Source organism: Triticum urartu, chromosome 1, assembly GCF_003073215.2.
Source record: "Triticum urartu cultivar G1812 chromosome 1, Tu2.1, whole genome shotgun sequence".
NCBI lineage: Eukaryota > Viridiplantae > Streptophyta > Magnoliopsida > Poales > Poaceae > Triticum > Triticum urartu.
The window spans coordinates 319,854,992-319,999,170 of NC_053022.1; positions in this window are offsets into that span (position 1 = coordinate 319,854,992).

Genomic DNA, 144,179 nt, shown 5'->3' on the forward strand with positions numbered 1-144,179 from the left:
CGGCCGCGAGCACCCCATCATGGAGAAGGAAGGCGACGACTCCTCCACGCCGGACGTGATCGTTCCGCCGCCGCCTCCACCGCCGTCTGGGAGCACGCAAGGCGAACAGCCAGCGGACCCTCCGGTGCCGCCGACTGAAGACGAGGCCGTGGCGAGGCTACTCCTTCAAGTCGGCTCGCCAACGCGCCGCCGTCTTGAGAAAGCGACCTCGGCGCCACGCCCCCTGGAGACCGGCACCGCCAGCTCGGCGATCCCAGATGCCGAAGCGACGAGCGCCGCGCCCATTGGGTGGGTGCGGGGAGGCGGCACAGGGCCGCTGAACCAGGCGCTTCTGGACGCCCAAACGTCCAGAACTGCACCAAGGCGTACCTGGCATCGCGGGCAGCCGTCCGGGTATGTTTTCTTTTTGGTCCTTGTTTACTTGTTCCTCTCTGTGGGGGCGCGCCAGCGCACCCACTGGGTGTAGTCCCCGAGTTTCGGGCCGGCTGCTGAGCAGGCGGCCCGGAACTCCAATTGGTGAGTTCCGGGTACTAACTTTTGTCTGAAATGCTTGTCGCAGGACTACCACAACCTCCGAGTCACCGCCTTCAACCGCAACGTTGAAGAGCTAGGCAAGCGGACCGCTGACCTGTTGGAGAGCCAGAGTGAGTCCTTTCTCTTCTTTGCGGGGGCGCGCTGGCACACCCGCGGGCTGTAGTCCCCGAGATTTGGGCCGACTGCTGAGCAGTCGGGCTGGATCTCCCCGGCGACCTTCTTTACTGATGACTTAACGCCTTCTTTCTTCCTTCTCTTCAGAATCCAACGCTCTTCTTCAACAGCAGCTGAGCGAAGCCAACTCCGCGTTGCGCGCCAAGGGGGAGGACTCCAGCAAGCTCGCCACAGAGCGCAATCTGCTGGCCACTCAATTGGCAGAGCAGAGGGAGCTTCTTGCGAAGACGCAGAAGGAGGCGGAAGAGGCGGAAACCGCCCTCCTGACCGAGTTCGCGAGCGAGCGCTCCTCCTGGACTGACAAAGAGGCAATGCTGGCCTCCGGCTTCCATGAGATTGAAGACATTGTTGATGGTGAGTTCCTTTACTTTCTTTCTTCGAGCTGCCGATTATAAATCGTGCCGACTCCTGATTTTTGACTTGTTTCTTTGTTTCTTCTGTCTTGGCAGACTTCTTCCTTGGGCACTCGCAGGCCGCCATCCAAGCCATCGAGGCTGACCGTGAAGGTCGGACGGCGGAAGGTGCAGAGATCGCCGCCGACGCCCCCCGAACCCTTGATGAGCATATCCTGAGCATCGAGGCTCGCCTTCGGCTGACTCACCAGATGCTGCGCCGGCTTCAACGTGTCGGTGCCCAGGCGATTGCCGCCCTGTGGCCGGACATGCAGGCTCCGCGCACCCCCAGCCTGACTGCTGACTGGCTAGAGGTCGTGGCTGGTCGTCTTGAGGCCTGGAAGGGTTCCTCGGCCCGAGCTGGAGCGTGCTGAGCCTTGGAGTTCGTCAAGGCGTGGTATCCGGGGCTGGATATAGACCGGCTGGCCACACTCCGGTCAGAGGCCCAGCCGGAGCTGGCAGCCGCGGAAGACGCCCTCATCAAGCGTGCCGCGATGATCACCGAGTACACCGACACCAGCATCTTCGTCCCCGAGTGGTCTGAAGACGGCGAAGAGGTACCGTCGGAGTGGTTTGGGATGAACCCAGACTACCGCGAGGACTCGGCGGAGGTGATCGGCTCTAGCGTCGAGGAGGAAGGCGAGGCGGAGGACGGAGGCACCAGAAGACGGGGCAGACGGCCAGCCTCAGCTTGACCGCGCCTCCAGCAACGAGCCGCGTGCGACCGAGCCGACTGCCGCCGGAGGCGATCAAGCCGAGACTGCCCGGCCGGCCGCCCCAACGCCTGACGCTGCCGCCTCCTCCGACCCTCCGAATCCGTCTACCGCATCTTAGGCTGCCGCCTTATCTTTATTTTATCTGCTTTAGTAGTCTTGAAGAACTTGTTAATTTGCACAATTCCACCCGCGGGGTGTATTTTGAACTTCTGCTCGAAGATTTGGCCAAGGGCCTATGCTATGTAAATATTTATCCGAATTCTATCTTTTCTTGCTCATTGCTCTTTTGGATTTTTTCCTTTGCCGCTTTCCCTTAGTTGCCTGTCTTGCCAGTCGGACAGCCGCTCTGCGGACTGCCGTTGGATCAAATGCTTGGCTACTTTGGGAAGGCAAGTACTTAGCCTTTTTAGAGTTTTTTAGCAAGTTGAATAGAAGGCGGTGAGCCGACTGCTTAGTAGTCGGTTTGCGAAAAGAAAAAAGGAAGGCTGGAAGCCGGCTTAAGCTATGTTTTATGCTTTGAGTCCTTAGCCATTTTTCATGTGAACACCCATTCTACCTTACTCCTGCCCACCGTACAGTCGCTCTGCGAGCTGCGGCTTTTGACAGGAGATGGCTTAGGCGCCACACACTACTTGTCCGGCTGCAGGAAGCATTTCATAGTGCAAGGCGGCAAGTCCCCGGGCCGACCTGTCGAGCCCGGTGCCCAGCGACAATCAAAGAGTAACATACTCGTAGGCATAACTTTTATCATATAGACAAAAGAGGGCAGTCCCCGAGCTCATCTCGGGGGGCCCGAAGTCTTGGTACTTTAATACAAAAGGTAGCGTGGTACATACTACATCAACTGTAAAATCTTCGGAGGAGATTTGCATTCCATGGCCGCTCTGTCTCTTTGCCGGAGTCGTCCCTCTTGCGTGCTCGGGGCTTCTGAGCGTCAATCAGGTAGTAGGAGTCATTGCCCAGCACTTTGCTAATGATGAAAAGGGCCTTCCCAAGGTGCCGACAGCTTGTGCTGGCCGGCTGTTCGCTGGATCAGCCGGAGCACAAAGTCTCCTTCTTGGAAAGATCTTGGCTTGACCTTCCTGTTGTAGTATCGGCACAGGCTCTGCTGGTAGATGGTGGACCGGCTGAGTGCCAACAGCCGGCCCTCTTCCAGCAGATCGACGCCGTCTTAACGTGGTTCCTCTCCTTCCTCCTCGGCGTACATGGTGACTCGCGGGGAGTCGAACTCTATGTCCGTTGGGATGACGGCTTCGGCACCGTAGACGAGGAAGAAAGGCGTGAAGCCGGTTGACTTGTTTGGAGTCGTGCGTAGACTCCAGAGGACGGCTGGCAACTCGTCGAGCCAGCAACCAGCCGACTGCTCCAGAGGCTCGACCAGTCGGGGCTTGATGCCGGACAGGATGAGGCCGTTTGCTCGCTCCACCTGGCCGTTTGACTGTGGATGGGCGACGGACGCTAGGTCCAGTCGGATGCCCTGTGTTGCGCAGAAACGGGCCAAGGCGCCTTTGGCAAAATTTGTGCCGTTGTCGGTGATGATGCTGTGTGGTATGCCGTACCGAATTGTGATATCGGAGATGAAAGTCACGGCAGTCGGACCATTCAGTTTCTTGATTGGCTTCGCTTCTATCCACTTGGTGAACTTGTCCACTGCGACAAGTAAGTGAGTTAAGCCACCTCGTGTCGTCTTGAATGGTCCCACCATGTCTAGGCCCCAAGCTGCGAAAGGCCAGGCAATGGGGATGATCTTGAGTGCAGAAGCCGGCTGGTGCGGCTTGGAGCTGAACTTCTAGCACCCTTTGCATTTTTGGACCAATTCCTTGGCCTCTTCTAAGGCAGTCGGCCAGAAGAAACCATGTCGAAAGGCTTTGGCGACAAGTGCTCTTGAAGCCGCATGGTGGCCGCACTCGCCTTGATGGATGTCTTTGAGAATTGCTTGGCCTTGCTCTGGCTCTACGCAGCGCTGGTAGATACCAGTGACGCTGCGCCTGACCAGCTCTCTGTTGACTATGGTGTAGGTTGCCGCTCGGCGTTGTACTTGCCGAGCTGAGGTGTCATCAGTCGGCAGCTCTTTACTCACCAGGAATTTGAGGATGGGCTGGGCCCACGAGGGTGCTTCTATTTCTTCGACTGCCAGAACTGCGACTTGGACGAGGGCGGCTGGGCTGGGAGGCGGCGGGTTGGAGTCAACAACCGCTTGCCGGGTTAATGAAGTCCCCAGGCCGACTGGCGCGGCTCTTGGGCCGAGTTCTGGATTCTTCGAGCCCGCCGCCGTAGTCCCCGGGCCGGGTACTGTAGTCCCTGGGCCGGCCTCGACTGTGGCGGCTTTGGAGCCATCTGCCAAAATCCCCGTACCGTCTGCCGGGGCTCTGGAGTCGGATCCGATTTCTTCGGGAGGAGCCGGCACGAAGATGGAGTCTGATTCTGGTGAAGGCTTGACAGACGGCTTGAGGAGGCGTTGAAGGGCGACGCCGGATGGTATTGCTTGGCGGGTAGAGCCGATTCGTGCCAAGGCGTCTGCTTGGTCGTTGTCGTTTCTTGGCACATGGAGGAACTCGCACCCCTCGAAATACCCACTGAGTTGCTGCACGAGGAAACGGTAGCTCGCCATGTTTTCATCTTTGGCGTCCCAGTCGCCAGATGACCGTTGGACCACTAAGTGCAGACCATAGTGATTGGGTGCTCTTGAAAGTAGGGCTTCAATTTCTTGGCGGTGAAGTGTACGCCATATCACATCTTCTGGTAGTGGGGGTAGTTCTGCTTGGAGGCCAACAGTACTTCGCTCAGGTAATATACTAGTCTCTGGACAGGTAGTGCCCTGCCTTCCTCCTTGCGTTCCACCACAATGACCGTGCTGACTACCCAGCTGGTGGCGGCGATGTACAGGAGCATAGGTTCCTTAGGAGTCGGAGCCGCCAGAACGGGTGGAGTAGTCAACATCTTCTTCAACTGGAGAAAAGCTTCGTCCGCCTTGTGGTTCCATTCGAAGAAGGTGGTCTTCTTCATGAGTTGGTATAAGGGGAGAGCTTTCTCGCCCAGCCGACTGATGAATCGACTGATGGATGCCAAGCAGCCGGTGAACTTTTGCACATCCAGCAGTCGGCTGGGTACCTCCATCCTCTCAATGGCCTTGATCTTTACAGGGTTGCATTCTATGCCGCGTTCGGAGACCTGGAAGCCAAGGAGTTGGCCGGCTGGTACTCCGAAGACGCACTTCTTGGGGTTGAGCTTAATCTAGAATTGGCGCAGGTTCTCAAAGGTCTCCTTGAGGTCTTCCAGCAGTGTCCCATGCTTTTCTGTCTTCACCACCACATCATCCACGTAGACGTGGGCGTTTCTCCCGAGTTTCTTGAGGAGGCACTTCTGCATGCAATGCTCAAAGGTGGCGCCGGCATTCCTCAAGCCGAACGTCATGGTGAGGTAGCAGAAAGCTCCAAACGGCGTGATGAAGGCGGTCTTCAGTCTGTCAGCTGGGTTCTGCTTGATCTGGTGATATCCTGAATATGCATCCAAAAAACTCAACAGCTCGCATCCGGCGGTGGAGTCTATCACCTGATCAATTCTTGGTAGAGCAAATGGGTCCTTGGGGCAGGCCTTGTTGAGGCTCGTGTAGTCAATACACATTCGCCACTGCTTGTTTTTCTTCAGTACCAGGACTGGGTTGGCTAGCCACTCTGGAAAGAATACTTCCATAATGAAGCCGGCTGCTAGGAGTCGGGCTATCTCTTCTCCGATGACTCTTTTCTTCTCTTCTGATAGGCGGCGCAGGGGCTGCCTGACCGGCTTTGCATCAGATCAGACATGTAACTTGTGCTCGGCGAATTCCGTCGGTACACCTGGCATGTCTTTGGGGGACCATGCGAAGATGTCCCGATTCTCATGGAGGAAATCGACGAGCTCGCCTTCCTATTTGCTGTCGAGGTTTGCGCTTACGACAGTGTACCTCTCCGGGTGCTTTGGATCCAAGGGTATCTTCTTTGTCTCCTTGGCCGGTTTGAACGAACCCTCAGCCTCCGACTCCTTTGGGTTGGGCGACACCTCTGGCTGCTTGCCGGCCATCGCCACAACCCGTTCCAGGAGCCGCTTCTCGGCTGCGATCACCAGGGACTCGTCTAGCCGACTGCTCTCAGTCGCACAGGCAGACGACTTCCGGTAGTCGCCGGCTACGGTCAGAATTCCCCTCGAACTGGGCATCTTCATTTTGAGGTAGGCGTAGTGGGGGACCGCCATGAACTTGGCCAAGGCGGGTCAGCCTAGTAGTGCATGGTGTGGGCTCTCAAGGTCCACCACCTCAAACCAAACTGACTCTCGGCGGAAGTGCTCCTCGTCTCCAAAGAGGACGTCCATCAGGATCTTGCCAATTGGTGAGCAGGAAAGCCCAGGAACAATGTTGTGGAACACAGTCCGACTGTTCTGAAGCTGTCTTTGCTTGATTCCTAATTTCTCCATGGTGTCCTTGTACAGGATGTTGATGTTGCTGCCTCCGTCTATCAGAACTCGCGAGAAACGCGCGGCTCGTCTATCCGTGGCAAAGGTGGCATCCAAGACCAAGGCATAGGAGCCCGGACTCGGCATCACCTCTGGGTGATCAGCCCTGCTCCAGCTGATAGGCTTCTCGGACCAGTGCATGAACTCTGGCGTCTCTGATGCTACTGCGTTCACCTCTTGTCACTGCAGCCGCCTGCTACATTGATCATCAGCCATACTGGTAAATACCACGTAGGCTCCGTGTTCTTTGGGGTATTCGTCTTGTACTGCGCCAACTGGTCTGACAGCCGGCTGCTGGGGCGGAGGCGGTGGTGGCTGCCCAGCAGGCGGGGGAGGTAGGAGGCTGTCTCCCTTGGTGATCCTGGTGAGCCAGTGGCACTTCCGGGTGGTGTGATTCGACGGCTTCGCGCCTCTATGGAACTTGCAAGGTCCATCCAGAGTCTGCTCGTAGGAGAAGGCCGGCAACCAGTTGGGCTTGCCGCCTTTCTGTCGCTTGGGCGGAGGCTGCCCATCCGGCTGCTGGGCTTCGACGGTCGCAACCTGCCGGCTGCTGGAAGCCGGCTGCGGGGCCTTGCGCTTGTGGTCGCTCTACGGTTGCCGCTGACTGGTGTCTCTCACCGGAGTTCTTGGAGCTTGAGGGGCCACTTTGCCAGTCGCACTGACTTGAATCTCCGCCTTCATGGAGGAGTCGGCCGTGGCGTACTTGTCTGCTATGATCAGTAGCTCATCGAGGGTTTCTAGCTCGTCGCAGAGGATCTTGTGCTTGAGGAGGGTGCCTTCTCTGCACCCGGCGGTGAAGTACTCGATAGCCTGCACCTTGTGCACGCCCTCGCAGGAGTTCCGAAGCTCGGCCCAACACGTGAGGTAGTCGCGAGTCGACTCGTCGGGACCTTGCATGCACAAGGAGAGCTGACGAGGCTTGGGAGGACGCTTGTACATGCTGGTGAAGTTGCAGACGAATGCTTCGGTGAAGTCGACCCAGCTGTTGATGCTGTGGGGCTTCAGGCTGTTCAGCCATGTCCGGGCCGTGCCCTGGAGCATGAGCGGAACGTATTTTACGGCGACACGCTTGTTGCCGTTCACTATGCTGACAGCCGTGGAGTAGTCAACTAGCCAGTCTTCCGGCTTCACGGAGCCGGTGTACTTGGGCGTGTCTCTTGGGAGCGTGAACCCTTTGGGAAAGGGCTCATCTCGAATGCGGGGCCTGAAACAAGGCGAACCCAACTCGTCTTCTTCTTCCAGCGCCAGGGATCGGTGAAGCCGGTCGATCCGGTGGCGGGCGTCGTTTTCCCCGACTCCCTCTCGGCGGCCAAGGCGGTCGCCAAGAGTCGGATGATCAATAGGCGGCGGGGAGACTCGCCTCTCCTTGCGAGGAGGAGGAGGCGGACAGTCGTCCCGTCGTTCCCCTGCTCTCGGGCGGCCGTCTCGGTCGCGCTCTATGGTAATGTGAGTCCGACTGTGGCTGACAGCCGGATCCTTGTCTCTTCTTTCTCGGGCGCCGTCAGTCAGCGTCCGAGACGTCGTGCCTTGGTCTCGGCGAAGGTCGTCGTTTTGCCGCTGCGGCGCCTCCGTGCGGCAGCCGGCCTCATTCTGCGCGGCAGCCGCGTCGAGGAGCCGCTGGACTCGCTCCATCATCAGGCGGCGCTCTTCGCCCTCGAAACTGTCCAGCTCGTCCGCCGCCACCTGGGCGGCTCGAATGTTCTCCGCAGGGGTAGCATACACAGGGCGTCTTGCACCGAACAGGTTGGCGATGGCTACACCGTGCTGCTGGACCGCGCCAAGGCGGCTGGGCCCCACTGGGGCCGGCGAGCCACCAACAGCGCGATCCATCTCTCGCTGGTAGGCTTCTGACAAGCGTCTCATGCTAGCCAGCTTCTTCGCGCCTTCGACGAGCTGAAGGTGGCGCGCCTCCAACGTCTCCGCATCAGCGTCTTCCGGAATGGGCGCAGTCAGGTCTTGTAGCGCTGTGCCAAGCGGATCATGCGCTCCTCCGCCGGGGAGCTCGTCATGACTGATGACGAGCACCTTGGTGACGGTGCTTCCGTCGCTCTTCGCGCGAGGGAGAGGTTCGTCGTAGACCACCACATTAGTGGGGAATGCGTCGAGCGACGCGGTGTCGGAGTCGACCAGCATCGGGTCGGTGGAACCTACAGACTCCAAGTCTACGGCAGGCTTGCCGGCGACGTGGAGTTGATCGAGGAGGCCCGCGAGGAGGCTCTCGGAGCCGCCCGTGCCTGCGTCGGATGCAGGTTCGTCGGAGATGCGAACCTCGCCGACAAGTTCAGCGAGGCGGCTAGTGGCGCAGGCGATCTCAACGCCGTGCAGCACGTCGGCGCAAACTCCGTCTGGCGTGCCTGGCTGGCTGCGCTCGCCAGGGAGGAAAAGGGTTCCCGTCTAGAACAGGTCTCCGGACGATGGTGCACCAGGCCCCACGGTGGGCGCCAAATGTCGGGGGTTGGGTGCGACATATGCCAAAGGATGGCTTATCATGGTGGGGGCGAGTAGAACGTCGCTGGTGCCTGGATATGGGATGAGGCGTAGACATGCACGCCGGTGAATCTTACCCAGCTTCAGGGCTCTCCGGGGAGATAATACCCCTACTGCTGCTCTACGGGGTCTCCGCATGATCACTATGGCAAAGTGTTTACACGATTGCTCCTTGAGCTGTTTCCTGGAGGTAGGAGAGGGCAAGGCTAGCTCTCTCCCTCCTGAAGTCGTCCCCGGGACTCGGCCACGAGTGGGTAGTCGGTCGCCTTGCCGCCGACTTCTCAGAAGGCGGCTCTTCGTCCAGGGGTCTTGAGGGGCGCAGCCTGCCCCGATGTCTTGAAAGGTTTTGGGGCTCGGGTTAGCCTACCCGTGGCCCATTACTCCGACACAAGCCGTCAGCCAATCTCCACAGCTTAATAAATAGTAACGTCTAACCGAGCCAGTTAGTTAGATGCGTACACCTGGTGTAGTAGGATCTTTATTTAGTTTGATGCATACACTTGTTCTTTTTTGGTAGCCCTTTTGTAATGATGGCTGATGTTTGGTTTGGAAGAGAGAGTTGCGTCTTCACTCTTCTGGCCTGCTTACTGCTTCTGTTGCACCCCCAGCCCTGGTTGTTGCTGCTGCTGTTTTCAATGTACAATCAGTAGTATATTTCATCTGTTGGTTGAATAAATGTGTTGTTAGAACGACAAACACAATGTTTTGGAAGTCGTTGCACGGTTCGATCCTTTAGTGCCCCATACCGTACGTAGCGCATACTATTTTTCGTACGAAACACATTTTCCACTTGTTGATAACATGCAGCCCACTGTGAAGGCCCAATAGAGAAGCCCATAATTAACTGGAAGGGAGGCTCTCACATGAATCCGGCCCAGGTACATGCTCATGGTCCCCTAAACATAAATAAATAAATAAATAAATAAATAAAGCTAAATGCTCATGCACCAGTTCTTTGGGAAAATAGGTAGCCCACTATTTCTTTTTGAAGAATACCCAAGCTAGGCCTATTTGTTTTCTCCGAATTACTGGGCTGCAAATCTTTCAAGACGAGGAGGGATGCATTCCAGCCTGGCTTAAGAGTATGGTCAATGTCTGTTAAAAGTAATATCAAAAGGGGTTGAAAATTCCAAAAAATTTATAGCAAATGGGATATAAGTTTCTTTTTTTGTTTTTGTTCTTCACTGATATCTTATACGTATTTCATTGGATTTAACATGACATAGTACTAATTTATTTTTAAATTTGTTTTAGTATGGCTATTTATTTTTGGATTAAGAATATTTCGTTCCCCGGCCCAGCCGCCCAAACTAGCGCCGGCGGGACTGCCTCCTCCCTCCTCTTGTGGCCCACTGTGATGTCGCGCAGGCTTCCCCGACCCACCCTACTCCCTCCGCTGGCCTGGCCGCACGCAATCAACTGCCTCCTTATTACGCGAAAAAATGATTCCTCCCACTAACATCTGGGGCGCACCGGTTGGGAGGTTGACCTGTGGGCCTACTAAGTTGACGCGTACGCAGGGCTTGTCAACTTAGTCAACAAACGATTCTAGCAGCAGTAACCGTTGAATTTGAATCGAACGGTCCTGCTGCTTCTTCAATCGCTGCTCTTCTTGCATCAGCTGCCCAAACCAGCGCCGGGGAGACCGCCTGCTCCTGCCTCTAGTGGCCGGCTGTGCTGCCGTTGAGGCCTCATCGCCCCCTACTACTCCCACCGCTAGCCAGGCCCCGCGGCGACGGCAGCCTCACACCGCAGCCGAACCAGTGAACCCTCGTACTCCTCTCTGCGTGGGCATCCACTGCCGCGTCTTCCTTGGCTCCGCATCGTCCCCTTCCTAGGCCTCGCCGTCGTCCACCGCCTTGGTGCTCTCGGCGCGACATGGTCAACGTGGTCAACGACATTCCATCGGAAGAGTACTGTACGTGGAGAGGCTGACAGCTGGGTCCACGGCCACAGCCCAGTTTTTTTTGTGATTTGCCAAGTAAGTCGCTTTGTCAGGCCTGTTGGGCCGCAAATCTTTCAAGACGAGGAGAGCTTTCATTCGGCTGGCCGAGAAAATGGCCCATCAGTAATGAGAAATGGGCTATACATTTTTAAAACACATCAAACCGGCAATTAGTTTCAAATATCTTTTTTTTCATTTCGAGATTTTAAATTACATTAATTTTTATGCGTGGAGAATTTGTTGGATTTTATATTGATATACATTTATTTTTAAAATCAGTTTGAATGTGAGTCAAAATTTTGGGACTAAAAACAGTTCAGACCACACCGAAATATGCAAAATTTCGTATAATTTTTTAACCGTGGCCACAATATGGGCTGTAATGCTAACAAAAAGAATATGGGCTCCAAAAAAACCTTAATAATTAGCAAATGGGCTGTAAATTATTAGAAATAATGGAGATGGGCTGTATGTTGTTTTCCACAGATTTGAGGCTTTCCTAAAAAAAGGTTGTCGCACAAGGAGTGACTGTTGGATGGCCATCCAACGGCCGTCGTGCTTCTTCAATCTATGCTCTTCCTGCTCCAGCCGTTCAAACAAGCGCGGGCGGGACTGCCTACTCCCTCCTCCCCGCGGCCGGCTCTACTGCCGCACAGGCCTCACCACCCCACCGTACTCCCATCGCTGGCCTAGCCATCCCTCTACTCACCCACACCTGCTGTTATTCTCTGGTGACGGCAGACGAACTAGTAAACCCTCGTACATTCGTACTCCCCTCCGCGTGGGAAACAACTGCCGAGTCTTCCCTGCCTCCGTGTCGTTCCCTTCCTAGGCCTCGTCGTCATCCACCGCCCTGGTGCTCTCGGCGCGGCCTGGTCAACATGGTCAACGACCGACATGCATCTGAAGTGGACTATACGTGGAGAGGCCGACAGTTGGGTCCACGGCCGCACGCAAGGAAATGCCTCCTTATTACGCGCAAAATAATGATTCCTCCACCTGACATCAGGGACCCACCGAAAGGGCCTCTGTATTTCGCGAAAAAACGTTACCACCGCTGAACAGCTCGAACCCACCAGCTATATCTTCGCACGCAAGGAAGTGCCTCCTTATTACGCAAAAAAATGAATACTCCCCCTGTTTAGCTGGGACCCATATAGTGGCAGGCTGACTTGTGGGCCTACTAAGTTGACGGGGACGGAGGGCTTTGTCAACTTAGTCAATATGCACGATTCTAGCTCCAGTGACCGTACGATGTCCATCCAACGGCCGTAGTGCTTCTTCAACCTCTGGTCTTCTTGCTCCAGCCGCCCAAACCAGCGCCGGTCGTGCCTCGTGCTCCTGCCTCCCATGGCCGGCTGCGATGCGGTGGAGGCCTCACAGCCACCTACTACTCCCACCGTTGGCCAGGACATCCCTCTACTCACCCACACCCCCTATTATTCTGTGGCAACGACAACCTCACACCGCAGCGAACCAGTGAACCCTCGTACTCCTCTACGCATGGGCATCCACTGCCGCGTCTATCCCGGCTTCGCGTCGTCCCCTTCCTAGGCCTCACCGTCGTCCACCGCCCTGGTGCTCTCGGCGTGGCGTGGTCAACATGGTAAAGGAACGGCTTCCATCAGACGTGGACTGTACATGGAGAGGCTGGCAGCTGGGTCCACGGCCGCAGCAAGGAAGTGCCTCCTTATTACATGCAAAATAATTATTCCTCCACCTGACAGCAGGGACCCACCGGACAGGCCATCGTATTTCGTGAAAAAAAGTTTCCCCCCTGACTGCTGGGACCCACCAGCTACATCTTCGCACGCAAGGAAGCGCCTGACAGTCGGGACCCACCTGGTCAAAGCGTACGTAGTGTTGCCATTCTGGTCGTGAACGTGTACGTACATATATACTGGTGGATGTAGAGGTACGCACGTGTCGTAGTAGAGGCACGCACGTAGCATGTACACGTACGTACAGCGGCCAGGGTGCAAGAAAGAAAATACGGCCACGTATGTGTACATACGGGCGGGGTCTCGAACGCCTATTCGCGCATACGTACGGCCAGGGCTCGTGTACATGGCTGGGTCGGAACAGAGAAACAACATTGTCGTCGTGTTCATGGGGAGGCAACGGAATGCGTCGTGTTCATGGGGAGGCAACATAATGCGTCGTGTTCATCGGGAGGCAACGAAATGCGTCATGTTCATCGGGAGGCAACGGAACGCGTGGGAGCCAACCGGCTGGGTCGGAACGGAATGCGTGGTCGTGTTCATCGGGAGGGCTTGGACGGAACAGACGATGGAAATGAGGTCTGGCGTACTGCAAAACGGAGTAAACGGACCTCCTACATTCGGAACGGGGTCCTGTTGATCAGGAGGGGTGTGGCGTACCGCAAAACGGAGGAAACGGACCTCCTACGGTCGAAACGGGGGTCCTGTTGATCGGGAGGGGTGTGGCGTACCGCAAAACGGACGAAACGGACCTCCTACCAGTCGAAACGGGGGTCCTGTTGATCGGGAGGGGTGTGGCGTACCGCAAAACGGACGAAACAGACCTCCTACGGTCGAAACGGGGGTCCTGTTCATCGGGAGGGGTGTGGCGTACCGCAAAACAGGACTCCACGGGATACTGTTCATCTCCACCGTCGACCTCCTCCAGCCTCCACGGGCTACCGTCGACCTCCTCCAGCCTCCACAGGCTCCTGTTCATCCAGCCTCCACCGTGCACTACTCCACCGGCTACTGTTCAACCACCCCTCCACGAGCACCCCTCCACCGTCTACTGTTCATCCAGCCCTCCACACCACGGGGTCCTGTTCAACCACCCCTCCACGGGCACCCCTCCACCGTCTACTGTTCATCCAGCCCTCCACCACACCATGGGGTCCTGTTCATCCAAAGGCAACGCCACCGCTCACTTTTCATCCAACCTCCCCGAACACTCACTATTCATCCCGAGGCAGCATCAATCGGCTTCAGTTAGTCGCAGTAGCGAAGGAATCGCTCGATCGGGTTCAGTTAACAGCCATCGATCGATCGCTCGGGTTCAGTAACGCATAGCCTGCAGTGCAATTTCTCGGGTTTAGTTAGAGCCCAACGCCTCGCTCGGGTTCAGTTAGAGCCAACGCCTCGCACACACGTGCGTATGTGTACGAGAGAAACGCGCATCGCTCGGCCCCCGACCTCCCACCGTAACCGGCAACTCCCCGAAATTTTCCTCCCCCTCGCTTCTACCATGGTTTTTTCCGTCATGGACGGCCCAAAGAATTTCATGCAGCTGCGTCTCCGGCCCGCCCAGGAAGAAAAGCCCATTTTCTGTCATGATTTTTTGTCATAGAAGTAGGAGCCCACCACATCTATGATGATACCGGGTTTTGTCACAATTATCGTCATAGAAGTGTCATGTATGACAGAAAAAAAATATTCGTTCGGCCCAAAATGTCACGGATGTGTCTTTTTTTGTAGTGAGAATTATGCCAGATGTGGTTCATCATGTAACAGTCATAACATATGGTGACACAGAACTAGCTCCAATTCATCAATGTAATGTAGGCATGTATTCCGAATATAGTCATACGTGCTTATGGAAAAGAACTTGCATGACATCTTTTGTCCTACCCTCCCGTGGCAACGGGGTCCTAGTGGAAACTAAGGGATATTAAGGCCTCCTTTTAATAGAGTACCGGACCAAAGCATTAACACATAGTGAATACATGAACTCCTCAAACTACGGTCATCACCGGGAGTGGTCCCGATTATTGTCACTTCGGGGTTGCCGGATCATAACACATAGTAGGTGAGTATAGACTTGTAAGATAGGATCAAGAACTCACATATATTCATGAAAACATAATAGGTTTAGATCTGAAATCATGGCACCCGGGCCCTAGTGACAAGCATTAAGCATAGCAAAGTCATAGCAACGTGAATCTCAGAACATAGTGGATACTAGGGATCAAACCCTAACAAAACTAACTCGATTACATGATAAATCTCATCCAACCCATCACCGTCCAGCAAGCCTACGATGGAATTACTCACGCACGGCGATGAGCATCATGAAATTGGTGATGAGGAAGGTTGATGATGACGATGGCGATGGATTCCCCTCTTGAGAGAGTTTAGGGCTTGGCGGCGGCTCCATATCGTAAAACGCGATGAATCCTTCTCCTTGATTTTTTTCTCCCCGAACACGAATATATGGAGTTGGAGTTGAGGCCGGTGGAGCTCCAGGGGGCCCACGAGGCAGGGGGCGCGCCCAGGGGGCAGGCGCACCGCCCACCCTCGTGGCTAGGGTGTGGGCCTCTTGGCCTTGATTCTTTGCCAGTATTTTTTTTATTTCCAAAAATAATCTCTGTGGAGTTTCAGGTCATTCCGAGAACTTTTGTTTCTGCACATAAATAACACCATGGCAATTCTGCTGAAAACAATGTGAGTCCGGGTTAGTTCCATTCAAATCATGCAAGTTAGAGTCCGAAACAAGGGCAAAAGTGTTTGGAAAAGTAGATACGACGGAGACGTATCATACCATCTACTCCTTCTTTCTAAAGATGTGGGTCATCCTAAAAGTAATGTCTTAAATCATATGTCATGTTCTAGGAACGGGGGTCCCCAGACTTGCCTGCCTGCGGCCCACGGTGTGGCTCTGCGAGCGGGCCCATAGGACCCATCTTTGCTAGCAAGGACTCAAGACCCTCGCGAGGGGCTAAGCCTCGTGAGGCAAACGACACAAGACCTCCTCAGGAGCGGCCTCACCAGGCTCGCGAGAGGCGGAGAGATCAAGGCCAGGCAAACCTCCCAAGGTTCCGATGATGCGAGCCATGACGATCGAGACCAGGCGGGCGTCAGGCGGGTGCCAGCGCGCACAGAGTCCTTGTTTCCTCTTTGGTCCTAAGGAATCAAGCACAGGAGCAGAGTACCGATGCGTCAAGCAAGGGTTTCCATATCAGTACAATGAGACCAAGACCAGAAGGACGATAAGACGGAGGTCACCGTGGAGCCCAAGACAGCGTCGCCGCCATAGCCTTTTGCAGGCGAAGACTGCTTTTGTCAGGATAAGCTATACTCGCTGTCCCCTTTCGAATTGGCTGTTGTTGGCTCCCTTCCTGCTCAATATTTGGGGAGAGGACCAGGGCCTCTATAAATAGGACTAGCCACCACCATAGCCAGGGGGTCAGATCGAGAGGGACCAGAACAACCACAAGTTCACCAAGCACAAGAACACCTCCCCTCAGGAGGCTGTTCTTCCCCTTGTACTATTCATCCTCAGCCCAAGAGGCAATCCACCACACCACACTGGATTAGGGTATTACACCACCATGGTGGCCCGAACCAGTATAAATCTTGTGTCCTTTGTGTTGTGAGTTCGTCGAGTTAGTTCGTAAGATCTTAGCTGAGCTAGGACGTGGACCGGTAGGGGGGAGATATTCGCGCGCGCCCTAGTGTTCGAACCTTGAGGGTTTGGCCGGAACCCGTGATTCGACATTTGGCGCGCCAGGTAGGGGGTGCGCCGGAGTTTTTCTTCTGTCTATTCGCGCTCCACCATCTTCGCACCCATTCTCCATGGCTGACGCCGCTCCGCCGGCTGGATCTACGGCGCTCGGGGGCTGCGAGCCCTTGTTCCTGCCCTGCGGCAGGTGAAGTGGCCACCCAAGTTCAAGCCGGAGATGCCGCCACGCTACGATGGCACGGCGGACCCATCGGCTTTCTTGCTAGCGTATGAGGAAGCCGTCCTTAAAGCCGGGGGTGACGACAAGGTCATGGCCAACTGGCTTCCCATGGCCCTCACCGGCACACCGCGCGCCTGGCTGCTCAACCTCCCCGGATCCACGGTGGCGTCCCGGGAGGAGTTGCACGGCCTCTTCGTTGCGTGCTACGGGGCATCGGTGCACCACGCGGTTGCGGCCCTCCTCGGCGGCTCGCAAGCACCACCCTCAGATCGTCACGTCAAGCCGTTCTTTTGCCAGATCGGCGCCGTTTCCAAGCGCCCGGTGGCTCAATCGGGTTGGGCCGCGCCCAAGGCTGACCTCACCTTCGACTCAGGGGATCATCCCGCCTCCACCGTCGGCTCGGGTGCGCTCCCAATGCTTTGCACGCCCACCATCTGCCACGTATCCATCACCAAGACACTCATCGACGGCGGTGCCGGCCTCAATGTGCTCTCCGTCGAGGCCTTCAGCCTTCTTCACGTACCGCTCGAGCGGCTCCGCCCTAGCAAGCCTTTCTCGGGGGTCGGTGGAGGCTCCGCCCACCCCCTGGGGCAGATCCGCCTCCCCGTGACTTTCGGTATGCGCGAGAACTACCGTACCGAGCTCATCAACTTCGACATCGCCCACGTCGGCCTCCCGTACAATGCCATCCTCGGGTACCCAGCTCTAGCCTAGTTCATGGCAGCAACCCATCTGGCTTACAACCTCATGAAGATGCCGGGGAGCGAGGGTGTCCTCACCATCAAGGGGGACGCCAAGGAAGCCTTGATGACGCTCAAGCTCGCCCTCAAGACCGCCGCAGCAGCGCAGCCCTCCGACTTGGACACTTCCAAGGCCAAGGGAGTTGCACCAACCAAGAAGAAGCAGTTTTTCACTCAGGACAAGGCAGAAACCAAGCGAGTGCCAGTCGAGGAGGACGGGTCCTCAGGGGCGACCTTTACCATAGGTGCCAACCTCGAGCCTGATCAGGAGGAGGCGTTGGTGAAGTTCTTGCGCACAAACAAGTGTTCGCTTGGGAGCCCGATCAGCTAGTGGGGGTCCCGAGAGAGGTGATAGAGCATCACCTGAAAGTGTGCCCCAATGTACGCCCCGTGAAGCAGAAGGCAAGGCGGCAGTCCATGGAGAAACAAGCTTTCATCGTCCAAGAACCCGCAAGCTGGTGGCTGCGGGTGTCATTCACGAGGTCCGATACCTAGAGTGGCTGGCAAACCCCTTCGTCGTCCCCAAGAAAGGCGGGAAGGAGCGCATGTGCATCGACTTCAGCAACCTCAACAAAGCCTACCCCCGAGATCCGTTCTCGCTCCCGCGCATCGACCAGATCGTCGACTCCACAGCCGAGTGCGACTTGCTGTGCTTCCTAGATGCGTTCTCAGGATATCACCAGATCAAGATGGCGGTAGAAGATGTGGAGAAGATGGCCTTCCTGACCCCGTGTGGGGTGTACTGCTACACTTGCATGCCTTTCGGACTGCGCAACGCAGGCGCAACCTTCCAGCGGCTCATGCACATCGCCTTGGGTCGGCAGCTCAGGAGGAACGCTAAAGCCTACGTCGATGACATCATGGTGAAGTCTTGGGAGGCGAGGACCTTGATCCAAGACCCGGAGGAGACCTTTGAAAACCTACGTCAGGTGGACTTGCGGCTCAACCCGGAGAAGTGCGTGTTTGGTGTCCCTTCCGGCAAGCTACTGGGCTTCCTTGTGTGCCACAGGGGGATCGAGGCCAACCCAGAGAAGGTCAAGGCCATTGAAGACATGAGTCCACCGCAAACCCTCAAGGAAATGCAGAAGCTTGCTGGACGGGTGACTGCGTTGGGACGCTTTATTTCCAAGCTGTGAGAGCAAGCCCTACCCTTCTTCAAGCTGATGAAGAAGAAGGCCCCGTTCGAGTGGACCCCGGAGGCGGACCGAGCATTTCAAGACCTCAAGAGATACCTGACTAGCCCCCCAGTGATGGTGGCGCCTGCGGCCTCTCGAGCCCCTAGTGCTCTATCTTGCCGCCACTCCCTACTCCGCCAGTGCGGCCCTAGTAGCGGATAGGGAAGAACACCAAGCCAAGGGCGCGTCGCACCAAGCTACACCCCCAACAGAGACGACACGAGACCAGGAGGGCGCCACAAGGGACGCCGCAGCAACAGCAGAAGAGCAAGCTCAGCAGGACGACGCTCTTGAGCCCCCAAAGGCCTCGGCAAGCGATCAAGCGTTGGGGGCTCCACCACCTCAGGAGGCACCCCAGCTTCCGGAAGACGCAAGCCTCATCAGCACGCCTACCCTCGTTGAGCACCCAGTATACTTCATCAGCATGGTGTTACAGGACGCAAGAGCACGGTACCCCATGCCTCAGAAGCTCCTGCTCGCGCTCCTGGTGGCCTCACGAAAGCTGCGGCACTACTTTCAAGGCCACCCCATCAAGATCGTCTCAGCCTACCCATTGGAGAGAGTGCTCAGGAGCCCCAACTCTGCTGGAAGGGTCGCTGAGTGGAACATCGAGTTGCAAGCATTCCAGTTGGAGTTCAGCACTACCAGGGTCATCCAGGGAGCCGCACTCCCTAATTTCGTGGCAGAATGGACAGATGCCCCGGCGCTTGAAGTAGGCGAAGACCGGTCCCTCTCACCGAGAAGCGAGGCGCCCGACGGCTAGGTCATGTATTTCGATGGTGCCTTCGCGCGCCAGGGCGCGGGGGCTGGAGCAGTGCTCATCTCGCCCACTCAGGACAAGCTCTACTATGTCGTCCAGCTCTGCTTCCAGCAGGGCGAGAAGGTCTCCAACAACATTGCAGAATACGAAGGCCTCATAGCCGGCCTGAAGGCTGCAGTGGCACTAGGGGTAAAGCGCCTCACCGTCAGGGGCGACTCGTAGCTCCTCGTAAACTTCTCCAACAAGGTATACGAGCCAAGGGACGAACACATGGAAGCATACCTCACGGAGGTGCGCAAGATGGAGAAGCAATTCCAGGGCCTGAAGTTGCAGCACGTGCCCCGTGGCACCAACAAGGAAGCTGACGACATCGCCAGAAGAGCATCCAAGCGATAGCCCCAGGAGCCTGGCGTCTTCGAGGAGCGGTTCTTCAAGCCATCGGCAATGCCACCGCTTTCAAGAACAGCTCAGCCTCGGGAGGAACTCCTGCAGCCGCCTGCCACAGGAGCCCCGGCCTGTGGCCCGACCTCGGGAGCGCGCCTACTCTTGGTGCTCGAGCCCTAGGAGGGATGCTGGACCAAGGAATTTAAGGAATACCTGATGCAAGGGACGTTGCCGGAGAAGGAGGAGGACGCGGAGCGCGTGGCCCGGCAGGCCACAGCATACTGCATCCGGGATGGTGAGTTATACAGGAAGCGGCCAAATGATGTTTCACTGTGTTGTATCTCCAGGGAGCAGGGGAAAGAGCTGATAGCCGACATACACGGCGGGGACTGCGGTCACCATTCGTCATCGCGAACCCTCGTCGGCAAGGCATTCCACAGCGGATTCTACTGGCCTACGACACTCAATGACGCAGCTGAGCTGGCGAAGTCCTGCGGCCTGCCAATTCCATGCCAAGCAGATCCATCAGCTAGCTCAGGGCCTCCAGACCATTCCACTCTCTTGGCCGTTTGCAGTGTGGGGGCTAGACATCCTACACCCGTTCCCTCAGGCGCCTGGGGGCTATCGATACCTCTACGTCGCCGTCGACAAATTCACTTACCATCCCAGATGAGGTTGAAGCCATCCGCACCATCCCAGCTGGCTCTGCGGTCAAGTTCATGAAGGGCCTCATGAGCCGTTTTGGGGTCCCCAACCGCATCATCACCGATAATGGCTCACAGTTCACTAGTAATCTCTTCAAGTCATATTGTGCTAACCTTGGAATGCAGATCTACTACGCTTCAGTAGCGCACCCCAGGAGCAATGGCCAGGCTGAACGTGCCAACGCGGAGGTCCTGAGGGGCCTCAAGACCAGGACCTTGAAGAAGAAGCTTGAGGCCTGCGGCAGGGGTTGGCATGATGAGCTCCAACCCGTGTTGTGGTCCATCCGCACCACCGCCACCAAGCCGACGGGCGAGACCCTGTTCTTCCTCGTCTATGGAGCGAAAGCAGTCCTCCCTAGGCGGGGGATAGACCTCGTGCTGGGGGAGGAACGTCGCCGTGAAGCACCACTACGGGCGGCAAGATACCAGCAGGCGCTGCGGCGGTACCACTGTCGCAGCGTCCGCTCTAGGATGCTCGAGGTGGGTCCTCTCCAGGGAAGGGCTGCATAAGCTCTCACCCATGTGGGAGGGCCTGTTCAAGGTCGTCCATGTCTCCAGGCCTGGCACTGCGCGCTTGGAAACACAGGACGGGGTACCCATCTAGAACGGCTGGAACATTCAGCACCTCCAGAAGTTCTGACCTTGAAGAAAGGCCCAGCGCCTGTGAAGAAGGCCCGACGCCTGTGAAGAAAGGCCTAGCGCCTGTGAAGAAGGCCCAGCGCCTATGAAGATCGCCGCCTGTGACACTCTCACATAATAACGAGTGGGGTTGTAGACGCCCCGGAGTCTCAGGAGTGCCTCCCTTGGGCCTCGGGGGCTCCCTCCCACGTCTTAGTGGCAGCACTTAGCTCCGCGCTGGTGAGAAGACGTCGAAGACTAGACTAGGTGCCGGACGCAGCTTTTCATTTGCATTCCGAAGTTGGCTTGCCCATCTTTAATTGAAATTTTCTTTCTGGTGTCTCTTGTTGGTCTCTGATACGTACGTCTCCAACGTATCTATAATTTTTGATTGTTCCATGCTATTATATTATCTGTTTTGGATGTTTATGAGCTTTATTAAACACTTTTATATTATTTTTGGGACTAACCTATTAACCCAGAGCCCAGTGCCAGTTTCTGTTTTTTCCCTTGTTTCAGTGTTTCGCAGAAAAGGAATATCAAACGGAGTCCAAACGGAATGAAACCTTCAGAAAAGTTATTTTTGGAAAGAAAGCAATACAGGAGACTTGGAGTGCACGTCAGGGGATCAACGAGGAAGCCATGAGGCAGGGGGCGCGCCCTCCACCCTCGTGGGCCCCTCGTGGCTCCCCTGATGTATTTCTTCCACCTATATATATCCATATACCCTAAAACTATCGGGGTGCACAATAGATCGGGAGTTCCACCGCCAGAAGCCTCCGTAGCCACTGAAAACCAATCTAGACCCGTTCCGGCACCCTGCCGGAGGGGGAATCCCTCTCCGATGGCCATCTTCATCATCCCGGTGCTCTCCATGACGAGGAGGGAGTAGTTCTCCCTCGGGGCTGAGGGTATGTACCAGTAGCTCTGTGTTTGATCTCTCTCTCTCTCTCTCTCTCTCTCTCTCTCTCTTTCTCTCGTGTTCTTGAGGTGGTACGATCTTGATGTATCGCGAGCTTTGCTATTATAGTTGGATCTTATGATGTTTTCTCCCCCCTCTACTCTCTTGTAATGGATTGAGTTTTCCCTTTGGAGTTATCTTATCAGATTGAGTCTTTAAGGATTTGAGAACACTTAATGTATGTCTTGCGTGGGATACCCGTGGTGACAATGGGGTATTCTATTGATCCACTTGATGTATGTTTTGGTGATCAACTTGAAGGTTCCGCCCATGAACCTATGCATAGGGGTTGGCACACATTTTTGTCTTGATTCTCCGATAGAAACTTTGGGGCACTCTTTGAAGTTCTTTGTGTTGGTTGAATAGATGAATTTGAGATTGTGTGATGCATATCGTATAATCATACCCACGGATACTTGAGGTGACATTGGAGTATCTAGGTGACATTAGGGTTTGGTTGATTTGTGTCTTAAGGTGTTATTCTAGTACGAACTCTAGGGCTGTTTGTGACACTTATAGGAATAGCCCAACGGATTGATTGGAAAGAATAACTTTGAGGTGGTTTGGTACCCTACCATAATCTCTTCATTTGTTCTCCGCTATTAGTGACTTTGGAGTGACTCTTTGTTGCATGTTGAGGGATAGTTATGTGATCCAATTATGTTATTATTGTTGAGAGAAGTTGCACTAGTGAAAGTATGAACCCTAGGCCTTGTTTCAACGCATTGCAATACCGTTTGTGCTCACTTTTATCATTAGTTACCTTGCTGTTTTTATATTTTCAGATTACACAAACCATTATCTACTATCCATATTGCACTTGTATCACCACCTCTTCGCCGAACTAGTGCACCTATACAATTTACCATTGTATTGGGTGTGTTGGGGACACAAGAGACTCTTTGTTATTTGGTTGCAGGGTTGCTTGAGAGAGACCATCTTCATCCTACGCCTCCTACGGATTGATAAACCTTAGGTCATCCACTTGAGGGAAATTTGCTACTGTCCTACAAACTCTGCACTTGGAGGCCCAACAACGTCTACAAGAAGAAGGTTGTGTAGTAGACATCAAGCTCTTTTCTGGCACCGTTGCCAGGGAGGTGAGTACTTGAAGGTATATCTTTAGATCTTGCAATTGAGTCTTTTAGTTTCTTGTTTTATCACTAGTTTAGTTTATAAAAGAAAATTACAAAAACATGGAATTAAGTTTGGCTCATACGCTTCATCTTTTTAATATCTTTCATGAGTATGATGGAACGGAAAATTGTGCCAAAGTGTTAGAAGAAGAATGCATTAAAATGTTTGGCACTAAATATTTGAATGATGAGCATGATTGCAATGTTTTTAGTATGAATTCCTTGAATATCCATGATGCTAATGATATGCAAAGCCACAAGCTTGGGGAAGCTATGTTTGATGAAGATGATATTTTTTGTCCCCCAAGTTTTGATGAGCAAATTTATTACGATGAAAGCACGCCTCCTATTTATGATGATTATATTGATGAAAGTGGATTTGGAGAGGTCATGACTTTATTTTGCAATGAATCCACTATTTCGGAAGAGGTTCCAATTGATTATGAGAACAAAGTTGCTATCTATGATGATTATTGTGATGACTTGTATGCTATAAAGAATAATGATATTAGGGATGGCAATGGGTAGGGTATGGGCGGGTACAACCTCCTTCTACCCAAACCCATACCCACAGAAAATTTCTATACCCACCCATTTCAATACCAATGGGCATAAATTGGCACCCATGCCCATACCCATCAGGTATCCTATACCCAATGGGTATCCAGTGGATATAATATATAACATTTAAAATTTTAAAATGTAGATAAATGGGTTTAAAATTCAAGTGATCATGGACGAGTAGTACATCACTAACACAGGCTACTATGGTGGGTGGCCTCTTGGAGGCATCAAGGGAGTATGAGTGGCGGTTAGTAGAAACCCGGTACAGTGAGAGGTCATGCTGGGAATGGGGAATCGCTGGATCGAGTGTTGGATAGGAGTCTGGTAGCGAAGAGTCAAGATTTCATCTTTTCAACGAGTCACATAGGACGCATGAGGAGTGGCGAGCAGGTGATTACGGGCCTATGAGCTATGGCCAATTTAAGGAAACAAGACTTAGGGTGGGCCATAGGAGTTGGATGATGACCCCACATGTCATAGGAGTTATTTTCATTTATTAATTGTTTCTGGGTATCCATTGGGTTACCCGTGGGCGCAATGTCATACCCATATCCTACCCATATATTTTGCGAGTATGGATACCCATTACCCATGGGTACAAAATCTCTTCAAATCTTGCCCATACCCGTTGTTTTCGGGTAGGGTACCCGCGGGTACTCATACCCATGGGCAAAACTGCCATCCCTAAATGATATCCATGAAACTTGTCATCATGATTTTAGTTTTCAATTGGATTATGCCTCACATGATAATTATTTTGTTGAGTTTGCTCCCACTATTATTCATGAGAAATTTTTTGCTTATGTGGAGAGTAGTAAATTTTCTATGCTTGTAGATCATGAAAGGAATGCTTGATGTGATGGTTACATTGTTGAATTCATTCATGATGCTACTGAAAATTATTATGAGGGAGGAACATATGCTTGTAGGAATTGCAATAATATCAAGTTTCCTCTGTATGTGCTTAAAATTTTGAAGTTATGCTTGTTTTACCTTCCTATGCAAGTTGATTCTTGTTCCCACAAGTTGTTTGCTCAGAAAATCCCTATGCATAGTAAGAGTGTTAGACTTAAATGTGCTAGTCATATTCTTCATGATGTCCTCTTTATGTTTCAATTCTTATCCTTTATGTGAGCATCATTGAAATCATCATGCCTAGCTAGGGGCGTTAAACGATAGCGCTTGTTGGGAGGCAACCCAATTTTATTTTTGTCCCTTGATTTTTGCTCCTGTTTAGTAATAAATAATTTATCTAGCCTCTTTTATGATTGAGTTTTTATGTTTTAATTAGTGTTCGTGCCAAGTAGAACCATTGGGAAGACTTGGGGAAAGTCTTGTTGATCATGCTGTAAAAAACAGAAACTTTAGCGCTCACGAGATTTGCTGCCATTTTTTATTGGAGAGTGATATTTAGTTAATTATTTTGGCATATGATTAATAGATAAATTCCTCACTTCCATAAATTTATTTTAGAATTTTTGGGGTTCCATAAGTTTGCGTTAGTTACAGATTACTACAGACTGTTCTGTTTTTGACAGATTCTGTTTTTCGTGTGTTGTTTGCTTATTTTAATGATTCTATGGCTAGTAAAAGAGTTTATAAACCATAGAGAAGTTGTAATACATTAGGTTTAACACCAATATAAATAAAGAATGAGTTCATTACAGCGCCTTGAAGTGGTGTTTTGTTTTCTTTCGCTAACGGAGCTTACGAGTTTTCTGTTAAGTTTTGTGTTGTGAAGTTTTCAAGTTTTGGGTAAAGATTCGATGGACTATGGAATAAGGAGTGGCAAGAGCCTAAGCTTGGGGATGCCCAAGGCAACCCAAGGCAATATTCAAAGACAACCAAGAGCCTAAGCTTGGGGATGCCCCGGAAGGCGTCCCCTCTTTTGTCTTCGTTCATCAGTAACTTTACTTGGAGCTATATTTTTATTTACCACATGATATGTGTTTTGCTTGGAGCGTCATTTTATTTCATTATGCTTTGCTTGCTATTTGAATAAAATACCAAGATCTGAAATTATTAAATGTTAGAGAGTCTTCATATAGTTGCATAATTGTTCGACTACTCATTGATCTTCACTTATATCTATCGGAGTAGTTTGTCATTTGCTCTAGTGCTTCACTTATATCTTTTTAGAGCACGGTGGTGGTTTTATTTTGTGGAAATAGATGAACTCTCATGCTTCACTTATATTATTTTGAGAGTCTTTAGAACATCATGGTAATTTGCTTTGGTTATGAAATTAGTCCTAATATGATGGGCATCCAAGAGGGATATAATAAAAACTTTCATATAAGTGCATTGAATAGTAAGAGAAGTTTGATACTTGATGATTGTTTTGAGATATGGAGATAGTGATATCAAAGTTGTGCTAGCTGGGTAGTTGTGAATTTGAGGAATACTTGTGTTGAAGTTTGCAAGTCCCGTAGCATGCACGTATGGTAAACATTATGTAACAAATTTGAAACATGTGGTGTTCTTTGATTGTCCTCCTTTTGAGTGGTGGTCGGGGACGAGCGATGGTCTTTTCCTACCAATCTATACCCCTAGGAGCATGCGTGTAGTGCTTGGTTTTTGATGACTTGTAGATTTTTACAATAAGTATGTGAGTTCTTTATGACTAATGTTGAGTCCATGGATTATACGCACTCTTACCCTTCCATCATTGCTAGCCTCTTTGGTACCGTGCATTGCCCTTTCTCACATCGAGAGTTGGTGAAAACTTCGCCGGTGTATCCAAACCCCGTGATATGATACGCTCTATCACACATAAACCTCCTTATATCTTCCTCAAAACAGCCACCATACCTACCTATTATGGCATTTCCATAGCCATTCCGAGATATATTGCCATGCAACTTTCCACCGTTCCGTTTATTATGACATGCATCATCATTGTCATATTGCTTTGCATGATCATGTAGTTGATATCGTATTTGTGGCAAAGACACCGTTCATAATTTTTCATACATGTCACTCTTAATTCATTGCCATCCCAGTATACCACCGGAGGCATTCATATAGAGTCATACTTTGTTCTAGTATCGAGTTGTAATCATTGAGTTGTAAATAAATAGAAGTGTGATGATCATCATTCATAGAGCATTGTCCCAAAAAAAGAGAAAAAAAAGAAAGGCCAAAAAAAGTAGGAAAGGCCAAATAAAAAAGAAAGGCCAAATAAAAAAAGGAAAGGCCAAATATAAAAAATAAAAAAATAAAATAAAAGGGACAATGCTACTATCCTTTTTCCACACTTGTGCTTCAAAGTAGCACCATGATCTTTATGATAGAGAGTCTCTTGTTTTGTCACTTTCATACACTAGTGGGAATTTGTCATTATAGAACTTGGCTTGTATATTCCAACAATGGGCCTCCTCAAGTGCCCTATGTCTTCGTGAGCAAGCAAGTTGGATGCACACCCACTTAGTTTCTTTTGTTGAGCTTTCATACATTTATAGCTCTAGTGCATCCGTTGCATGACAATCCCTACTCCTTGCATTGACATCAATTGATGGGCATCTCCCTAGCCCATTGATTAGCCGCATCGATGTGAGACTTTCTCTCCTTTTTGTCTTCTCCACATAACCCCCATCATCATATTCTATTCCACCCATAGTGCTATATCCATGGCTCACGCTCATGTATTGCATGAAAGTTGAAAAAAGTTTGAGATTACTAAAGTGTGAAACAATTGCTTGGCTTGTCATCGGGATTGTGCATGATGAGAGCATTCTTGTGTGATGAAAATGGAGCATGACCAAACTATATGATTTTGTAGGGATGAACTTTATTTGGCCATGTTATTTTGAGAAGACATGATTGCTTAGTTAGTATGCTTGAAGTATTATTATTTTTATGTCAATATTAAACTTTTGTCTTGAATCTTATGGATCTGAATATTCTTGCTACAATAAAGAGAAATACATGATGAATATGTTAGGTAGCATTCCACATCAAAAATTCTGTTTTTATCATTTACCTACTCGAGGACGAGCAGGAATTAAGCTTGGGGATGCTCATACGTCTCCAATGTATCTATAATTTTTGATTGTTCCATGCTATTATATTATCTGTTTTGGATGTTTATGGGCTTTATTAAACACTTTTATATTATTTTTGGGACTAACCTATTAACCCAGAGCACAGTGCCAGTTTCTGTTTTTCCCTTGTTTCAGTGTTTCACAGAAAAGGAATATCAAACGGAGTCCAAACGGAATGAAACCTTCGGAAAAGTTATTTTTGGAAAGAAAGCAATACAGGAGACTTGGAGTGCACGTCAGGGGATCAACGAGGAAGCCACGAGGCAGGGGGCGCGCCCACTCCCCTAGGCGCACCCTCCACCCTCGTGGGCCCCTTGTGGCTCCCCTGATGTATTTCTTCCGCCTATATATATCCATATACCCTAAAACTATCGGGGTGCATAATAGATCAGGAGTTCCGCCGCCAGAAGCCTCCGTAGCCACCGAAAACCAATCTAGACCCGTTCCAGCACCCTGCCGGAGGGGGAATCCCTCTCTGGTGGCCATCTTCATCATCCCGGTTATCTCCATGACGAGGAGGGAGTAGTTCTCCCTCGGGGCTGAGGGTATGTACCAGTAGCTATGTGTTTGATCTCTCTCTCTCTCGTGTTCTTGAGGTGGTACGATCTTGATGTATCGCGAGCTTTGCTATTATAGTTGGATCTTATGATGTTTTCTCCCCCTCTACTCTCTTTTAATGGATTGAGTTTTCCCTTTGGAGTTATCTTATCGGATTGAGTCTTTAAGGATTTGAGAACACTTGATGTATGTCTTGCGTGGGATAGCCATGGTGACAATGGGGTATTCTATTGATCCACTTGATATATGTTTTGGTGATCAACTTGCGGGTTCTGCCCATGAACCTATGCATAGGGGTTGACACACGTTTTTGTCTTGACTCTCTGGTAGAAACTTTGGGGCACTCTTTGAAGTTCTTTGTGTTGGTTGAATAGATGAATCTGATATTGTGTGATGCATATCATATAATCATACCCACGGATACTTTAGGTGACATTCGAGTATCTAGGTGACATTAGGTTTTTGGTTGATTTGTGTCTTAAGGTGTTATTCTAATACAAACTCTAGGGCTGTTTGTGACACTTATAGGAATAGCCCAACGGATTGATTGGAAAGAATAACTTTGAGGTGGTTTGGTACCCTACCATAATCTCTTCGTTTGTTCTCCGCTATTAGTGACTTTGGAGTGACTCTTTGTTGCATGTTGAGGGATAGTTATGTGATCCAATTATGTTATTATTTTTTAGAGAAGTTGCACTAGTGAAAGTATGAACCCTAGGCCTCGTTTCAACGCATTGCAATACCGTTTGTGCTCACTTTTATCATTAGTTACCTTGCTGTTTTTATATTTTCAGATTACAAAAACCATTATCTACTATCCATATTGCACTTGTATCACCATCTCTTCGCCGAACTAGTGCACCTATACAATTTACCATTGTATTGGGTGTGTTGGGGACACAAGAGACTCTTTGTTATTTGGTTGCAGGGTTGCTTGAGAGAGACCATCTTCATCCTACACCTCCTACGGATTGATAAACCTTAGGTCATCCACTTGAGGGAACTTTGCTACTGTCCTACAAACCTCTGCACTTGGAGGCCCAACAACGTCTACAAGAAGAAGGTTGTGTAGTAGACATCAGTCTCACCCTTTTTCTTTCTTCCTCTGTTTCTGCCTTCATTTCTTTGGTCGGCCTGTGCTCTCTTTCGCGTTCCTCGCGAGGGGGATGAACAGGTACCTTCGTGAGCTTCCTTCTTCTGTTTTTGTGAGGTACCCTCGTTCGAGCCCACAAGCTGGCGCACTTCTCTCTCTCAATCCATGCCCCTCGGGTACCGTGATAAGAAGCGTTGGGTCAAGGCCAGCGGCGCCCGCGACCAAGCCTCGGGATAACGATAAACCTCTTAACGAATTTTTTGCAGTTCCTAAGCGCCTATCAAGTCAAGGAAGCTTCGGCAGGCACCGGGAAGCAAGCAAGTGCCTCGTGAGGAGGAGGCTACTCCGAACAAGTCAAGCTAATTTATCCCTACCCAAAACGACGAAGTTGCGACACAGCACAGGAGAAACAAACATAGCATAGTGATTGAAATCATAGTTCGATACACGCCCCTCTGGGGCCCATTCTGGTTTCTTTTTGATGCAGGAAGGAAAGGAAGAACAAAATAAAATCAGCGTCTGCCCCTACAGCGGTTCACAGTGGCAGGCTCCCGACGCCGTCCTGAGCTCAGCCGGATCCCTCCTCGTGCTTCACAGAGGCGCGGTGATGAGACGACCCAGTGCCGCACTCAAAGCAGGAACGACGGCGTGGCGGCTGGTCGTAACCGCCGCTGCTGGGGCTGTCGCTGGAGGAAGAGCCATCGTAGCTGGACGAGATGTGGTCGGCCCCAAGGGCAGATTCACGTCACGTATAGGGTCGCGTCACCGTCATACTTGAAGTGGAGGGTGCACCGCTTGACCAGGCCGCGTGCGCGGGCAAACGTCTGCCAGCCACGGGCAAGGGCTATGTTGCCTGCAGCGGAGACACCCACGTCCAATCAACTGCCACGCGTTGACCAAGGCCGCAGGCTATTGGGGCCCACGGCGCTACGCACTTGCCCCTTTGGCTTTGCCTTGAAGCCAATCCCGAGCGTGCCTTGGGCCCGGGGGCTACTGTCGGCGTTCTGGGAACGGGGGTCCCCAAACTTGCCTGCCTGTGGCCCACGGCGTGGCTCTGCGAGCGGGCCCATACGACCCATCTTCGCCAGCAAGGACTCAAGACCCTTGCTAGGCGAACGACATAAGACCTCCTCAGGAGCGGCCTCACCAGGCTGCCTCACGAGGGACAGAGAGATCAAGGCCAGGCAAATCTCGCGAGGTTCCGATGATGCGAGCCATGACGATCGAGACCAAGCGGGCGTCAGGTGGGCGCCAGGCGGGCGCCAGCGCGCACAGAGTCCTTGTTTACTCTTTGGTGCTGACGAAGCAAGCGCATGCACGGAGTACCAAGGCGTCAAGCAAAGGTTTCCATATCGGTGCAACGAGACCAAGACCAGAAGGACGGCAAGACGGAGGTCACCGTGGAGCCCAAGACAGCATCACCACCAGAGCCTTTTGCAGGCGAAGACTGCTTTTGTCTGGATAAGTTGTATTCGCTGTCCCCTTTCGAATTGGACGTTATTGGCTCCCTTCCCGCTTAATATTTGGGGAGAGGACCAAGGCCTCTATAAATAGGACTAGCCACCACCATAGCCAGGGGGTCAGATCGAGAGGGACCAGAACAACCACAAGTTCACCAAGCACAAGAACACCTCTCCTTAGGAGGCTATTCTTCCCCTTGTACTATTCATCCTCAAATCCAAGAGGCAATCCACCACACCACACTAGAGTAGGGTATTACACCACAACGATGGCCTAAACCAGTATAAATCTTGTGGCCTTTGTGTTGTGAGTTCATCGAGTTAGTTCGTAAGATCTTAGCTGAGCTAGGATGTGGATCGGTAGGGGGGAGATCTTCGCGTGCACCCCAGTGTTCGAACCTTGAGGGTTTTGCCAGAACCCGTGATCCGACATCATAGAAGATTTTATTTGTTTGTTGGTATGTAAAGCTAGGTGGTAAATATTTAGCAATAATGTAATTAGCATAATCAGCATACCAAGGAGTATTATTAGCAACATTTATTGCAGCTAGCTGCTCATCAGGAAAACTATCATCAATAGGTAGTGGGTCATCAGGCAAAATTTCAAGCCTAGACAAATTATCAACTACTGGGTTCTCAGCTCCTTTTCTATCAATGATATGTAAATCAAACTCTTGTAACAAGAGAAACCATCGAATAAGTCTAGGTTTAACATCTTTCTTTTCCATAAGATATTTAATAACAACATGGTCTGTGTGAACAGTTACTTTTGAATCAACAATATAAGGTCTGAATTTATCACAAGCAAACACCACTGCTAAGAATTCTTTTTCAGTAGTAGCATAATTTCTTTGAGCACTGTCTAGAGTTTTACTAGCATAATGAATACCATTCAATTTCTTATCAACTCTTTATCCTAGAACATCACCAACAACATAATCACTAGCATCACAAATAATTTCAAAAGGCAATTTCCAATCAGGTGGTTGAACAATATGTGCAGAAATTAAGGCTTTCTTGAGTGTTTCAAAGGCTTCTGAACAATCATAATCAAAAACAAAAGGGATATCCTTTTGTAGAAGTTCGTAAGAGGCCTAGAAATTTTAGAGAAGTCTTTAATAAATCTCCTATAGAAACCAGCATGACCTAAGAAACTACGAATATCCTTTATATCTTTAGGATATGGCATTTTCTCAATTGTATCAACCTTAGCTTGGTCCACTTCAATACCTCTTTCAGAAATTTTATGACCCAAGACAATGCCTTTCATTACCATAAAGTGGCACTTCTCCCAATTCAAGAAAAGATCTGTTTGTTCACATCTCTGCAAAACTCGCTCAAGATTGCTTAAACAATTATAAAAAGACTTCCCATAAACAAAGAAGTCATCCATGGAAACCTCAACAATCTTTTCACAAAAGTCAGAGAATATAGCAGGCATACATCTTTGAAAGGTAGCAGGTGCATTACATAAATCGAAAGGCATACGTCTATAAGCATAGTTCCAAAGGGACAAGTAAAAGTGGTTTTTTCCTGATTAGGTTGAGAAACAGGTATTTGTGAAAAGCCAGAATATCCATCAAGGAAGAAAAAGTGTGTGTGCTTAGGTAATCTTTCAAGCATTTTATCAATAAAAGGCAAAGGGTAATGATCTTTTCTAGTTACATTGTTTAATTTTATAAAATCAATTACCATTCTATAACCTGTAACAATTCTTTATGGAATAAGTTCATTCTTGTCATTAGGAACAATAGTTATACCTCCTTCCGTAGGGACACAATGAACGGGATTTACCCATCTAATATTAGCTATAGGATAGATTATACCTGCTTCTAGAAGCTTTAAGATTTCCGTTCTTACCACTTCCTTCATCTTCGGATTTAACCGACGTTGGTGATCAACAACGGGTTTAGCATCAGGTTCCATATTAATTTTGTGCTGACATAGAGTAGGACTAATGCCATTTAAATCATCAAGAGTATATCCAATAGCAGCCCGGTGCTTCCTTAGAACTTTCAATAATCTTTCTTCTTCATGTTCTGAAAGGTTAGCACTAATAATAATAGGATATATCTTCTTTTCATCAAGGTAAGAATATTTCAAAGTGTCTGGTAATTGTTTTAATTCAAACACAGGATCACCTATAGGTGGAGGAGGACCTCCTAGAGTTTCAATAGGCAAATTGCATTTAAGTAGAGAATGTTGTTCAAAGAAATCTTATCTATTTAATTTCTTTCATGCATATGTAAATCATTTTCATGGTCTAGCAAATATTGTTCTAAAGGATCAATAGGTGGTACAACAACAGAAGCAAGACCAATTAATTCATCCTTACTAGGAAATTATTTTTCATGAATCTTTCTACTAAACTTGGAAAAATTAAACTCATGAGACTCATGACCAAAACTAACACCGACAGTTTGTTTCTTGCAATCTATCTTAGCATTAATGGTGTTCAAGAAAGGTCTACCAAAGATAATGGAACAAAAGTCATCTTGTGGGGAACTAAGAACAAGAAAATCGGTAGGGTATTTTATTTTCCCACACAAGACTTCAACATCTCTAACAATCCCAATTGGTGATATGGTGTCTCTATTAGCAAGTTTAATAGTAACATCTATGTCTTCTATTTCTGCAGGTGTTATGTCTTCCATAATTTCTTGATATAAAGTGTAAGGAATAGCACTCACACTAGCACCTATGTCACATAAACCATGATAACAGTGATCTCCTATTTTAACTGAGACAATAGGCATGCCAACAACATGTCTATGTTTATCCTTTTTACCAGGTTTGGCAATTCTAGCAACTTCTTCACAGAAATAAATAACATGCCCATCCATATCTTCTTCCAAGAGATCTTTAACCATATAAATACTAGGTTCTACTTTAATTTGTTCATTTGGTTTAGGTGTTCTAATATAGCTTTGTTAACCATCGTTGAAAATGTAGCATGTTCCTTTATCCTATCAGGGAAAGGTGGTTTCTCAATATAAGCAGAAGGAACAACTGGATCAACATTGTAAAGTATAGTTTCTTCTTTAACTGGTACCTATTATTTAATTTCTTCTTTGATAGGTGGTTGATATTTAAACCACTTCTCTTTAGGGAGATCAACATGAGTAGCAAATGATTCACAAAAGGAGGCTACTATCTCAGAGTCAAGTCCATATTTAGTGCTAAACTTTTGAAAAGCATCGGTATCCATAAAATATTTAACACAATCATATTTAATTTTAATACCTAACCCTTTACCTTCGTCGAGTTCCCAATCTTCAGAGTTGCGTTTAATTCTTTCCAAAAGATCCCACCGGAATTCAATAGTCTTATTTATAAAAGAACCAGCACAAGAAGTATCAAGCATGGTTTGATCATTATGAGAAAGCCGAGCATAAAAATTCTGGATAATAATTTCTCTTGAGAGCTCATGATTGGAGCATGAATATAGCATTGACTTAAGCCTCCCCAAGCTAGAGCGATACTTTCTCGTTGACGAGGCCAAAAATTATATATATAATTCCGATCACGATGAACTATATGGTAGATGCATAGGATAAATTTTTTGGTGGAACTCCAATTTCAAACCATTCCAATTCCAAGATCCAATATCATGGCATAGCCTATACCATGCCAATGCTTTTCCCTTAATAGATAAAGGGAAAACCTTCTTCATAACTTCATCTCCGGGTAAACCTGCAAGCTTGAACAATCCACAAATTTGTTCTACATATATCAAGTACATATCAAGATGTTCGGTTCCATCTCCTGCATAAGGATTAGCTAGTAGTTGTTCTATCATACCCGAAGGAATTTCATATTCAATATTTTTAGTAGGCGCAGTAGGTTGAGGGGTAGCTAATTGTGGTTCCGAACGAGGTGAAGATACCCCGAACAAACCCCTCAAAGGATTGTTTTCCATAGTAACAAGTGACAATAAATTTCAGCACACTATATAAATGTTTCCTTACCAAATTCCACTTACCAAAGGTGCTTCACTCTTCGGCAATGGTGCCAGAAAATAGACTTGATGACCCAAAAGTATAGGGGATAAATTGTAGCCCTTTTCGATAAGTAAGAGTGTCGAACCCAATGAGGAGCAGAAGGAAATGACAAATGGTTTTTAGTAAGGTAATGTCTGCAAGTGATGAAATTGTAAGTAGCGGAGTAGTTTGATAGCAAGATAATTTGTAACGAGCAAGTAACAATAGTAGCAACAAAAGTGCAGCAAGGTAGCCCAATCCTTTTGAGGCAAAGGATAGGCCAAAACAGTCTCTTATGATAAGCAAAGTGTTCTTGAGGGTACACAGGAATTTCATCTAGTCACTTTCATCATGTTGGTTCGATTTGTGTTATCTACTTTGATAATTTGATATGTGGGTGGACCGGTGCTTAGGTGTTGTTCTTACTTGAACAAACCCCCTACTTATGATTAACCCTCCCGCAAGCATCCGCAACTACGAGAAAAGTATTAAGAATAAATTCTAACCATATCATTAAACTTTTGGATCCAATCGGTCCCTTACGGAATAGCGCATAAACTGGGGTTTAAGTTTCTATCACTCTCGCAACCCATCATCTAATTGCTACTCCACAATGCATTCCCTTAGGACCAAATATGGTGAAGTGTCATGTAGTCGACGTTCACATGACACCACTAAGGGAATCACAACATACATACTATCAAAATATCGAACACATATCAAGTTCACATGATTACTTGCAACAAGATTTCTTAAATATTCCCTTAGGCCCAAATTAGAGTCCAAAACAAGAGGAAAAGCGTTAGGAAAAGTAGATACATTGGAGATGTATCACCCCTCTGGTAGTTATTTTCTCCAATAATTCTTAAATATTCCATAAAAAATCCTCGTGAAGTTTCAGCTCATTTGGAGTTGTGCAGAATAGGTAGCCTGACGTAGCTTTTTCAGGTCCAGATTTCCAGCTGCCGGAATTCTCCCTCGTTGTGTATACCTTGCATATTATGAGAGAAAAGGCATTAGAATTACTCTAAAAAGCATTATTATGGATAAAAACATTATAAATAATAGTAAGAAAATATGATGCAAAATGGACGCATCAGTGCCTTCTTCCTCTCCTCTGCTTGTGTTCCTTCCTCGCGCATGAACCGGCAGACACACCGTCCTCCTGCCTGCACTGCACCATGGACCTCCCGAGGCCATCACCGCGCAACATCTCGTTGGCCTCCTCCTTGCCTATGGACCACACCGCACCACCAAGATCGCCGCTCGCCACCATGAAGAGGCCTCCTACTATCTTCTCTGTTGGGGTTTTGCTCTTGAGCTCCACCTCCAAACTGTGTTGCTGCCTCCAACGAAGGCTGCCAAAGCCCTAAGTTTGGCCCCGACGACCTTTGGCTCCATTGCATCCTCCCCGAATGGATCCGCCAAGTACCTCTACGCACGGATATGCCAATACCGTCCTGGATATCGCAAGTACCACGTCATGATGACCCTAGGATGCGCCAAGTACCACTACCGTCAAGTACCTCTTCGCAAGACCAAGTTCCTCTACGATACGTGTACAACTACCGTCACCGCGGATCTGACAAAACCAAGTGTACAACTACCGTCGACCTCGGATTCATCAAGTTCATCTTCGACATGTGTACCACTTCTCCTATGACTGCTGCGAGAACGTCTACTCCCATCTACACCGCTACGAACCCGATCCGCTCCAAAAATGCACGCTTCAAAGGTATAACCCCGAGATGACGCCCGTGAACGAATGCATGTGTGTTGTATGAGATGCTCGTGTTTGCACCGTGTCCGAGTTATTTGTTGCACATTGCTCTCTGTTTTCTTGCCGTCGACACATGGGAACCCAATAACCGGGAGCACCTCACCATCCTTTCATGACTCGCTCACATCACAATTTGATGTCGCTTGAAGCTACGTCGGTATTTCCCCAAAGAGGAAGGGATGATGCAGCACAACAGCGATAGGTATTTCCCTTAGATATGAAACCAAGGTTATTGAACCAGTAGGAGAACCAAGGAACACAACGTAAACAGCACCTGCAAACAAATAACAACTTCTCGCAACCCGACGTGTTAAAGGGGTTGTCAATCCCTTCCGGGGTACGACGCCTCAAGATAGGCAAACGGGCATGAGGTAAATTTGTAGTAGATTGATAGATCGAATGCCAAATAAATAAATAAATAAGAATAAATTACAACAAGGTATTTTTGGGTTTTTGGTTTAGTAGATCTGAAAATAAACGCAAAGGGAAATAGACCGCAAAGGCAAATAATATGAGAAAGAGACCCGGGGGCCGTAGGTTTCACTAGTGGCTTCTCTCGAGAAAAATAGCAAACAGTGGGTGAACAAATTACTGTTGGGCAATTGATAGAACTTCAAATACTCATGACGATATCTGGGCAATGATCATTATATAGGCATCACGTCCAAGATTAGTAGACCGACTCCTGCCTGCATCTACTACTATTACTCCACACATCGACCGCTATCCAGCATGCATCTAGTGTATTAAGTTAATGGAGAAATGGAGTAATGCAATAATAACGATGATATGATGTAGACAAGTTCTATCTATGTTGAGATAGACCCCATCGTTTTATCCTTAGTAGCAATGATACATACGTGTCGGTTCCCCTTCTGTCACTGGGATCAAGCACCGTAAGATCGAACCCACTACAAAGCACCTCTTCCCATTGCAAGATAAATAGATCAAGTTGGCCAAACAAAACCCAAATATCAGAGAAGAAATACGAGGCTATAAGCAATCATGCATAAAAGAGATCAAAGAAACTCAAATACTTCCATGGATATAAAAAGAGATAGATCTGATCATAAACTCAAAGTTCATCGGATCCCAACAAACACACCGCAAAAGAGTTACATCATATGGATCTCCAAGCGACCATTGTATTGAGAATCAAGAGAGAGAGAGAGACAGAGAGGAATCCATCTAGCTACTAACTACGGACCTGAAGGTCTACAAAGAACTACTCACGCATCATCGGAGAGGCACCAATGGAGGTGGTGAACCCCATCCGAGATGGTGTCTAGATTGGATCTGGTCGTTCTAGACTCTGTGGCGACTGGATGAATATTTCGTCGACTTCCCTAGGGTTTTGGGAATATTCGGTTATTTATAGAGCAAAGAGGCGGTCCGGGGGCACCTGAGGTGGGCACAACCCACCAGGGTGCGCCTGGGCCTCCTGGCGCGCCCTGGTGGGTTGTGCTCCCCTCGGGGCACCCCCTAGGCGCAGCCAGGGCCCGTTGTGTTCCTTCTGGCCCATAAAAAAATCTCTGTAAAGTTTTGTGGCATTTGGACTCCATTTGGTATTGATTTTCTGCGATGTAAAAAACACGGAAAAAACATCAACTGGCACTTGGCACTATGTCAATAGGTTAGTACCAAAAAATGATATAAAATGACTATAAAATGATTATAAAACATCCAAGATTGATAATATAACAGCATGGAACAATAAAAAATTATAGATACGTTGGATACGTATCAGCATCCCCAAGCTTAACTCCTACTCGTCCTCGAGTAGGGAAGTGATAAAAATAGAATTTTTGATGTGGAATGCTGCCTAACATGTCATATCATATTTCTCTTTATAGCATGGACATTTGGACTTTTATATTGTTCAAAGAAGTAGTCTAGTTTTGACATGATAATTTAAATACTCAAGCATATCAACAAGCAACCATGTCTTCAAAATTCTCAACGCTAAAATAAGTTATCCCTACCCCATCATGCTCAACCATTAATCCATTCATGAAACACACTCGCATATTAGCTACACCCAATACTCAAGTACGATCATATTGCCTCCTAGTTGGTGCTTTTATAAGAGAAGAGGAGACTCAAATTCAAAAATAAAAATTGCATAAAGTAAAAGAAAGGCCCTTCGCAGAGGGAAGTAGGGATTTGTAGAGGTGCCAGAGCTCAAAGCAAAAACTTAGAGATAAAAACATTTTGGGAGGTGTATCCATCCCACCAACGAAAACAACTTAGAGTTCCCAACACTTTCCATGCTAGATATATCGTAGGCGGTTCCCAAACAAAAAATAAAGTTTATTCCTTTTTCCGCCATACTTTCACTTTCCATGGCTAACCATATCCACGGGTGCCCTCCATACCAACACTTTCAAGGAATTTATTATTTGACAACATAAAGTAAATTCATTTTTTTTCATTTTGGGACTGGGCATCCATAATACCTTTGCCTTACTCCCGTGCAATGACAAGTGAATAAACACTCATCATGAGAATAACACATCTAGCATGGAAAATATTAGCCACCCCTCACCGCTCCGCGAGCGAAACGAACACACAAAATAGAAGTTTATTTTTTGAAAATTAGAGATGGCACATGCAAATTTGCTTAGAACAGCAAAAGAATACAGCATATAGGTAGATATAGTGGACTCATGTGGCAAAACTGGGTTAAAGGTTTTTGTATGCACAAGTAGTGATCATACTTAGTGCAAAATGAAGGCTAGCAAAAGATTGAGAAGCAACCAACCAAGAAACGAATAATCTCATAAGTGAGCATTAAGCATAACTAACGCCGAATAATGCACCACAAGTAGGATATAATTTCATTGCATGACTATTGACTTTCGTGCTTGCATAGGGAGTCACAAACCTTAACACCAATATTCTTACTAAAGCATAATTACTCATCAAGATGACTCACATATCACATCATCATATCTCAAAACTATTACTAAGAATCAAGTTTATTTTGTCCAATGATCTTCATGAAAGTTTTTATTATATCCTTCTTGGATATCTATCACTTTGGGACTAATTTTCATGTGTTACTTTTCATAAGCTTAAACAAATATAAGTGAAGATCATGAGAATTCCTTGAAAATTTTACTAACTCTCAAACAAATCTAAGTGAAGTAAGAGAGCATTTCTTCAAAAATACTAACACACACTGTCGGTGTCAAAACCGGCGGATCTCGGGTAGGGGGTCCCGAACTGTGCGTCTAGGCGGATGGTAACAGGAGGCAGGGGACACGAAGTTTTACCCAGGTCCGGGCCCTCTTGATGGAGGTAAAACCCTACGTCCTGCTTGATTAATATTGATGATATGGGTAGTACAAGAGTAGGTCTACCACGATATAAGAGAGGCTAACCCTAGAAGCTAGCCTATGGTATGATTGTGTGTTGTCCTATGGACTAAAACCCTCTGGTTTATATAGACACCGGAGAGGGCTAGGGTTACACAAGGTCGGTTACAAAGGAGGAGATATGCATATCCGTATTGCCTAGCTTGCCTTCCACGCCAAGTAGAGTCCCATCCGGACACGATACGAAGTCTTCAATCTTGTATCTTCGTAGTCTAACAGTCCAGTTAAAGAATATAGTCCGGCTGTCCGGAGACCCCCTAATCCAGGACTCCCTCAGTAGCCCCTGAACCAGGCTTCAATGACGATGAGTCCGGCGCGCAATATTGTCTTCGGCATTGCAAGGCGGGTTCCTCCTCCGAATACATCATGGAAGAATTTGAACACAAGGATAGTGTCCGACCCTGCAAAATAAGTTCCACATACCACTGTAGAGAGAATAATATTTCCACAAATCTAATCTGCTGACACGTTTCGGCAACACGACATTATGCCATGGCCCGGTAATTATTCGAACCATGTTTCTTCAACCAGCTCCACACATAACGCGAGGCGGTTTCTTGACACGTCTTGTGAAAGCAGAGATCATGTTCCCCTAATTATGGGATTCTCATCAATACGGTCGTGGGTAACCCAACCGTATCTAGGACACCTAGATTATAGGCAAGTCCCAAATGGCTACGGAGAGGACGCTTGATATTCACCTTCTTTATAAAGGGACAAGGCTTTTACTTTTTCCCTCCCGTGCTCAATCGAATCCTTCCCCCGCCTCGAGTTCTAACACCCAAAGCCCAGGTCAGGTGCTCCGGACCTTCAATCATGTCCGGATCTAGCCTTCAAGGTCGGTGGATGCCCTCCTCCGTTACGGAAGAAGATATCAAGAAGTTGAGGGAGGCCAGATACCTGACCGCCGAGGTTTCGCATCGGCTACCCGCCCGAGGGCAGGTTGTCCCTACTCCTGAACCCAACGAAGACGTCGTGTTCATCTCCCACTTCCTCCAAGGTCCAGGCCTCACTCTGGATCCCTTCGTTAGGGGGCTGATGTTTTATTACGGGCTAGATTTCCACGATCTAGCCCCGAACTCCTTTCTCCACATCTTAGCATTTATTGTTGTATGTGAGGCTTTCCTCCACATTACCCCTCACTTCGGCATGTGGCTCAAGACCTTTGACGTGAAGCCGAAGATGGTCGAGGGGCAGCATGTAGCGTGCGGAGGCGCATTAATAAGCAAGATCGCTGGAGCTCCATGGCAAAAGGGTTCTATTCAGAGGTGTCTGGATTATGGCAACGGGAGTGGTTTTACATCACAGCTCCCAGAAGTGCCAAGTGGGCGGCTGCCCCTGCTTTCCGCTCAGGCCCTCCACCACAACTGATGTCATGGATTAGTAGAGGGCTGAGCCGGGGTCCAGCCAAGGACGTGCCTGTACTGCAGAGCCGCATTCAAGATCTCTTCGAAGGAGATTTTAGTTTGATTATGGTGATGCAAGTCATGCTGGTTCGACGAATCCAGCCATGCAAACGCCGGCCCCTTCGCATGTGGGAGTTCAACCCAGAAGGACCGCGCGCTATTTAGAATTTCCTCGGCCTGACGCACGAGGAGATGTGTAGATCATTCTTCGGACCCCAGATAGAGTGTCCGGATACTACCGAGGACGTGGGCCTGAGCAGCAACCGCACCGCCGACCAAGTAAGCTATCCTCTAGCCGAACACACCGTCTTTCATTTATCATGATGTTATTCTGAGAAATCGCTCTTTGACCAGGACTGGATAACAAAGGCGGAGATGATCCGGTGTTCGGCCCCCCTTCCGGAAGGCTTGGAGAATCCGGTACTAGAAAAGAGGCTCGAGCTAGCACCTTACCCGGAGCCCTCACAGGAAGATAAAGGGGGAAATAAAGGAGGAGAAAGCGGGCCTCCACCGCTACCCATTCCGACCGAGGGAACGGGCGCCTCTGTGAGGGAGGATAACCAAGGGGAGGGATCTGGCGTTCTGTCACCCCGGGGAAGGAAGAGGACTACCCTTGAAGATCTGGAAACCAAGGTTTCCAAACGGGACAAGAAGTCTCCACCAGAGGGTCCTGCCTTGGAGGGTGCTATTGCCGCACAAAGTCCGCGCGGGGATCTGCCTTCTAATGAGCCGTAAGTAATCAAAAAGTGCTTTAATAGTGAGGATATACTACTTTACCTCTGAGGAAAATAACCAGAGCATTTATCTTGCAGTTCGGATCTTAGCCCTTCTCAGCAGAGCTCGTCTTCGGGGGATCTTCTTCCGGAGATGATGGAGAGCGAAACGCCTCCTCCGGACTCCCCCGCTCAAGAAGCGGGCGACCTTGAAGTGTCGTCACGGAGGGCCTCTCCGGATCCGGCGAGGCCAGAAGATAATGCTTTAGTCACCCGAAGTCCTAAGCGTCCGGCTCTTGAAGAGAGAAAACAAAAGAGTCCGTCACCATCTGGTATGCGGTCGGACGTACTGAGGGAGCCGTTGGAGCGAGCGGCCATCTCAGAAGAACACCGTACGTTAATGGGTACGGTGGTGGAAAGAATTTCGTCGGCCGAAAGCGGATTGCATGAAGCCTTTATGAGTCTACTGACAGGCTTTGAGGTACGTGATACTTTTTGATAGTACCACACATTTTTTGGTGTGCCCTGTGTAGATAGTAGCCCCTGAGACTCTGGTTGTCATCGAGAACGGCGGAGAACAGAGGATCGTAGTCCCAGGTAGTAACCAAACCGCCTTTATGTGCAGGTGGTGGAAACTCCGGTGGCTAGCCGGACTAATGAATTTGCCGAACTAAAGCGGCAACTGGATGCGGCAGATGCCGACATCGATCTTGTTAACAAGCGGCTTGACGAGGCACAGGGTAAGTATTGCTTTCTGGTGAATGTCACATAGTAAGAGCAGCATGATGCCAGTATCTTTAATATGTTGTGACTGCAGATGGAGCTGCCACCGTGGAGACCCTTCGGGGGGAACTTGCCCAAGCCAAAGAACAAGCAAGGAGGGGTAATGCGGCTGCTTTGAAGGTGGCCGAAGAGTTGAGGGCCTAGAAGGCCGCGCATCGCGAGAGCAAAGAGAAAATGGCCAAGATGGCTGTAAAGTTAAAAGACACTGCCGACCGTTGCCAGTTCCTTGAACAAGAAAACCAAGTGAAGGCGACGAACCTTGAAAAGGCCACGATGACGACCAAAGACACCCGCTCTGCTATGAGAGCGAAGAAGGAGGAGCTGCATGAAGCCGGGGATAGTGCGGCTGGGAAGCCCTTTATGCTGCGGAGGAAGTTCGGAGATCCATGGTATGCCCCTCTGGATCGGCTGTGGAGTTCGGCAGACGCATATATGGACTTGGTGGCGAGCGTTGTCGATGCAGCCAAATACTTCCGAGATCAAACAGATCATGAAGTGGAGAAGCTGTTCTGGTCGCAATTTAACGTTCCAGAGCGTCCGCTTCCATTGACTGATCAGCTAGCCAAATGGGCCTAACTCAATAGGTTATCCAGACTCGCCATGAGGTCTGTCGTGGATCAACTGTGGCCGGAGAAGCCGAAGCCGAACAACTATTTCAGCTTAGTGCAGCAGTTCCTTGGTGCGATGCCGCGCATCAATGCGATGAAGAGGTTGGCGTGCATAGAAGGCTCGCGGATGGCCCTTGCCCGTGTTAAAGCATACTGGGCGGAGATGGATGCTACCACTGTTGCGGCGCAAGGTTCGGCCATAGGCCGAGTGGATGCCGAGCACTATTTCGAAGAGGTTCTCGAGGGTGCTCGTTTGATAGAGGCCCAGTACTCGAAGAATATTATGTTTGAGTGACATGTATTCCCATTGTAAACACAATGTTTTTATGAAATTTATTAGGGCTGTGTTTATACTTTTGCCTGAAAGTAATACGATGCCTCCTGTGCGGCCGTTTATGTATACATGTGTATAACCTGAAAGATTGCAATCGTCGGCTTCAGCCCGCACGCATATAATGCGGAGGTGTTTGCAGAAGATGTGTGTTCACACTTAACCCAATGTCTTGGCCCTACCGAGGAGGTGATAGCGCAACGAACGAGGCAACCAGACTATAATGCTTTAACACTTTCACTTAGCCATAGGAGTTTGATGGTGGGGCTACTATATAGCCCCTGGTGGCTCCACACTCTCCCGAATTCGGGGTGCGTACATGCCTGGCCGGGAAACGGCCCTTCGTTAAGGCGGAGGAATTCTAACATTCCGATAGGTCATCAAGTGGTTGACCAGTCTCACGCTATATCATGACAGTCAGTTTTCGGCTTTCTCTACTGAGGCGCTCGTCCGGATGACCCGGGGCACAATCGCAGTAGTTCTCCTAGTGCTACCTTAGCCGATAGAGCGGAACGTAAGGTACCAAAACATAGGAGCCGGGCAAACCCAACATTTGACCAAAGACATGATTCGGAGCTGATGCATATAAGGCCAAACTCGCGACGCCGAACACTCCCTAAGGTATTCGGTCTTTATGGTATAAACTGGGCCTAAACAGTGCCCTTTGTAAGAAGCCCCTGGTGTCCAGGTACGTGCATTATTCTGACGTGGCCACATGCCAAGACGCCAGCATCCTTCTCAATTATACTAAGAATCCGAGGGATGTGTATCAACAAGAGACAGTGAAAAAGGTTGACGCAGGGTCTTAATCTAAAAAGAATCCTTGGGATGAGTCCCTGCTGCACGTCTGCGCCTGTGTCTCCGTTGTGCCGTATCCTGGACGGGTGTAGCACGGTGGTCATCTGTAAAAGAGAGGAACTTAGGTGAAAAGTTGTCGTGCAAAAAGGTAGGTTTTAAAGAAACCATGTAAATATCAAGATGAGTAAAAATTGCCACTTGTGCGCGCGTTGAGCCCCTTGTATTTGTGATACGGGTGTGGCCATCAATCCTGTACGAATTACATATAGCTACGCCGGACTCGTCTAACCGTGTCCGTGGTCTTGACGACCTATTGAATACTTTAGTTGGTGAGGCCGTTTTAGTGTGCGGCTGCCGAGGCAGCCGCACCCTCCTCGGTGCGCAGGGATCGCTCAATATTTCCATTTACTGTAATGATGCCACGTGGACCGAGCATCTTAAGCGTGAGGGAAGCGTAATGTGGTATTGCATTAAAGCGAGCGAAAGCTTCCCGTCCAAGTAGTGCTTGATAGCCACTTTGGAACGGAGCAATGTGGAAGGTTAAATTTTCGCTACGGAAGTTATCAGGGAAGCCGAATATAACTTCTAGTAGCAGGGAGCCCGTGCAATGAGCCCCTGGGCCTGACGTTACTCCTTTAACGGTAGTATTGCTGAGGCAAATTTTCATTGGGTTTATCCCCATTTTGCGGATTGTGTCCTGATATATCAGGTTTAGACTGCTGCCACCGTCCATCAGGACTCGTGTGAAGCAGTATCCGTCAATTATTGGGTCTAATACCAAGGCAGCCCGTCCTGCACGCCGGATACTTGCTGAGTAATCCCGATGGTCAAAGGTGATCGGTTGAGACGACCAGTGGCAAGACTCCGCGGTGATAGGCCCTTGGGCATATTTCTCTGGGAGTGCCGCTTTGTTTCTCCCCTTGATAACATGTAACACGTTTACTGTTTTGACTTCTGGTGGAAATTTCTTTTGTTCACCAGTGTACGGCGTTGAGCTTGCCAGACTGCTTGAAAACCCAACATTCTCTGTGGGTGTGATTAGCGGGTTTACCAGCGGTGCTATGGATCTGACATATTTGGTCCAGTATTTTATTTAAGCTGGACAGTTCTTCTCTGGCACCTTTAGAGGGCGGCTTTTGCTGACCTGGCCGAGAGCTTCTGAATCCGGCGTTTACCGCAGTGCTCTTCGGGCTATCTTCTTTATTCCGGCGCTTATTATTTTTGCTGCGTCGTGATTTCCCGTTTTCATCTCTAACTTCAGATGTACTTGGGTTGCTGGTGCTGCATCTGGCTAGCCAGCTGTCCTCACCCACGCAAAAGCGGGTCATGAGGCTTGTTAATGCTGCCATTGTTCTTGGCTTTTCTTGGCCGAGGTGTCTGGCAAGCCATTCGTCGTGGACGCTATGCTTAAAAGCTGCCAAGGCTTTGTCGTCCGGACAGTCGACTATTTGGTTCTTTTTAGTAAGAAACCTGTTCCAAAGCTTTCGGGCTGACTCTCCAGGCTGTTGAGTTATATGACTCAAATCGCCCGCATCCGGAGGTCGGACATAAGTCCCTTGAAAATTTGCCGGAAAAGCGTCTTCGAGCTCTTCCCAGCTTCCAATGGAGTTTTCCGGGAGGCTTTTAAGCCAGTGCCGAGCTGGCCCTTTGAGCTTGAGGGGTAAGTACTTGATGGTGTGGAGATCATCTCCTCGAGCCATATGGATATGGAGGATATAGTCCTCAATCCAGACCCCAGGGTATGTTGTTCCGTCGTATGCCTCTATGTTTACGGGTTTGAATCCCTCTGGAAATTCATGGTCCAGCACCTCATCGGTGAAACATAGGGGGTGTGCGGCACCCCTGTATCTGGGTGTACCACATTGTTCGGATGTTTGTTGTGTTGCGTTGTATGCTGGAGCGCGCTTGCGTGGTCCGTAGATGGATCTGGTTGCGCCGTCCTTTTGATGCGAGTCCTCGCGTGGATCGCGTATTGGCTTATGTGCGGCGTTGTTTGCCGCTCTATGTTGGCCGTGAGGTCGTCTGTCCGACTAGGTGGCCATTTTAATTTTTGGTTGCGGGGGATCTAAGGCCTCCTCATCGAATTCAGGTAGCAACTTCCGCTTCGGGTAGCTCTTGGTGGGGCAATTACCGCCGTACTTCGCTGCTGTGTTGAGTACTTTACTCCATCTGATTTTAAGTGTGTCTTGCGCAGCCTTGAGCCTTTGCTTCTGCTTTTTTAGACTCCTCGCAGTGGCAACGAGCCTTTGACGGGCATTCTGTTGCTCCGGGTGTCTATTCGGTGTGATGTCGTCCAGACTATTATCTTTGACAGAATCAGGTTTTTTGGTTTGATTCTCCGTGTTGCCATGGTCCGACGATGGTTCACCCTGCTCTAACGCTGGGTCTGTATGATCGTTGTTTCTACCGAGGCAGGATTTGGAGCAGCGCTTACGCCGCCGCTTTGAATGCTTCTCGAGGGGACAACCCTTCGTTGCGTCCTTCTGTTCCTCGTCGTCGTTTTCTTTTGGTGTGTCCATCATGTATACGTCATGTGATGAAGTGGGCGTCCAGTGCCCTGTGGGCAGTGGTTCCTGTTCGTCTCCTGCATCGTCGTCCATACCGTCGATGTCTTCGGAGTCGAAGTCGAGCATGTTGGTTAGGTCGTTGATAGTGGCTACTAAGTGGGTGGTGGGTGGGCGGTGAATTTTATCCGCATCCCAATCCTGCCGGACATAGTTCGGCCAGTATTCTCCTGACAAGGAGAGAGACCTTAATGAGTTTAGTATGTCGCCAAGGGGCGAGTGCTGAAAAATATCCGCGGAGGTAAACTCCATGATCGGTGCCCAATCGGATTCGCTAGGAACGGGCGCAGGCGGTTCAGAGTGGCCGGAGAAGGATCCGGCAGTTTAGCAACACGGCTCTCGTGCAGGGTAAGGTCGATGTTCGGCTCGACCGTTGCTGAGGGTAAGGCCTCCATGGTGGGGTCCATCCACCCGTCCATGGAAGGCGCAAATGGCTCCGAATTAAGGGTTGGAGCGGCTACCGGTGCAATCCCCTGAACACTGTCTGATGGTAGAGCTAAATCGTACTCATCGTGATCGCATGACGCACAAGGCAGAGACTTGAATCCGTCGAAGATCAAGTCTCCGCGGATATCGGCCGTGTAGTTTAAGCTTCCGAACCTGACTTGATGGCCAGGGGCGTAGCTTTTAATCTGCTCCAGATGGCCAAGCGAATTGGCCCGCAGTGCGAAGCCGCCGAATACAAAAATCTGTCCGGGGAGGAAAGTCTCACCTTGGACTGCATCGCTATCGATGATAGAAGGGGCCATCAAGCCTAACGGCGACGACACAGAGGAACTCTCAATTAAAGCACCAATGTCGGTGTCAAAACCGGCAGATCTCGGGTAGGGGGTCCCAAATTGTGCGTCTAGGCGGATGGTAACATGAGGCAGGGGACACGAAGTTTTACCCAGGTTCGGGCCCTCTTGATGGAGGTAAAACCCTATGTCCTGCTTGATTAATATTGATGATATGGGTAGTACAAGAGTAGATCTACCACGAGATCAGAGAGGCTAAACCCTAGAAGCTAGCCTATGGTATGATTATGTGTTGTCCTATGGACTAAAACCCTCCGGTTTATATAGACACCGAAGAGGGCTAGGGTTACACAAGGTCGGTTACAAAGGAGGAGATATGCATATCCGTATTGCCTAGCTTGCCTTCCACGCCAAGTAGAGTCCCATCCGGACACGAGACAAAGTCTTCAATCTTGTATCTTCGTAGTCTAACAGTCTAGCCAAAGAATATAGTCCGGCTGTCTGGAGACCCCCTAATCCAGGACTCCCTCACACACCATGCTAAAAAATATATAAGTGAAGCACTAGAGCAAGTCCATAGGTCATAAAAATTTAAGTGAAGCATAGATAGCAATTCTAACAAGTCATGACATAATTTTGGCTCTCCCAAATAGGTGTGTCCAGCAAGGGATCAAGACTTAAAACAAAAAAATAAAACAAGCAAAGACTCATATCATACAAGACGCTCCAAGCAAAACACATAGTATGTGACGAATAAAAATATATCTTTGAGTAAAATACCCGATGGTTGTTAGAAGAAAGAGGGGATGCCACTCGGGGCATCCCCAAGCTTAGTTTGTTGCTGATGTTTGGATAATAGCTTGGGATGCCGGGGCATCCCCAAGCTTAGGCTCTTATACTCCTTATTCCTTCATCCATCATAAGATAACCCAAAACTTGAAAACTTCAATCACACAAAACTCAACAAAAACCTTCGTGAGATTCGTTAGTATAAAATAATAAATCAGTACTATAAGTGTTGTATAAAATCAATTCATATTTTGTTCTTGCATTATATCTACTGTATTCCAACTTTTCTATGGCAAAAACTCAGCAAAGAAAACCATAGAGCAATCAAAATAAGAACACAACACAAATAAAACAGAATCAAGAGAGACCATTGTATTGAGAATCAAGAGAGAGAGACAGATACAGAGAGAGAGGCAGCCATCTAGCTACTAAGTACAGACCCGAAGGTCTACAAAGAACTACTCATGCATCATCGGAGAGGCACCTATGGAGGTGGTGAACCCCATCTGAGATGGTGTGTAACATCGCAAAATTCTAAATTTTGGAATGTTATGTTAAATAAATATTTATGATTGTTTGTTTGATTGTTGTGTGACTGATTGTGTGAAATTGAGTGGAATTTGAAACTTTTTTGAAAGTTGAATGAGAGGGAATGAAATGACTTTCCCAAACTTTTCACTTTGCATTTTGATCTCCATGAATTCAAATTCTTCTCAAATGAAAAATCGTAGAGTGAAGATGATATGACTTCTTCCATTTAAAGAAATGAAAAGGGATTTGAAAGGATTTGAATTCCATTTGAAAATATTTCAAATTCACAAACTTTATGCAACTCAATGATTTTCATGAGAGAAGATAAAATGACTTCTTCAAATTATATGAAATATGAGTTGGAAGTTTAAAGGAATGAAATTAAAGTCCCTTTGAAGGTATTTTGAAACCCACATTCAATTTGGAGTTATTTGGTTTTATTCAAATTATTTTTCTCCAAAACCAAAATATATGGAAATTAGGGTAAAATGATTCTGTTATTTTCAAAAATGAGTTTCATTGTAGTTTATTGCAACAAAGCACTGCTTGACTATTTTTGAATTGCTGTGTATTTTATTTGTCTCTGAGAAACAGTTCATGTTTTAGGATTTCCTTTTATGAACATTTTGATATATAATATGCCTAGGTAAACTTTTATTTCTTTTATTTATTTCATATTTTTGTTTCTCTGTCTTTATTTGAAAGAAAAGTTATGTTTTTTTGGCAGAAGCCCACTAACGCCGTGGCCCATCTCCCTTGCTATCTCTCTTCGCGCAGCCCAGTAGCGCGCAGCTTGCGCCGAGTCCCTCTCCGCTCGGTCGCCCGTTCCACCTTGCTCCCTTCCGCGGTCACTGACGACGGGCCCCACCCCTCTTCTTCTTCCTCTGCACGCAACGATGCACCAGAGCGCGTTCAATCGCCACCGGAATCCCGGAGATCTCGGGATCGCGATCCCCAATCCGCCCCTCCTCCAAGAACCCCACGCCCTATATAAGTTGCCCACCCTCGTCCGTTTCCGCCCTGAAAGTTGTCCCAAACCCCTCTGTTCACGCCCTAATCGCTCGCCCGAGCTCACCTCGGCCACCGCCGCCATTGCCGCCCACCCAAGCACCTCACACCTCCCCATCACCTCCAAAGCTCACCCACGGCCTTCCCTCGACCTTTTGCGTCGCTCGACCATTTCCCGGAGCTCGAGGAGCACTGGAGCCCTTGCTCCGCAACACCAACGGTGCCCACCACCGGAGCCGAAGCCCGCCAAGCTCGCCTAGCTCACCTCGGACCTCCCTAGAGATGAACTCCATCAGCATCGAGACCGCAGCGACGCACCGCGTCCGCCCGTCGCCTTCCCCGTCGCTGAGGACCACCGGAGGCCTCGCCCGCATCATCCCCGAGCTGCCACCGCCGACGACAACCTCGCCGGAGCTCTTCCACCGCCGCGGTAAGCCCTCAACCGTCCGATCTCCCTACGACGTTGTAGATTAGATTGCGGTGAACAGTTAGGTTTTTATTAAATAGATCGGTTTTATTTACGGTTTAGTTACGGGTTAGATCAAACCGGTTCGCCGGTTTCTTTTTATTAAACGTGCATGCATGTTTTTGTTAAGTTTCGGCCGAGCGCAATATAGGTACAGATCGCCCACCGTTTAGCCCAATAGCAGCCTGACGCGTAGCACTTGTCCGATTTTTTTATTGGTGTATTTTCGTTTCTGTTTTTAAAAACAGAAAAGTTTCAATCTTAGATCTTCAATATCTTTTATGTTTTAGATCCAAATTGAGTGATTCTTTTTGCATTAGATTCAAAATTTCTTGAGTCTTCTGTTAGTGCAATTGGATTTCAAATTTTAGTGGTTTAAATTTGAGATTGCATGAATTTGTTCAAATCACTATTTTGGTCATATTTTGAGTTTTATAAAATATTTTTGATTGATTCTTTTAGCTACTGTTTTGTTATTGTTTTGTCTATCCAGTAGCTTATAGTTATTTATTTTTAGTTTGTTTTAATTAGGTTAATTGCGAAAATAGTACTGTTTTGCTTATGTAGTTGTTTTAGTCATATAATTAGTGTTTTTAATTATTTTTAGTTAATTTTTTTGTATATTTTTACACGTTGTCATATATTTCTGTTAGACTACAGTAGATAAATTTTTGTAGTTATTTATTAGTGTTTAGCTACTGTTTTAGTATTTGTTTGTGTAGTTCATAGTGGTAGTTGATAAAAATAGTTTTATTAGTTTTAATGTATTTCTTTTTGCCACTTCAATATATGTCGTTATTGGTTCTGTTATTTAGGAGTGAAATAAGTTTTCATAAATTATTTTAGTATTGTTTACTATTGGCTTAGTGTTTTCTAGTTGTTATAGTTGTTCTAGTGTTAACTAGATAGTTATAATAGTTTTTATACTAGTTCTTTTTCCTAGTGAATGCTTTAGTAAATTATTTTCTGTTGTTTCATTAGAATTATATTTTCTTTGTTGTAGAAACAAATTGTTAGAGTAATTTGGTGTTGCTACGAGAGTATTGTCTCTTATTGTGTGAGTTGGTTTCTCCCTTGCTTTCTTGAAGTTTTTTTCGAATTCTATTTGGTTTTCTTTGACTTCATTATTTTTTTCATTTATTGCTTTTTGGTTGTTAATTTTGATTGCTAGTATTGTTTGCTAGGATTATTACTTATCTGAGTATAATGTTTGACTATATAGATTTTCTCGGAGTGACGAATAGTTTATCAAAGATTCTGAGAGCGTTATTATCTTCATCAAGTAATACCAGGCAAGTTCACTTTGACCATGTTTTCCATACCTATGTTTTATTTGCATGTAGTAGCATCCTTTCGACAATCCCTCCAGTATTGTTATCGAATCTTGTAGTTGAGTAGAATGCATGAGGTAGAAACCCATCTCCCTGTTACCAAGCCCGGAGCGTTATATAATTTTAATGCTACGGTATAGTAGACGGGGTTTGGTATGAGTGCACGAGAGTGGTGTGAAGAAGGAGGACTCTATGTCAATGGCGACAACTTCATGATGGCATCGGCAAGGACTGCATCTTCAGGACTCCAAGGCCTCAAGATTTCGAGACTCGAGACAAGAATTCAATACACACTTCTGGGTGAAGGACGGTTGATGGGCACCTTGGAGGAACCAGTGGATGGCTGGGATGCATGGAGAAGCGCCATGACATCTTGCGGAAAGCTTCACCCAGACTCAAAGAGACGGAAGAATACTTCATGCCCAAAAGCTTACCTCTGCAACCGCAAGTCACTATGGGCTCTGGCTTGGTTGACCTTAGTGGTGACTCTGGCTCGGACGGTGCTAGCAGATGTAGAACCATAGTAGGATTGGATGAGCACCAGACAGTGGTCAGAGGAACTCTTCAGAAGACCATGTTTCGGTCATCTTGTTCTCAAACACCCTGAAGTGCGAGAATGTAAAGGGAGGGATCGAATCTTGCGGGTAAAGTGTACAAACCTCTGTAGAGGGTTAAAACCTAATCTATTAGCCGTGTCCCCAGTTACGGACAACTTGAGCCTCTGGACTTGGATCTATCTCGGAACTCTCAACACCGGACTGATAATTTAATTGTGGGCAACTTATGATGATTTTGGGCTATGAGACATCGGTTGGTGGAACCATGTCATGATAGAAAACTTCATAGTACAGACTCCTGATGTTCCTTTGATGTAGGGAAAAATAAAACCAGTTTTTATGCAAAAAAACTAAAACCCAGAGCCACAAAGCCATATTGCATGTAGTATAGTTTATCATCTATTTTTCTTACAGTGATCTTGCCGGTACATTCAATGTACTGACCTACATGGCTGCAATGTATCATGTTACAGGATTTTATATGACGAGTGAGTTTCCTTGATTGGGTTACAATCTACACTCAACCTGCCGATGGCGTTGATGGGACTCCGCACCCGATTGTTTGTTTCCGCTGAGAATTATGAGTTATATATCAGTTTTACGTTATTTATACATGTGATTGCACTTTGATATATACATTGATGTACTGTGTGTGCCAGCATACTAATCCAGGGATGGCACAGATACACAGAGACTTGAACGTCTGAGGTCGGGTCGCTACAAATATGGTATCAGAGCACATGTTGACTGTAGGACGTGACCCTAGAAATTGGAAAGCTCCTAGGACAGGAAATATCTAAAATTTTATTTTCAAAAGAATCCATTACTTCTCATCTTTTCTGATTTTAAAAAATATCCTCTCCTACCTCAAATAGTTAGAATATACCCCTTTCCTTTTGACCACACGGAGGATCAACTGAAGCCGCTCCAAGAAGGACAAGATATCGGACAATCGATGACCATTTCAGAGTAAAGAGGATTTCACCATGCATTAGAAGAGTTGATGCTACAACAGTTGAAGACTCCGAAGACTTGAAGAACTTGAAGAATCTGAAGAATTATTTGACCCTTAGATGACCAAAACCCCTATTATATACTTACGTTAGATGCGACGATTTGTGAGATGTCATTTGTTTGATGTTTTTCCGACAGCCACAAAATAAATCCTGTTTCTTCAAAACTATTGTTTGTATTGCGTGTATCTCCCTCTATCTTCCGTATCTCAACCCAAAACACTTGGACCCCATAGATGACCAAGGAAGTTGGACTAGTATTCTCTACACTGATGACTCAGTTGGAGGCAGAGCTATGGATTAAAAACATGGAGGATCACTTCAGAAAAAATTGATTGCAAGGAAGTATGAGGTTCAATACGCACTTCATTACTTTACAGAAAGTGCTGCATTCTGGTGGAAAATGCATCAAGCCATACAAGGTTGTAATGGAGCAAGAACTAGGGAGGAATTCAAGAAGACTCTGATGAGATCACGTCTCATCCGGAAGCACCGTGATAACCCGATGAAGCAAACTTGTGCATGCAAGATATGTGGAGAAATAGGACACATCCAAGAGGAACACAAGGATGTATGCCCTCATTGCGAGGAGAATCACCCAGCCGAAGAGTGCCCGACTGGGCAAGTTAGTTGTTTCCTGTGTGAAGGAACTGCACACTACCCTGGTCAGTGTCACATTTACCCCAAGGTACAAGAAAATTACCAAGCAGAAGAAAGAAGCCATGAAAGAAACCCTGAGGGAAAATTCAAAAGAACTCGCGATGAAGGAAGTTATTGGAGACCCTTATGGTGAAGGCCTAAATAGATTTTACGTTCATGTCTGCTATTCATGTGGAGAAGAAGGATATTTTTCACGGTATTGCACAAAGGAATGAGAAGAGTATCTGAGAGATTTCCCGACAGTAGAAGTGAAGTTTGACCATCAGGGAATAGAAGCTTTGATCATTACGGAAAAGCCCAGGAAGAGAAAACGAAGGTATCCCCAGAACAACCCAATTTCTGCAGAGAAGGACCTGAGTTATATCACATGTTTCAAGTGCAAGATCTTAGGCCACTATGCCAATAAGTGTCCAAAGAAGAAACCAAGAACCCGAGAACAGACACCATCCCCGAGAAGCCCAAAGACTTATCAGAAATTATTTGTTTTCGTTGCAAGGAAGCAGGAAATTATGCTAGCTAATGCCCTGACAAGATGAAAGTTGGAGCTGAGTAGTTGAGATTTTGGTATTCATAATAAGTGTAGTAGGAAGCACATTTATTTTTCATGAGTATATGGAGTTGAATTTATGTAATGAGAGTTTCAGAGATTGTAATGAAACCATGAATCAATAAATTTAATGTGTTATGATTTCACACGTCGTATTATATGAGTTTTTACTCTATGAACAGAGATGTTGACCATTTTCGAGGATATGAGAAATATGGTCCATGGAAGAATTTGTGCATTTCAATGGTGGTAGTACCCTGTAAGAACATCCGGCCAATGGAAAAGGAAATATGTCCCATAGATTGGAGTTTGGAGAAAAAAAGTTGGAGTTTTTCTTTTGATACGATGGTTATTAAGAAATGGAGTACTATTGGATTTAAAGGGGGAAAACTTTGTTTTTGCCACTCTAGTTTTTTCCAACTTTGCTTATGCTACTCTAGAATTTGACATTTCACTTTTGCCACTCTTAGATTTTGACAATATATCACTTTTGCCATTCTGTGGCAAAAGCAAAAAATTTAGAGTGGCAATTGTGATACAGGTCAAAAGCTGAGAGTGGCAAAAGTGAAATGAAAAATTATCGTTTTTGCCACGGAATGGCATTTGTGATGTATTGTCAAAAGCTAAGACTAGCAAAAGTGAGATGTCAAATTCTAGAGTGGCATAAGCAAAGTTGGCAAAAACTAGAGTGGCAAGAACAAAGTTTTCCCATTTAAAGGAGGTGTAATATGGAACAAGAATTACTCCAAGGATGAGTTAAACTTGTACAAGTGTTGAAGTGGGCCATAACCAACAGGACCAGGATTTGAAAAGGAACAGACGTAACCTTGATGAAGGAAGAAATTTGGAAGAATCGGTGATTCAATCAACATATGTTTACTAGGAGGATACACAAAAACATGAGAGTCATGAAGAACGATAGATGTTTTGCTCAGCTTGCAGAAATAATGGATTTACCCGAACCTAGTTCGAGGACAAGGGAAATTCTGCAATGCTTACTAGAATGACCGAGTGTTAGAAATGCGAGATTCGCTAAACCTTATACAGGGTAATGATTTGGGTGCGGAATGGATTGATCACCATATCGACTTACTCGTATCATTCGCTCTTGTTATTTGGAATGGTAAATCTGAGTGACTTACCCATAGTAGAGAGACGACAATACCGAACCTTGTTTAAACCATAGGATGGTAGAACGATGGACCCCTGTATAGGCAACCGTTGCCTATTGTAGGATATACGGTGAGATTCAACCCCAGCCATTTTCCTGCAGGAGAAGCCATAAATTGTTGACCGCTGGGAGGATCCGATAGTTCCTTAGTATTGACAACAGACATGTCAGATATGAATACCCACTTTTCGGAAGAACCTCACCAAGATTGAGGGGACACAAAATTCTGAGAAAAAGGTCATGCCCCGACCGGAAGAGCACCAGTGAAAGAGTTATTCCAGAGAATATGAGAAGACCGGCACCGTTAACCCAAAGGATGGAGCACATGAATTTTGTCAGAACCATAGCCTTGCTTTTAAGTGTGGTAGCACCCCAGACCTCTCTGGTCGATGGATTTGCTGGAAGACCTCCAAACCCTAACTTTTTCTTGCTAACCTCTTCGAATCTCGAGGGCGTGATTCATTTTAAGTGTGGTAGGTTTGTAACATCCCAAAATTCTAAATTTTGGAATGTTATGTTAAATAAATATTTATGATTGTTTCTTTGATTGTTGTGTGAAATTGAGTGGAATTTGAAACTTTTTTGAAAGTTGAATGAGAGGGAATGAAATGACTTTCCCAAACTTTTCACTTTGCATTCTGATCTCCATGAATTCAAATTCTTCTCAAATGCAAAGTCCTAGAGTGAAGATCATATGAGTTCTTCCATTTAAAGAAATGAAAAGGGATTTGAATTCCATTTGAAAAAAATTCAAATTCACAAACTTTATGCAACTCAATGATTTTCATGAGAGAAGATAAAATGACTTCTTCAAATTATATGAAATATGAGTTGGAAGTTTAAAGGAATCAAATTAAAGTCCCTTTGAAGGTATTTTGAAACCCACATTCAATTTGGAGTTATTTGGTTTTATTCAAATTATTTTTCTCCAAAACTAAAATATATGGAAATTAGGGTAAAATGATTCTGTTATTTTAAAAAATGAGTTTCATTGTAGTTTATTGCAACAACAACACTGCTTGACTATTTTTGAATTGCTGTGTATTTTATTTGTCTCTGAGAAACAGTTCATGTTTTAGGATTTCCTTTTATGAACATTTTGATATATAATATGCATAGGTAAACTTTTATTTCTTTTATTTATTTCATTTTTTCTTTCTCTATCTTTATGTAAAAGAAAAGTTTTGTTTTTTTGGCCAAAGCCCACTAACGCCGTGGCCCATCTCCCTTGCTATCTCTCTTCGCGCAGCCCTGTAGCGCGCAGCTTGCACCGAGTCCCTCTCCGCTCGGTCGCCCATTCCACCTCGCTCCCTCCCGCGGTCACTGACGTCGGGCCCCACCCCTCTTCTTCTTCCTCTGCACGCAACGACGCACCAGAGCGCGTTCAACTGCCGCCGGAATCCCGGAGATCTCGGGATCGCGATCCCCGATCCGCCCCTCTTCCAAGAACCCCACGCCCTATATAAGTTGCCCACCCTCGTCTGTTTTCGCCCCGAAAGCAGTCCCAAACCCCTCTGTTCACGCCGTAATCGCTCGCCGGAGCTCACCTCGGCCACCGCCGCCATTGCCGCCCACCCAAGCACCTCACACCTCCCCATCACCTCCAAAGCTCACCCACGGCCTTCCCTCGACCTTTTGCACCGCGTCGACCATTTCCCGGAGCTCGAGGAGCACTGGAGCCCTTGCTTCGCAACACCACCGGTGCCCACCGCCGGAGCCGAAGCCCACCAAGCTCGCCTAGCTCACCTCGGACCTCCCTGGAGATGAACTCCATCAGCATCGAGACTGCAGCGACGCGCCGCGTCCGCCCGTCGCCTTCCCCGTCGCCGAGTACCACCGGAGGTCTCGCCCGCGTCATCCCCGAGCTGCCACCGCCGATGACAACCTCGCCGGAGCTCTTCCACCGCCACGGTAAGCCCTCGACCGTCCGATCTCCCTACGACGTTGTAGATTAGATTGCGGTGAATAGTTAGGTTTTTATTAAATGGATCGGTTTTATTTACGGTTTAGTTACGGGTTAGATCAAACCGGTTCGCCGGTTTCTTTTTATTAAACGTGCATGCATGTTTTTGTTAAGTTTCGACCGAGCGCAATATAGGTACAGATCGCCCACCGTTTAGCCCAATAGCAGCCTGACGCATAGCACTTGTCCGTTTTTTTGTTGGTGTATTTTCGTTTCTGTTGTTAAAAACAGAAAAGTTTCAATCTTAGATATTCAATATCTTTTATGTTTTAGATCCAAATTGAGTGATTCTTTTTGCATTAGATTCAAAATTTCTTGAATCTTCTGTTAGTGCAATTGGATTTCAAATTTTACTAGTTTAAATTTGAGTTTGCATGAATTTGTTCAAATCACTATTTTGGTCATATTTTGAGTTTTATAAAATATTTTTGATTGATTCTTTTTGCTAATGTTTTGTTATTGTTTTGTCTATCCAGTAGCTTATAGTTATTTATTTTTAGTTTATTTTAATTAGGTTTATTGCAAAAACAGTACTGTTTTGCTTATGTAGTTGTTTTAGTCATATAATTAGTGTTTGTAATTATTTTTAGTTAATTATTTTTGTAGATTTTTACATGTTGTCATATGTTTCTGTTAGACTACAGTAGATAAATTTATGTAGTTACTTATTAGTGTTTAGCTACTGTTTTAGTATTTGTTTGTTTAGTTCATAGTGGTAGTTGATAAAAATAGTTTTATTAGTTTTAATGTATTTCTTTTTGTCACTTCAATATATGTTGTTATTGGTTCTGTTATTAGGAGTGAAATAAGTTTTCATAAATTATTTTATTATTGTTTACTATTGGCTTAGTGTTTTCTAGTTGTTATAGTTGTTCTAGTGTTAACTAGATAGTTATAATAGTTTTTATACTAGTTCTTTTTGCTAGTGAATGATTTAGTAAATTATTTTCTATTGTTTCATTAGAATTATATTTTCTTTGTTGTAGAAAAAAATTGTTAGAGTAATTTGGTGTTGCTACGAGAGTATTGTCTGTTATTGTGTGAGTTGGTTTCTCCCTTGCTTTCTTGAAGTTTTTTTTGGAATTCTATTTGGTTTTCTTTGACTTCATTATTGTTTTATTTATTGCTTTTTGGTTGTTAATTTTGATTGCTAGTATTGTTTGCTAGGATTATTACTTATGTGAGTAAAATGTTTGACTATATAGATTTTCTCGGAGTGACGTATAGTTTATCAAAGATTCCGAGAGCATTATTATCTTCATCAAGTAATACCAGGCAAGTTCACTTTGACCATGTTTTCCATACCTATGTTTTATTTGCATGTAGTAGGACCCTTTCAACAATCCCTCCAATAGTGTTATTGAATCTTGTAGTTGAGTAGAATGCATGAGGTAGAAACCCATCTCCTTGTTACCAAGCCCGGGATGTTATATAGTTTTAATGTTACGCTATAGTAGAGGAGGTTTGGTATGAGTGCACGAGAGTGGTGTGAAGAAGGAGGACTCTACGTCAATGGCGACAACTTCATGATGGCATCGGCAAGGAGTGCATCTTCAGGACTCCAAGGCCTCAAGATTTCGAGACTTGAGACAAGAATTCAATACACACTACTGGGTGAAGGACAGTTGACGGGCATCCTGGAGGAACCAGTGGATGGCCGGGATGCATGGAGAAGCGCCATGACATCTTGCGGAAAGCTTCACCCAAACTCAAAGAGACGGAAGAATACTTCATGCCCGGAAGCTTACCTGTGCAACCGCAAGTCACTATGGGCTCTGGCTTGGTTGACCTTAGTGGTGACTCTGGCTGGGACGGTGCTAGTAGATGTAGAACCACGGTAGGATTGGAAGCACCGGACAGTGGTCAGAGGAACTCTTCGGAAGACCATGTTTCGGTCATCTTGTTCTCAAACACCCTAAAGTGCGAGAATGTAAAGAGAGGGATCGAATCTTGCGGGTAAAGTGTACAAACCTCTGCACAGGGTTAAAACCTAATCAATTAGCCGTGTCCCCGGTTACGGACAACTTGAGCCTCTGGACTTGGATCTATCTCGGAACTCTCAACGCCAGACTGATAATTTAATTGTGGGCAACTTATGATGATTTTGGGCTATGAGACATCGGTTGGCGGAACCATGTCATGATAGAAAACTTCGTAGTACAGACTCCTGATGTTCCTTTGATGTAGGGAAAAATAAAACAGGCTTTTATACAAAAAAACTCAGACCCAGAGCCACAAAGCCATATTGCATGTAGTATAGTTTATCATCTATTTTTCTTACAGTGATCTTGCGAGTACATTCAATGTACTGACCTACACGGCTGCAACGTATCATGTTACATGATTTTATATGACGAGTGAGTTTCCTTGATTGGGTTATGGTCTACACTCAACCTGCCGATGGCGTTGATGGGACTCCACACCCGATTGTTTGTTTCCGCTGAGAATTATGAGGTATATACCAGTTTTACGTTATTTATGCATGTGAGTGCACTTTGATATATACATTGATGTACTGTGTGTGCCAGCATACTGATCCAGGGATGGCACAGATACACAGAGACTTGACCGTCTGAGGTCGGGTCGCTACAGATATGGTATCAGAGCACATGTTGACTGTAGGACGTGACCCTAGAAATTGGAAAGCTCCTATGACAGGAAATCTCTAAAATTTTATTTTCAAAAGAATCCATTACTTCTCATCTTTTCTGATTTTATCAAATATCCTCTCCTACCTCAAATAGTTAGAATATACCCCTTTCCCTTTTGACCACACGGAGGATCAACTGAAGTCGCTCCAAGAAGGACAAGATATCGGACAATCGATGACCATTTCAGAGTAAAGAGGATTTCACCGTGCATTAGAAGAGTTGATGCTACAATAGTTGAAGACTCCGAAGACTTGAAGAACTTGAAGAATCTGAAGAATTATTTGACCCTTAGATGACCAAAACCCCTATTATATACTTACATTAGATGCGACAATTTGTGAGATGTCATTTGTTTGATGTTTTTCCGACAGCCACAAAATAAATTCTGTTTCTTCAAAACTATTGTTTGTATTGCGTGTATCTCCCTCTATCTTCCGTATCTCATCCCAAAACACTTGGACCCCATAGATGACCAAGGAAGTTGGACTAGTATTCTCTGCACCGACGACTCAGTTGGAGGCAGAGCTATGGATTAAAAACATGGAGGATCACTTCAGAAAAAAAATTGATTGCAAGGAAGTATGAGGTTCAATACGCACTTCATTACTTTACAGAAAGTGCTGTAATCTAGTGGAAAATGCATCAAGCCATACAAGGCAAGAACTTGGGAGGAATTCAAGAAGACTCTGATGAGATCACGTCTCATCCGGAAGCACCGTGATGACCCGATGAAGCAAACTTGTGCATGCAAGATATGTGGATAAATAGGACACATCCAAGAGGAACACAAGGATGGATGCGCTCATTGCGAGGAGAATCTCCCAGCCGAAGAGTGCCCAACTAGGCAAGTTACTTGTTTCCTGTGTGAAGGAACTACACACTACCCTGGTTAGTGTCACATTTACCCCAAGGTACAAGAAAATTACCAAGCAGAAGAAAGAAGTCGTGAAAGAAACCCTGAGGAAAAATTCAAAGAACCTGCGATGAAGGAAGTTATTCGAGACCCTGATGGTGAAGGCCTAAATAGATTTTACGTTCATGTCTGCTATTCATGTGGAGAAGAAGGACATTTTTCACGGTATTGCACAAAGGAAAGAGAAGAGGATCTGAGAGATTTCCCGACAGTAGAAGTGAAGTTTGACCATCAGGGAATAGAAGCTTTGATCATTACGGAAAACACCAGGAAGAGAAAACGAAGGTATCCGCAGAACAACCCAATTTCTGCAGAGAAGGACCTGAGTTATATCACATGTTTCGAGTGCAAGATCTTAGGCCACTATGCCAATAAATGTCCAGAGAAGAAACCAAGAACCCTAAGAACAGACACCATCCTCGAGAATCCCAAAGACTTATCGAAAATTATTTGTTTTCGTTGCAAGGAAGCAGGACATTATGCTAGTAAATGCCCCGACAAGATGAAAGCTGGAGCTGAGTAGTTGAGATTTTGGTATTCATAATAAGTGTAGTAGGAAGCACATTTATTTTTCATGAGGATATGGAGTTGAATTTATGTAATGAGAGTTTCAGAGATTGTAATGAAATCATGAATCAATAAAGTTAATGTGTTATGATTTCACACGTCATATTATATGAGTTTTTACTCTATGAACAAAGATGTTGACCATTTTCGAGCATATGAGAAATATGGTCCATGGAAGAATTTGTGCATTCCAACGGTGGTAATACCCTGTAAGAACACCCGGCCAATGGAAAAGGAAATATGTCCCACAGATTGGAGTTCGGAGAAAAAAAAGTTGGAGTTTTTCTTTTGATACGATGGTTATTAAGAAACGGAGTACTATTGGATTTAAAGGAGGTGTAATATGGAACAAGAGTTACTCCAAGGATGAGTTAAACTTGTACAAGTGTTGAAGTGGGCCATAACCCACAGGCCCAGGATTTGAAAAGGAACAGACGTAACCTTTATGAAGGAAGAAATTTGGAAGAATCGGTGATTCAATCAACATACATTTACTAGGAGGATACACAAAAACATGAGAGTCATGAAGAACGATAGATGTTTTGTTCATCTTGCGGAAATAATGGAATTACCCGAACCCTGTTCGAGGACAAGGGAATTCTGCAATGCTTGTGAGAATGAACGAGTGTTAGAAATGCGAGATTCGCTAAACCTTATACAGGGTAATGATTCGGGTGCGGGATGGATTGATCACCATATCGACTTACTCGTATCATTCGCTCTTGCTATTTGGAATGGTAAATCTGAGTGACTTACCCATAGTAGAGAGACAACGATATCAAACCTTGTTTAAACCATAGGATGGTAGAACGATGGACCCCTGTATAGGCAACCGTTGCCTATTGTAGGATATACGGTGAGATTCAACCCCAGCCATTTTCCTGCAGGAGAAGCCATAAATTGTTGACCGCCGGGAGGTTCCGATAGTTCCTTAGTATTGATGACACACATGTCAGATATGAAGACTCACTCTTCGGAAGAACCTCACCAAGATTGAGAGGACACAAAATTCTGAGAAAAAGGTCATGCCCCGACCGGAAGAGCACCAGTGAAAGAGTTATTCCGGAGAATATGAGAAGACCGGCACCGTCAACCCAAAGGATGGAGCACATGAATTTTGTCAGAACCATAGCCTTGCTTTTAAGTGTGGTAGCACCCCAGACCTCTCTGGTCGATGGATTTGCTGGAAGACCTCCAAACCCTAACTTTTTCTTGCTAACCTCTTCGAATCTCAAGGACAAGATTCATTTTAAGTGTGGTAGGTTTGTAACATCCCAAAATTCTAAATTTTGGAATGTTGTGTTAAATAAATACTTATGATTGTTTGTTCGATTGTTGTGTGACTGATTGTGTGAAATAGAGTGGAATTTGAAACGTTTTTGAAAGTTGAATAGAGGGAATGAAATGACTTTCCCAAACTTTTCACTTTGCATTCTGATCTCCATGAATTCAAATTCTTCTCAAATGCAAAATCCTAGAGTGAAGATGATATGACTTCTTCCATTTAAAGAAATGAAACGGGATTTGAAAGGATTTGAATTCCATTTGAAAATATTTCAAATTCACAGACTTTATGCAACTCAATGATTTTCATGAGAGAAGATAAAATGACTTCTTCAAATTATATGAAATATGAGTTGGAAGTTTAAAGGAATCAAATTAAAGTCCCTTTGAAGATATTTTGTAACCCACATTCAATTTGGAGTTATTTGGTTTTATTCAAATTATTTTTCTCCAAAACTAAAATATATGGAAATTAGGGTAAAATGATTCCTTACAGTACAAAAGTGGAGAAAAATAAAGTTGAAATAATTCTGTTATTTTAAAAAATGAATTTTACTGTAGTTTATTGCAACAACAACACTGTTTGACTTCTTTTTTGAATTGTTGTGTATTTTATTTGTCTTTGAGAAACAATTCATGTTTTAGGGTTTCCTTTTATGAACATTTTGATATATAATATGCCTAGGTAAACTTTTATTTCTTTTCCTTATTTCATTTTTTCTTTCTATGTCTTTATTTAAAAGAAAAGTTTTGTTTTCTTGGCCGAAGCCCACTAACGTCGTGGCCCATCTCCCTTGCTATCTCTCTTCGCGCAGCCCAGTAGCGCGTAGCTTGCACCGAGTACCTCTCCGCTCGATCGCCCGTTCCACCTCGCTCCCTCCCACGGTCACTGACGCGGGGCCCCACCCCTCTTCTTGTTCCTCTGCACACAACGACGCACCAGAGCGCGTTCAACCACCGCCGGAATCCCGAAGATCTCGGGACCGCGATCCCCGATCCGCCCCCTCCTCCAAGAACCCCACGCCCTATATAAGTTGCCCACCCTCGTCCGTTTCCGCCCCGAAAGCAGTCCCAAACCCCTCTGTTCATGCCGTAATCACTCGCCAGAGCTCACCTCGGCCACCGCCGCCATTGCCGCCCACCCGAGCACCTCACACCTCCCCATCACCTCCAAAGCTCACTCGCGGCCTTCCCTCGACCTTCTGCGTAGCGTCGACCATTTCCCGGAGCTCGAGGAGCACTACAGCCCTTGCTCCGCAACACCACTGGTGCCCACCGCCGGAGCCGAAGCCCTCCAAGCTCGCCTAGCTCACCTCGGACCTCCCTGGAGACGAACTCCATCAGCATCAAGACCGGAGCGACGCGCCGCATCCGCCCGTCGCCTTCCCCGTCGCCGAGGACCTCCGGAGGCCTCGCCCGCGTCATCCCCGAGCTGCCACCGCCGACGACAACCTCGCCGGAGCTCTTCCACCGCCGCGGTAAGCCCTCGACCGTCCGATCTCCCTACGATGTTGTAGATTAGATTGCAGTGAACAGTTAGGTTTTTATTAAATAGATTAGTTTTATTTACAGTTTAGTTATGGGTTAGATCGAACCGGTTCGCCGGTTTCTTTTATTAAACGTTCGTGCATGTTTTTGTTAAGTTTCAGCCGAGCGCAATATAGGTATAGATCGCCCACCGTTTAGCCCAATAGCAGCCTGACGCGTAGCACTTGTCCGTTTATTTTTGTTGGTGTATTTTCATTATTGTTTTTAAAAACAGAAAAGTTTCAGTCTTAGATATTTAATATCTTTTATGTTTTAGATCCAAATTGAGTGATTCTTTTTGCATTAGATTCAAAATTTCTTGAATCTTCTGTTTGTGCAATTGGATTTCAAATTTCAGTAGTTTAAATTTGAGTTTGCATGAATTTGTTCAAATCACTATTTTGGTCATATTTTGAGTTTTATAAAATATTTTTGATTTATTCTTTTTGCTACTGTTCTGTTATTGTTTTGTCTATCCAGTAGCTTATAGTTATTTATTTTTAGTTTATTTTAATTAGGTTTATTGTGAAAACTGTACTGTTTTGCTTATGTAGTTGTTTTAGTCATATAATTAGTGTTTTTAATTATTTTCAGCTAATTCTTTTTGTAGATTTTTACATGTTGTCATATGTTTCTGTTAGACTATGGTAGATAAATTTTGTAGTTATTTATTAGTGTTTAGCTACTGTTTTAGTATTTGTTTGTTTAGTTCATAGTGGTAGTTGATAAAAATAGTTTTATTAGTTTTAATGTATTTCTTTTTGCCACTTCAATATATGTTGTTATTGGTTCCGTTATTTAGGAGTAAAATAAGTTTTCATAAATTATTTTAGTATTGTTTACTATTGGCTTAGTGTTTTCTAGTTGTTATAGTTGTTCTAGTGTTAACTAGATAGTTATAATAGTTTTTATACTAGTTCTTTTTGCTAGTGAATGCTTTAGTAAATTATTTTCTATTGTTTCATTAGAATTATATTTTCTTTGTTGTAGAAAAAAATTGTTAGAGTAATTTGGTGTAGCTACGAGAGTATTGTCTGTTATTGTGTGAGTTGGTTTCTCCCTTGCTTTCTTGAAGTTTTTTTTGGAATTCTATTTGGTTTTCTTTGACTTCATTATTATTTTATTTATTGCTTTTTGGCTGTTAATTTTGATTGCTAGTATTGTTTGCTAGGATTATTACTTATGTGAGTATAATGTTTGACTATATAGATTTTGTCGAAGTGACGAATAGTTTATCAAAGATTCCGAGAGCGTTATTATCTTCATCATGTAATACCAGGCAAGTTCACTTTGACCATGTTTTCCATACCTATGTTTTATTTTCATGTAGTAGCACCCTTTCAACAATCCCTCCAGTAGTGTTATTGAATCTTGTAGTTGTGTAGAATGCATGAGGTAGAAACCCATCTCCTTGTTACCAAGCCCGGGACGTTATATAGTTTTAATGCTACGCTATAGTAGACGGGGTTTGGTATGAGTGCACGAGAGTGGTGTGAAGAAGGAGGACTCTACATCAATGGCAACAACTTCATGATGGCATCGGCAAGGACTGCATCTTCAGGACTCCAAGGCCTCAAGATTTCAAGACTCGAGACAAGAATTCAATACACACTACTGGGTGAAGGACGGTTGACGGACACCCTAGAGGAACCAATGGATGGCCGGGATGCATGGAGAAGCGCCATGACATCTTGCGGAAAGCTTCACCCAGACTCAAAGAGACGGAAGAATACTTCATGCCCGGAAGCTTACCTATGCAACCGCAAGTCACTATGGGCTCTGGCTTGGTTGACCTTAGTGGTGACTCTGGCTGGGACCGTGCTAGCAGATGTAGAACCACGGTAGGATTGGATGAGCACCGGACAGTGGTCAGAGGAACTCTTTGGAAGACCATGTTTCGGTCATCTTGTTCTCAAACACCCTGAAGTGCGAGAATGTAATGAGAGGGATCGAATCTTGCGGGTAAAGTGTACAAACCTCTGCAGAGGGTTGAAACCTAATCGATTAGCTGTGTCCCCGGTTACAGACAACTTGAGCCTCTGGAGTTGGATCTATCTCGGAACTCTCAACACCGGACTGATAATTTAATTATGGGCAACTTATGATGATTTTGGGCAATGGGACATCGGTTGGCGGAACCATGTCATGATAGAAAACTTCGTAGTACAGACTCCTGAAATTCCTTTGATGTAGGGAAAAATAAAACCAGCTTTTATGCAAAAAAACTCAGACCAGAGCCACAAAGCCATATTGCGTGTAGTATAGTTTATCATCTGTTTTTCTTACAGTGATCTTGCCGGTACATTCTACATTCAATGTTCTGACCTACACGGCGGCAACGTATCATGTTGTAGGATTTTATATGACGAGTGAGTTTCCTTGATTGGGTTACGGTCTACACTCAACTTGCCGATGGCGTTGATGGGACTCCACACCCGATTGTTTGTTTCCACTGAGAATTATGAGGTATATAACATTTTTATGTTATTTATACATGTGATTGCACTTTGATATATACATTGATGTACTGTGTGTGCCAGCATACTGATCAAGGGGTGGCACAGATACACAGAGACTTGACCGTCTGAGGTCGGGTCGCTACATGGTGTCTAGACTGGATCTGGTCATTCTTGTAACATCCCAAAATTCTAGATTTTGGAATGTTATAATAAATAGATAGATTTGACTAATTGTTTGATTGTTGTGTGATTGTTTGAGTGAAATTCGAAACTTTTTGAAAGTTAAATGAGAGGGAATAAAAGGACTTTCCCAAACTTTCATTTTGCATTTTGATCTCCGTGAATTCAAATACTTTTCAAATACAAAACTCTTGACTGAAGATGATATGACTTCTTCCATTTAAATAAATGAAAAGGGTTTTTGAAAATATTTGAATTTCACTTGGAAATATTTCCAATTCTGAAACTTTATGCAACTCAATGATTTTCACAAGAGAAGATAAAATGACTTCTTCAAATCATATGAAATATGAGTTGGGAGTTTCAAAGGATCAAATTCAAAGTCCTTTTGGAAATTATTTTTAATTTGGATTTATTTTGGTTTTATTCAAATTATTTTCCTCCAAGAATAAAATACATGGAAAATAGGGTAACATGATTCCCTATAATAGAAAATTGGAGAAAATTTAATTTGAAATTATTTTGGTATTTTTAAAATGATTTTTATTGGATTTTATTAGACCAGTAGCACTCTTTGAATTATCTGAATTTGTGTGGATTTTATTTGGCATTATAAAAATGTCCATGTTGTAGAAAATCTTTTTCTGTAAATTTTGGTATATTATATGCCTATAGTTTTATTTATTTATTTAAGGTTTTTCTTTTTTTTCTTGGCGTTGTAAAAAAACTTTCTTTGCCGACTGGGCTGGCCCAGCTAGCCAGCCAGGCCCCGGCCTAGCCCAGCGCAGCGTTACCCCCGACCTCCCGTCGAACTCCCGCGTCCATACGACTCCGCCATCGCCGTTTCCCTCCCGGAGTCCGCCTCTCGCGCCGCCTTGCCGTGCCCCCTCCTCCACGCCTGACGCCTCCCCTCCCCTCCTATAAAGGGCGCCACCCGGGCCCTCTCCTCCTCGTCACTCGCGCCGCTGCCCCTCGCTAGATCGCCGCCGCCGCCGTCGGTTACCGCCGCCGCTCGCTGCTGCTGCTCCACCCGCGTCGCCGTAGTCGTCGCATCGCCGCTGCCCGCGTCGCCGCTGCCCGCTCGCCGGAGCCGTCCGCCGCCGCAGCCGCATCTCGTCGCCGGAGCCGCCGTCGTCGGTTTATTCGCCCCGAGCCGGTAAAACCGATAAAACCGCCCCAGTTTTCTTTAGTTAGTTTGGTTTTATTCCTTTCAACGGTTTAGTTACTTTGGTTTAGTTATATCGCGAGCGTTCATTAGTTAGGGTTCTGTAGTGAACGGTTTTCGTTCATTGGCGTTCGCTAGCGAACGTTCGCCCGGTAGAGTTTTTTCTTTTTCCTTTTTAATTTCGGCCAGGGACCTATCTGTGATGATTTTATTTACAGATTAGTCCCTCTGTTTCAAACGACCACAACTTTTTACTCATTTGTCCAAATCCAACGAAACCAATGCCCACATCTTCATTATGATCTCCTCTATCCAGTACCTTAGACCAGATTTGAATTCAAACTTCGTTTGATCATAACTTGAGTTTCGTAGCTCCGTTTGAGTTGATTCTTTTTGCAAATTAAAGCTCTTGACCTAAACTTTCTGATAAGGCCAAATTCACCTAATTTTGGTACTGTTAGAAATTGTTTTATGTTGCAAGAGTTATTTGCTTGGTTTTGATGCTTTCCGAATTGTTTTCTTCGATCTTCCCGACCCTTTTGAGTGATTGCTTATGTGTGGTTACTATTGCTTGTTCACGATAGATTGAACAGAGTGTGACGAGTAGAACTATCAAGAGTTATGAGTGCGAATCATCTTCATCAACATTGCAGGCAAGTTCACACTTTGATCATATCCCTTTACTACCCAGTTTTATTGCATTAGATCAATCCCCAAACAATGCATGATTAGGATCTAATTAAATTGTTGGTTTGGGGAAAGTAGATGAGGTAGTACCTTTTACCTGTTTTGTTATCAAACCCTTGGGAGTTACTTCTACGTTTGCTTATATTGCCATGCTATGCTAGTAGACATGGGTTGGGTGAGTGTATCCATGACAGATGTGAGATTCTTAATTAATGGTTTATTTAAGGTGGCAACTTTAACACACATCTGGGTGGATTGAGGCACCTGGGTATTCCAGCGATTGCCTGTTTAGGCACCTGGGTACTCCAGCGATTGCCTGTTTTTTTATGGACCGCCACCCAGGCTCAAAGGGATCATGAGATTGTTCATACTAGAAACTTCCGTGTGCAGACACAAGCTACTATGGGCTCCAGCATAGTTGATTAAGTCGTGCGAACTCTTACAGTGGTAGACTAGCAGATGTAGGGGAAAGTAGGTGTAACGGTCTACCCGTTCGTAAGGTGCTAGCGCTTCTGAAATACTATGTCTCGGTCATCCGTTTCTCAAACATCATGTAGTGCGAGAATCCCAATGGAGGAGATCGAGTCTTGTGGGTAAAAGTGCACAAACCTCTGCACAGTGTATAAACTAATCATGATTAGCCGTGTCCCCGGTTATGGACATCTTGAGTATCTAGTACTGGGATTATCATGTGAATCTCATCATGTGACTTTAGTTAATTTTGTTGGGTTATAATGATGATGCTTAATTGGGATTGAGAGGGTGTCTACACTCTCAATGTTTAACAACCACCATGATAGTTAAATAAAATTTATCCCTTTGCAGTAGGGAAAAATTGGCTTTTTCGCAAAAACTTATAACCATAGAGCTTTTTCACCAGCCATATATGCATGTAGTGATAGCCATTGTTCATCATTCTCTATGATGTGGATTTTCCAGTACATTCAATGTACTCACCCTTGTGGCTACAACGTCTCATGTTGCAGGAATATTACGATGAGTAAGTGATACGTTAGGGTTACAATTTCTACACTCAACTTTGCCGTTGGTGTTGATGGGAATCCACAACCTTGTTACTTCCGCTATTTGGATTGAGGTAATAGTATTTTACGTTACTTTATACATGTGATTTACCCCTGTTATAAATCCTTGAGTACTGTGTGTGTCAGCATACCGATCCAGGGATGACACTTAAGCACAGAGACTTGACCGTCTAAGGTCGGGTCGCTACGAGATGGTATCAGAGCACATGTTAACTGTAGGACGTGACCCTAGAAACTGGCAAGCCCATAGGAAAGATTTTTCTCTAAAATTTTCTTTTCAAAAAGATCTTTTACCTCCTCTCTTCTAAGCTTATTCAAATATTCCCTTTTAGTGAGACCATACCCCTTTTCCCTTTTGACCACGAAGATTCGACTGATGAGACCACTCCAAGAAGTACAAGATATCGGACAAGTAAGATCATTTTGGAATGAAGAGGATTTTACCGTGCATAATGGAAACTACAACGGGTGAAGACTCCGAAGACTAGGAGAATTTGAAGGCCGTGTAGAATTTTCCAGATTTGTATGACCTAGCTAGGAAGGCACCCCTTATGGAACTCGAAGTTTTGAAAACCCTAAGGCTGGAGATATCAACTATGGAATGATAGCTCATGGAAATGACAAGAGCAGAAACACGGTTATCCGTGATGTCGTCGCCCGCTTATGCTATTTGTCACCGGGCTGAGTTAAGCAAGCATTTCTTCAGAAGGATTGAATGGTAGAAGGCTGATGGAGCACCTATCAGCAAAAGATGAAGTTTTAACCTTAGCTGGTGTATCACCAGGATCTAGAGTATTACATCAAGAAGTTTAGGGTGGACCTTTACGAAGCCGTATTTCGACAAGGAAGCATTTCGTGAAGAACTTAGGACCCAGAAGCTAAAGTAGCCAAATTAGAGGAACAAAACCTCGAGATACTAGAGATTTGTCAGGAACTAAAGGACAGTAGGACCATGGTTCATGCGAAGGATGTTGAAACCAGAAGTTTGGAACGCAACTCCAGAATATTGAAGGACGTCATGAGAGACTTCGTGTCAACATAAATGATCTGGCAAAAGGGTTTGAGAAAGACAAGCATGATCAGAAGAAGCCATTGGAGGCATGAACAAGACTTGAAGAGTTTGATGACTTTGAAGATTTATTGACCTTTAGAAGACCAAACCCCTGTTATATACCTACGTTAGATGTGACGTTTGTGAGCTGTCATTTGTTTGATGTTTTTCCGACAGCCACAAATAAAATCTGTCTTTTCAAAACTTTTGTTTGTATTGTGTGTATCCCTCTCTAACTCTCTTATCTTACCTCAAACCCACATGGACCCAATGGAGGATGAATGAAGATGAGCTTGTATTTTCTGGACCGATGAGTCAGTTAGAGACAGACCGATGGATTCAGAACATGGAGGATCACATGGAGAATAACCCTATAGTTGGAAATGATATGACACAGCATGCTCTTCAGTGCTTTGAAAGAGGTGCTGCTACTTGGTGGAGGATGTACCAAACCATGAATGGATGGAAAGGAGTAACCACTTGGAGAGAATTAAAGTTGACTCTGCAAAGATCTCACCTTGTGTCCCAGAAGTTGAAGCCTTATGAAAAGGATACGAAGAAACCTTGTGCATGCAAGATTTGTGGAGAAATAGTACACACCCATAAAGAACACAAGGATGAATGCCCTAATTGTGAAGGAAGTCACCCAGTTGAAGAATGCCCAACTAGGCAGATTACTTGTTTCTTGTGTGAAGGGACTACCCACTATCCCGCTCAGTGTCACATTTACCCCATGGCACAACGAACCATCCAGCAGAAGAAAGAAGTAATGAAAGGAGCCCTCATGGAAATTTTAGAAGAAACTGTGATGAAGGAAGAGATGGAGGACACACCTAAAGAAGACCCGAGTAAACCCTGCACTAAGTCTTGCTATTCATGTGGAGAAGAAGGACACATCTCCCAAAATTGTTTGAATGGGGATCTAGTAGAATTCCTGACAGAGGAAGTAGAATATGATCCACAGGAAATAGATGCCCTGATTGGAATGGAAAAGTACAGGAAGAGAAACCGATTGGAGCCCAGGAGGAACCTGAGTCATATCACCTGTTACAGGTGCAAGGAGTCAGGGCACTACCTCAACAGTTGCCCAAAAAGGAAACCTCGAGACTTGTCAGAAGTAATATGTTTTAGTTGCAATGGAGCAGGGCACTTTGCCAGGGAATGCCCCAAGGAGAAGGAAACTTGTGCTAGATAGTTGAGTTTGCAACGAAAGAAGTGGAGTAGTAGAAGTCAGAACATTTTCTTTTATATTGAGGTGTTGAGTTGAGACATGTAATGGAAAAGCAAGAGATTGTAATCATTTGAGAATGAATAAAGTTAGCTTCGATGGTACTGATATGGATTTTATGAGTTGTTACTCTATGAAGAAGAATTTGGCCATTTTTGAGGATATGAGAAATATGGTCTATGGAAGATTTGTGCATTTTAAGGGTGGTAGTACCCTGTAAGAACCCTTGACCCCTGGAAAAGATAAGGATACTCCACTGAGTGGATTTCGGACAAAATGAATACGAGTTTTGTCTCGATATGTGTGATACTCCAAGAGTATGTGGGATGAAGTTGGAGACCGTTAGTTGTTTGGACCAAATGTGATCAAGGAGTCAGAAGAGAATGTTAAGTTGATTCGAGATAGACTGAAGGTAGCTCAGTCCAGGCAGAAGAGTTATGCAGACTAGAAAACGCAAGGAGGTAGTCTATGAAATTGGAGACAGAGCATGTCTTCGTGTGCCCCCTCTGCGAGGAGTTAAACGAATTGGAGTTAAGGGAAAGTTAGCCCCGAGATTTGTAGGACCATACCGAGTTTTGGAGCTTATGGTAGAAGTGGCCAACAAGTTGGAGTCACCGGAAGGACTGTCAGGAGTTCATGACGTGTTTCACGTTTACCAGTTGAAGAAGTGCCATACAGAGATGGCCAATATTCCCCTGTAAGGACGCTTGACCCTGGAAAGGATATTGACGTTCCATGAAGTGGAATATGGACTCCATAAGTATAAGTTATTATCTCGGTATGTGGGATATCCCACAAGGATGAAGAGATGGATTACTATTGGATATAAAGGAGGTATGATGTTGGAAATATGGATCAATGGAAATTCCATGATGAGTCTGAGAAATCATGTCCTAGTTTGGTGCAAATAGAAGGAAGGGAGACAATACAATTGGATGGAATTTAAGTATGCTGGGAAGTTGGAAGCTGGATGTTGGAATAATGACTAGTTGCTCCGAGGATGAGTTCAAGGATTTCAAGTGATGAGATGGGCCATACCCACAGGCCCCAGGACCTGCCAAGGAGCAAGCACATTCCTGCTGAAGGAAAAACCCTGGAAGAGATCACGACCTTACTCACAGACGATTTTATAGGAGTAACGCAAAACCCGAGAGTTGTGAAGAAATGATAGATGTTTGTTTGGCTTGCAGAATCCATGGATTTATCCAAACTTGGTTTGTCGGCAAGAGAAATTCTGCAATGCTTGTGAGGATGACCCGAGTGTTAGAATGCGAGATTCGCTAAACCGTATATAGGGTAATGATTTGGGTGCGGGATGGATTGATCACCACACCGACTTACTCTTATTATTCGCCTTGCTATATGGGATGGAAAATCTGAGTGACTTACCTATAGTAGAGAGACGACGGTATTAAACCTTGAACCTTAGAATGGTATAGCAATTTTTCCCTTGTACAAGGCAGCTGTTGCCAACCGTAGGTTATACGGTGAGGATCAACCCAGACCCATTTCCTACAGGAGAAACCATAAATCGTTAACCACCATGAGATATCGATAGCTGTTTAGTATTGGCGTCAGACCCGTCAGCTAAGAAGACCCAGTCATGGAAGAACCTTACCAAGATGAAAGGACAGAAGACTTGTGGTAAAGGTTATGCCACTACCGGAAGAGCCCGGATAAGGAATTATCCTGAAGATCCAAGAAGACCGACACTGTTAACAATATGGATGAAGTATATGAGTTTCGATGGAACCGTAACCATGCTTCTAAGGGTGGTAGCACCCCAGACCCCTGTGATGATTGATGGATTTTTAGGAGACCCCAAACCCTAACCTTTTCTTGCTAGCCTCTCCGAATCTCGAGGACGAGATTCATTTTAAGGGTGGTAGGTTTGTAACATCCCAAAATTCTAAATTTTGGAATGTTATAATAAATAGATAGATTTGATTGATTGTTTGATTGTTGTGTGATTGTTTGAGTGAAATTCGAAACTTTTTGAAAGTTAAATGAGAGGGAATAAAATGACTTTCCCAAACTTTCATTTTGCATTTTGATCTCCGTGAATTCAAATACAAAACTTCTTGAGTGAAGATGATATGACTTCTTCCATTTAAATAAATGAAAAGGGTTTTTGAAAATATTTGAATTTCACTTGGAAATATTTCCAATTCTGAAACTTTATGCAACTCAATGATTTTCACGAGAGAAGATAAAATGAATTCTTCAAATCATATGAAATATGAGTTGGGAGTTTCAAAGGATCAAATTCAAAGTCCTTTTGGAAATTATTTTTAATTTGGAGTTATTTGGGTTTTATTCAAATTTATTTCCTCCAAGAATAAAATACATGGAAAATAGGGTAACATGATTCCCTACAATAGAAAATTGGAGAAAAATTAATTTGAAATTATTTTTGTATTTTTAAAATGATTTTTATTGGATTTTATTAGACCAGTAGCACTCTTTGAATTATCTGAATTTGTGTGGATTTTATTTGGCATTATAAAAATGTCCATGTTGTAGAAAATCTTTTTCTGTAAATTTTGGTATATTATATGCCAATAGTTTTTTTATTTATTTAAGGTTTTTCCTTTTTTTTCTTGGCGCTGTAAAAAAAACTTTCTTTGCCGACTGGGCCGGCCCAGCTAGCCAGCCAGGCCCCGGCCCAGCCCAGTGTAGCGTCACCCCCCGACTTCCCGTCGGACTCCCGCGTCCGCACGATGCCGCCGTTTCCCTCTAGGAGTCCGCCTCTCGTGCCGCCTTGCCTTGCCCCCTCCTCCACGCCTCACGCCTCCCCTCCCCTCCTATAAAGGGCGCCGCCCGAGCCCTCTCCTCCTCGTCACTCGCGCCGCCGCCCCTCGCTAGATCACCGCCGCTGCCGTCGATTACCGCCGCCGCTCGCTGCTGCTGCTCCACCCGTGCCGCTTCTCGCCACCGTGCCGCCTGCCGCGCCGCCCGCGTCGCCGTAGTCGTCGCATCACCGCTGCCCGCGTCGTCGCTGCCCGCTCGCCGGAGCCGTCCGCCGCCGCAGCCGCATCTCGTCGCCGAAGCCGCCACCGTCGGTTTATTCGCCTCGAGCCGGTAAAACCAATAAAACCACCCCGGTTTTCTTTAGTTAGTTTGGTTTTATTCCTTTCAACGGTTTAGTTACTTAGGTTTAGTTATATCGCGAGCGTTCATTAGTTAGGGTTCTGTAGTGAACGGTTTTGGTTCATTAGCGTTCGGTAGTGAACGTTCGCCCGGTAGAGTTTTTCTTTTTCCTTTTTAATTTCGGCCAGGGACCTATATGTGATGATTTTATTTACAGATTAGTCCCTCTGTTTCAAACGATCGCAACTTTTTACTCGTTTGTCCAAATCCAATGAAACCAATGCCCACATCTTCGTTATGATCTCCTCTATCCAATAATCCAACTCAAACATGTTTTTCAAATTCTAAAATTTGAAATAGACCAGATTTGAATTCAAACTTCGTTTGATCATAACTTGAGTTTCGTAGCTCCGTTTGAGTTGATTCTCTTTGCAAAGTAAAGCTCTTGACCTAAACTTTCTGATAAGGCCAAATTCACATAATTTTGGTACTGTTAGAAATTGTTTTATGTTGCAAGAGTTATTTGCTTGGTTTTGATGCTTTCCGAATTGTTTTCTTTGATCTTCGCGACCCTTTTGAGTGATTGCTTATGTGTGGTTACTATTGCTTGTTCACGATAGATTGAACGGAGTGTGACGAGTAGAACTATCAAGAGTTATGAGTGCGAATCATCTTCATCAACATTGCAGGCAAGTTCACACTTTGATCATATCCCTTTACTACCCAGTTTTATTGCATTAGATCAATCCCCAAACAATGCATGATTAGGATCTAATTAAATTGTGGGTTTTGGGAAAGTAGATGAGGTAGTACATATTACCTGTTTTGTTATCAAACCCTTGGGAGTTACTTCTACGTTTGCTTATATTGCCATGCTATGCTAGTAGACGTGGGTTGGGTGAGTGTATCCATGACAGATGTGAGATTGTTAATTAATGGTTTATTTAAGGTGGAAACTTTAACACACATCTGGGTGGATTGAGGCACCTGGGTATTCCAGTGATTGCCTGTTTAGGCACCTGGGTACTCCAGCGATTGCCTGTTTTTTTATGGACCGCCACCCAGGCTCAAAGGGATCATGAGATTATTCATACTAGAAACTTCTGTGTGCAGCCACAAGCTACTATGGGCTCTAGCATAGTTGATTAAGTCGTGCGAACTCTTACAGTGGTAGACTAGCAGATGTAGGGGAAAGTAGGTGTAATGGGTCTACCCGTTCGTAAGGTGCTAGCGCTTCTGAAAGACTATGTCTCGGTCATCCGTTTCTCAAACATCATGTAGTGCGAGAATCCCAACGGAGGAGATCGATTCTTGTGGGGAAAAGTGCGCAAACCTCTGCAGAGTGTATAAACTAATCATGATTAGCCATGTCCCCATTTATGGACATCTTGAGTATCTAGTACTTGGATTATCATGTGAATCTCATCATGTGACTTTAATTAATTTTGTTGGGTTATAATGATGATGATTAATTGGGATTGAGAGGGTGTCTACTAGGACTGGGCATTCGGTTACAGCGAACTGATCGGTTCGGTACCTCGGTTAATTTTGGAATTCGGTTTACAGATTTTACTGACCGATCGGTATTCTGAGAAACCAATAACTGATAGTTCCGTCCATCGACGATTCGGTTCGGTGGTCGGTATAACCGAAGAGAGCCGAGACTGGCGGAGAGGAAGAAAGTCAATCCAATACGCCAGCCCTGAAGGAGAGCCATGGGCGCCGTTGGACGCAGGCGTGTGGGAGGCATGGCTGCCTGGCGCCGCTGGTCGCCGCCGCGTGGGAGCTATGGACGTTGGGCGCGCTACCGTATGGGAGCTACTCGTTGGAGCCGGCCGGCAGCTGCCTGGAGCTAGGCAAATCGACAACGGCGGCGCTGTGTGATGTGCCTCAACTATGGAGCGCATTAGGATAAGCTGCAGTTACTGTGCCTGCACGTGGATGAGAAAAGGGTAGGAAAAGGCTTCGTGTGGTGTTGGATGGTCTGTCTCATGTGGGTGGATGGGCTATTGGGCTTTGTACGGTCTTCAGTACGACACAGTAGTATTTCGGTCAGTTCGGGGATTCGGTTAACAAACTCCAATGACCGAATTCACCGAGCTAAATTCGGTTTCTGCCATTTGCGAACCGAGCTAACAACCGAATTCCCGGTGCTCGGTTTTTCCGGCTTCGGTCTTAGTTTTTTCGGCTCCGGTCTTCAGTTCTCAGTTTTTATGCCCACCCCTAGTGTCTACACTCTCAATGTTTAACAACCACCATGATAGTTAAATAAAATTTATTCCTTTGCAGTAGGGAAAATTTGGCTTTTTCGCAAAAACCTTATAACCATAGAGCTTTTCCACCAGCCATATATGCATGTAGTGATAGCCATTGTTCATCATTCTCTATGGTGTGAATTTGCCAATACATTCAATGTACTGACCCTTGTGGCTACAACGTCTCATTTTGCAGGAATCTTACGATGAGTAAGTGATACGTTAGGGTTACGATTTCTACACTCAACTTTGCCATTGGTGTTGATGGGAATCCACAACCTTGTTACTTCCGCTATTTGGATTGAGGTAATAGTATTTTACGTTACTTTATACATGTGATTTACCTCTGTTATAAATCCTCGAGTACTGTGTGTGTCAGCATACCGATCCAGGGATGACACTTAAGGACAGAGACTTGACCGTCTGAGGTCGGGTCGCTACAGTTCTGGACTCTGTGGCGGCTAGATGAATATTTCGTTGACTCCCTTAGGGTTTTGAGAATATTGTGGTATTTATAGAGCAAAGAGGCAGTCCGGGGGGCACCCGAGGTGGGCACAACCCACCAGGGCGCGCCTAGGTCTCCTGGCGTGCCCTGGTGGGTTGTGCTCCCCTCGGGGCACCCCCCCAGGCGCAGCCAGGGCCCGTTGTGTTCATTCTAGCCCATCAAAAATCTCCGTAAAGTTTCATGGCATTTGGACTCCATTTGGTATTGATTTTCTGTGTTGTAAAAACATGGAAAAAATAGCAACTAGCACTTGGCACTATGTCAATAGGTTAGTACCAAAAAATAATATAAAATGACTATAAAATGATTAGAAAACATCCAAGATTGATAATATAACAGCATGGAACAATAAAAAATTATAGATATGTTGGAGACGTATCACACTTCCTTTTGCACCGGTATCTCCATGAGCTATCGGAACCGATATGTTGCCGTGGCACCATTTTCGTTGTCGTTATTGTGGCATCCCTTTCTTTCCGCCATGGTGACAAATGCTTCATAACATGCTCATGCCAACATTTTCATAAAATTGCATAAACTTGTATATGTCATCCGCATCATGATAACAACATTTAAAATGTTTAAAATTGTTGTTTGCATTTAATTGCTAAATGTCATGTGGGGATTTACAGGAATTGTTGTTTGTTGTTTCCAGACTCATTTAAACTTGCCTAAATAGATAGTTTACTTATGCTACACCTCTTGCCATGTTAACCAACATTTAATCTTGTCTTGTTCATAAACAAAGAGAGAACTAAATAATTGTCGTGAAGTTTCGTCAATATGCAACTCGTTGCATATTAAGCTCCACTTAATTTGTAGTATTGTTTGTTACTGTCGGCGTTATGGGGCCAGGGGTACCTAGACTTGCCTGCCTGCGGCCCAGAGCATGGCTCCACCAACGGCCTGGTATGGCCCATCTTCAGCAGCAACAACTCAAGACCCTCGCGAGGGGGCCAAACCTCGCGAGGCGGACGACACCAAGACCTCCCTAGGGTCAGCCTCTCTAGGCTGGCTCCTGGGGAGCGGAGGTATCTATGCAGGGAGCACCTCACGAGGTTCACTTGACATGAGCCATGACGACCAAGGCCAGGCGGGCGCCAGCGGGCGCAGTGTACTAGTTTCCTCTTTGGTGCTAAGGCGGCAAGCTCAGGCACGGGGTCCCGAGGCATCAGGCAAAGGTTTCCATATCAGTGCAACAAGACCAAGGCCGCCAGGATGGCAGGACGGAGGTCATCACGGAGCACGCAGTAGCATCACCACCAGAGCCTTTGGCAGGCGAAGACCGCCTTTTGTCAGGATAGCTTGTACTAGTTGTCCCCCTTCAAACTTGGCCGTTGTGGGATCCCTTCCCGCCTAACATTTGGGAAGAGGACCAAGGCCACTATAAATAGGACTTAGCCACCACCATAGGGGGGATGGGATTCATGCCACCCTTACCAGCTCACCAGCTCATCGAGCCCAAGAACACCTCACCTCTTGAGGTTGTTCATCCACTGTACTAGTTCATCCTCAGCTCCTCGAGGCAATCCACCACCACACTGGAGTAGGGTATTACACCACATGGTGGCCCAAACCAGTATAAACCTCTGTGTCTCATGTTCTTTTGGTTCGTCGAGCTAGGCCATGGAATTGTTGAGCAAGCGAGCTAGGGGGAGAGAGTACTTCGTGTGCACCCCAGAGTTTGAACCTCACAAGGGTTTGCCGGAACCCGTAATCCGACATTTGGCACACCAGGTAGGGGCCGGGTGTGCCGAAGCTTCACCTCTCCGCCTGCTCTGTCTCCCCCTCCGTCTCCCATGGCAGGCGCCACGCCTCCGACTGGATCGACGGGCGCACGTGGAGGAGCCATGGGCCTCTGGCCCTTCACCCCCGCCCTGCTGCAAGTGCGGTGGCCGCACAAGTTCAAGCCGAAGATGCCGCCCCACTATGACGGCGCGGCGGATCCAGCGGCCTTCCTGCTGGCGTACGAGGTGGTCGTTAAAGAAGCCGGAGGCGATGACAAGGCCATGGACAACTGGTTCCCCATGGCCCTCACTGGCGTGTCGCGCACCTGGTTGCTCAACCTACCGGAGTCCTCTCTGGCCTCCTGGGAGGGGTTGCATGACCTTTTCGTCATGCACTTTGCGGCACTGGCGCCCCTCCCTGTCGCAACCCTCCTGGGAGGTTCGCAGGCACCGCCTTCCGATTGCCACGTCAAGCAGTTCATCCGCCGAATGGGCGTCGCGCGTACATGGCAAGGGGCTCCACTGGGATGGGCGGCGCCCAAGGCCAACCTCACCTTCTACTCGGGGGACCATCCGGCGACCCCCGCAGGCTCGGGTGCATTCCCGATGCTCTGCACGCCCACCATCTTCAATGTAGCAGTGACCAAGACCCTCATCAACGGAGGAAATGGCCTCAACGTGCTCCACGTGCCACCCGGCCGGCTCCGTCACACCAAGCCCTTCTCCAGAGTTGGTGGTGGTTCCACCTGCCCCCTGGGGCAGATCCGCCTCCCCGTCATCTTTGGCACCCGCGACAACTACCGCACCGAGCTTATCGACTTCGAAATCGCCCGTATCGGCCTCCCGTACAACGCCATCCTTGGGTACCCTGCCCTGGCTCAGTTCATGGTGGCAACCCATCCCACCTACAACCTCATGAAGATGCCGGGGAGCAGCGGTGTCCTTACCATAGCTGGGGACACCAAGGAGGCCTTGGCGGCCCTAAGGCTCGCCTTTAGGGCCGCGGCGGCGGTGCACCCTGCAAGTGAAGCGGCACCCGAGACCCAAGGGGCTGCGCCGGCGAAGAAGAAGCAATTGTTCTCCCAAGATCGGGCCAAGACGAAGCAGGTGCTGGTCGACGAGGATGGGGCCTCAGGAGCCACCTTCACCATAGGCGCCGACCTCGACTCGGACCAAGAAGAGGCACTGGTGAAATTCCTAAGCGTGAACAAGGAGGTATTCGCTTGGGAGCCCAAGCAGCTGGTGGGGGTCCCAAGGGGAGTAATCGAGCACCACTTGAGGGTGTGCCCCAATGTGCGCCCTGTGAAGCAGAAGGCGCAGCGACAGTCCACAGAGAAACAGTCCTTCATCATCCAGGAAACCCGCAAGCTACAGGCGGCGGGTGTCATCTGCTAGGTCCGGTACCCGGAGTGGCTAGCAAACCCCGTCGTCGTGCCCAAGAAGGGCGGGAAGGAACGCATGTGCGTCGACTTCACCAACCTCAACAAGGCCTGCCCTCAGGACCTGTTCCCGCTTCCGCGCATCGATCAGATCATCGACTCCACCACCGAGTGCGACCTGTTATGTTTCCTAGATGCTTTCTCAGGTTACCACCAGATCAATATGGCGGTGGAGGATGTAGAGAAGGCGACATTCTTAACCATGTGCGGGGTGTACTGCTACACCTAAATGCCGTTCGGGCTACGTAATGCTGGGGCGACCTTCCAGCGGCTGATGCACATCACCCTAGGCCAACAGCTCAAGAAGAATGCTGAGGCCTACGTCAATGACATTGTGGTAAAATCTTGGGAGGCCAGGACCCTCATTTAGGATTTGGAGGAGACTTTTGCTAGCCTACGCAAGGTAGATCTGCGGCTCAACCTGGAGAAATGCGTGTTCGGTGTCCCCTCCGGCAAGCTACTGGGTTTCCTCATATCGCACAGGGGGATCGAGGCGAACCCAGAGAAGGTCAAAGCAATAGAAGACATGAGCCCGCCGCAGACTCTCAAGGAAATGCAAAAACTCACGGGCTATGTAACTTCACTGGGGTGCTTCATCTCCAAGCCGGGGGAGCACACCCTCCCGTTCTTCAAGCTGATGAAGAAGAAGGGCCCATTCGAGTGGACCCCGGAGGCCGACACGACATATCAAGACCTCAAGAGATACCTGACCAGCCCATCGGTGATTGTGGCACTCCATCCCCTCGAGCCACTGGTACTTTACCTGGCCGCCACGCCTCATTCCGCCAGCGTGGCGCTGGTGGCCGTTCGGGAGGAGCGCCAGGCCAAGGGCCTACCGCACAAGGCCGCACCTACGGTGGGGATGGCGCCCCACCAAGACAGCGCCCCTGAACCCACAGCGGCGCCAGCAGATGACCAGGCCCCACAGGATGGCGCTCCTGAGACTACGAGTGATGCAATGGATAACCAAGCTCCCGAGTTCCCACGGCCTCAGGAGGTGTCCCAACCTCTGGAGACCTCGTACTCCATCGACGCTCCCGCCCTCGTCGAGCACCCGGTGTACTTCGTCAGCACAGTGCTACGGGACGCAAGGGTATGCTATCCCATGCCGCAGAAGCTTCTGATGGCGCTCCTCGTGGCCTCGCGCAAGATGCCACTGGTACACGTCGGTCCTAAACAAAAGTTTTTAACCCATTTCCACGACAGCATTTGGAACCATTGCCAAGTGAGTGTGTGCGATAGGGTGTCCTTCCCACACGACGCAAAAATCGTTGGGGATAGGCCCTCCAGGGACCCAGGCTGGGGCCGTGGGCGATCGGGCGAGGCATCGGAACCCAATCATTTTCGCAGGTATGTACATCCCACATGGTAATCCGAGAAAATCATTTCCGTAGGTATGTACATCCCACATGGTGAATCCCAGAAAATCATTTCCGTAGGTATGTACATCCCAGACGGTGAATCCCAGAAAACCATTTCCGTAGGTATGTACATCCCACATGGTGAATCCTAGAAAAACATTTCCGTAGGTATGTATATCACACACAGTTCTTTGTGTGGAAACATTTGTGCAAGGTGGCCTAATGCAAACAGTTCGCTGCCGGAAACCGTGTGTGATTGTTAGTTGATCGAACACGCCTACTTTCTAGAAACCGTGCGGGTTGTTTGAGTTCATCGCCCACGGTGCTTTCTAAGTAACCGTTTGCAAGAGAAAACCCCAATAAGTAGGGTAATTAGCCTATTATTTATAATCCATGTACTAATCAAACTGATATTTCTTATACAACACGCCAGATATTTCATATATGTATAAAAGCAACCAGGATTTCATAATCGAATTACATCAGATAGTTTCGGCACTCAGTTACGCCATTACACAATAGCACCAAGCTTCACATGCAACATCAAAAACCTTTGGCAAGTAGCATCATACATGGTAAATAGACAGATGAATCTCATCTAGGAAACTGCAGAAGCGGAAGGCAAATATTGAGCCTTCAGTGATGTTGAATGTCCTTGCAACTTTAGGCCACTGGCTATGGATAATTTCCCGCCCAACCTTTGTCCTCTTCAGCAAGACTTCAATATTGTACTATGGGTGTTGAATGAATACCTTCCTCGCCTCTTGAGCCTGCAGGTGGTTTGAGAGGTAATCATCGGTGAACTGCTTTGAAAAGTACTGGAAACAAAGCTATGCATAAATCACTATTGTAAATTTTGAAATGGCGCAAGGGGTAAAAACAAGGTAAAAGAGTTGGTACCATCCTATAGTTGACTGATGTCTTCTTCATTGTGCAAACAAAGATCTTGCTGTTATTCGTCGCAAGTTTCTTCATCCTAACAATCTTTCTGAGTTTCTTGACTTGACTGATATTCATGGACATCTCATTTCTCCATATGCAAAATGGGTCGAACAGTGGGTCTAAGCCTCTCACAGCAGGACCTACATGTGCAAGACCAAATTGTAAGAAACCTAAATATTAGAATGATTCCTGCAACTACACAATAATGTGCTATTAGCCAAAGGACCCTGCTTGAACAAACCTCGATGGTAAACCGCAGTGTCTCCCATTGTTTCCCTACAACACACATAAGAAAGATCTTGATCAGGTTAACTGAGAATTGCCATACTATCAGTAGAAAATATGTATTGAGTATAGCCAAATTTGATTGGTGTCACATGCATAACAATAAAAAATTGTACCCACAACAAATGAAAATCAAATTGTAGAACTGAACCAAACAGTTAAATGGACAACAGACCAAATGAACCAAAATAGTTAACTGAGCACGACATTGCAGAATAGAAACATGTACTAGAAGATAAGACAGTTAACAAAACAAAGGATGCTTGAGAAGAGTACTAAGAAATGTAGCAATTGTTGGACCAAAGTGTTAACTGAACATTACATTTCAGAGGACCAAACTATTAACTGAACATCAGATTGCATATTAACATTACAGAGGACAAATCACTAGAAGGCACTGGCGGTGGCCTCGAGAAAACATCACGAACTGTATTTCAAAGTAGACAACCATGTGGAGGTGTCGACGGTGGCCTCGAAGACGAGGTGCTCCTCCAAGATCTGGCAGTCGACACGCATGGCAGCCATAGCGACCTCGTTACGCGTGTGGCCGCATGCTACTCAGCTCCATGTTATACTTCGTGTAAAATGGCTGTGGGCGGAGCTTAATTGGAGGAGGGGGGCAGTGATTTCGGTGGAAGGTGTCGCTCCATCAGTCGGGGCATGTGGGACGGGAAAGGAGGAGGATGGTGTGGGTGGGGTGTGGATTACCTGACCATATCGACGAGGCCGCTCAGCAAGAAGAAGGTTCGGCGGCAAGGAGGCCGCGCAGCAAGAAGAAGGGTCGGCGGCGAGGAGGCCATGTAGCAAGAAGAAGGGTCGCCGGCGAGGAGGCGGCATTGCAAGAAGAAGGGTCGCCGGCGAGGAGGCGGCGCTGCAAGAAGAAGGGTAGCCGGCGAGGAGGCAACGCTGCAAGAAGAAGGGTCGCGGGCGAGGAGGCTGAGCTGCCAGTAAGCAACAGTGAAGGTTTGAACTTGGAAAGCAAGGAGGAACAATGGAAATGTGGCTTTTGATAGGAGGGAAAGCGGCTGGGAGATAGATATTTCCGCGGTGGCAAAAAAATTTGCTCGATGTCGCGAGAAACTGGCGCGCAAGTGTGGTTCAAGCGGGGGCGATGGATTGTAGACGACGAAGCCTCCTGTGTATGCTAGACAAGACGGTGCCCCAAGATATTTTATATCGCATCCCACACGATTCTTTCTAGTAAACTGTTTGTGGTATACCTGATCTTTTCATTATGTTTTGAAAGACAAAATGGTGTTACGGAGGGAAAGGATGGTATTTGAATTGCTAGAACATTTACATACAGTGAACATGCAACTAGTACATGAGTGTCGTGTTTAAATTTGGAATGATTTCGGGTTCGTTTGTAATTTTTATGCATTAGTTGAGTTTCTAGGCATTTAATGTGCATAATTCAAATTTGAACTACAAGTAGATGCTCCAATGCACCAAAGTTTGCTGAAAAATCACATGTGTGTCTTTGGGTGAATTTATAGGTACCATGCAAGAAATGGGAATAAAATTCAAACATCTGGGCGTCGTGGCTCGGCCGGAATGATTGAGAAACTTGGTTTTCTACTTCCTATAAATCCAAAACACGATTGAAAATCATGAAACTTGGCATGGTGTCATGACAAGGCACCAACATGCTGCAGTAATTATTTTGGCCGAATTGGGACAAGCTTTGTGTAAGCTTCTTGCAAACCGGAGCTTCCCTCAAGAAGGCTCGTGGTTCCGACAGGGAACGTGTCATCTCCGTGTGCGAAACAGCATACGTACACCGCCTTCTCCCGCCTTAAGTTTTATACACTGGCAGATTAGACCAAATAGAGGTATCATGCTAAAATTTGGAATTATTCCGTGTTCGTTTGGCCTTTTTTATACATTAATTGAGTTTCTGGGCATTTAATGTGCATACTTCAAATTTGAACTACAAGCACATGCTCCAGTGCACCAAAGTTGTTTGAAAAATCACATGTGTGTCCTTGGGTGAATTTCTAGGTCCCATGCAAGAGATGGGAGTGAAATTCAAACATCTGGGCATCTGGCTCGGCCGGAAAGATTGAGAAATTTGGTTTTTTAATTCCTATAATTCCAAAACACGCCTGAAAATCATGAAACTTGGCATGGTGTCATGACAAGCACCAACATGCTGCGGTATTTTTTTGGCCGAATTGGGACAAGCTTTGCTGTAAGCTTCTTTCAAATCGGAGCTTCCCTCAAGAAGGCTCGTGGTTCCGAGAGGGAACGTGTCATCTCCGTGTGCGAAACGACATACGTACATTGCCTTCTCCTACCTTAATGTTTTTACACTGCCAGATTAGACCAAATAGAAGTATCGTGCTAAATTTTGGAATTATTCCGGTTTCGTTTGGCCTTTTTATACATTAATTGAGTTTCTGCGCATTTAATGTGCATAATTCAAATTTGAACTACAAGCACGTGCTCCAATGCACCAAAGTTGTTTGAAAAATCACATGTGTGTCCTTGGGTGAATTTCTAGGTCCCATGCAAGAGATGGGGTGAAATTCAAACATATGGGCATCGTGGCTCGGCCAAAAAGATTGAGAAACTTGGTTTTTTAATTCCTGTAATTTCAAAACACGCCTGAAAATCATGATACTTGGCATGGTCTCATGACATGGCACAAACATGTTGCGGTAATTTTGTTGGCCGAATTGGGACAAGCTTTGGTATAAGATTCTTGCAAACCGGAGCTTCCCTCAAGAAGGCTCGTGGTTCCGAGAGGGAATGTGTCACCTCCATGTGCGAAACGACATATGTACACTGCCTTCTCCCGCCTTAATTCTTTTACAGAGCCAGATTAGACCAAATAGAAGTATCGTGCTAAATTTTGGAATTATTCCGGATTCGTTTGACCTTTTTTATACATTAATTGAGTTTCTGGGCATTCAATGTGCATAATTCAAATTTGAACTACAAGCATAGGCTCCAGTGCACCAAAGTTGTTTGAAAAATCACATGTGTATTCTTGGGTGAATTTCTAGGTCCCATGCAAGAGATGTGAGTGAAATTCAAACATCTGGGCATCGTGGCTTGGCCGGAAAGATTGAGAAACTTGGTTTTTGAATTCCTGTAATTCCAAAACACGCTTGTAAATCATGAAACTTTGCAAGGTCTCATGATATGGCACCAACATGCTGTGGTAATTTTTCTATCCGATTTGCGAAGGCGCACACATTAGCAATCAACAATGTCATTTTGGAACAAGTGCTGCCACGTTACAAATCAGAAACACAAGTATTATTGAAACCATGGGCGTTCGACTTATCAATTACATGCGGTCACGCGTCCCTTTTTTTATTGGCTAGGTGGTGTTGTGTGGGGTAGCTATTTGAGTACGGGAGGTGTAACACCCCCAGTGTCATGCTACAGTAATCCCCTGTTGATGGTGCCATGTCATCACACTACTGTTGCTAATATTCACTTGATCCAAATCACTGTTCATGTTCAAACTCAAATTCAAAGTCAAAAATTCAAATTTGCCAAACATGAAAACTAAAATGTTCAAAGTGTGGCAAATAATCACTGAGTAATTGTCATGTTGGAGCCAACCTCTTCTGAATTCCCAAAATGCCCATGGGAATTAATTCAGTGCTCCAGCAGCATTTAAATTGGCCTTTTCAATTTCTAAAATTAATTAGGCAACTCCTTTTGCCCCCAAACTTTTTGTTCCATCTCAAGGTATTGTGTTTGTTTTATGTGCCAAGTTTTGTTCAAAACAAAACTCATTTGGTACTAAAAGAAAATGCAAAACAGAGCAAATGAAAGAAAACAAAACAAAAGGAAAAGGGAAAAGACAGGGGAGAGAGAGAGCAACCCGAGAAAACAAAAGAAAAGGGAAAAATACTTTTGGTAAATTGTATCATCTGGTTTGACTTCGAGACTCTGCTCTCGAACTCGTATCTTTTGCTTGGTCGATGGTTGTATAGATTCGTAAAATACCCCGATGGGTTGAACTTATGCCTTCCATAATCCATGTGAACCCGAGAGTTCTCACGAGTCTTACTCTTTTGGTACTTCGCCAGATAAATCTTCTACACTACAATTTCTTCGAAAGCGAGAAGTGAATGAAAGGTTACGCATTGAAGAAGTGGGAGTCGACCTTGAACCTTTGTGTTCATGCCCATGGACCTGATGTAGAACTTATCATGGAAGCTGCTCATAAAAATAATAATAATAAACTCTTGTTATAATCCATCTGGTATTTTGCTTTGATTCTTTGCAATCGTGGTCCCGACCATGATTGTTCTTCTTTGATCCCATTTCACGAACAAGCTAAAGCACTTATCTTCTGCAAACCAATATGCGCGCCCAACCTCTGTCCTGATTTACCCTCGAGTGTTACCCCTTGGTATCTCGGGAATATTGCAGGAACTACATAACTCCTTATGAGTTCTTCATCGAACTACTATTGATCACCAATTCCTATATCCACGAGTTCTGAGTGGTTGATCACTTGAGAACACCAATAAGTGAACCTATTCCGCATTCCAATTCGATAACTCTAAGTAAATTTTCGTTGCTTACGAGTTTGATAATCCTTCCAGTCATTCCTAACCTGATCGGCTATATCCCTATCGTGCTAAATTTTAACTGTGCTGCCTGTTCCTTTCTTCCCGAAGCACAATCTTCGACGTTGAGCTAAGCTTACGTCGATCTTCCTCGTCATATCGTTTCGCCTTGAACAACAAGCTTGATTTCGAGTTTGTGTCGTACCCGTGGTTCCAATAACCTTTTGCTTTATCATTCCTTTGACTTGATGTCATCGCCGATTGATTACATCTTGCTACGTCTTGAGCTTGCGTTGGTTTTCCCCGAAGGGGAAGGGATGATGCAGCAGAGCAGCGTAAGTATTTCCCTCAGTTTTTGAGAACCAAGGTATCAATCCAGTAGGAGCCCACGCTCAAGTCCCTCGTACCTGCACAAAGCGATAGCTACTCGCAACCAACGCGATTAGGGTTTGTCAAGCCCTTCACGGTCACTTACGAGAGTGAGATCTGATAGATATAATATTTTTGGTATTTTTGGTATAAAGATGCAAAGTAAAAAGTAAAGGCAGAGTAAAAAAGCAAAGCAAGATTAAAGTGATGGAGATTGATATGATGAGATTAGACCCGGGGGCCATAGGTTTCACTAGTGGCTTCTCTCAAGAACATAAGTATTCTACGGTGGGTGAACAAATTACTGTTGGGCAATTGGCAGAACTGAGCATAGTTATGAGAATATCTAGGCATGATCATGTATATAGGCATCATGTCCGTGACAAGTAGATAGAAACGATTCAGCATCTACTACTATTACTCCACTCATCGACCTCTATCCAGCATGCATCTAGAGTATTAAGTTAAAAACAGAGTAACGCCTTAAGCAAGATGACATGATGTAGAGAGATAAATTCATGCAATATGAAATAAACCCCATCTTGTTATCCTCGATGGCAACGATACAATACGTGCCTTGCTGCCCCTTCTATCATTGGGTAAGGACACCGCAAGATCGAACCCAAAGCTAAGCACTTCTCCCTTTGCAAGAACTACCAATCTAGTTGGCCAAACCAAACGGATAAATCGAAGAGACTTGCAAAGATAACCAATCATGCATAAAAGAATTCAGAGAAGATTCAAATATTATTCATAGATAGACTTGATCATAAACCCACAATTCATCAGTCTCAACAAACACACCGCAAAAAGAAGATTACATCGAATAGATCTCCACAAGAGAGGGGGAGAACTTTGTATTGAGATTCAAAGAGAGAGAACAAGCCATCTAGCTACTAACTATGGACAGAAGGTATGAGGTAAACTACTCACACTTCATCGGAGGGGCTATGATGATGTAGAAGCCCTCCGTGATGACGGCCCTCTTCCGGCGGAGCTCTGGAACAGGCCCCAAGATGGGATCTCATGGATACAGAAAGTTGCGGCGGTGGAATTAAGTTTTTGGCTCCTGTTCTGGTCGTTTGGGGGTACGTGTGTATATATAGGAGGAAGAAGTACGCTGGAGGAGCAACGAGGGGCCCACGAGGCAGGGGGCGCGCCCTAGGGGGGCGCCCCCCACCCTCATGACCGCCTCTTTTGTTCCTTGGAGCAGGGTCCAAGTCTCCTAGATCACGTTCGGTGATAAAATCACGTTCCCAAAGATTTTATTCCGTTTGGACTCCGTTTGATATTCTGTTTATCTGAAACACCGAGATAGGCAAAACAACAACAATTCTGGGCTGGGCCTCCGGTTAATAGGTTAGTCCCAAAAATAATATAAAAGTGGAAAATAAAGCCCAATATAGTCCAAAACAGTAGATAATATAGCATGGAGCAATCAAAAATTATAGATACGTTGGAGACGTATCAGGCATCCCCAAGCTTAATTCCTGCTCGTCCTCGAGTAGGTAAATGATAAAAAGAGAATTTTTGATGTGGAGTGCTACTTGGCATAATTTCAATGCAAATCTTCTTAATTGTGGTATGAATATTCAGATTAGAAAGATTCGAGACAAAGGTTTATATTGACATAAAAGTAATAATACTTCAAGAATACTAATAAAGCAATTATGTCTTCTCAAAATAACATGGCCAAAGAAAGTTATCCCTACAAAATCATATAGTCTGGCTATGCTCCATCTTCACCACACAAAGTATTTAAATCATGCACAACCCCGATGACAAGCCAAGCAATTGTTTCATACTCTAACTTTTTCAAAACTTTTTCAATCTTCACACAATACATGAGCGTGAGCCATGGATATAGCACTATAGGTGGAATGGAATGGTGGTTGTGGAGAAGACAAAAAGGGAGAAGATAGTCTCACATCAACTAGGCGTATCAACAGGCTATGGAGATGCCCATCAATAGATATCAATGTGAGTGAGTAGGGATTGCCATGCAACGGATGCACTAGAGCTATAAATGTATGAAAGCTCAAAAAAAGAATCTAGTGGGTGTGCATCCAACTTGCTTGCTCACGAAGACCTAGGGCAACTTAAGGAAGCCCATTATCGGAATATACAAGCCAAGTTCTATAATGTAAAATTCCCACTAGTATATGAAAGTGACAACATATGAGACTCTCTATATGAAGGACATGGTGCTACTTTGAAGCACAATATATGAGACTCGCTATATCATGGTGCTACTTTAAAGCACAAGTGTGGTAAAAGGATAGTAGCATTGCCCCTTTTTATTTATTTTCCTTTTTTTGGGCCTTCTTTTTTTCTTTGGCCTTTCTCCCCTTTTCTTATTGGGACAATGCTCTATTGAATGATGATCATCACACTTTTATTTATTTACAACTCAATGATTACAACTCGATTCTAAAACAAAGTATGACTCTATATGGATGCCTCCGGCGGTGTACCGGGATATGCAATGAATCAAGAGTGACAAGTATGAAGAAATTATGAACGGTGGCTTTGCCACAAATACTTATGTCAACTACATGATCATGCTAAGCAATATGACAATGATGAATATGTCATGATGAACTAGATGGTGGAAAGTTGCATGGCAATATATCTCGAAATGGCTATGGGAATACCATAATAGGTAGGTATGGTGGCTGTTTTGAGGAAGGTATATGGTAGGTGTATGATACCGGCGAAAGGTGCGCGGTATTAGAGAGGCTAGCAAAGGTGGAAGGGTGAGAGTGCGTATAATCCATGGACTCAACATTAGTCATAAAGAAATCATATACTTATTGCAAAAATCTAGAAGTTATCAAAGCAAAGTATTACGCACATGCTCCTAGGGGGATAGATTGGTAGGAAAATACCATCGCTCGTCCCCGACCACCACTCATAAGGAAGACAATCAATAAACAAATCATGCTCCGACTTCGTTACATAACGGTTCACCATACATGCATGCTACAGGAATCACAAACTTTAACACAAGTATTCTTTAAATTCACAACTACTCAACTAGCATGACTTTAATATTATCACCTCCATATCTCAAAACAATTATCATGCTTCAATCTTTTCTTAGTATTCAACACACTCAAAAGAAAGTTTGACAAATCTTGAATACCAAGCATATTATTATTAAACAAATTACCATGCTATTAAGAGACTCTCAAGATAATTTAAGTGAAGCATGAGAGATCAATAGTTTCTTTAAAACAAATCCACCACCGTGCTCTAAAAGATCTAAGTGAAGCACATAGAGCAAAATTATTTAGCTCAAAAGATATAAGTGAAGCACATAGAGCAAAACTACTTAGCTCAAAAAGATATAAGTGAAGCACATAGAGCAAAATTACTTAGCTCAAAAGATATCAGTGAAGCACATAGAGTATTCTATCAAATTTTAATTCATGTATGGCTTTCTCAAAAGGTGTGTACGACAAGGATGATTGTGGCATACTAAGACACAAAGACACAAATAATACAAGACGCTCCAACCAAAACACATATCATGTTGGTGAATAAAAATATAGCTCCAAGTAAATTACCGATGGAAGTGGACGAAACTGGGGATGCCTTCCGGGGCATCCCCAAGCTTTGAATTTTTGGTGTCCTTGGATTATCTTGGGGGTGCCATGGGCATCCCCAAGCTTAGGCTCTTGCCACTCCTTGTTCCATGATCCATCAAAAGAATTCACCCAAAACATGAAAATTGGTATGTTGACTTTTTGCATAGACTCCCCGGCAACGGCGCCAGAAATACTTCTTGCTATGTCTTGAGCTTGCGTTGGTTTTCCCCGAAGAGGAAGGGATGATGCAGCAGAGTAGCGTAAGTATTTCCCTCAGTTTTTTAGAACCAAGGTATCAATCCAGTAGGAGCCCATGCTCAAATCCCTCGTACCTGCACAAAGCGATAGCTACTCGCAACCAACGCGATAGCTACTTGCAGCAGAGTAGCGTCAAGCCCTTCACGGTCACTTACGAGAGTGAGATCTGATAGATATAATATTTTTGGTATTTTTGGTATAAAGATGCAAAGTAAAAAGTAAAGGCAAAGTAAAAAAGCAAAGCAAGATTAAAATGATGGAGATTGATATGATGAGATTAGACCCGGGGGCCATAGGTTTCACTAGTGGCTTCTCTCAAGAACATAAGTATTCTACGGTGGGTGAACAAATTACTGTTGGGCAATTGACAGAACTGAGCATAGTTATGAGAATATCTAGGCATGATCATGTATATAGGCATCATGTCCATGACAAGTAGACAGAAACGATTCAGCATCTACTACTATTACTCCACTCATCGACCGCTATCCAGCATGCATCTAGAGTATTAAGTTAAAAACAGAGTAACGCCTTAAGCAAGATGACATGATGTAGAGAGATAAATTCATGCAATATGAAATAAACCCCATCTTGTTATCCTCGATGGCAACGATACAATACGTTCCTTGCTGCCCCTTCTATCATTGGGTAAGGACACCGCAAGATCGAACCCAAAGCTAAGCACTTCTCCCATGGCAAGAACTACCAATCTAGTTGGCCAAACCAAACGAATAATTCAAAGAGACTTGCAAAGATAACCAATCATACATAAAAGAATTCAGAGAAGATTCAAATATTATTCATAGATAGACTTGATCATAAACCCACAATTCATCAGTCTCAACAAACACACCGCAAAAAGAAGATTACATCGAATAGATCTCCACAAGAGAGGGGGAGAACTTTGTATTGAGATTCAAAGAGAGAGAAGAAGCCATCTAGCTACTAACTATGGACCCGAAGGTCTGAGGTAAACTACTCACACTTCATCGGAGGGGCTATGATGATGTAGAAGCCCTCTATGATGATGGCCCTCTTCCGACGGAGCTCCGGAACAGGCCCCAAGATGGGATCTCGTGGATACAGAAAGTTGCGGCGGTGGAATTAGGTTTTTGGCTCCTGTTCTGATCGTTTGGGGGTACGTGTGTATATATAGGAGGAAGAAGTATGCCGGAGGAGCAACGAGGGGCCCACGAGGCAGGGGGCGCGCCCCCCACCCTCATGACCGCCTCTTTTGTTCCTTGGAGCAGGGTCCAAGTCTCCTGGATCACGTTCGGTGTGAAAATCACGTTCCCGAAGATTTTATTCCGTTTGGACTCCGTTTGATATTCCGTTTATCCGAAACACCGAAATAGGCAAAAAAACAGCAATTCTGGGCTAGGCCTCCGGTTAATAGGTTAGTCTCAAAAATAATATAAAAGTGGAAAATAAACCCAATATAGTCCAAAACAGTAGATAATATAGCATGGAGCAATCAAAAATTATAGATACATTGGAGACGTATCACATCTTCATGAAATCTCTCGACAAATGTGTTGTGATCATCATCAACATTCTGAGCTCTTCCAGGATATCGATTGAATTCATGATGAGAAATACCATCCTTGCCCCTCGATGATTTTTGTTATCATCGACAACGTTCTTGCCTCTCCCCAACTCGAATTTGTTCATGTAAATTTTGGAAATACATCCTTTTTGACATGTCGATGGATTTTTGCTGAAACCATCGGCCACCTCCTCATCTTCCCTGATAAAATTGCATGAGGTGTTCAAGTAATTCCCGATGGATCCTTTGTGTTCCCAAGGTCTGGCCTTTACCTGATGACCATGCCAATGGTATCCAAAAGTATGACTGTGTTACTCCGAACATCACTAAGAGCATTGGAGGCGCAATGCTAAATGTTTCTTGATCAATTATCCAAACACTGTTGTATGGGTAAACATCATGATTCTCCTTGCCCCATTAACTAAATGGATAAGTACTTGATGTCCTGTCATGTATATCATGCTCTGTTTGTTCTTAGCAAGCATATTCTCTAATACTTTTTGTATAAGCACCTTTTCCTTTCCATTGGTCTGGTTAAACTAATAACCACATTTTCCTTTCCGTTGTTTTGTTTAACCTTTCTTGTGATCTATATGATCTAAGCAGTAATAGTTCCATGCTTAGGTAAGCACCTCAATGTACAACTCTGTCAGTAAAGACCCTGTTACTATTGCTGTTGACATTCCGGTAGCCACCGATGGACGAGAACTTTGCCTAATGGCCCGCCTTGTTCAACGAGCAGGACAATGGTTCTCTTCGTCCCTCGCCCTTGGTACCAACGTTGTTGCCGACATAACTGACAGGCTACCCTCTGACATGCCTTGCTATCATAACCGTGCAAGATGCCAGCACCCTTCCTACTTTTAACCCACATGGTGGGCCCATAACCCACAGTTCCACAGGATCAAAACCCGACTCTCCTGTACCCCCTGTTTCTAAGGTTATTTCTCCCGCTTGGCTTCGTATCATGTCACGAGCCACCTTTCGAGAGATGATCTATTCCTGATGCTCTGAACCCCTTACTCACACTCGGTTCAGGTATCAATCGTTTGTCCATCCGCTTGAAACTTCCTATTGTACCTTCATACTTTGCCCTCGATGTTTTATTAAGTTTCAACTCAAGAGATACTTCTGCCTCATTCCCTGAATTGTTCATCATATAATTAACCCTATAAGAGTCAGTTCTCCTGAAGTTACTCTTTAATTCCCCACTTAAATCTCGGGACGAGATTTCTTGTAGTGGAGGAGATTTGTAACACCCCCAGTGTCATGCTACAGTAATCCCCTGTTGATGGTGCCATGTCATCACACTACTGTTGCTAATACTCACTTGATCCAAATCACTGTTCATGTTCAAACTCAAATTCAAAGTCAAAAATTCAAATTTTCCAAACATGAAAACTTAAATGTTCAAAGTGTGGCAAATAATCACTCAGTAATTGTCATGTTGGAACCAACCTCTTCTGAATTCCCAAAATGCCCATGGGAATTAATTCAGTGCTCCAGCAGCATTTAAATTGGCCTTTTAAATTTCTAAAATTAATTAGGCAACTCCTTTTGCCCCCAAACTTTTTGTTCCATCTCAAGGTATTGTGTTAGTTTTATGTGCCAAGTTTTGTTCAAAACAAAACTCATTTGGTACTAAAAGAAAATGCAAAACATTGAAAATGAAAGAAAATAAAAGAAAAGGAAAAGGGAAAAGACAGCGGAGAGAGAGAGAGAGAGAGCAACCACCCCCCTCCCTGGACCGAACCCACCTGGGCCGGGCCCCCCCCCCCCCCCCCCCCCCCCCCCCCCCCCCCCCCCCCCCCTTCCCCCTCCCCACTGTGCGTGCGACCGTGCCCACGGTCGCCGCCGAACCCACCTCGCCGACCCGCCGCTACAGGCGCCGCGGGGAAGATAAGGACGCTAGCGTCGGTGCCCTGGCTTCTGCCGAGATTTTTCCCCGCCTCACCCGCTTCCCCCTCCTCTTCATCACTCGGGCTCCCCCTTTCTCCCCACCGCCCGAGCACCCCCGTCGCCGCCCTCCGCTCAATCCCGCGGCCACCGTGCCCTAATCGCCACTCTGCCGTGTTGTACACCGTCGCCGCCCTCGACTACATCACCTCCGCCTCTCCGTTGAAGCTTGGAGCCACTACAATGACCTCCCCGAGCTCGTCTTCCCCGCACGGCCACCGTCGATCGCCGCCCCGTTTCGCCGCCTCGAGCCTCCCCCGAGCTCACTCTCGCACACCTGTAGGCTCAATGTGAGCCTCTTCTCCCTCCTATCTCTCTTTCATTGCCGTTTACTCCCTCTAGCCGCTGTCCTCGACTTGCCCGAGCTCGCCGCCGCATAGCACGTCGCCGGCGTTGTTCCGGCTACCATTTGGACGCGCGCTGCTGCTCATTGGCCTCGTCGCACTGCATAGACCACGCCTAGCCGTTTATTTCGCCCGCGCGCACACCGTAGCGCCGTCCCCGACGAGGCCCGTAGCTCACTGCTTCCACGGCTTGTCGCCGGCGCCACTCCGGCCATCCCCGCCCCTGCTGCTTGCTCCATCGGACGCGCGGCATCGCTAGCTAGCTGTAGCCGCAAACCGCACACGCTTTTGTGCCCCGTAGCGCCAAAACCGAAAGCGGCCGAACTCCGGCGACCGCCCCGCCCCTTGCCATCGTCGTTCCAGCCTATTACGGGCCGCGCCGCCACCGTAGGTGGATGTGGCGTCGAACGCCCATTCGAACGCGCCTAGCCGCACCTGCCCCCGTGCCCCGTAGCATTTTTCCGTCCATCTCCGGCGATGAGCCGCCGCGGGAGAGGCTCGCCGGAGCTCTCTCCGGCGCCCCGCCTACGTGGCACCGCCTAGGGCCGCCCCCAGTCGCTGACTGTGGCCCCAGTGGACCCGCTGACCCTTGTTGACTGGTTTGACCAGTCAACCGTGCTGACTGGGCAGCCCCCAGCCACTAACATGTGGGCCCCTCTGTTATTTTAGTCTAATAACATTTTATAAATAAAAGTATTTAGTTTAACCTAAAACACTCACTGACACCCGGGGCCCACACCCCTAATTGACCCTGCTAGTTTAGTTAATCAACTGTTAAGCCAACAGAGGCTGACATGTGGGTCCTAGTGGCCCCACTAGTCAGTTTGACTGGTCAGCCGACCTGTTGACGTTAGCATTGCATCATGTTGATGTCCTATTTCCCTTACTGTTATTTTAAATAATTCCAGGATATTGTTTAAACTTTGAAAATTCATAGAAATTAAACCGTACCTCAGATGAAAATGTTTTCTATATGAAAGTTGCTCAGAAAAATCCAACGAATCCGAATACACGGTCCGTTCATCTGTCACATACACCTAGCATGCTGAACAGGGAACATTCCCCCTCCAGTCATCTGTCTGACACAGGTCCGGAACCGGGAATACATTCCCGGTTGAATTCCCCCTTCACCTATATCGTGTAGCCTTACGTTAGGTCACACCCGGCACAGCATATTGCCATGTTATGCTTTGTGATTCTATGCTTGCTTTATATTTATTGTTTCTTCCCCCTCTTCTCTCCAGTAGACCCCGAGACCGATGCCGCCCCTGTGATCGACTACGTCACTGATGACCCCTCCTTGCCAAAGCAACCAGGCAAGCAAACCCTCCTTGAGCATTCCGATATCGCCCATTTATTTCCCTCTCATGCTTGCATTAGAACTTCTACTGCTTTCTATATGATCCTACTCTGATGCATAGCCTGTTTTTGTTACCTGCTTTCATACCTTACCTGCTTATCCTAAACTGCTTAGTATAGGTTGGTTGGAGATCCATCAGTGAGCCCACCTTGTCCCAGTTGCCTCGTTTATGTTCGATGACTCGATCAATGTGATCGAAGACCAAGCCCCAACACCGCACATCACTTTCCCCATTAGTTGCTCGACACTACCCGGTTATTATCGAGTGCCGAGGGTGAGACCACTTCAACACTTCTGATGTTAACCCTGTAGTGTAGCTGTTCGGTCGTGGTCATCGAGGGTGATTTCCTCCTTAACCACTTTCGATACGACTCTGTCGTGCAACCCCTCAAGTGTGAACCTCGAGGGTGGTCCCTCTTACGTTCACCTTGATGATTACATCGAGAGGAATTCGCCGGGAGTGATTCCTCGGGTTTTCCCCTTGATGTTTGGACACACAGTTACTATGGTTACTATGACTTTACACCGAACCATGTTACTAAAGATGGGTCGGCCCTGAGGGGTACCCGCGCGAGCTTAATTGCGAGTGATGTGGAGTCGGGTTGACCTGGAGGGTGCCCGCGAGACAATTACGAGGCGTGGCCGGGCATTCTTAGCCCTTGCCGCAAGTACTCGAGACGGGGCAACGGGGTCACATCTTTCGTGAGTCTCTGCTTGTTACTGTGTGCTCCTAATCCACTACGATTTGGATATTTGATCCGAGGGGCCTCTAGCCTGATAGCACTAACCATAACGTGGGCATAGTATGGGCGTTCTGCGTCGTATACATCAGCCGAAGCTTAATAGACGTCAGCGATTGAGCGGCGCGCGCTGGGTTGGACTGGTAAGCACCTACCTTGTTGAAGGAGGTAGCTAGGTCGGCTCACAGGCCGCGTACGCAACGTGCAGGAGTTCCCGGGGAGATGGCTCATGACCCCTAGGGGCATAGGTTTAGTCCGGCTTGCTGGCCTCTCTATTAAGCCTAGGTCGGGTTGCGGCGTATTGTTTGGCCGAGGCCGGGCATGACCCAGGAAAGTGTGTCCGGCCAGAGTTAATCGAGTGTGGTGGGTAAGTTGGTGCACCCCTGCAGGGAAGAAAACATCTATCATAGCCTGTCCTACGATAACGGACACTTGGAGTTGTATCCCGATCGATACAACTAGAACTGGATACTTGTGATGAGAACTGGATGGTGATGAGAATTGGTTTGTGATGATAACTAGATAGTATGGCTCTGGGATTGCTTTCTACTCCTTCCTGTTGCTGCAAGATGGTGGTTTCCAGAAGATGCTAGTCTTTGATAGGACTAGGCCTTCTCTCTATCCTGGCATTTCTGCATCCCAGTCCACATATACAGCCTTCCTTTGATAATGTTGCATATGTAATGTAGATCATTGCTTGCTAGTACTTTGGATGAGTACTCACGGTTGCTTTGTTCCCCCTTTTCCCAGGAAAGTGTGTCCGGCCGGAGTTAATCGAGCGTGGTGGGTAAGTTGGTGCACCCCTGCAGGGAAGAAAACATCTATCGATAGCCTGTCCTACAGTAACGGACACTTGGAGTTGTATCCCGATCGATACAACTAGAACTGGATACTTGAGATGAGAAATGGATATGAGACATGGTTATGATGAATGGATAGTATGGCTCTGGGATTGCTTTCTCGCTGGGAGTCGAGAAAGGATCTCTGGCCGAGGTTGATAACACTACTGCTACTTTACTTTATGCTACTCTACTCCCTCCTGTTGCTGCAAGATGGTGGTTTCCAGAAGATGCTAGTCATCGATAGGACTAAGCCTTTCCTCTATTCTGGCATTCTGCAGTTTAGTCCACAGATACAACCCATTTCCTTTGATACAGATGCATACTTAGTTTAGATCTGATGTAAGTCTTGCGAGTACTTTGGATGAGTACTCACGGCTGCCTTGCTACCTCTTTTCCCCCATACCCGATTGTTGCGACCAGATGACGGATCTCATGAGCCAGGTGACACCACTGATGACTATTACTACCCTGAGGGTGCCTACTACTACGTGACGGCCGCTGACGACTTGGAGTAGTTAGGAGGCTCCCAGGCAGGAGGCCTTGCCTTTTCGATCGTTGTTGCTTTTGTGCTAGCCTTCTTAAGGCAAACTTGTTTAACTTATTTCTGTACTTAGATATTGTTGCTTCTCTGACTCTTGTGTATTTGAGCCTATGTATGCGAGCCCTCGAGGCCCCTGGCCTGTAATATAAAGCTTGTATTATTTTATTTTTGTTTCTAGAGTTGTGTTGTGATATCTTCCCGTGAGTCCTTGATCTTGATCGTACACATTTGCGTGTACGATTAGTGTACGATTGAATCGAGGGCGTCACAGGAGGCGTGCGATCAGACCCCTGTGCGTGCTCATCGGGAGGAGAGCCCTTTTGACCGCAACCCGCCGCGCACCTCCCTCCCAACGTCTCCATTAATGGCGCCCGAGCACCTGTTTTACGGTGTGGCTATATGTCTCACTGGACTGAGATTTAAGGGAGAAAAATGAAAATCTGAAAAGAAATTTTTGCACAGATCTTGATGTAAGATCCGATGGACCTATATAGCATCGACTGCGACTTATAGCAAGCACAATGAATATAAGGACGATGGCATTGGATAATAATTGTCTTACATATTTAGAAACATAATTTGAAAAAGCCATATGCGGCAACACCCGAAATACACAAGGGCAAAAGAAGAAGGAAGAAAACTATCTGGCTCGCTGATCTCTACTTTCTTGATGCGCTGCTGCAGGCCGCGGGAACTAGTCTCCGCGACGAGCGGCGTCGAGCTCTTTCTTGTCCTCAAGATGCTGCTTTAGAGCATCCATGGATTCCTCCACCAGCCTTCTGCGCTCGATGTGCAGCATGGCATTCTCGTCCATAAGTTTCTCGATGATGACACTGGTCCTCTTCAAAAAGGCAATGGTCTGCTCCTACTGCTCCGCACTTCCGACGATCTTCGCCCTCAGTAGGTCGCGCTCGGCCCGGAGCTTCGCATTGCTCTCATTTAGTTGTCGGATGATTTCAGTAGGCTGTTCAAATGAGGCTTGTAGGTCATCCTGCAACCTCGCCCACCTGAAGATCTGATCCATCTGCCTAAGGACGAGGGCACACATGCGCCTGTAAGAGCCATCGCCTGCTCGTGAGACATTTTCCCAAGCCGCCATGGTGTGGGAGGACATCTCTGCTACATTCGCGGCATGGTGGGACATCTCTTCTGCTTCCACGGTGCGGCCGGGCCAGTTTGCTGCATCGACCGAGCGGTGGGTCCTCCGTGCTGCTTCGGTGGCGCGGTGGGACCTCTCTGCTGCTACGGCCGTGCGGCGGGACATGTTGGCTGCTTTTGCGGCGAGGCGGGACATCTCTCGTGCTTCTGCTTCCAGGCTCGCCTCTCCCTAGTGGCAATCTCTCGACCCAGAACGCACGCTGGCCATGGCGGACGCAAGGGAACGATGATGAATGACTTGTTTGTTTTTGACTTTTGTGGATGAGGAGTTGAGGAGGAATGTGCAGTCATCTTGGAGTAGTAGTATTTATAAACGCGTAGTAATACGCTCCTAAGTGGGAAACCGTTTAGGTTTTGATCAGTGTGAACAGGTTTGCAATTCGGAATGTGACAGGACGCGGCCTCCCTGTTCTTCTCGGCACTATTCCTGGAAGGCGTAACATGGGCACGTACGCCTTCTCGACCGCGTACGTGGCGTTTGCACCATAGGGTGCACCACAATAGGCAATGTCAGCACACGTCTTGTTCCAACAACCGTGCGCGCTCGTTATTACCATCGTGCATGCTTCTTTTAATTAGAATGGGTGTGTCCGTCTAGCGCACACACATTGATCTATCTAACTGTTTCAGTTTGTTGTGATTAATCGCAAACAGTTCATCCATGTGTGTATGCCATCAACCGCAGACACTTTGATCTGGCTTACCCGTTTCTGTTCTGTTGCCTAATCGCAAACAGTTAATCCTTCTAAAGCGTATGTCGTCAATCACACACACCTTGATCTGGCTGACCATTTCTTTTGTGTTGCCTAATCACAAACAGTTCATCCGAGTGAATCGTATGATGTATATCGCACACACCTTCATCTGGCTGCCCATTTCTTTTGTGTTGCCTAATCACAAACAGTTCATCCGAGTGAACCGTATGCTGTACATCGCACACGCCTTCATCTGGCTGCCCGTTTCTTTTGTTCCTCCTCATCGAAAATGGTTAATTGAACTAAATCGTATGCCTTGAATCACACACGCAACTAAAATATGAACCGTGTTTGATGCATCCTCCATCGCAAACGTTTTGCACCCTTTTTGACGGTTTTTACACCATGTTCGCGATTATGGCATCGCACACAGTTTCGTCGAAGGGTCTCTAATCATAGTGTCGCGTTAGCAGCATCTTGTAGTAGTGTGCGTCACTACTCACTACAAAAAAATACACTTTCGTGATGATACATGTTTGTCACAGTAGGTCGCATTTTTTGTCATGCATGTACATCCATGACGATTTTATGACAGAATCAAGATAGTCATACCTGTGTTGTCATAGAAGTGTTCTATGACATTACCAAAATTATCATCACGGAAGTGTCCACTTCCATGATGATAAATCGCGCGTCACAGAAGTGCTTTCGTCAAGGGTGACCGACACGTGGCATCCACCGTAACGGAACGCCGTTAAGCTATCGGGTCGGATTTTGGATCTGATAACCCGTTAACATCCCTGACCAATGGGAAATTTCCATGTGTAAAATTTCATTGGCCGTAGGGAACATGTGTCAGCTCGTCAGTGGGCCAGATGTCACCCGTCCATTGGAGGAGACATGCCTATGATACGTCGACACATGGCTGGGCCCAACAGAGGCCCATATAGGTTAAAAAGGACGGCCCAGTCAAAGGCCCATAGAACTTAATCAGGTACTAGTGGGCCAGCCCAATAACGGCCTGCATAATAAAGTCCCATTTACGGCCCGAAGCCAGATCTGGCCCGTTAATTGTTCGCCCAATATTTGGGCCTATTTACGGCCCGAAGCTAGATCTGGCCCGTTAATTGTTCGCCCAATATTTGGGCCCATTTGCGGCCCGAAGCCGGATCTGGCCCGTTAATTGTTCGCCGAATATTTGGCCCAACTATAGCCCAGTGACTTTCGGCCTGTTAGAGGCCTGATGTAGACATGGGCCCATTTCAGCCCGGTGTGACTTTCGGCCTGGGAATGGCCCATGCTGCCCATGGGCCGTATATGGTCCGACAGGACATCGGGCCCACTAACGGCGCGTGCTAAAGGTGGCAACAGTTAAGCCCAACGTGACTTTGGGCCTGTTAAAGGCCTGTCACGTAATTCGGCCCGTTGATGCCTGTGCTAAGATTTCGGCCTCTTAAAGGCCCATGATATCGGTGGGCCAACTAAGGCCCGAGATATGTTTTGACCTGGTAACGGCCCATGAGCTAACTGGGCCCAAAACGGCCCGTTCTACATTTCGGCCTGCTTAAGGCCCATCGATGACTAGTGAAAATTGAGGCCCAACATGCATTTTGGCCTGCTAAAGGCATGTGGTTTCATCTCGGCCGTAACAGGCCAGTACAATTGAGGGAGTCCTGGATTAGGGGGTGTCCGGATGGCCGGACTATACCTTCAGACGGACTCCTGGACTATGAAGATACAAGATCGAAGACTTCGTCCCTTGTCCGGAAGGGACTTTCCTTGGCGTGGAAGGCAAGCTTGGCGATACGGATATGCGGATCTCCTACCATTGTAACCGACTTTGTGTAACCCTAACCCTCTCCGGTGTCTATATAAACCGGAGAGGTTTTAGTCCGTAGGACAACATACACAACAATAATCATACCATAGGCTAGCTTCTAGGGTTTAGCCTCTCCGATCTCGTGGTAGATCTACTCTTATACTACCCATATCATCAATATTAATCAAGAAGGACGTAGGGTTTTACCTCCATCGAGAGGGCCCGAACCTGGGTAAAACTTCGTGTCCCTTGCCTCCTGTTAACATCCGGCCTAGACGCACAGTTCGGGACCCCCTACCCGAGATCCGCCAGTTTTGACACTGACATTGGTGCTTTCATTGAGAGTTCCTCTGTGACGTCGCCGTCAGGCTCGATGGCTCCTACGATCATCAATAGCGATGCAGTCGAGGGTGAGACCTTCCTCCCCGGACAGATCTTCGTCTTTGGCGGCTTAGCACTGCGGGCCAATTCACTTGGCCACCCGGAGCAGATCGAAAGCTATGCCCCTGGCCGTCAGGTCAGATTTGGAAGCTTAAACTACACGGCTGACATCCGCGGGGACTTGATCTTCGACGGATTCGAGCCACTGCCGAGCGCGCCGCACTGTCACGACGAGCATGATCTAGCTCTGCCGCCGAACAGTGCCCTGGAGGCCGCACCCGCATCGGCTTCGACCCTTAATTCAGAGCCAACTGCGGCGATCGAGGATGGGTGGTTGGACGCCGCCTCGGGGGCTACGATCCCAATGGCGATCGAGCCGAACACCAGCCCCGCACTCTGCGAGACTGGTGACTCCAAGGAGCCGGACTCCTCTCCGGACTCCGAACCCTCCGCGCCCCTGCCGATCGAATTTGATTGGGCGCCGATTATGGAGTTTACTGCCGCGGACATCTTTCAGCACTCGCCTTTTGGCGATATTCTGAAGACACTGAAGTCTCTCTCTTTATCAGGAGAGCCCTGGCCGGACTACGGTCAGCAAGGTTGGGATTCGGACGATGAAGAAATTCAAAGCCCACCCACCACCCACTTTGTAGCCACTGTCGACGACTTAACCGACATGCTCGACTTCGACTCCGAAGACATCGACGGTATGGACGCCAATGAAGGAGACGATGAAGAACCATCGCCTACCAGGCGCTGGAAAGCCACCTCGTCATATGACATATACATGGTGGACTCCCCAAAAGAAGGAGATGGCGATGGAACAGCGGAGGATGACCCCTCCAAGAAACAGCCTAAGCACCGACATCAGCGGCGCCGCTCAAAATCCTGCCAAAACAAATATGGTGATTCCAGCACGGGAGATAATAATACTCTGGAAGGTGCTGAAGAAAACTCCCTCCAGCAAGATTTAGCACAGGAGGATGGAGAAACCAGCCCTCATGAGAGAGCGGCAGACAGAGAGGTCGAGGATGATAATTATATGCCTCCCTCCGAAGACGAGGCAAGCCTCAACGACGACGAATTCGTCGTGCCAGAGGATCCCGTCGAGCAAGAGCGTTTTCAACGCAGGCTTATGGCCACGGCAAGAAGCCTTAAGAAAAAACAGCAACAGCTTAGAGCTGATCAAGATTTGCTAGTCGACAGATGGACTGAAGTCCTTGCGGCCGAAGAGCATAAACTCGAACGCCCCTCCAAGAGCTACCCAAAGTGCAGGTTGCTACCCCGATTAGAGGAGGAAGCACTTGATGTGGCCGACCGGCCACCTCGTGGCCGCGACAGAGAGGCCTCTTGGCCCTCCACTCAAGCCGCACCCCGTACCAAGGCACGGGAATATGCGCTGGACTTACGAGATATGTTGGAGCACAAGGCAAGGCAAACAAGATCGATCTACGGATCGCGTGGACGCCCCACGGCTCGAGACGGTAACCGCCACGCCGGCCACAAATTAGGTAGGGCCGAACACAGTAGACAAAGCTCATTGGAGCTACGTCGTGATATAGCCCAGTACAGAGGCGCCGCACACCCACTATGCTTCACAGATGAAATAATGGATCATCAAATCCCTGAGGGTTTCAAACCCGTAAATATCGAATGATATGATGGCACAACAGATCCTGCGGTATGAATCGAGGATTATCTCCTTCATATCCACATGGCCCACGGTGATGATTTCCACGCCATCAAATACCTCCCACTCAAGCTTACAGGACCAGCTCGGCATTGGCTTAACAGCTTGCCAACAGGATCAATCAGTTGTTGGGAGGACCTGGAAGCCGCATTCCTTGACAATTTCCGGTGTGAGAAGAGGCCTATTCTCAATAATGAACAAGATGATGCAGCTCTAGTTGCTGGAGGCAGAGGACGTGGACACGGCAGGAATAGATCCAGGGGGAGGACGCGAATAAAAAAGGAAACGCCGATGACCTAAGTCACGTAATTTAGCAACCAGAGGAATTGGCCAGGCAACTCTGGACACGGTTCCTAACAAAGAAAAATCAAATAGTCGACTGTCCGGACGCTGAGGCCCTAGCAGCCTTCAAGCACAATATCCGTGACGAGTGGCTTGCCCATCACCTTGGACAGGAAAAGCCGAAGTCTATGGCAGCACTGACGACACTCATGACCCGCTTTTGCGCGGGGGAAGACAGCTGGCTTGCTCGTAGTAACAATATGACCAAGAACCCTGGTAATTCGGATACCAGGGACAGTAGTGGCAGGTCGCGTCGCAACAAGCAGAAGCGCCGCTTTAACGGTGACAATGCTGAGGATACGGCAGTTAATGCCGGATTCAGAGGCTCTAAATCCGGTCAGCAGAAAAAGCCATTCAAAAGGAATCCTAGGGGCCCGTCCAGTTTGGACCGAATACTCGACCGCTTGTGCCAGATACATGGCATCCTCGAAAAGCCGGCCAATCACACCAACAGGGATTGTTGGGTGTTCAAGCAGGCAGGCAAGTTAAATGCCGAAAATGAAGACAAGGGGCTGCATAGCGATGACGACGAGGAGCCCCGGCCGCCGAAAAACAGTGGACAGAAGGGTTTCCCCCCACAAGTGCGGACGGTGAACATGATATACGCAACCCACGTCCCCAAAAGGGAGCGGAAGCGCGCGTTAAGGGACGTATACGCGGTAGAGCCAGTCGCCCCAAAGTTCAACCCATGGTCCTCCTGCCCGATCACCTTTGATCGAAGGGACCATCCCACTAGCATCCATCATGGCGGATTCGCCGCATTGGTTCTAGACCCAATTATTGACGGATTTCATCTCACTAGAGTCCTTATGGACGGCGGAAGTAGCCTGAACCTGCTTTACCAGGATACAGTGCGGAAAATGGGCATAGATCCCTTGAGGATTAAGCCCACCAAAACGACCTTTAAAGGCGTAATACCAGGTGTAGAGGCCAACCGTACAGGCTTAGTCACACTTGAAGTGGTCTTCGGATCTCCGGATAATTTCCGAAGCGAGGAGTTAATCTTCGACATAGTCCCATTCCGCAATGGCTATCACGCACTGCTCGGGCGAACTGCATTCGCCAAGTTCAACGCGGTATAGCACTACGCATACCTTAAGGTCAAGATGCCAAGCCCTCGAGGAGTAATTACGGTCAATGGAAACACCGAACGCTCCCTCTGAACGGAGGAGCACACGGCGGCCCTTGCAGCGGAAGTACAAAGCAGCCTCTCCAGGCAGTTCTCCAGTCCGGCCATTAAACGACCGGACACCGTCAAGCGCGCCCGGAGTAACCTACAACAAGACCGCCTGGCATGATCCGAGCAGGCGTAGTAATGCGGCCCCAACCCCAGCCCTCGCAAAAATGCGACACCAGTACTTCGCGTACATAACTACGCTCTACAAATACCATGGGTACAGGGGGAGGGGCACCATCACGGCACGCCCGAAACACGGCTTAAACAGCACCAGGGGCTGCCGATTTTTTTAATTTTCTCTTACTTTCAGGACTCCACTCTTTGGAAGGCCTGTTCGGCAGTTCATTTGCCGCACAAACGATGCAAGAACCAGGGAAGCAGACAAGCCACACCGCATTACGGAACTCCCAGGTGGTCTCTATCATGAGCAGTATACCTGTTTCGCATACTATTCCACAGCTTGCCCCAGGAATGGACACGTTAAATAGTCCAACCTTTTGCTTATCGCATTATTTGTATCATTCTGCTTCGATCGCAGCCCTCTTTAATAAACAATGCATAGCTTTTGTCTATTTTTGCATTACTCTTTTTTAATATATGTTCCTTAACGACATGTTGCACTCGTACACTCTGGTACGGCCTAAATACGCCAGGGGCTTTAGTACCCCTCAATATGGTGTGAGAAGTCCGAACACTTTACCAAGTGCGGCACCCCGAACTTATAGCATTATATGCATCAGCTCCGAATCATGTCTTGGGTCAATAGTTGGGTTTGCCCGGCTCCTATGTTTTGGTGCCTTACGTTCCGCTATATCGGCTAAGGTAGCACTAGGAGAACCACTGCGATTGTGCCCCAGTTGAGCTGGGTCGAGCACCTCAGTGAAGAAATCTAAAACTGACTGTCATGATGAAGCGAGAGCTGGTCGCTGTTCGAGAGGTTTTTTCGAGTCCCTAACGACTTATGCCGCTTAGAGCGAGGAGCCGGCTCTGTCCGGCCAAGGCGTGGATAGCGCCCCGAACTCGGTCTTCCGAATACCAGGGGCTTCGCCGAAATTTAAAATTATAGAACTCTATGGCTAAGTGAGAGTGTTCACGCATTATAGTCCGATTGCCTTGTTCGTTGGGCTGAGCACCTCCCTCGAAGGACCCAAACATGGGAAAAAGAGCGCTCAGGTTTATCCCCGAACACCCCAGCACTAGCGGCACGGGGGCAGAAGCCGACGACTTGCCATCTCTCAGAATTGATAAACAGCCGCACAGAAGGTAATATTTTAAATTCCAATAGCATTGCTTAGCGCATATGAACAAGTTTTCAGCGCACGGGACAAAACGAGCAAGTTTCACTCAAAAATTACATCCCTAGAACATTCATCCGCCACAAGGCAGGCACCCTTCAGAACATCCTTATAATAATTCTCGGGCTTGCGATGCTCCTTCCCCGGCGGTGGCCCGTCCTTCACAAGCTTCTCAGCATCCAGCTTGCCCCAGTGCACCTTAGCACGGGCAAGGGCCCTACGGGCACCTTCAATGCATACGGAGTGCTTGATGACTTCGAGCCTTAGACAGGCCTCCACCAGCCGCCGCACCAGCCCGAAATAGCTCCCAGGCAGAGCCCCTCCAGGCCACAGCCGAACTATGAGGCCCTTCATGGCCTGTTCGGCCGCCTTGTGGAGCTTGACTAGTTGCTTCAGCTGGTCTCTTAGGGGCACGGGGTGTCCGGCCTCAGCATACTGAGACCAGAACACCTTCTTTGCCGAGCTGCCCTCCTCGGCTCGATAGAATGCGGCGGCATCAGACGCACTCCGGGGAAGATCTGTGAATGCTCCTGGAGAGCTCCGGATTCAGGTAAGTAACAAGCAACTCACATTTATGTGTTTGCTTTGCATAAAGAATGCCTTACCCACCGGTATCTTCTGCACCTCATCCAACTCCTGGAGGGACTTTTGGGATTCGGCCTTGGCAGACTTGGCATTTTCAATAGCCGCCGCGAGCTCGGACGCTCGCGTCTTTGAGTCAAGCTCCAAACTCTCATGTTTTTCTATGAGAGCCTGGAGCTCTTGCCGTACCTTGCCAGCCTCGGCCTCATACTTCTCCCGCTCGGTGCGCTCCGTGGCCGCCCTCTTCTCGGCCTCGACCAGTGCTTGCTTAAGGGTCGCCACCTCAGACGTGGCCCCTACAATAGCCACGATAATCCTGCCATTTTTTGCGATCGCACCTCTTTATATATATTTAAAACAAGGTATTTCTTACCTTCATTGTCCTCAAGATGCTTCTTGGCATGCCCGAGCTCTTGCTCGGACCGCTCGAGGTTCTGCTTTAACGTGTCCACTTCCGCAGTCAGTGCGGCGGACACAAGCAGAGAAGCCTGCATACGCATATTGACTCATTTTTGTTAGACTCCTGCGAATTTTATTTGATCCTCTATTCGGCTTTTCTTCCCGAACGCCAAACAGAGCATCAGGGGCTACTGTCTATGCGGTAATATTATTTACACATTCTTTACTTACACCAAACCCTGTTAGAAGGCTAGTACAAGCTTCAGTCAGTCCGCTCTTGGCGGACTGAACCTTCTGGACCACCGCACTCATAATGGTGTGGTGCTCCTCGTCGATGGAGGCGCCTTGGAGCGCCTCCAATAGATTGTCCGGCGCCTCTGGTTGGACGGGGGTCACCGGCACGGTGGGCTTTCTCCTCTCGGAAGGAGGTCCCCCGCCGGACTCTGGAACCTTTGAAGGTTCCGGAGCGGTGTCCGGCCTAGAGCCGGACTTGGAGCCCTGGGGGGTTTCATCCCCTTTACTCCTGGAGTCCGGGAGGTCGCCTTGCGGCGCCTCCAGGACCACCTCCTCCCGGCTTGCAACCTGTTGGGACAACACTTCAGTGTTGTCCGTAGGGCGGGGGGAGCAAGCCGTCGGAAGCGAGTTCACATCCGACGAGTCCAGTGAGCCGCTCGACGACGCATCGAGCCGGTCTTTGGGTGGGCTGCATAAACATATTCGACATAAGGGAAAGCTGTGCAATAAACGAATACTATGAATTACTTTGGTATCCGGATACTTACGATTTTGCCAGGGGCTTGGCCCTGGATGGCCACTCCTCTCCGCCGTCGTCAGCGTTGGTGGAGTAGTCCGGAGGAAGGGTTTTCCCCTTGTTGGACCCTCCGGCCTCCCCAGAGAGGGCGGCCTTCCTTTTCTTCTCTCCTCCCGCTGGAGGGGGAGAGGTCTCTTCTTCTTCCTCCTCGTCTTCATGGGAGGAATGCGCCTCGGAACCGTCGGATGATGGATCCGACACCTCCTGGCACCGGGCACTCTTTCGAGTCCCCATGGCCTTTTTCACGGCCTTCTTCTCCGGCACCACATAGGGTGCCGGAACCAGCAGCTTCGCCAAGCGAGCGTCCACTGGGCCTTCGGGCAAAGGAGCCGGACAGTTAATCTGTCCAGACGTCACCTGCCAATCCTGTCAAAGGTAAGGGGGCTTAGATCCCGCATGGAGTCAAACTATGAAAAACTGATACCCTGTAAAAGGAAAAAACAGCCTACCGCATGAGCGTGACGCTACGTACTGAATCCGCGATCCTCGATAGCGGATGCGAGGGCCTCGGCGCCCTTGAAAAGCACCTTCCAGGCATCTTCGTACGTCGTGTCAAAGAGCCTGCTCAGAGTTTGGTGCCGCGCCAGGTCGAACTCACACAGGTTGAAAGCCCGTTGTTGACACGGGAGGATCAGGCGGATGAGCATAACCTGGACAACGTTGACAAGTTTGAGCTTCTTGTCCACCAGGGTTTGGATGCATGTTTGGAGTCCGGTCAGCTCTCCTTTTTTACCCCACGACAGGCCCATCTCCTTCCAGGAGGTGAGCCGCGTAGGGGGTCCGGATCAGAACACGGGGGCTGCGACCCATTCAGGGTCGCGCGGCTCGGTGATGTAAAACCATCCCGATTGCCACCCCTTCAGGGTCTCCACAAAGGAGCCCTCGAGCCATAAGACGTTGGCCATCTTGCCCGCCATGGCGCCTCCGCACTCCGCCTGGTTGCCGCGCACCACCTTCGGCTTGACATTGGAAGTCTTGAGCCATAGACCGAAATGGGGGCGGATGCGGAGGAAACCATCGCACACGACGATAAACGCCGAGATGTTGAGGACAAAGTTCGGGGCCAGATCATGGAAATCCAGGCCGTAGTAGAACATGAGCCCCCGGACAAATGGGTGAAGAGGGAAGCCCAATCCACGGAGGAAATGGGGGAGGAACACCACCCTCTCATGGGGCCTAGGGGTGGGGATGAGCCGCCCCTTTTCGGGAAGCCGGTACGCAATGTCGTTGGACAAGTATCCGCCTTCCTCAGTTTTTTGATGTGCCCCTCCGTGACAGAGGAGACCATCCACTTGCCTCCCGCTCCGGACATGGCTGGAGAAGGTTGAGGTGGGGAGTGCAGACTTGGGCGCTGGAGCTCGAGTGCGCGAGAATGGATAAGCAAGGGAGGAAGAAGGCGTAGGTGAAAAGGTGGATCCCTATCCCCTTATATGGGTGGACGCAACTACGTGTCCCCACCAGCCTGGTAAAACTCGCTTATCTCCAAGCGCCGTAATCAATGGCGCGGTTGGGTTACCCACGCTCGTATTGATGAGAATCCCGGAATAAGGGGACACGATCTCTGCTTTAACAAGACGTGCCAAGGAAACCGCCTCGCATGACGCGCTGAGGTGGGATAATGAAACGACTCGGATAAAGGCTTGACCGTGGTGTGTCACACTACGGAATACATCAGCAGATTAGATTTGTGTAAATGTTATTCTCTCTATGGCAATATGTGGAAACTTATTTTGTAGAGCCGGACACTATCTTTGTGTTTAAAATCTTCTATGAAGTACTTGGAGGAGGAACCCGCCTTGCAATGCCGAAGACAATCTGCGTGCCGGACTCGTCGTCATTGAAGCCTAGTTCAGGGGCTACTGAGGGAGTCCTCGATTAGGGGGTGTCCGGATGGCCGGACTATACCTTCAGCCGGACTCCTGGACTATGAAGATACAAGATCGAAGACTTCGTCCCGTGTCCGGAAGGGACTTTCCTTGGCGTGGAAGGCAAGCTTGGCGATACGGATATGCAGATCTCCTACCATTGTAACCGACTTTGTGTAACCCTAACCCTCTCCGGTGTCTATATAAACCGGAGAGGTTTTAGTCCGTAGGACAACATACACAACAATAATCATACCATAGGCTAGCTTCTAGGGTTTAGCCTCTCCGATCTCGTGGTAGATCTACTCTTGTACTACCCATATCATCAATATTAATCAAGCAGGACGTAGGGTTTTACCTCCATCGAAAGGACCCGAACCTAGGTAAAACTTCGTGTCCCTTGCCTCCTGTTACCATCCGGCCTAGACGCACAGTTCGGGACCCCCTACCCGAGATCCGCCGGTTTTGACACCGACAACAATATTCAGCCTATTAATGCCCAACGCTACCTGGGCCAAACTAAGCGCTGGGTCGACAAAAGGCCCAACTAGAATATAGGCCAGTGTAAGTTTGGTCCTGGCGCAATGTGTGAAGGCCCCAATCATTCGGGCCCTAGAAAGACGCAGGCCGGCCCAATTGTGGCCCGCTAAAAACCTGGCCCGTTAGAGTCGAATGTTTCGGTCCGGTCGACTACATCTGCTTTTTTTCAGATAGCAAATGATGGCAGTAACTAGTAGGAATTAAGAACAAACCTACTCTATACAATAAATAAATTATGGCATAGTAACTAAGAATAAACCTACACTATACAATAAAGGATTTAAGGTATATTACATCCACTGGGCATCGAAGTTCGCCACCAGTGATCATAAAGCGCAACGAAGAAGCAGATTACAAAAACTGGGCACCATTGTAGCGTAACAAAATAATACTGAATCGAGACCACTTCCAAGATAGTTCAAGAAAGTTAGCCTTGCGGGGGAACTGCTACACAAGCTGTTGAGCAAGGCTGTGAGACCGGCCTAGCATGTCAGTCATAGCTTCCAGGTGTAGTTGTTTAGCGATGAGGTTCTCATTGGTGTTCTCCGCAATCTTTCTTAGAGATAGGACTTCAAGTCGAAGTTGAGTTGCGGAATGCCTTTCTGCTAGAACTTGGGACTGAAGAAGTCGAACTGATTCAGACAACGAATTCTGTGAGCTTGTCTCACTTTTAGTCTCAAGTAACTTGAACACTGCATCAAGACAAGACTTTGGGGTTGTCTTGCTATCTTCAAGATGTTTTGCCTTCTTTGCTGCAATATATGTTGGGTTTGTCTCACAGCCTTCAGCAGACTTGTGCATGCCATCAGGCATATCACCCTGAAACAAAGCAGAGAGATGACAGGTTTTGCAACAAAGATGATAACTATTCTGTCAATTCTATCCAATTTCAAATTAGAAAATAAAGAGTATGTTCAAAATATCAATATCATAATTTGGCATTGTTCATAATGCGGGGAGCTTCACCACACTACTGGATTACCATGTCAACATAACAAGCATAGATGAAGGGCAAAGAAAATCATTGTATCTATTTTGGATAATGTGCATGGCATGTTGTTCATATCATCAGCCACATCAGTAAGAGAAAATAGGAGATGACAAGGTGCAAACGTGGGCTGCTTCACCACACACTGGATTATAGATCCACAAAAACAAGCATACATATAGGGAGTATTAAGTAATGTGCATGGTATGAATAAGGAATTTGGTTTTACAAGTAAAACTTAGAACTTACGGTTCTTACGAACATGCATTTTGGTAGAAACAGCAAATTAAACAGCAGTAAACGATAGGGAGTATGAGCAAATTAAACAATAGTTGAGGATAAAGGCTTTAGAAGGACTGACTTACATTAACAGTTAACACCGGCTTTATAATGCCATTCTCCATGTCAAGGGAAGGATAACTCAAGAATTTCAGCACAGAATCTTCTTCATAAGCATTGCCTGTACTCTACATTTTGTAGAGAGTAATTATAGATATGATAATACTGGAAGGGATAGACGATAATGAAGATAAGATGAAGATTGATGCTACATAATCAACTACCAATCCCTAGAAGTACAAGCGTTACAGGACAAAATGTACTGACAAGAGCAATGGGCTACACTTCTGCACTGGCATTGTCTGTGTATTCTACTTGTTGGTAAGATTAAATATAGATCTGATCTTTTTTAGTAAATGGTGGGCGAGGGAGATAAGATGTAGAATGCTACAAAATGAACCAATCCCTCTTCCCATAATACAAGAGTGTTTTGAACACTGGTGTACTATACAAAACGTTCTTATATTATGGGATGGAGGGAGTAGCTGTTAATGTAAGTACAGTGATAGACCATGTTCAGTCCTTACAAGAGGACTGCAGAGCTAAACCTCTTCAAAAGCATTGGGTTGATTCTAAATTTATGTAACAGTCCATACGGATCTTATAATGTCCACCAAATGGACGATTACGAGGCTAACATGTGCAGTGATGCTACATAATCAAACAGCTATGAAAGTAAGTATGGTCATACAGGGCAAGAGGTACTCACAAGAGCAATGCAGTGTGCAATATAGCTGCGAGATTCCGTGGTCCCTTGAGAACGAATGTTCTTCTGCTAACAGTTTTCGTACAAGTGAGACATTAAGGCAAATGCAGAAATGTAGTTCAAATTGTGATGTGATATCATAGACAGTACCTTACGCTGCAGCCGAGACCAATGTGTAACAAGATTATTCCAGTCACCGTCGGATAAATGTAGCACCAGAGACTTTACAGAAATTTTGTTCAGAGGCTTGCCATCGAAGTGCGCTTGCCTCAGGTAGGAACGATACTTCATCAATGAGTGCTTGAAGCAACCAACCCTTGCTCTTCATCACAATCCAGTTTGCTCCTTGCCTATTTAAAAGAATGAAATCTTGTGTCTTTTGTCAGCAGAAACATATGCAGTAATGACCATGAATAACATTAGTACATTACTTATGCATAAGTAGCGGAGGAAGACTGGAAATTGTTCTGTGTCTGCGGTATAATCTTTCCATGAAGGAAAGATGCGCATAAAGTTCCTGACAACAACATAAGCTTCGTCTTCTAAACTGGGAAGAAATGGAACAGGGGTCCTAGTTGCTGCAATTGGGGCTCTCTCTGGTTCGAAAAGGGATTTGGCAACTGGATTTGGTGTACTCTTTGCTGGAATGGGGGTTTTGCGTCGTACAGCTGGTGCTATGTCAACTGGCATAATCATACTGTTTGCTGCAGTTGGGGTCTGCTGAGTTGGGGCATCAGAAATTCCTAGTGTAGTAGGGCTAGAGTCTGCTAGAGTTGGGGTATTTTGTGGGTCAGGTGATGTTGCAACTACACCTATTGGGCTATTTGATTTATCAGGTGCCACTACCTTTTCCAAATACTTTGCTTGTGCTCCTCCACGATCAGCAATCGCCCTCTTCCTTTTGAACGTCTGATACACAAGAACAACATTTGAATGGATAAATATGGTATGATGACAGATGGAATATGTACTGAAAATGGATAGGCAGGGCGTATTCACATACACGATGTGTAAACTAAGCTAATGGCAGTTCAACAAAGTAGAAGCAATGCAAAGCATCAGTTGCAAGATATGTGCGAGCAATGTAACCTTGGAAAGTTAGAGCAAGTACCTTGATGGGTGAATAAGATAGGGCATCTTCCTCTGACTCCTCCACTAGGGAGCTACACTGACTTAGGTCTCCCTCTAGCTCAGAATCACTGTTAGGATCATATTCTGAGCATGAATCTGTAGGTGGAGAGCGTTTGCATTGCATTGCATCCAGACTTGATTTCAGTCCCTTAATGCCAAGTTTGACAACCATGGCATTGTTCTGCTTTATTCTTTTCATGCGCGCAAGCTCATAATCATTATGATGCTATTCAGAATCTGAGATTCATGAAAACATAAAAAGTAGTCAGATTATCTATGGAATGCATTACGGATTCAACTCGGAGAGTGTCTCCCTATAAACCCCTACATATGCAAAGTTCACGTCCCCAACCGCGCTGACCAAACCACACACAGAAATACAAACCCTTTATGTCTCTATAACAGGCAGGTACACATTTCAAAACTGAAGTAGGAACATTAGAATCATATGAAATTCGTATTTGAACAAATAAACTAAGCAATTATGAGTGGCGTAATGTTTAGCTTCAAGGGTGGAGTGTTGGTAGTGTGACACAAAGCAAGTAGGCATATTGTATTCCATGTAAAAGATCGAAACCTATGTAAAAGCTGGAAATGACACGTTCTTTCTATACAATGCAGTGTTCGTTGCCCACACATGATGGAAGAGATCACATAGAGAAATACTATTCACTCATGTCTACGGTTCCAGTATTTGGAAACAGGGTGGTCCACCCTAAAAGAATATTGACAACAAATATGACAAGGCAAGCATAGATGTAGTGAAACAATCATTTACTTGTGAGCTTACTAGGACAAGTATGCAGAATTGTAACTGCAGTAAGAGACCGTCCAAAATCTGAATGAAGAAGTTTGTCTAGCACTTATTGTTTGCAACTAATCGACGTGAATAATTGGATATTATATCGAATGAGTAAGAAAGACAAGTAAAATTGTCAACAAACCTGGCTTGCAATGGTAATCTGGGTCAATGTCACTACGACCAACAATCCAAAATGACTAGTTTCTGTTCCGAGGGCCGGAATTTTGAAAACCCTGTGAACTTTAGAGGTACTAAAGATTACCGAAATACATCTGAACCATTAAGTGTAGGTAGCACTGAGCACACAACAAACCCTAATGACAGTCCTGCCTAATGAGTAATGAATCAATTAGAAAATGGGTGATGAGGAGTGGCTGCTGAGTGTTGAGGACGTATCTCAGGATAAATCGGGTTGGCTTGGTGGGTGCTGCACGCCTGAGCCCTGAACGGAATGGGAAGGTAGGCACGGCGGCGCGCCCGGGCAGCGGTGACGCTGTTGGGCGAGCGGCTCCTGGCCTTCTGTTAGTCCGACCTCTCCTCCTAGAGTCATGTCGTCTGGGGCCTGGGACAACCCAAAATCCCAGGGTGGGCCGGCCCACCGTGGGCACCCTGTAGAGATACACACCCGAGCGGCGAACATGCATTTTCAAAAATAATTTAGGAACATTTAGCTAACCAATTAAACAACTCTGTTTTAATAATATCATATTCATATTTGAACAACTAAGCTTGTTTAGCTTGATGGGTGGAGCAGTGTTATTATGACACGAAGCACGTATTCTGATCGTATAGTGATCATAAAAGGGGGAAACTCTAAGCATATTTTTTTTAGCAAAAGAGGGTTTCCCCTCTGATTTCTATTAAAGAAACCACCACGGAACCAACATGATCAATTAAACCCTAAGGATGATCAATTAAACCGTATTATGGTTGTGCCATGGCAAGCTGAAAAGAAAGTAGAGTAACCAAGTTAAGATCTATTTTCTGGTTGAGATCAAAAGGTTGAGGAGATATGTACACAAGCGATGTATCAAGATTCAAATATCGAGTCAATCAACCAAGAATGTACAGAACTAACATACATATAAACACTTATAGAGTATATGGATCAATAATATCAACTAACATACATAAGCCAGGCCGCTGTACTTTTTTTGGCTACAAAAGCATCCTTTTTTTAGCCAGCATCTTGGCCCTTTCCGATGTGTGCCACTTATGGTCCATCTATACTACTACTATTGCTGAATGCACATTCAGCCCGATTGGCATATTTGTAGGTCTGGCACAGCAATCCAAATGAAATGTCTCCGAGTCTTATCAATTAATACAGACTTGTGCTCAAATAAAATTACAAACCAAAAAACAAAAAAAACAATTATTACATGATCTCTAAAACAAATGGTTTGAGTGATTACATGAACAGACAACACAAAGGTTATTCAACTATGGAAAGAACATTTCACCTATGATTTACCAAGTAGGAATTTAATGTCCTTTTTTCCTTCAGGACCTTAACAATCTGGTCAGTCTCAGCTTGCTTCGTTTTGAAATCCACCAAATATTTAATGGTTGTCTTGAGTACTGCTTGTGATTGTGCTGTTTGCTTCCTCAACATGTCAACTTCATCTCTAAGTGCAGAAGCAGAATCTCTTTCTACCACTAGTTTAGCCTCTAGAGCATCAGCAGTTGGCAATTCATAATGCACGATTGGGCCGGTGCCACTGCTGTGGGATGATGCAACGTCCATGGGGACCTCGCTCTTTGATCTTGGGCTAACCTGTTTTGCCATTAAAGTTCCGATTGGATTCAGAAAAGTTGAAGTTAGCAAAACATCTCAACTGGGAGTTATAACAGCAAACCAGTTAAACAAACAAGGAATTAAAGAGTTTCAATTGGATGTGAAAAGTAGTTATTAACATCATTGTAACCCATTGTTGCAGCAGCAAAGCAGTTAAACAAACAAGTAGATATTTAAGTTAAGGCAAACACGGAATTCTTAACAGTAAGTATCAAACACATAGATAGGCGCAGTCTACAATATGATTAACAGGCTACAAAAGCATCCTTTTTTTTAGCCAGCATCTTGGCCCTTTCCGATGTGTGCCACTTATGGTCCATCTATACTACTACTATTGCTGAATGCACATTCAGCCCGATTGGCATATTTGTAGGTCTGGCACAGAATCCAAATGAAATGTCTCCAAGTCTTATCAATTAATACAGACTTGTGCTCAAGTAAAATTACAAACCAAAAAACAAAAAAAACAATTATTACATGATCTCTAAAACAAATGGTTTGAGTGATTACATGAACAGACAACACAAAGGTTATTCAACTATGGAAAGAACATTTCACCTATGATTTACCAAGTGGGAATTTAATTTCCTTTTTTCCTTCAGGATGTTAACAATGTGGTCAGTCTCAACTTGCTTCGTTTTGAAATCCACCAAATATTTAATGGTTGTCTTGAGTACTACTTGTGATTGTGCTGTTTGCTTCCTCAATATGTTAACTTCATCTCTAAGTGCAGAAGCAGAATCTCTTTCTACCACTTAGTTTAGCCTCTAGAGCATCAGCAGTTGGCAATTCATAATGCACGATTGGGCCGGTGCCACTGCTGTGGGATGATGCAACGTCCATGGGGACCTCGCTCTTTGATCTTGGGCTAACCTGTTTTGCCATTAAAGTTCCGATTGGATTCAGAAAAGTTGAAGTTAGCAAAACATCTCAACTGGGAGTTATAACAGCAAACCAGTTAAACAAACAAGGAATTAAAGAGTTTCAATTGGATGTTGAAAAGTAGTTATTAACATCATTGTAACCCGTTGTTACAGCAGCAAAGCAGTTAAACAAACAAGTAGATATTTAAGTTAAGGCAAACAGGCAATTCTTAACAGTAAGTATCAAACACATAGATAGGCGCAGTCTACAATATGATTAACAGGCTGTGCCATTATGTAATCAGTAGCAAACTAAATTAAGCCAAGCAACATAATTGAACAATTTTGCAATAAGTGGCTAACTAAAATTCCAAGAAGCAGGTAACTGAACTTACGCTAGTTCTTTGTACAGGCACACTGCAACTTCTTTTTCGCTTACAAGGTTGTATGAAGGAGTCCATGGCATCAATTGCTTGGATACACAGTCCCAATACTTCTTTCTTCCCACACTGCATGGGTAAGTGGAATGGTTAATCTGGTAAGATGGTGCGTCCTTGATATGTTATATGAGGACATGTAGTCAGACTAGTTGTAGCCAAACACATCACATTGGCTTTTACTATATATTTCATGCGATTAGTTTTGGCATATCGAGATCTAAGCAATCTACAATAGGATGAAAAGACTGGAATCCTTCACATTATTGGCGAACTCAATTCATAGAAACAAGAAATTCAACCATTCCGTGGGTAAATCAAAAGCGCCACTGGAATATTTTTCACTATCCAATCATACACGCAAAAAGAGGCGATGCCACCATAGGGGCTGGTATGGGCGGCCGCCTCAGGTGGCTGGAAAGTGTGCATCGAGTTTGAGTCGTCCAGGTTGGCCCACGCTAGTTTTGTTTGTCCCAACGCATGAGCAGGCAATGTAAAAAATGAAGAAAAATGTTTCAATTTGGATGGGCCAATAACATAAGTGCAAGGCAGGCCCTATAGCAGGCTCGCGGCCCAAACGAGCGCCTCCCATATCGATCGACAGCAGGAAAAATCCCAATTCATTCGCTCTAGCCTCCAGTCTGGTTCGCTCCTAACCTAGCCGCCGCTGGACAGACCGACACAGCACTTCCTTGCGCCCTCGTTGGAGGGCGGTCGCCGGGCTTCAAGTGAACGGAAGGACAAGAATATGAAGCTCCAACCCTGGGTGTAGCCTGCGTGGGAGGCAGCGGCGGCAGCACGGGCATGGCATCAAGCTTGCGTAAGCGGACAGTCGCAGCTTGCAAGAGTAGCATGCGCAACGAGCAGGTACATCACATCCCTGATTATATCTAATTGAACTCTTCAATTTCTGGCCAATAGTTAAACCTGACGGTGTTGTAAAACTGCTTGTATGTAGGGAATCTATGAGAAAATGAAACCAATTTCTACTTATTTTATAACTCCCCCAATCAATACTGAACTGACTGAATCTGATGTATCTAATCAAGTTTCTGGTGCAAACATACAAGCTCATGTTGTTCTTGAGCCTGAAGTGTCTAATGAACAGACTGCTAATGAAGGATTTGATGCAAACATTTTACATGCTCCTGGTGATGAACATATAGTGTCTAATGAGGGATCTAATGCAAGCATTTTGCAAGCTCATTGAAGGATTTAGTGTCTAATGATGATCTACTATGTTGAGAGAGACAGAGATTTGCAGGCATTGATGACAAGCAAATTATATTGCATTTTCATAGCTTGAGGAAACGTCGAGGCCATCTACCAGAAAGTCCCCGTATCATGACAACATAGCATAAATACTTTTCTAATCTGTTGTTTGAAACTATTGGCATACTTGTGCAGGATAGATATATTGATATGCAGTTTGCGCACTGGTTATACGTGCAATTACACTTCGAATTCAGACAGAGAACGAATAATTCAAGCAGGTACAGACCATGTTTGTAGTCCTTGTACACCATGTTGCATTTTGTGTTTTTTGGTGCTTGCATCATTTAGTGTTTATAATCTGAACTACTTTGGATCATTAGCTGGTTTTCAAAGTGCATGTAGCTTCACATTTCTCAAGTTATGTTGATCTCCGGAGTGCAAGTGCCTTCGTATTTTTTAAGTTAAATGTTCGCCCCGGGTAACTTGAATTCATGGATCAGCCACTGCACACAAATCATACACGAATGCCAGTACGAATTAAATGAAATGCAGGGACTTACGCTAGCTCGTTGTATAGGCTCACTGCAGCTCTGCTTGCGCTTGGGATGTTACATGTACAAGTCCATGTTACCACTTGCTTGGATGTGCAGGCCTTGTGCTCCTTGCATCCCCCTCTGCATTTTTGGCACGGCGAATGGTTGATCAAATAAGAGGAATCGACCTTGATGTTGTACCAGAGGACAGATACTTACAAGGTTATACGGGTGTGCTGGATGTGTACCAGATCCCGTAGTGCCGTGATGCTTCGCTAAAAATGGATTTGCCTGTTTCAGATGATATATCCAGAAGAAATAAGAGTTAAAGTCAGAGTTGCATAGGCGTGTAAGCTAAGAGAGCAGTGAAAGGATATCCAAACATCGTCAGAACAGTGCACAAGGGAGTGATGTGTGGATACCTAGTTCGGGCCGGCGTTTGGGCATGCTCGCCTAGCTAGAGTGCGGGTCACTTCAGAGCCGTTGAGGGTGATGCGTTGGCATTGGCTGGCCGCGCACGGATGCAGATCTTGAGTGGCAGCGGAGCGCTATGATGCGGTGGACGAGACCGTTGGTGAAGCCCCAACGGCCTCGGGGGCGGAGGTGTGATGATGTGCTCGGTGAAGTAGCCCCGGTGAGCTGGGAGACGGCGTCGGTGAAGCGCACCTGATGTAGTGGTACTTGGTGTCTGTGAGGCACGTCGGTTGCGGCGGCCAACGTTGTCGATGGACCACCCGGTGCGGTGGACGAGGGCATAGATGAGGTAGCTCCGGTGCGGTGGTGAAGCGCGACCGTCATCTTCGTCGTCGTCATCCGGCACAGAGGTGGGGAATGGTGGGGAAAGAGACAATACGAGGGGCGATTCGAGGGTTGGCGGCGAATTAGGGATTTGAGCAAAATCTGGGCGCGGAAGGGGATGGTGGAGAAGAGAGATTTTGCAGGGCTGGAATTGGGGCTGCCAGATATTTCAATCCGAAACATGGAAGTGCGAACTTATATTGTCGTCGTCCTTTTTCCTTTTTGGGGAGGGGGTGGGTGGCTGGGTGCTACGCGTCCGTCCGACACACGCGACCACCCCGACAGGACTATGCTTCGGTGCCTTAAGGCACCTGCCTTTGTGTCCATGACATGTGGGCCCAACAGGTGGCTGGCCCACATGTCAGTGACCCAAAGGCAGTTGCCTTTAAGGCACCGAAGCAGCGTCCACCCCGACACGACCCTGGTCCCTGGTGCGCCTACATTTGAGAATGCAAACGAATCTTCTTTCATTTGCAAACGAATCTGTATGTATTACCATGCCCGTGTTTTCCTTGCAATAATTAGTCATTCGAAACGAGATACTCCATCCGTTCACTTTTGTAAGTCGTTTCAGACAACTTAAAATGAACTGTTTTGCACATTGTCTGAAATGTCTTCAAGGTCTTATAAAAGTGAACAGAGGGAGTACTATAAATTAATTAATGAGGAGTTATTTGAAAAAAAATCGAAACGGTACCCACGCTAACGTGGATTAGAGTGTGTGTCACATAATTAGTTATTTGAATTAGAGTGTGTGTCACGTAGTTAGTTATTTGAATTAGAGTGTGTGTCACGTAGCGATCTCCAATTCTAACGTGGATTTCGCATTTCACGGATTCAAACATATGACCTACAAAATAGACAACAAACTGAGTCAATGTCAACTTTTCGAAACTTAGTATGGCACGAATTCGAAATAATTACCCGTATGCCTGGTCCTTGGTTCAAATCTTACAATGTACACCAAATTGAAACATCGATATTAAGTCTCGTACTATGTACATTCAAATGTTGTTTTTAGCCCCCCCCCCGCACAAACGCTACATACTTCCTGTATCAGTTAATCTTCCTCTCCTAACCACCTTAGGAAGCTATCGGTTTCCAACACACGTTCATTCTTTCTCTCCATGTTTCGATCTCTAAGCCTCTCAACTACATAACCCCTTTTTCCACTCTGTTACCAAATGTATTTACTTCACACACCCACCATTGCACCACATGCCGAGCTCTCTCTCTCCCCCCTCTCCCTCTCACCCTCTCGCACTAAATACATGCATTGCCTATCTAGTCCCCCAACCTCTCGTGCGCACGCACGCACGTTGTATATCTAGGTCACTCCCTCGAGATTGTCTCACTCTTTCTTCCGCACGGCGGGCCACACTCGCTCAATCTCGCTCTCTTTACCTGAGTCTCGTTTAACCTTGTTTTCTTTCACACACAAATGATATATCTCCCTGTTCAGGCCTCGATTGACACACTCTATACTCTCTCACGTAGATTGTCTATCTAGGTCAGTCCATCCAAGCCGCCGCCACTCTTTCAATCTCATGGTGGGCCACGCTTACTCAACCTCTCTCTCTCTCTCCGTATGTCTCAATTGACCTTGCTCTTTCTTGGACAAAAACGATATATCACCATGTTTGAGCCCAATTCGACCTATTCACATTGTATACTCTCTCACGCACATCGTCTATCTAGGTCACTCTCTCCAACCCGTCTCACTCTTTCGATCGCACGGCGGCCCTATGTGATCGGTTAACCTTGCTTCCTCCCACGCACAAAATATATCTACACGTCTGTGACTGTATCATCTCTCAAGCTCTATCTTACAGCCCTCACCCTTGCCAAAAAGCTCAATCAGACAATATCTCTCCAGAGCATATACATTTGTTCAATGAATGTCGGACCACACTCACTTTGTCTATCTATCTATATGTCTCTCGATTGACCTCACTTTCTCACACCATATCTTCCACGCGTTGAAGCTACTACCTCTCCATCCCTCGCAAAGCCGGAGCTATTTACATTGCGAGGGGCACTCCAACCTTAGATTAATTTGTGTAGGCATTTATTCCGGTCGGTTTATATTATATTTTCATAGCATTCAGCCCACAACTACTCCAAACACCGTTGCAACCCACGCAACTCCCCTAGTTGATTTCCCTCTGGCTCGGTCATCGCTCTCTCGCACGTCCTTTCTCGCCTTCAACGTCGCACCATGGTATTAATGAAAAAACTATGTTGTTCTCTTTAATTATTATAAATAAGCTACAAAACTACACACCGATAGTCCACTTGGAATGGAACAAATTTTGACCCACAAATTAAAGTGCTACAAACTACACACCGAGGGGCCCACATGTCATGAAACAAATTTGGACCCGTATACAAATTAAAAAATAAAGGACGAGGATCGAACATGCGACCGGGCCTTCAAGCCGCACGTCAATAGGCAACATACGTAGAATAGCAATGTTTGTTGTACCCCCTTTGTTCACATAATGTTTTTATATTACCACAACCTAATTAATGGATAACATGTAATATTATTTTTAGTACTATTCACCTTCACTTACTGGTGGGTTCCATGTGTGCTCTCTCTCTCTCCTCCCCTTCTGCGTTTAGACGCACGGGTAAACAGGAAGAACTCGCGGGCGATGTTGTCGTTGACCATATCTGGACGTGTTCACAAGTCACGGCACCAGTTTCACGTACTAGCAACACTAGTCAGTGTATACGTGTAATGCACGTTAATTTGGAAGTATATTAAGTGCATGCGGATATTAACTACTAGGATATTATTTGCGTGTTGTCATGTGATTAGCACTATTTTTGGCATGAAATTAACTGCACGCTAAACGTGTTGAGCGCTCGACATTGAAGCAGTCTAGGTCGTTGGATGACAAGGAACACATGTGGCTTGATGACATTTTATATTTAATTTGATACGGCTCTAGTAGAACATTAAATTGATCAAACCATATATTTTGTTCAGTCTGACTCCGACTTTAAATTATACGACGATCGATATAAAATAAACGGAAATGATAAACGTTCGGATTTTAAGCATGGCAATCCGAATGTTTTACATTTAGATTATGCGGCGGCGGCGGCGTCTTGCAGTGGGAAGCGTCTCCTCTGTCGTGCTCGTCTTGCGCCGTTGTTGGCGTACTCCTGGACGTTGGCCTAGCTTCAAGGAAGGCCAAAATGTTCTGGACTTCGGAGCGAGTCAACTGGCGGGAGGAGGCGACTGGCGTTGATGCAAGGAAGCGGTCGACGGCGGCCATCCATGCCGCTGAGGGGGGCACTGGCACCCGCGCGGGGACAGGCGCTGTCAACGGCGCGACGGAGACATTCGTGTGCACGGGCACCGGCACGGGCGCGCACGTCAGTGCACGCGCAGGCGCATGCGCTGGTAGGTGCACGAGCACCGGCATGGGCGTGTGCGTCAGTGCATGCGTAGGCGCATGCGCTGGTAGGTGCACGGGCGGGGACCTCGTGGAACCCCATGGGATCAAGCTCGGCGACAATGTGCGGCTCCCAGCCCATCAATGCCACGGGGATGGGCGCTGGCGCAGTCAGGGCGACGGGAGCCGGAACGAGAGCGGGGACAGGCGCGGCGTCTTCCCACAAGGCCAGTTCAAGCTCGTCCCAAAGCGCCTAATGTTCTTGAGACTCTGGCTGGGTGTCTTCCTCAGGAAACTGGAACACTAAGGGCAGACCATCGTGATGCGGCATGGCGTACGTTTAGGTCAGGCTAGTTGGAGGTAGACGACAGGAGAATCGAAGATGAAGAAAGAGGATTGTAGCGATACCGGGTAGTACGGGGTTGATTTTAAACTGCGGCGCCGGCGACATTAAAAGTGGGAGCGGTTGGGACGACGGTGGGCGGCGGAGCCTGGTCAAAGGGCTCGCCTCCCGGTGAGCCTACACAGCGGTCTGCTCGCACGCCTCCTTGACAGCCAGTGCAGTGGTCTGCTCGCACGCCTCCCGTCGACTCACAGGCTTGCTCGGACGGCACCTGCCGATGAGAAGCGGGGACTCGTGGCGGCACGTAAACGCCCACGGTTTTAATAGTGAAAGCGTTCGCCTTAACGTGACAGGTCTTTGTTCCAAAATACCTTGGCTCTTCATTTGTGCAACTTGTCATAAGCAGCTTGTCTCAAATTGAAGAAAAAACTTACGAAGTAATATTTGTGCCATATCATGTGACCATGCTTAGTTTCAAGAATTTATGCTCACTTTTGGATTTTCTGAAATTTAAGATCCAGGATTCAAAACAATATCATAACCTGCATCATGCAATAAATTTTCAAGCTGTACATCTGTCATATTGTATTTCTTAAGAAAGCATTTGGTCAAACATTTTGCTTAGTTAGACTTCAGACAAGTTATATATGCAGAGTAAAAGGATAATCCCTCCGTACCAGTGATAGGCACGAACAAACGGGCTCAATTCTGTGCTCATCCTGGTGTAGTAGTAGTACTAGGCAATGCAGTTGACGGATGACCTTGACGAGCGGCGACCGAGGGAATTGAACCATGCTCGGAACGGTAGGTAATGTTGTCTAGGTACTAAAGCATCCCTCCGTTGTTCATCGATAGTCATTATGGACCGGGGATATGAGGGGAATTTCCTAGGGCTGGAATTCTGGCCGCCAGATATTTCGACTTGAAACGCTGAGGCTCGACTGGTTGGGATTGCCTAATGTGCGTACCACGCATGCCGCCGAAGGGCACGAGCCCGGTTTTTTTTAGGATCAACACGAGCCAAGGTCTTGCTGGTACGCCGTTGGGTCCTACCATTCGAGAATATGAAAGGAACCTTTTAAATTGCTGAACGAATCTATGTGTATTACAACCCGTATTTTCCTTGCAAATACTAATCTCAACATGGTAATTGATTTATGACGAATTGTTGAATTAGAGTGAGTTTGTGATATATTGATCTAAACGTGGATTTCACATTTCATGGTATCCCTAGTAAGTTTTCCAATGCGAATTCAAATTCAAAAGATGAACAATATGGAGGTGAGAAAACTTTGTATGTATCAAGCATATGACCACACACATACACACAGAGACACACACGCACGAACACAACAACAATCCAATAAGTATAGTGCATCTATTTTTCCAAACCATGCATGTATGACACGAATTCAAAATACTCCTTCTATTCCTAAATATTAGTCTTTTAGAGAGTTCAAACAAGTGGCTACATACGGAGCAAAATGAGTGAATCTAGACTCTAAAATATGTCTATATACATCCGTATGTGCCAATCCATTTGAAGCCTCTAAAAAGACTAATATTTAGGAACGAAGGGAGTAAAATGTAAGACATCCATGGTCCTTAGTTTAATATTTAAAATGAACATGAAACTGAAACATGAATATTAAGTCTAGTACTACAGTACATGCAAATGTTGTGTTTAGGCGGAGCTATGATTGTCGGGGGTCAACCCCTCGACCTTAGATAAAATTGTGGAGCTCTGTTTAGGGTTATTTAGATTATATTTGTCCCCACCCTCCCAACCACCGATTGGTTGTGCACCCCCCACCCCTCCTCCCTGGGAGAATATCATGTGCCCCCATACCTTAGATGCTATATGTCGATACGAGTTGCTTGGAGCTTGTAGATCTGAGATATAGCAGCTCACATGATGTGTCTTAATATTTTTGCAGGAAACCTTGATGAGTTTGAGAATTGCACACAATTTGTACAAAAACTACTTAGATGCCCTTTGATCCCATATCCAACGACCTCGAAGCTCGTATCACCGTAGCATCCAAGATGAATGAGGACATCATATTCTCCTGTATGTAAGAATATCATGTGCTACCACACCTTAGATGCTTTGGTGATACAAGCTCTTCGGAGGCGTTGGATTTGTGACCCAACACCTCCTCGGTGGTTTGAATGGTTTTTTTTGCAGAAAAGCCCCAAAAGAGTTCGGCCACTGCTTACAAGCACAAAGACTGCTCAGATGCCATTGGATCTCAGATCAAACGACCTCCAAGCTCGTATCACCGTAGCATCCAAGCTGCGATAGCACCTTATGTTTTCTCGCACGGGAGAGTATGAGGTGCTCCCGCACCGTAGATTCTATGGTGATACGAGTTCACTGAGATCTAACGGCCCACAGTAGGAGGTTTGAATGTTTTTGCAATATACGGTTGATAGAGTTTGGGAAATGCGCAGAAAGTACAAGTACTATGCATGTGCCATCTGATCACTGATCATACGACCTAGATGCTCATATCATCGTAGCGGGTAATTAAGCTACGGGGAGCACCTAATATGAGCACCGGGGAGCCGTTGGGTCGAAGATGCAGCGGCACACACGAGGCCTGAATGTTTTATTTGCAAAAAAAACCTTTGGAGAGTTTGGAAATTGCGCATAATTACAAAGACTACTCCCAAGCCACTGGATCTCACTTCCAACGGTGTAAAAACTCGTATCACCATAGTATCTAAGCTGCGGGGTGGATGTGATATTCTATGTCGCTGTCATTTTTGTTCGTAAACTTGCAAAAAAACATGTAACTCGTGCCGTTACTTGTCTAACCGCGCAAAGTGTTTGTTCAAAAAAAACCATCCTACACTGAAATACCGGAACAACACACGGGGGTCCCACTTGTCATTAATCAAATTTGGACCTAAAACTAACAAATCTGAAAGACGAGATTCGAACTGGCAACCTGGACTACAAAGCGTAAGTCGATAGCCTGAAAAAAAGAACGGTTGTTGGCTTTGTCCCATAACTTGATTTTATACAGTACTTGCGTTGAGTAGAGTAAAGGGAGTGCCTCGTCAACATGTGCATGACCGTTGTCTCACTTACTGGTGGGTCCCAGGTCTGCGATCTCAATCTCTCTTCTCTCCATCATCTAACCTTTGCACAGGCACACACGAAGAGCGGCGCTAGCTTGCCGTGGTGTTATTACAACTAAAAAAGCTTGGAAAATAGAAGAATCGCCTAGAACAAGAGACGTTGTGGCTGGTCGAGACGGAGCTAACCACATCTATCCTCCATGCCATGTTTGCATGATGAAGCTGTGTGGCTAGTGGGGTGTTTTCGACTGACTGTCTGGGTCCCGAGGTCGAACCATAGGTACTATGTCTGATACAGTATATTTTCACACGCACATTTTTCCTCCGTGCCGAGACATGGCACACCCTACCGCGCGGTTTCGGGGTCCTCCCTGGTGGTGCACGCATATATTCTTCCTGACATGGGACGCCCTACCGCACATTTTCTGGGTCCTCCTCGGTCGTAGTGCCGAAGCAAGTAAATGAGTCGTCAAATCACGAAGGACCACCTTTCCCGCCGAGTACATCAGTGAAGCACGGTGGCTAGCTAGTTGGGCTAGTTCGACTGATTAGCTAGGCCGCCGCCACATTTGTTTTTTCACCCCTTTTTTATCTACTTGCCGGCATGTAAATTTAAATATCCACCGCGGCATTGCTCTGGTGTTTGGGTGCGGCAGGATTTTTAATTTTTTGATTGACGGGAGCAGGCACGGCAGGATTTTTAATTTTTTGATTGACGGGAGCAGGCGCGGTAGCAATTAGTCACGATGACTCTGCCTGTAAAAACCCATTGCTCCCTGATGTGAGAAGTCATCGACTGGTGTTTTACCGTGGTGAAAACCAAAAGATTCCCCGCTCCCTCCGCCTTCCCGTAGATTGCATTGCCTTTCAGCCGTTTCGCCCCCTTTGCTTCCTCACCCCATTGCTTCTACTTGGTGCCATGGCGGTGCAGCAGATCACGGAGTCCGAGGTGAGGCGCCTGACACTGGCTCCCGTCGACCGGGAGTGGGCTCTGTGGGCGGTTGCACCCTGCATCACCAATGTCGTGCGCCTCGAGAAGTAGAGGGACTTCGGTGGTGTTTAGGCGCCCTCTGCATGGGCATGTCCATGTCTCGGTGCAACATGACCGTTGGATCAAACTCAGACGGTGCAGATCAGTCACTGTGGCACAAATCGTGTGGGTGTGTTTGGTTGCATTCTCATCTCATAGTTGTTTCCTCTTCGTGTATTTTTGTCAACCTACTAGTGTGGGCTCATGCACCCTTCATGCACTCTGCCAAACACCCAAAAGTGGGTCGAGAAGGGAACTTTTGCTCCCATCCCGTGCACCCTTCATACACCCTGCCTAACACTATCCGTGCTTCATATGGTTCATGTTTCATGGAGTACTGTAGCACCGTACTCTCCGTGCGCTATGGACCTAGTTCTATTAACATTGATCTCACCGTTCATTCTCGACCGGACAGTCGAAAAAGTGGTACTATGTTACATATAGGAGTAGTTGACATGCGCACAACATCATTTGTTATCGTCATATCTTACTACACTAGCAACAAGATTGTGTAGTACCGACGTATGAACCACTGCACATGCCTAGTAGTAGGAGCACTGTGTATGTTCAAGTGGTTGCCGTGTTTCACACTCCTCCGTCGTAAGAGTGGAAACGCTTGCTGTAATCATTTTTTTCTTCAGAAAAACAGTGGACACGCTCTACCATGCGGATCCTCCTCCAGCCATGCACTAAATTACTCACTTTCGCCGACGTGGGGGACAGCCAGCACTTGGGTCCACCAGCCATGCACTAAATTACTACGTAGTAGAGTGACGGTAGACTACCCCGATCGAACCGCCGCAGTAATGCCCAATGAGCCGTCAAATCACAAAACCCCTCCTTTCCAGCAGTAAGTTGGACGGACGAAGCAACCATCATTTCACTCTTCTCTCTCAGCTTCCTATCTTGAAGAAAAACCCCACTCGCTTCGCTTCTCCCTCATCTCGTTCCAGCTTTCACTCTTCTCTATGGCTCTGGACAAAACCGTCGAGGCTCATGGTACGAAGAAGCATAAGCACCCCGCCGAGACTACCGCGGACAAGCTCAAAGCCATCGCCCTGTCCAAGCCCCCCTCTCCGGGATCCCTCATTAAGCAAGTACACGTAATGTCTCTTGTTGACGATCTTTTTCTTGATCTTGATCGTGTTTTTTCATCTAACACGCAGTACTAGTACTGGTAGTACAACTTTCTGGATGATCTTGCATGTGATTTTAGTGTGCCAAATGACGGTTCTAAATTCCTCTTTTCACCAAAACATGCGAGAGTGAAAGGACATGCGGTGCCCCCATGTGTGGTTTTGGTAATGATGACATTCTCTATGGACTAATGGTTGCATTGAGTTATATTTGAAGGATTTTTCCATAGGCATTTCTTGAAGTCCATGTGTTGGTTTCAAGGAGTTTATGGGTTGACCAAGGTGTTATTAAGGAATTATCCAAAGATTGGTCATGTGAGTGTTGAGCTTATTGCAAGCATGTCTTGAAGAAGAAGATTGTGTGATCATTCATGTTTACCTTCAAGACATCATCCAAACGAAGAGAGTTGGAAAGATTCAAGGTTGATCAAGACTAAGTCAAGAGTGAATCAAGTTGATCAACTCACAAAGAGTAGAAGATGTACCGAGAGGGATCAAGTGATCCCATGGTATGGTAAGCATTGTCTATTGCACTTTGTGTACTAACCCATGGTCTATGTGAGAGTCTATGAGGGGTTAGGTACGTGTCCACGGGCTTGCGTCAAGAGGAAGATATCATACAACCCATGGGAAGGATGACATCAAGTGGTGATCGTCATCAAGATTGCCATGTGCAAGTTCAAGTGGAGCATCACGAAGAGATCAAGTGCTTGAAGCTTGCCATCCATTGTGGTGTCAATGGACTTGTGAAGATGTGCCGAAGAGTGGCTCACCCATAGTGGAGTATGGGGGAGCAATCATCTAGTCTCCATCGACCCAACGCAATCAAGAAAGGTGGTTCATCTTAAGGAGGACAAGATCATCATCATCTAGCTCAAGTGGATCATGTGCAAGGCAAAGGTTTTCCCTTGATAGGTTTTCTATTTTACCGGTCTCATGATGGTAGTTGGGACACCGGGTTATAGGATCGATAGCCGTACTATCAAGGGGGGGCTCTCAAGTGAGTAGCTTGATCATATCGTTCGTCGAGAGCTCAAACCATTGCATCCTTGCATAATGTTTCTTTGTTCTTGTTTGGCTCTCTTTGTGAGTCTTATAGCTTATGGTCATCTTGATGACAAGCTTGAGTTCATCAAAAACGGAGTTTGCATGCGTCTTCTATGATGTTTTCGGTGTTGGAGGTTTTACCGGTCTTATCCGAGGAAGGGTTCTCACCATTTTCTTTTGGGCCCTTTCTCATTTGCTTATTATTGGTATTTCTATCAAGATTGTGTTAGCCCTTGTTGCTAGCTTTCCAACTAACTTGGTTTCGTCGAATTCGGAGTCCGTTTGCAGAAGTTGTGGTAGTTTTGGTGTTCTGAAAAGGCTGCAGCGGTACTACCGCGGGTAGGAGCGGAAGTAATTTTTTACTACCGCCCTTGGGAGCGGTACTACCGCCCTTGGGAGCGGTACTACCGCTTGGAGCAGTACTACCGTGGCTACTTCCGTGGCTACTTCCGCTCGGGACCAAAAACTCGTCACAAGTCCAGCGGTGGTAGGCACGGATGTAATTTTTTAGTACCGCTTGCAAGCAGTAGTACCGCTACCCTTAGCAGTAGTACCGGTACCCCTAGCGCTAGTACCGTGAGGTCAAGCGGTACTACCACTCCGACGATTCTTCTAGCTTTTTTGGCTCCTCGCTGTTGTGTTTCAAAGGGCTACTACCGCCCTAGCGGTAGTACCGCTCGGTGCGGGCTGTGAGCATAACGGTTGGATTTTTCCCCACCTATAAAAGGGGGTCTTATTCCCCAATGAACTTTATCCTTTTAGCTCGTGTTCTTCCCCCATTGTTGACCTTCTTCGAGCTTGCTAACTCTCAATCCCTCCAAGATTCTTGCTAGTTCTTGAGGGAAAAGAGAGAGGAGATCTAGATCCACGTTTCCACCAATCACTTTCTCCTCTAAGTGAGGGGAACCCCTTGGATCTATATCTTGGAGTTCTTCGTGTTCTTCTTTCATTCTTCCTCTCATTTTCCTCACTAGCATTAGTTGCTTTGGTGGGATTTGGGAGAGAAGGACTTGGGCACTCCGTGTGCCCTTGCCATTGCATTTGGTGCATCGGTTTGAGTTCTCCACGGTGATACGTGGAAGTGAAGTTTGAGAAGCTTATTACTCTTGGGTGTTTGGGCACCCTAGAGCTTGTTCCTCTTGGGTGCCTTGGTGCCCTAGACGGTTGGTGGTGTTCGGAGCTCAATCATTATGGTGTAAAGCTCCGGGCAAGCGTCGGGGTCTCCAATTAGGTTGTGGAGATTGCCCCGAGCAATTTGATGGGTTCCGGTGACCGCCCCCAAGGGTTGCCAACGTGTACGGGTTCGGTGACCGCCCCCAAGGGTTGCCATTTGTACGGGTTCGGTGACCGCCCTCAAGGGTCCCTTAGTGGAATCACGGCATCTTGCATTGTGCGAGGGCGTGAGGAGATTATGGTGGCCCTAGTGGCTTCTTGGGGAGCATTGTGCCTCCACACCTCTCCAAACGGAGATTAGAATCCGCAAGGGTGTGAACTTCGGGATACATCATCGTCTCCGCGTGCCTTGGTTATCTCTTACCCGAGCTCTTTACTTGTGCACTTTACTTTGTGATAGCCATATTGTTTCTTGTCATATATTTTGCTATCACCTACTAGTTTATCTTGCTTAGCATAAGTTGTTGGTGCACATAGGTGAGCCTAGTTGTTGTAGGTTTTGTGCTTGACAAATTAACCGCTAGGTTTATTCCGCATCTGTTCAAGCCTAAACCGTAATTATTTTAAAGCGCCTATTCACCCCCCTCTAGGCGACATCCACGATCTTTCAATTGGTATCAGAGCCTCATCTCTCTTTGTTAGGCTTAACCGCCTAGAGAGTAAAGATGTCGACTAGGGGATTAGGATTCTCTCACACTCTTAGTTTCGATGGCACAAATTTTGATGTTTCGGTAATTCGCATGCTTAATCTCTTTAGGGTCATGGACCCAAATTTAGAGCGAATTATAGATATGGGTTTTTCTCCTCCAAAGGATCCCCTAAGATTATCTTTAGAGGATGAGAAAAACCCTTATCTCAATGCTCAAGCTTCTAATGTGCTTTTCGATGCTTTGAGCAATGTAGTTATATTTCAACTCATGCCGTTCCGGGATGCTCATGAGTTATGGACAAAGCTTCAAGATAAATATGGTGTGTCCATGTTTTGTGGGTATGATTGTTCTCCCTCCACCTCCGACCGTGTTGTGTTCTCAGCTTCTTCTACTTCACCTATGTGTGGTTTGCCACAAGGTAATGACATGGTGAGTAGTGGTGTTCATTGCAATGATGATAGTGGGCTCATTGTTGATAATCCTTCATCACTTTCTTATTGCAATGCTTCATCTTTGGACTTTGGCACTTAGAGCACTCCAAATGTTTCACATGCTTGTGTTGATAGTCCTTGCATATCATGTATAAATTGCTTGACTAAATCTCATGATGATATGCTTGCTATATCTTGTTGCCATGATGAAAATGCATATATTTCCTCGAGTTGTTGTGCTAACAATGTAGAGGAAACCCAACACTCCATGGAACAAGATGTGGTCTTGGAAGGTGCTTCAAGGGATCCTAAATCATCATCTGTTGCATTTTGCCTTATGGCCAAGGCTTCAAAGGTATCTCCCACTTTGAATCCCAATATATCTTCTGATGATATTGATGATGGCAAGAGTGATGATGATGTTGATTATGATGAAGAGAATGATGATGTTGCCTCCTTAAAAATTAAGGGGGAAATGATTTTTAAAGCTCTTCTTAAGAATAAAATTGCTTGTTCCAACTTCATGGAAATCATGTCTATTGCTACTGAGGGCAAGAAATATATTGATGAGTTGGAATCTCGTCTTGAGGAGCATGAGGTCACCATTGATAAAATGGAAGGTCATGAGCGTGATTATGCTAATGAGATTGCGGACCTCTCTCAAGCTCTTGAACTTGAACAAACCACCAAGGAATCTCTTGAGGAGACTTTTGCTCTAGAATTATCTAGAGTGAGGGAATCTCGTGATAGAGCTCTTGTGGTGGCCAATGATTTTGAAACTGAAAATGCTAAGCTTGAAGTTGCTCATGCTAGACTCCTTGAGGATTTTGAGCACCTCGAAAATGGCTCAAGGGTCATTAAGGGTGAGCTCATCAAACTCACCGAGTCTCATGCTCAACTTGAAGCTTCTTATTTAAAAGAGCTTTCCAAGTTGTCCTCTCCTCTTGTTGTTAATGATGATGCTTGTGCTACTAACTCTATTACTTGTGAAGCATCCATTTTGAAGGAGAATGTTGAGCTACGGGCTCAACTTGAGTTGCTATCTAGCAATTATGGGAAATTGGAAGAAAGTCATGAAAAGCTCTCAAGCTCTCATGATGATCTTCTAGTATCCCATAATGTGCTAAAGATAGCTCATGAGGCCATGATTGCTAAGGTAACATCTAGTGAGCCTCATGTGGATACTAGCACTACTTCTAGTCAAAATGCTATGTTGCCATGTGCTAGTCCTTGTAATTCATCTACTCACAATGTTGGTACATCTTGTGATGAATTGCTTTCCTTGCCTTGTTGCTCTAACAATGAAGCTTATACTTCCTCTAGTACTTGTGTTGAGACTAACCATGTAGAGGAAATCAAAGAGCTCAAGGACCAAGTCACTTCTTTAAAGAAAGACTTGGAAAAGAGTCATGAAGGGAAATTCACACTCAATAATATCTTGAGAGTGCAAAAATCCCCCAATGACAAAGGTGGACTTGGATTCAACTCCAATAAGAAGAAGAAGTCCAAGAGCATCAAGAATAAGGGCCAAGAACAACTCAAGAATTCGGCCAAGATTATTTGCTTCAAGTGCAAAATTGAAGGGCATCATGTTAGATCTTGCCCTTTGAAGAAGAAGGCCATTAGTGACAAGCAACATGGGAAGCAGCCACCAGTTCAATCTCATTCTGAACCTCAAGTTGAAGAAAGGCCTCTTCCCAAGAAAACTCAAGCTAATGCTTCTCAAGTTCAGAAATCAAGTGAGAAGAAAGTAAAGAGTAGACGTTGCTACCTATGTCGTGAAAAAGGTCACGTCGCTTCTTCATGCACGAATGGTACCTTATCCAACCCTATTCTAATTGATGATATCTATTCTCTTGGGAAGGATAAGGTTGGCAATGTGTTTGCCAAATTTGTTGGTACTCAAAGTGGTGTCAAGAAAAGAACCATTTGGGTAGCCAAGCCTATTGTGACTAACCTCTTGGGACCCAACTTGGTTGGGGACCAACTAGCTCATACTTGATCAATAGGTGTTGTTGGAGGTCATTGGAGACTTGGCTACATTATGAAGAATTAAGGGGTCTTCATCATTCATATTGCCTCAAGCCAAGTCATTCGGATTATCAAGTTTCCATCTCATATCCAATGTGCCTCCTTGCGGTAACTTGTACTTAAATTGTTTACATTGAAAGTTACTTGTCCCTTTGCATGTTTTGGTTTTGTTCCTTGCATCTGTTTGTATATGTTGTGTCTCCAAATTGCTTATCTTGAGTAATCAAGTATATGTATGTTGGTTTGCACTTCATGTACATGTGTGTTGTTCGTTGAGCCTTTGCGCATCTTGGTTGTATCTTAGTTGGCTCTTGTGAGAGATTAATGGAATATCCCATTATGGGAGAGTGATGTGCTTTGTGCACCTCACAATCCTATAAATGTGTGTACATGAGTAATACCATCTAGTATTGATATTACAAGATTATCTAGTCACTATGTGGTATGTCTTCTCATGACAAATTCAAATTCTATGTTGTCCATTAATTATCTCGTGTTGGATCGTTATTTTGCCTCTTGTTTATCTTTAATTGGTATCACATTACGGGGGAGTAATATGCTATGTGTATATTACTAGCCTAGAAAATGTGTACATTTGAGATATTGTCACCTAGAATTGATATTGTAAATTATCTTGTTCCTAGGTGGCATGTTAGCTCTACAAGTTGCAATTTGCTTTTTGTTTGGTGTGAAGATGATGTCGGATATCCTTGTTATCTACCACCGGGAATTATTTCCAAATACTTCTTGTCTTTTGACAATTGGTACTCACTTATGTGTGGTAGAAATTATTGATCATCTTTACATTGGCCTTTGCTTTTGTTCGCTTTATCTCTTGCCTAGGATTGTGTCATCTCCCATTGTATTCCATACCACTTGTGGATCTTGTTAATTTCTTGATCTTGTCCAGTTTTTCTAGATATAGTGAAAGTAGTGATCCCACCTTGTGCATTTTGTATTCAAATGCAAATTCTCTATAATGCACTAGGCTTGGGGGAGCTATCCTATTTTCTATAAAACACTCATATTGCGATCCTTATCAAGTGTGTGTTGGTGGAAGGCAAGCCGTTTTCGTTTTGGTACTTTGTGCCATCATGAAACTTTGTAGAGAGCTTGGTTTGTTTGGAACCATCCTCTCTTTTGGGAGTTTGATTTTTTATTTATTTTGAGTATATCAATGGATATCTCATTCCTTGATGTATCTTTTATGGATATCCTCCAAGTGATGATTTATTCATTTGGTATCTTTTCTTCACTTGGTATTTCTTTGTCTTTTGGTCTCGGTTTTTGAAAGTCTTGAGCATGCATATTAATTTGATGTAGTATTTTTAGCATGCTTTCTTTCTTAGACCCAATATATAGGGGAAACTCCACCAAGTCTCAAATTGGATGAGATGTGCATGAAATTCATTTTCATATCTATATGCACATATTTATGTGGAGGTTGTCCTATGTATTGTTGGTTCTCTAATTCTTTGGTCCCAATGAGTTCGGGTACCATTTTGTTTGTGTTGTTGTTCTAGGAGCAATTGGAGATGCATTGGATGCTCGGCTCACTCACAAGGAAGGTGGTGTCATCATGTGCTAATTGGAGTCAAGCTAGGATGATCAATAAACTACTACCTACCTTTAATTGGTATCTACTACATCCTTCCAATGATATCTTGGTAACAAGTATCTCTTCATGCATTCTTTTCTTGCATTCAACCTTGTGTAGGTTGCATCTTAGCATGATTTTCATTCCATCTTGTGATACTTGTTTCCTTTCTCAAAGCATCTCAACGATGATCTCATGTTTCTAGTTGTGATGTCTTTGATGGGTGTGTGGTAGGGATTCATTTATATACTGTAAGACCATATCTAGCCATGTGCTATGCTTCCAAGCAAATATCTTATTGGTATATGTATGACTTCCTTTTGGATATCTTGTTCCTTCGTGTTGTAACTATTTCGGGTGTACATCCTTCTTTGTAGACATATATATATCATCATGATTTCGTCTACCTAGAATCTTATACACTTGAGAGAAGTTGCATATCTAGATGATATCCTATCTTTCACGTCCACCTTGTCTTTCTTATGTTATTTCTTTGGTGGCTCCGTGAAAGCTTTTGCCTTGAGTGAGTGTCTTCTATCGTTGCATCTTGATGCACTCTTGTGTGGTGAAGATTATTTTCCTCATGCTTATCTTTACGAGGTTTTTGCCATCTTAATTGGTATGCCTCGTCTTGATGCGCCTTTCATCTTCTATCATCATCGCGGGTTGTCACAAGCACAGGTTCTCTATATGCTTTTTAGTAAGCTTGTGAACCCATTCGCTAGTTGTGTGTGGGAATGATAGGCCTTGCACCGTGTACCTCATTCTTTGAAGACTTTATTGATGCTTAATGCTCTTCTGTACATTAGTCTTCTCAAGTGCATTGTCTTGACTCACACACATCTTTTTGGTTGAGCCCACTCTTAAGTTGCCTCTCTTGCTTGTTGCTCAACCATGTGTTTGTTGCAAGTACTAGGCTTAGTTTCCTATATGCTCTCTTGCACTTGTTGTAAGTTTCTATTGATTTTGGGGGAGCTATGATCCTATTTTGTGCACTTTGTATCCAAATACAAAAATTCTTAATGTGCACAAATCATGGGGAGCTTCTCTAGTTTCTTTAGAACACTGCTCTGCTCTTATCATAATATCCTTTATTCATGTGGCTCGTAGGATCATTGGCCTAGTTGGTTCAATTGGTATCTTTTGATAGCTTGCTTCAATTGGTATCTTTTGATTGCTTGATTGCTTGTTTCTCTCTTTGTTATGTCTTTGTGGCATATCTTCCTTTTGCAATCTTTGGGCCTCAATATAGTTTGTCTTCCTGCAAGTATTTACCGTTGGATATGTGTGTTGCATTCCACTCTCTTGTTGAGAAATACACAATTTATGGAGGAACACATTTTATATTGGCCTTCTAAGCTTTTAGCCCATTTTGGCAATCGATGCCAATGGGGGAGAAGTTTCAAAGAGTTTTGTGGAGAAGTTTAGAGAGTTTTCTCTTCTGGCTTTGGTTTGTTCCTAAGCATACGCATCTCCTACACATGCATTATTGGTTGTTGCATTGCATGGTGATGCATAATTCCTTATATAAACTCTCTTGAAAGTGATTGTCATCAATTACCAAAATGGGGGAGATTGAAAGGACATGTGGTGCCCCCATGTGTGGTTTTGGTAATTGATGACATTCTCTATGTACTAATGGTTGCATTGAGTTATATTTGAAGGATTTTTCCATAGGCATTTCTTGAAGTCCATGTGTTGGTTTCAAGGAGTTTATGGGTTGACCAAGGTGTTATTAAGGAATTATCCAAAGATTGGTCATGTGAGTATTGAGCTTATTGCAAGCATGTCTTGAAGAATAAGATTGTGTGATCATTCATGTTTACCTTCAAGACATCATCCAAACGAAGAGAGTTGGAAAGATTCGAGGTTGATCAAGACTAAGTCAAGAGTGAATCAACTTGATCAACTCACAAAGAGTAGAAGATGTATCGAGAGGGATCAAGTGATCCCATGGTATGGTAAGCATTGTCCATTGCACTTTGTGTAAAAGGTGGTCCATCTTGAGGAGGACAAGATCATCATCATCTTGATCAAGTGGATCATGTGCAAGGCAAAGGTTTGCCCTTGATAGGTTTTCTATTTTACCGGTCTCATGGTGGTAGTTGGGAGACCGGGTTATAGGATCGATAGCCGTACTATCAAGGGGGGGCTCTCAAGTGAGTAGCTTAATCGTATCGTTCGTCGAGAGCTCAAACCATTGCATCCTTGCATAATGTTTGTTGGTTCTTGTTTGGTTCTCTTTGTGAGTCTTAGAGCTTATGGTCATCTTGATGACAAGCTTGACTTCATCAAAAACGGAGTTTGTATGCGTCTTCTATGATGTTTTCGGTGTTGGGGGTTTTACCGGCCTTATCCGAGGAAGGGTTCTCACCATTTTCTTTTGGGCCTTTTCTCATTTTCTTATTATTGGTATTTATATCAAGATTGTGTTAGCCCTTGTCACTAGCTTTCCAACTAACTTGGTTTCGTCGAATTCGGAGTCCGTTTGCAGAAGTTGTGGTAGTTTTGGTGTTCTAAAAAGGCTGCAGCAGTACTACCGCGGGTAGGAGCGGAAGTAATTTTTTACTACCGCCCTTGGGAGCGGTACTACCGCTTGGAGCAGTACTACCGTGGCTACTTCCACTCAGGACCAAAAACTCGTCACAAGTCCAGCGGTGGTAGGCATGGATGTAATTGTTTAGTACCGCTCGCAAGCAGTAGTACCGCTACCCTTAGCAGTAGTACCGCTACCCCTAGCGGTAGTACCGTGAGGTCAAGTGGTACTACCGCTCCGATGATTCTTCTGGCTTTTTTGCCTCCTCGCTGTTGTGTTTCAAAGGGCTACTACCGCCCTATCGGTAGTACCGCTCCTTGGAGCGGTAGTACCGCTCGGTGCAGGCTGTGAGCATAACGGCTGGATTTTTTCCCACCTATAAAAGGGGGTCTTATTCCCTAATGAACTTTATCCTTTTAGCTCGTGTTCTTCCCCCATTGTTGACCTTCTTCGAGCTTGCTAACTCTCAATCCCTCCAATGATTCTTGCTAGTTCTTGAGGGAAAAGAGAGAGGAGATCTAGATCCACGTTTCCACCAATCACTTTATCCTCTAAGTGAGGGGAACCCCTTGGATCTATATCTTGGAGTTCTTCGTGTTCTTCTTTCGTTCTTCCTCTCATTTTCCTCCCTAGCATTAGTTGCTTTGGTGGGATTTGGGAGAGAAGGACTTGGGCACTCCGTGTGCCCTTGCCATTGCATTTGGTGCATCGATTTGAGTTCTCCATGGTGATACGTGGAAGTGAAGTTTGAGAAGCTTATTACTCTTGGGTGTTTGGGCACCCTAGAGCTTGTTCCTCTTGGGTGCCTTGGTGCCCTAGACGGTTGGTGGTGTTCGGAGCTCAATCATTATGGTGTAAAGCTCCGGGCAAGCGTCGGGGTCTCCAATTAGGTTGTGGAGATTGCCCCGAGCAATTTGATGGGTTCCGGTGACCGCCCCCAAGGGTTGCCAACGTGTACGGGTTCGGTGACCGCCCCCAAGGGTTGCCATTTGTACGGGTTCGGTGACCGCCCTCAAGGGTCCCTTAGTGGAATCACGGCATCTTGCATTGTGCGAGGGCGTGAGGAGATTATGGTGGCCCTAGTGGCTTCTTGGGGAGCATTGTGCCTCCACACCTCTCCAAACGGAGATTAGAATCCGCAAGGGTGTGAACTTCGGGATACATCATCGTCTCCGCGTGCCTCGGTTATATCTTACCCGAGCTCTTTACTTGTGCACTTTACTTTGTGATAGCCATATTGTTTCTTGTCATATATCTTGCTATCACCTAGTAGTTTATCTTGCTTAGCATAAGTTGTTGGTGCACATAGGTGAGCCTAGTTGTTGTAGGTTTTGTGCTTGACAAATTAACCGCTAGATTTATTCCGCATTTGTTCAAGCCTAAACCGTAATTATTTTAAAGCGCCTATTCACCCCCCTCTAGGCGACATCCACGATCTTTCAGAGAGGTAGACACTGATTTCTTATAGATTACTTTCAACTACTCCCTCTGTCCCAAATTTCTTGTCTTAGATTTGTCTATATACGGATGTATCTAATACTAAAATGTGACTTGATACATCCGTATCTAGACAAATCTAAGACAAGAATTTTGGAACGGAGGGAGTACTTTATGAACATCAATGCTACCTTTTAAGAGGGTATATTTGCCTCAGTAACTTGTGTTATGGATATTGCATGTTATCCCTCTACTCTCATGCCATTGAAGAGATGTTCTAGTGTCTTTGTTCACTCATTTCTGTGCGTATATGTAGTCATATATGGAGTATAATATCGAAAATCATCTTATATTTCTGAACGGAGGTAGTAAATATGGTTTCTGTTTGAATTAGAACCAGGTCCATGGTGGAGATGTAGTTCTCAAAGTCATGCCGTGTGAACTGGAAGACCTGATGATGAGTTCTACTGCTGAACTATCTAGCTGCTGTGTCCTTGTCGCCACGTGTCCTGAACTAGTGTTTTCCTGTAGCATTGTTGTCGGTGTCAAAACCGGCGGATCTCGGGTAGGGGGTCCCGAACTGTGCGTCAAGGCCGGATGGTAACAGGAGACAAGGGACATGATGTTTTTACCCAGGTTTGGGCCCTCTCGATGGAGGTAATACCCTACTCCTGCTTGATTAATATTGATGATATGGGTAGTACAAGAGTAGATCTACCACGAGATCAAGGAGGCTAAACCCTAGAAGCTAGCCTATGGTATGATTGTTGTATATGGAGTTGATGTCCTATGGACTACAACCCTCCGGTTTATATAGACACCGGATAGGGTTAGGGTTACACAGAGTCGGTTACAATGGTAGGAGATCTTGAATATCCGCATCGCCAAGCTTGCCTTCCATGCCAAGGAAAGTCCCATCCGGACACGGGACGAAGTCTTCAATCTTGTATCTTCATAGTCCTGGAGTCCGGCTGAAGGTATAGTCCGGCTACCCGAACACCCCCTAATCCAGGACTCCCTCAGTAGCCCCTGAACCAGGCTTCAATGACGACGAGTCCGGCGCGCAGATTGTCTTTGGCATTGCAAGGCGGGTTCCTCCTCCAAGTCCTTCATAGAAGATTGTAAACACCAAGAGTAGTGTCCGGCTCTGCAAAATAAGTTTCCACATATTGCCATAGAGAGAATAATATTAACACAAATCAAATCTGCTGACGTATTCCGCAGTGCATCATCACACTACGGCCAAGTCCTTTACTCGAATCGTTTTTACTTTTCCACCTCAGCATGTTTTGCGAGGCGGTTTCCTTGGCACGTCTTGTCAAAGCAGAGATCGTGTACCCCTTTTACGGGATTCTCATCAATACGGACGTGGGTAACCCAACCGTGCCCGTTAGCATGTTTCCTCGATTAAAGACGAGTCCCGAACGGTTACGGGGAGGGCTCTTGGTATTCAACCTCTTATAAAGAGATCAAGGCCTTACTCCTTTTTTCAATCTCAAGCGAGTTCGCCCGTCGCCTCGAATTCCAACACCCTAGGCTCCAGATTCCAGGCGCTTCAGACCTTCGACAATGTCCGGTTCTGACCTTCAAGGCCGATGGACGCCCTCCTCCGTCATAGAGGAGGACGTACTAAAGTTGAGGGAAGCTAAGTTCCTGACCTGCGAAATTTCGCATAGGTTGCCTGCTCAAGGGCTGGTCATTCCCAGTCCCCAGCCCGGTGAGAGCGTGGTGTTCATGTCTCACTTCCTTCGGGGGTTGGGCTTCCC